The sequence below is a fragment of the Urocampus carinirostris genome, chromosome 12, assembly GCF_059441175.1.
Source record: "Urocampus carinirostris isolate Australia breed hairy pipefish chromosome 12, RoL_Ucar_1.0, whole genome shotgun sequence".
NCBI classification, from domain to species: domain Eukaryota; kingdom Metazoa; phylum Chordata; class Actinopteri; order Syngnathiformes; family Syngnathidae; genus Urocampus; species Urocampus carinirostris.
The window spans coordinates 30,572,848-30,675,273 of NC_142360.1; the positions used below are offsets into that span (position 1 = coordinate 30,572,848).

Sequence of the window (102,426 nt, forward strand, 5' to 3'; positions counted from 1 at the left end):
ATTTTTATTTTCATATTTAATGTTTGTTTAATATTTAGATTTTATTTTGAGGAGAAAGAAATACATATTTGATCTGAGCTTTTCCTGTTAAAAACTGGCCCTTCTGCTCTGGCGGCACCCTGTTATATTGAGTTTGAGTCCTCCTGTATATAGAAAGTAAAAAATAAATTCATACTTTGTTTTTTAAAAAATCATAAAAGAGGCACTTTTTTTGAAAGACGGTGGGCAACTTATGTTAGCTCCTTGTATATGAGGCTCATGTTATGTATAATGATTGGCAAGTTCTCAACTTACGAGTTTTTAAAAATTCTTGTGTGAATGATAGCGGAATCATTTTTGCATATTTTTTAAATCAACATTGTTTGTTTGTTTGCGTTTTTTATGAATGAAAATATTTTTTTACCACTTGCGGGCGCTAAATAATATACTCTGTCCCTTAAACTTTTGTCCGCAAATACACGCTCAAAAATTGTCCTGGATTGGATAAAGAAATGAATACCATTTTATGCTGTCAGAAAATTGAAAGATGTACAACTTGTAAACTGAACTTTTTATGGAAGTTGCAATATATGTCAATTTCAACAAACTGAAAAAAAATGCACTACTGTTTTATCTGAAAAGTCTAATCAATATTCGGAGTAATCTAAAATAAGAATAATGAAAGAAAGGTGTCATATTTTTCTAGGCCATGACAATTGTTGCCCAAAATCATTAAATCATGCCTGGAAAAAAATACTCTCAATTGTTTTCAAAATTAACAGTTTGACGGCAAAATAGAATTTGAATAAATATATATTTGTGGTTGATTTCACGGAATATTGTTTGAGTATTATACGAACAACTTTGATATCTGACGCAAAGTGTCAGATTCAGGACAGGTTAGGATTTTTCTGCTTGTGCATTTAAAACTCGTGGTTTCAAAAGTTGTGTTTTTTTAAATATCAATATCCAATCATTCAGTCTCATATATCTTTTTACATACAAGCAAAAATCAAGATAGGTTGTTGGGTCTGGACAAAGCTGCTAGTGAATGATATTGTGAGAGAGTGCTGACCAACCCCTCATAAAATCTTTATTAACTTGCAGACAGTTTTTGACCACCCCCTGCTAGTTTAATAACAAGCTCCCCTGCCAGGGAGAAAATAAACTTGTCAGGCCCCTATGACCTTACGACATGGAGCTACTCCGGTTGATCCGTCTTTAAAAGAATCTTACCCTTTTTCTTTCATTTGAAACCACATCAGATGACAGCGTAATCCGGCCGTCATTATCAACATCAAAAGAGGGAAAAATTCAACATGCTAGCTAGCCAGCTAGCAGGCGGACGCCTGTATGAACCCAATGATGTGGATTACGCCGGGACAACCAGCCTTGCCCTCCCGCTTGTGTTTATGTATTTATTCATGCCTGCCAGTGGCTCTACAGAACTCAACCAATAAAAAAGCCAAATTTCCTGCCTGATGATTAAGGTCATTTGTGTAAGCCTCAAACGGCGCACACGGGGGGTAGTGATGTGTAGCTAGCGTCCCCTTCAGAAAATCTTTCTGAGCTTGTTGTGAAGATAAGATGGTGTTTTGTATCAATGCCACCAACTGGGAAACACAGTCCGATTGCAGTTCTGGTCAATGGGTTTTGTGTAAAACAAACAGGCTGTAGTGGTGAATGAAGTGGGAAACCACACATTTTCCTGACCCATCTTCGACTGTGAAGCATGTGCCCCACCCATGGGAATAAATTTTAATCCGGCACGTTTATCCCGGGATGACCAAGGATCTGACATCAAAATTTTCCCGCCAGCCTCCCCCGAGGGCTCAGCTCTGTTAGGCCCCCTCAGCGAGATGGAAATGTGTTGGACTAATTTGCCTTAAAGCGGGATTGGCCTCATATTAGTCCACTCATCCAGCAGATTATCCCTCGCCGGACGGTAGCCGTCTCTCTGATGTCGGCGTCTTCTCTTTGGATGGGATTATCCACGCAGGCGGCGCCATCAATTCAACACCAGGTGTTGATCATATTACGATTAGTAATGGTAAATTGATGCCAACTAACGACAAAGCTAAAGGGATGAACGCTTAGTTTGTTCAGTAGTTTAGTTGGTTGGTTGTCCCTTTGTCAGTTTGTGCTTGTAAACCAACTACTATCATATAAATTATTTGTTAACTCAAGAATAAATTTATATTTTTTTCTACTGTGGTTGGTCGGGTTGTTGGTGGTCCATCCCTCTTAGTCCAATTATATCTGTTTTGTTAGTCAGTCATCTATGTGTCAGTTTGTAATCATTAACTAATGTTGTAATGTTGAAATATGTTACTGTCCATATTTAGTAATGATTACATAACTACTTAATTTCTAACTTCTTCCTTCTAAGACTAATGTTTAACTTTGTAATAGATTTACAATCATTTTATGAACTGCCCTTTTTGTAAAGGAATGATAGTAAATGACCTCACATTTATGATACCCGACAGCCATTGTGTATACCTCAGAATATTTTGTCAATAAAACTCTTGAAGGAACTGCTCATATCCAGCTCTTTTTTTCACTGACCGTTTGTCTCATAACCCAGATACAAACACAGACATGAGGAGGAACTAACTAACTAACTAACTAACTAACTAACTAACTAACTAACTAACCAAACTGTTTTTAGACCGTTTTGGGCTTGTCGGTTGGTTGGTTGGTTTGTTGGTTGGTTTGTTGGTGGGTGGGTTGGTAGGTTGGGGTTGGTTGGTTTGTTGGTTTGTCGGTTGGTTGGTTGGTTGGTTGTAGTGAAATAAATAGGGAATCACTCAATTCTGAGGAAATAAATATGGAATCAGTGCATTTTGAGTAGAAAATAAGGACACACCCAGTCAATATACTTTCTTTATTTGGGCACCTGGCTTAGGTTAAGTCTGCTTGTTAGTCCGCAGTTAAAAACAGTGCAACCGTCACACCTTGGAGGGCTCCTGGACTAAGTGGAATGGCAAGAATCATGGATCAAACAAGATAGATTTCTCTTGAGACCAAAGACAGGATCCTTAAGCTTCTTTAAGAAGGTAACTCTACTTGTATGGTTGCCATAGATATGGGCTGTTCAAAGTCAGCTGTAGCAAAGATTTGGACCAAGAACAGACAGCATGGAAAGATTGTTAAAGTCAAGCGTACTGGTAGGCTAAGGAAAACATGGAGGCGTCAAGACAAACAACTAAAGACCATATATCTTGAAAACAGAAAATCTATGACAAGACAAATGAAGAGGAAATTGGATGAAGTCGGGTTTAATGTATGAGACAGAACTTTGCAAAAGCGCCTGAAGGAAATGGGATTTTCATATAGGAAAGCTAAAAGGAAACCATCGTTGCTGCTTAAACATGAAAGAACAAGACTGCAATGGGCTAAGGAGAGGCAATCATGGACTGTGATTGACTGGATGAAGGTTATCTTCAGTGATGAGTCACGAATGTGCATGGGACTTGGTGATGATGCTGGAACATTTGTTAGGTGCCATTCCGGTAAGATTTACAAAGAGAACTGCCTAATGAAAAATCAAAATGCCTCAGTGTCAAGCAGGACGGAAGGAAAACTGAGATCACTTGCACTCGTTTCTGGTTTTTTTTGAAGGAAGGAATGACAAGACGTGATTCTTCGATCCGTTGTTTGACGGATTGACGGAGCTTGACAGGCAGGCGAAGGCTTGGCGGGAATGGTCGCGGACAGGCGGAATCGTCGTGTTGTTGGTCGGGGCTGGAGAAGAAGGGCGTCGTCGTGTTCTGAAATGTGATCAGGAATCAGACGGGCAGGGCAGGTCGTAGGCAAATTCGGAAACGGGTCGGTAATGGAGATCAAGTAGAAGAAAACAGGAGGCAGGCAAAGAGTCGGAGGTACGGGCTTTCTGAGCAGATGGCAACAGGTAGCATGGTACTATCAGACAGCTTGTTTCCGGAAGCTGAGGATTTAAATGGACAGGGTGCGCCAATCAGCTGTCCTGGCTGTTGGCGCCAAATCCTGAGCACAGATGTTCCAGATCTGGGTGATTGTGACACACAGTCCTTAATGATATTGGGCTGGATGCCTGGCAAAGGCACTGGGGAGGTGTCTATGGTCAAATCTGCAATGATGCACAAGTTTGCATTGATATTTTGGACAGCTTTCTTATTCCTTGAATTGATAAAAATGTTTGGGGATGATGGACTCATTTTCCAAGATGACAATGCATCATGCCACAGAGCAAAAACTGTGAAAGCATTCCTTGGGAAAAGACTCATCCAAGTCAATGTCATGGCCTGCAAATAGCCCAGATCTAAACCCAATAGAAAACCTGTGGTGGAAATTTAAAAAAATTGTCCACAGCAAGGCTCTGACATGCAAAGATGATCTGGCAACTGCAATCAAAGAGATTTGGCACCGGATTAATGAAAAATACTGTTTTCACTCATCAAGTAATTGCCTCAGAGACTGCAAGCAGTCATAAAAGCCACAGGTCGCCCCACTAAATACTATTGATATGTTGTAATTGTTATTTCTTCGTCTGTTTTTCATGATTCAATATTTTTTTCCTCAGAATGGAGTAATTCCACATTTCTTCCCTGTGCTTGGTCTATAAAAGTAGCATTTACTGACCACCACAAAGTTTTTTTTATTGTTTCTGAATGCCAAGGAGTTGCACTTTTGAAAAACGTATTATTATTATTATTATTATAATTTTTCATGCTTTTTATCAGAGTTTGTTCAGAATAAAATGTCTGAGTGAGAACGTCCAAGACTGATGATTCCAGGGGTTGTATGTTGGCAAAAATTACATTTATTGGACAGTTCTATGCTTTTTAGTTACCAAACCGGCTAAAAATCTCACTGATAGACTGGCCAACAAAGCAATCAATGAGTTCTTCAATAACAATTTTCTTTTTGACAATGACGATATATTTCAACTTTAAGCGTTATTTGAAATTCCTTTTTGGGGGGAATGACCTCCTGAGGATAAAGAAGAGACATCTGGCGTGACGTAATAACGCGGCACGGTTCCTTTTCCTCTACCCGTGGACAAGTTTTAAAGAGCAATATCTGCTTCCGCAGATTGCGTTGAGTTTAGCTAGATTAATGCACTCAAATGTTTGTTGTATGAAAGCTTTGTTTATCAAACAATGTGTCTCAAAGGCAGATGGCTCATAATCTGTGGATGGTCGCTCACTCGCTCGCCATACTAAAGGCACAGCTAGTCTGTGAGCGTCCTAATGGGATTGGAGACTTCTTCTTTCCAATGAATTATATGTAGAACAAGTGGGATTATTTTAATCTGTTTTTTGCTCCTCCCACGAAAAAAATCAGAGCTTGTAACATTCACCAGAGCAAGTGAGCGCTACAATCTGAAGCGTATAATTTTGCAAGAGATTTTCTCATCTCGCTGAATCATTGGAGGACTTGCCGACTCTACGTTTGAGAAAAGTGAAGTCAAGGTTATCATCGTCCCTCGGTGGATTCAATCAATTCTCGAAACTGTATTTCCCAGCATGCCTCACTCCGGCCAGAGGAAAAAAGGTGAGACACCGTCTTCTAGACCTACAGGAAAAAGGGTGGTCGACAAAAAGATCAACTAATTGAATGTTTTTGCTTTAAGTGGTAATTTGGCCAAACACTTTTTTTGCAATTTAATTGGTTTGCTGGATGGTTAAGTAGTTTTTAATTAATATTTTGAACAATTAAATCATCTTCAATTAATATACTGAATTACTATATAAGGCGGTCATCTCATAAGAGTCATTCACCCATGCAGTTAATTTATTTTTACCTGACCATTTAACAGGTGGGTTAGACGAGCAATTGAATAACTGATCATCAATTTTAATTGTTTTTTTTAATTACTATTTTTTTTTATAGTAAATCAGTCAGTCAGTCAGCTAGTATTGTCGTTAAAGTCGTTAGGTGATGTGTTGGAAACGATTCAATGGCTCGTCACTTTGTGGTAATTTACCAAATGAATAAGCTGCTCGTTGCTTGTTTGTTTTTTGGTTTCCTTGTTACTTAGTTGGTCAGTTGCTTTTTTGGTTTAATACCAGCCTATGAGCAATAGACTGGCTAAATGACTGATTAACTCAATTTTGCCATTCGGTCCAATTGTTGGTTGGTTAGTCAAACAAACAATGTATACATTTAACCAAACCAGCTAATTTAGTCCATTCGGTGGGTCATTTGTGCATCAATAAGTTTGGTCTGATGGCCAAGCCATTTGTTATTTTGAGGTGACCAAAAATCAAGCATAGTTAAACCAACAAATGATAGATGAATTGGGCCACTAACTATCCTGCTTACCAATTCATCTAGCAGTCAATTAGGGCCAGCTTTGCGAAATTGTTTATCTGGAAAACAAATGGATTGATCATTTTTCTAAGTAACTAGCCATCTGACTGACAAACCAAATGACTGACTAAATCATTTGGTTACCTCATTTATCAGTTATTTGATTTGTTTTTTTGGCATGTTTTTTAGGTCAAACATGTATAATTTTTATCTTACAGTTTTTTTTAAATACTAACTAATTTGTTCTGAAAGCCCATATACCCAAACAGATTTCCGCGAGGCTAATGCTAATAATGACCCTAACACTAAAACAAACCACCCCTTTGAATATTATATGAAAGGGAGGAGTTTGCAGTAAGGATCATGCAAAACATCCTCACAAATTGACACCAGACAATCAGGTGTAACTGAATAATTCCAAGCTGTAACTTGTCTCAAATAACATGTTGTAATTCATACCAATAGAAAACTCGAATAGCTAAAAAGTGAATTGATATCATTGCAAGCAATCCATTGCGAAATTAACAATGCAATTATTGACATTTTTTAAACTGTGTATGAAAAACGTGAAAAAATACAGAAAAGTTTTTTTGTTTTTGTTATTACATTTCATATTTTTAATTATAATATTCTGTAATATTCAAGTGCAAAAATGGTAATGTACAATAAAAACAAAACAATAAAGTCACTGTTATAATACTGTAATGGACAAAAACAAAATGTTAATTCACAGTATTTCTCCATCAATGCTTCATTAATTAAAAACATTTTTAAAGAGTTTACTTAAATAATAACCACTAGTAGGCAGACTAGTTGTATACGCACCAGTCTTACAAATCCCGACATTAGATAATTCAGTCATTCAACTTGACATATGCACGCATCATTTCCATGTCAGTGGAGAGAGGTTTAGGGATTGAGTTGATCCTGGTCAATCCCTCAGGTTTGCCCGTGTGGGATTGAAATCTAGTAATGTACTGTACAATAATACCTTGGGCAGGGACAATACGCTGTTATGCTAATGAAGGCATGTGTGCAAAGGCACAATTGAAATGTTATCGGAATTACAACGTTTTTAGCGACCATGAAGTCCAACTGGGAGCTTGGTCAGGGAACCAATTTCAATGATGGAAAGGGGCCTAGTTTTCAATTTATCACTGTATTACTTTATTTATTGCAAAGTTGTTGTGTGTGTGGGGGGAGGGGGGTTCAAAGAGGTCTAGATTGTTTTTAATCAGGTTCATGAAAAAAAATGACAGGAATGGATAAACTACTTGCATATTTTCATTACTAAGCCTCTGTCATATTCAGTCTTACATGTACTTACATATGATTACTATTAACACTTTTCCAAATTGACGTCCACTTTGCAGAATTATTATAGAAAAAAATGGGCTGTTAAAGTTCTTAAGTACCGGTAATTGTTTATCGTAGTTAGTTTCTAAGTCATTTCCTTAATTTATGAATTAGTTCAATAGTTTGTCACACTTGTAAATATGTTTGTCTACTTATTCTGACATTTGTTGGATCTTTTTAATTCTTTATTATGTGTTTATCCTTGAGTGCCATGTATAATCTTGTTGTAAACAATGCAGACCTCGTTATTATCCATGACAATAAAGACAATCCTAATTCCAATCTTAGACATTTATAGGGCTAGTCAAACAAAAGTGACAAGCTAAACAACAATCTAAATCATTAGTTACTTGATTTACTTAATCTTTTGAGTTAGTCTGTCAATGAGTCGTTTACGTAGTTAGTTAGTAAGTTAGTTCGTTAGTTTTTTAGTTATTTACTTGTGTGCTTACTTTTTTGCTTGCTTACTTATTGTAGCTGGTTCTATTTCTGAATTTATCACTGACACAGGGTGCACCGCTCGATTGTGTCCTCTGCTGCAGCCGCTGTTGTGTCAAATAATGCATCCCCCATGTGAAATGTCCCCCCTCGTGCAATCGTTACTAAAACGTCTTTGTATCTAACTCTGTTCAGCCTCCGGTAGTGCAATAACTTTCAAATTGCTACATACGCTACAGCGTTAGCATTCATGAGTACTTCCGCAAACAATGAACTCGCGAGACACATAGAAGTCATGTGTTTTCTTCTGCACAATCGGTAGGTTCATGGTGGCGTTTACACAGGAGAAGCATAGAAGTCAACGGTGATCGCATACAAGTCGCATTTAGTTGGATTTCACACAAAAATCGCAATTGAGCATTAAGCTCTGCAGTGTGAACCTAGCCTTATATACAACCACACCTCACCCTTTAGCGGTCGGCTACATCCGCCGCTTTACATCACACTCAGGGCACACTGCACGATAAGTTCCGTCACACAATTTGAAGACTTTTATGTGCGACTTATAGTCTTGGTCGTGTAAATATGGTACTTACTAACGTACGTATACTTACTTACTTACTTACTTACTTACTTACTTACTTACTTACTTACTTACCTACTTACTTACTTACTTACTTACTTACTTACTTACTTACTTACTTACTTACTTACTTACTTACTTACTTACTTACTTACTTACTTACTTACAAGTCACATTTATTTGTAAAGCCTTTAATCAAAAGATGTCTCAAAGGACTGTGCAGGTTAGGTCCTGTCACACAATTTGAAGATTTTTATGTGCGACTTATAGTCGTGGTCGTGTAAATATGGTACTTACTCACTTACTTACTTACTTACTTACTTACTTATTTACTTACTTACTTACTTACTTACTTACTTACTTACTTACTTACTTACTTACTTACTTACAAGTCACATTTATTTGTAAAGCCTTTAATCAAAAGATGTCTCAAAGGACTGCACAGGTTAGGTCCTGTCACACAATTTGAAGATTTTTATGTGCGACTTATAGTCGTGGTCGTGTAAATATGGTACTTACTCACTTACTTACTTACTTACTTACTTATTTACTTACTTACTTACTTACTTACTTACTTACAAGTCACATTTATTTGTAAAGCCTTTAATCAAAAGATGTCTCAAAGGACTGCACAGGTTAGGTCCTGTCACACAATTTGAAGATTTTTATGTGCGACTTATAGTCGTGGTCGTGTAAATATGGTACTTACTCACTTACTTACTTACTTACTTACTTATTTACTTACTTACTTACTTACTTACTTACTTACAAGTCACATTTATTTGTAAAGCCTTTAATCAAAAGATGTCTCAAAGGACTGCACAGGTTAGGTCTCGTTACACAATTTGAAGATTTTTATGTGCGACTTATAGTCGTGGTCGTGTAAATATGGTACTTACTTACTTACTTACTTACTTACTTACTTACTCACTTACTTACTTACTTACTTACTTACTTACGAGTCACATTTATTTGTAAAGCCTTTAGTCAAAAGATGTCTCAAAGGACTGCACAGGATAGGACCCGTCACACAATTTGAAGATTTTTATGTGCGACTTATAGTCGTGGTCGTGTAAATATGGTACTTACTTAGGTACGTATACGTACTTACTTACTTACTTACCTAGTTACTTACTTACTTACTTACTTACTTGCAAACTTACTTACTTACTTGCAAACTTACTTACTTACAAGTCACATTTATTTGTAAAGCCTTTAATCACAAGATGTCTCAAAGGACTGCACAGGTTACAATTACACCATCCCCTGAGCTTAAACCAACATGCGGGCAAAGAAAAACTCAAAACCTCAGCTGGAGGAGATAAAGAAACCTTGAGAAGGGGCTTATCCCCCATCCAGGATGACCGGAGTGCAATAGATTTAGAATTAGTACACAAAACACAGTGAAAATGAATAAAAAACTATAGGTAATACAATAAAATTTGTCCAGAAAGTGCATGACAGCAACAACTCAGCTTCCCATCTCTGCAGCCTGGTCGATACAGGCGTTGACATGTTTCGGGTCCAGACGCTGGTCCGCTGACTCACTTCGATCCTTACTTGCTTGCTTGCTTACTTACCTACTTACTTAGGGTGTCAATGTATTATTATATCAATAATATAAATAATAAAAGTAAGAATGACAATAAGATCATGCACAATTGCATACTTTAACCATGATATTAGGGAGGCAAAAAATAAGAAGCGCTTTTTGGGTTTTTGAAGGTTTATCCTCCAGCTGGCATTCCGATCAAACATAGAGGCTCACCTTGTGGAAAATTCCTTGCCCCTAAAGTCTTGATTGCACATATATGGTTTTCTCAAAATGGAATAAGGGCCACCAGTTATATAAGAGTTATGTAACCTAGGGTTTGAAATAAATAATAGAAAGCAATTAAATTGATTTAGGTGAATGTGAGAACGAAGGGGATTCATAGTCATACCTGCCTAGGAAAAGAACAAAAACACTAACGTGGGCCGCCAGCGGGCACACGAAAAAGCTTTCATGTGGCATCGGGGAATTTTTGTGTGGGTAAACTGACAACAAATAAACATAGATTATTTTTGCTTGTAATTTATCCACATTTAGTTGTCATCACTGATAAATGAAAAAAAGTGTAGTCAGAATACATTAAGAATGTCATAGCCAGAACAGATGGTAGACCCAAACATGTAACGTTTCACGCAAAAGTTTATTGGGATAGCGAGGAAGTCAGGTGCGGGGAAACAAACACCAGCGATTCAGTGCTCGCTGGACAGGAGGAGCAAGCAGCTCACGGGATCGGAGCGTGATCGGAATGCAGAAACGAATGGAGTTGCCGTGACGGGGGATCGGAGCGTGGTCGGTGTGCCAAAACGGGTCAAGTAGCCGGAGCGGGAGATCGGAGCGTGGTCGGTGGGGAAAAACGGGTCACTACCCGGAGCGGGAGATCAGAGCATTTTCAGAGGAAGGGCAAAGTCAGGGAGCCGGAGACGATTAAGAAAACCGGGAAAGACGAGCAGGATACGGTCGAGGACGGGACAGACGGGAGCCAGAGTCAAAGTGCTTGCCTTGCATATGCGGAAGTTTGCTGACGGACTGACAAGGAGTGAATGGGGTACTGTGTTTAAATAGGAGAGAAATCAATCAGGCAACGAGCAGGCACAGGTGAGGGCAATGAGTAATCATGGCAAAGAAACATTTTATTTTATTTTATCTTTGTTTTCTTTTAATGTATCCAAGTATTTTTTTCAATTTTCCCAAAGCTCTGCAATTTCCTATGGTGGGCATTTTTATATACACATATCAAAACTATTATTTAATGAATAAATAAGTAATAAAAAATACAGTTTTAATGGAAAAGACCAAATTGGTTAGGTTATTGTATTATTTTTGGTTTTCTTGTAATTTAGTTAAATAAAGTGACACAAAAAAGGTACAAAAAAAACTAAAAAGGAAAAAAGCAAGTTTGACCGTTTTATACAGGTAAAATAAAAATTATATGAAAATACATGAATGTTTTTTTTTTATTAAAAAACTCACTCAAACTCAAGTGCAGCTACATGTTTTTCCATTTCAATAAGGAGAAATAAAAAAAACAGAACACCCAAAAAACTATCTATTTCAATGTCTGAATCATTACCAGAACTGTGTACAAGAACTTTTTGAATATTAAGTGTAAAGTAAAAGTTCGAGTGCAACGTAATGCAGACCAACGATTTCGAGGGTGGACGTCTGCACTGACCTATCGGCCCTTTCCCCCAAAAAAGTGAAAGCCGACAATAAGAAAAGAAAACAGTTTGAAAGGAGAAAAAAAAAAGAAGAAAAGAGGAGGAGGAGGAGTAGCAGTGCCGCTAACAGTGCTATCATCTCCGTGTGTTTGGGTGTTACAGCCGTGTTGCATCATGCCGCTCAGAACAAAAAAAACTCTTTGCTGACAATGAACGCTCAAGTCGGCACAATTTTGCCGCAAAAACCTCAGACAAAAGTGAAGCGCTTTGCAAGTGAGGCAACCTCCGGGCCTCAGGCTTTTGTCGCCTGACGTCCGTGCCCGTGAAAAGTCGTGCCGGACTTTTTACCTTACGTTTGTTCCTGCCGTGATGCTGAAATGGCGGACTTGGTCGGCGCAGCCGTCGGAATGTAGCGTCGGTACGCTAACAGAGATGGCGTCAGAATTGTGTGAAATCGAATTGAGAGGACACAGGTATCTGACCTCAATTGGAAACCAAATCCAGACTCTATATTCACATAGACAATAACCACCTAATCATATGAAGGGACACTGCTTTGTACCTGTTTTAAAACCATCAACATTGCTATTGGCCTTATCCCTGCTTGCCCTGATCTAGTTTGACTCTTGGAGGTGGACAGACTTTTCTTCCCTTCACACGTTCAAAACAACACCTGGGTCTTGAGTTGAGACGCGTAAAAACAGATGACGGGGGAGCAGCTCTGTTGAGGTTTTTATCACAAAAAACAGATTGTAAAAAAAGAAGAAGAAAATTCTGGCCTTGTGAGTACAGATGAAGGATGTGTGGTCTCTTAAGTATTTTTTTCAAAATGGCTGACAATCATTTGTATACTAGAGGGCCAGAACAAGGTAGGCTTTAATAAAAACAAATCTTAAATCAGAATAATCCCAGTTTCCTGTCCTTTGTCCAGACTGTGTCTGGTAGGACGGCAATGGAGCTACTATTGGAAATACATCCAGCAATAAAATGTGCTCGAGTTCCATATCAAGTACCTCTAGTTGAGCCTCATCTTATGTGAAATAAATACACATTTCTTGAACCAACAGTATTTGGGGGGAAAATGTACTTTTAAATGATAGTTCATGTCTTTTTTCTTATTATTCAAATTAATACTTTTGAAAATATACATTTTTTACCACTATGATGAATTAAAAAATAAGCAATGGCAAAGTCATTTTTGTCTACTTAGTACATTACCTGGCCTGTTCTCTGTCGGAGGTGACAAAAGATCCCTCATCTGTGCATCCTTCAGCCCTTCTACCCACTGAACGTCCATCACGGGCTGATAGAACGTGAGAAATGTAAACACATTAAACTTTAGGACTTCTAACCAAAAAACCCACCTGAAACACTGTAAAGACTGAATAAATGAATTGAAATATTAAGGTGTCTGGTGAATACACGGGGTTTCAAAAGCCTTTGACACATTTTAGCTATGAAGGATATAAAAAAACATCCGGTAAATTCAGAAAGCTTGTAATCTGAATGTTTACCATAAAATGTTCAAAGCTGTTCAATGTGAGCACCATTGGTCACATGACACACATCAAGCCGATGGTCAAATTCTCACCTAACATGTCCTAGCATTGCATTGTAAATGCTTGAAACAGCTTCTGGTATTTGTGCCTTCAGCTCATCCACATCTCATGGAATAGGGGGCAAAAAGACCAATCTTTTCACAGATCACCACAAGAATAAACGGCATGGTATGATATCTGGGTAGCCAGGACATAAGAGCCTTCAATCCGTCTTGTCTGCCAGAGTTGTGCCCCAGAAACTGTCAAATCCTGAGGCTCCAGGTGGTGGTGCCCCATCCTCTTTGAATACAAAGTCACCAGACTCTTTCTCACTCAATTTAGCCATTGACCAGTTTTCCAGCATGTCGGGGTACGTCTCGTTATTCACTGTTACTCTTTAAAAGAGGAATAGTCTATAGACCGCTTCCTTCGACAACGCACAAAACACGTAATATAATAAGTAAATCCAAATTTTATTTTGATCAAAAATCCACAATAATATTGACGACCATCAAATCAAAGGAAATGGGTTTTTCTTCGTACCCATTTAAAAAAAAACACACACATTTGTACCTGCCGCGTTCTTGCTAGCGACAATGTAGTTTGCCTCTCTGGCATAGCGTAGCAGTTTGAAAACTAGCTTTCAATTTTATAAAAGAAATCTGTAAGAAGGCTAACCAATGAAGAGGTTTTTTGTTTTTTTTTCATCCATCCATCCATTATCTGCACTGCTCAGTAGGGTCGCGGGGTGCCGTCTTCGGGCAGTGGGCAGGGGACACCCTGAATTGGTTGCCAGCCAATCACAGGGCACACAGGGACAGACAATTCGCTCGCTCATTCACACCTAGGGACAATTTGGTTAGGCCAATTAACCAGACATGCATGTTTTTGGAATGTGGGAGGAAACCCACGCAGGCACGGGGAGAACATGCAAACTCCACACGGGAAGGTTCGATCTGATGACCTCAGAACTCTGCCGCACACGCGCTAACCACAGCGCCGCCGTGCTCCTTGTTTTTTTTTCCATTTCAGAAATATAATAGTAGTATAGTTCCAGTGTTCTTATCTTATTCCGGCAAACCAATGTCCCTTGAAAGTGTGGGAGAAAAGCGGCGAGAAAGCGCAAAGTCAAAGAAGCGAAAGAATATCTCGCACGTGCCGCCACACTCGCGGTGCATAATGCATCAACATGCCGGGAGAGCAGCGTCTCCGACATCCCCCGAGTGGATGGAAATAAAGTTGACGCTGCTCTTTGTTTGCACTCTTAATTATTTTATTTTGTTTTTTAGCCCCCTCCCTCTTGGTTTGTTTACACCTGCAGTGATTTTGGGGGGGATAACGGCGGATGCAGATGGGCGGATGTTCAGGCGTTCCTCAAGGGGGAAAAGCAACGTCAGATCCATTACAGCGGCGGGCGTCACAGTACCAAAGGGTTAATGAACACAAAGGGAAACTGCAGGCGCTGTTCATTTAGGTCACGGCACAAGGAGGCTTAATAAAGGCGGAGGGCCTATCACATCTGTGTAACATCACTATCGATCCACAACTTTGTATACTTCTATACAGATCTTCAAATATTTAGCCCCAAATACCAGATGCAATTTTAAAAATGCTGTAACAAACACTTTTCTGTGCCATTTTCCATAATGAAATTAAAACTTTTGAATATAAAAGCAGTAGATGTTATCGAGTACTCTATTTCTATGCGCCAAACACAATCGGTCCGCAGAATATTTTAAAAGAAAAACATACTTGTTGAAAACTTTTACCAAAGCAGAAATTTAATGCAAACGTTGGAGCAGTTCATTTATGCACAAAGACTTAATCTCCCTCTAATTTAAAGCAGTTGTAGACTAAAATACCGGTCTCGAGTCAAATTTTTGTTGTTGTTTAAACTTGAAAAGTGGTACTTTTTTTGTAAATAATGGGTAGGCGTTTTTAAGGGAAGGAAAAACGGTAGTCTAATGCTGTGGGTCCTAAACTAGTGTGAATTGAGGACCCATCATTCCACCCTAATGATAAACTGTAACCCAAATCAAGAAAATAAAATCCACATCTCAAATTTATCAAATGAAAGGACTGTCCACCTATAGTATTATCACTCAGAATTGGACTCTTACCTCGGGCTCTATGCCTCACTTGATACAAAATTTGGACCCTGTTTTACAGAAAGGATAGCAAAGCATTCAGCTCAGGCATAACTGAAAAAAATCAAAGTGAACCAGAATCAAACCAGAGTCAAACCAAAAAAGCAGCAATTTAGCGGATATACAAATACTGTATCATAATGTCAACTAGACCACTAAAACACCTTCCATTGCACAATAATTTGAAAAGAAAATCAGCAATGCAAATAAAGTATCAATAGTCTCTCATTGCCTCTATTGCCAACACAGGTAGTTTTTTGTTCAGGAACCATAAAATGCTTACATTTTTGGTTGCTGCGCGTTGCTGTCTGCAGGGTTGGATAGGGTTACTTTAACTGGATTACTTTCAATTACTTTTGGATTACTCCAGTACCAAATATGCTAATAAAATACAAAAGAAACTAAATATGAATAAAATTACAAAATTTTGTGCAGGCTTGGGGAGTAACGGAATACATGGAACGGCAAAAATGATGTTGGCAAGCTGTTTGGATTGATTTTCATTTTGTTCCTGTCACATTTTATGTTAGTTTTGCCGGAGATCAAAGAGATCAAAGCCAGGAGAGAAAGCTTACCACGCGTTGTGAGTCATCATTTTATTCATATTTAGTTTCTTTTGTCTTTTATTAGCATATTTGGTATTGGACTAAACCAAAAGTAATTGAAAGTAATCCAGTTAAAGTAACCCTATCCAACTCTTTTTTATGTATTTAGGTAAATTTGAGGTGATGCCACAGTAGCAGACAACTTTGTCGAACAAATTAAACCGGGCATTGTCCTTTTTTGTAGTTGAAAAGAAGACATACCGCGCGGTACTTTCTGTTTCACTCTTTCATTTTTAGCTTCTGGAAGGGGGTGGTCGCATAGATTTGGGCATCTCTTCTGCCTAGCAGGCAGAATGCAGCAGCAGGCCAGGTAAGGAAAGGTGCTGAAAGTGTGCCTGTAAGTCACTCACTCAGGCATAAACTTTGAGAGTGGCCAAGGGCGGTAGGCGAGAGTGAAGGGCTGCTCTATCTATATAGAGAATCGGCGCTTTGAGAAAATTGGTTGAGGAGCAAAGTAATAACACAAAACACAGAATTGAAAATGATAACAATCAAAATAATCATTTTCTATAGGAGATAGATTTCATAAAGAAAACTTATTGTGTTTAAATTGAAAATCTGAAAAAATAAGCTAAGATAAATAAGCATTCAAATATTTTAACACAATAAAAGGTCACGTAAAAAGTTTTCAAATTAAAATACTAAAAAAGAAAATTACACGAGATTGAAAATGATCACAATTAAAATAATCTTCTATGGGAATTAGACTTTATAAAGCAACTCTTTAGTGTTTTAAATGAAAATCAGAAAAATACCGTTGTAAGCTAAGAATAATAATCAACATTTAAACATAAACAATGCAAACAATAATCAGAATACTTGAAAAATTAAAATGTAATACAAAAAATACACAAAATACAAAAATGACAATTTAAATAATATTTTTATAGAACACAATAAAAGTCAGTAAAAGACAAACAACAATATACATTAATTCAATACGTGATATTGAAATATTCGAATACATTTAAAACAAATCAACATAACCTCAATTATTTTTTTCTACAGATATTGCGAAAAATATAATTTAAATTCAAAAATAAACTAAGAATATAACAGAAAGAAAAATAAGGAAAATAAATAGAACTCAAACTAATACATATAGTACAAATAAGAATTCAGCACACACCAAATCATATTAACAACCAAAACAAGAATATGAAACCCAACACAATTTTAGAAAGAAACGGAAAAAAACATTTAAAAAAAATCATAAATACAATTTATTCTGAAAACAACATTTAAGAACACATCTGTGAAATATGAAGACAATGAAAAGGCAATTAATCACATAATACTTAATAAAAAAAAAAATACTGTGACAAACACAATCTCAAATAAGCAATAAATTACTTTAATCTGACAGTGAAAAGGCATGAGTTGCCACTATGTATTTTTAAGTAAAAAAACAAAGAAATATAAGCAAAAACATATTAAACATCCATCCATTATCTGCACCGCTTATCCTCAGTAGGGTCGCGGGGGTGCTTGGGCCCATCCCGGCCATCCTCGGGCAGTGGGCAGGGGACACCCTGAACTGGTTGCCAGCCAGTCGCAGGGCACACAGAGACAACTCACTCGCTCATCCACACCGAGGGACAATTTTGGACCGGCCAATTAACCAGTTTTTGGAATATGGCACGGGGAGAACATGCAAACTCCACACACTGTGCCACACACGCGCTAACCACTGCGCCGCCGTGCTGCATATTAAACAGCCTTTTTTTAATGTGAAAGATTTTTCAAATATAACATACTGTAAACTTTTAATTCATTGCCACCAGCTACGTTGTTCCCATGTATGGTTGCATTTCATAAACAAAAAATCGGCAAATAATTAATAGTGATTAAAAAAATCACAATAAAATTGAAAGAATCCCCCTCCGAAAAAGTGTCCCTAAACGCATCGCACCTAAAGTTCCGTCACTGCTGCGCTGCCTCACTTTTCACATCGATGACGCGTTCACGGACATGCAACAAGTACGCCACTTCGTTCTCTCATCAACCGAAGCCAAAAGCATGCACCGTTCAAATTTCTAACACTAAACACTTTTGGCAAATTCAGATTGAAAAACATGTCTATAGCGCCGTCCACGAACCCCCCGACGGTGATGCTGACGTTGAAGCTCCTTAAGTGCACTCTCTCTCGCTTCTACGTGACGGATCCCAGCCACTTCTCAGAAGCTCCATGAAGGGGCGGGGCTTAGCACCCTGTGACGTCGACACACTTCGGAGCGCACCAACCTTACAGGGGGAGTCCAGGCTAGCGTGCCGGTCTCTTGTTAGTTATTCTACTACAAAATCGTCAATTTAAAGAGATTTAAATGATATTTTTACGTTTTTTTGGGACTAAATAAATCATATAGGGAGATTTTATTGAAAAAAAGTATGAAGTATCCGGGAGTTCAAGCGCTAAGGGGACTAGTGGCACATCCCCCCTGGCCGGAGATGTTAGTACGGTCCGAGGCTCAAATTCCGAGAATTGAGCTGGTTTGATTCTTAGAACTGGGCTTCTTAGAAGTGGTGATGCAAGAAGTTTCTAGGAAAGCGCTACCAGGTGATTTTTTTTCCCAATATTTCTTTTTAATCCATTATCCCTCCCGTCCTATCCTCATCTTCCCTCTCATGTCGTGTAAATGATTTGGCCAATTTAGAATGTGGTGAATGTTACTGTTACAGTTTCTCCGCGTGTGTACTTGATCAGCTGCTGTTCTCCGCCTGTCAAACAGCGAACACGCTGGAATCTTCTCCCCGCTTTCACAACCTCATCTTCGCATTCCTTCTCTCCCATTGGCTCCCTTAAACCCTACCACATCCTCCGCTATTACCACCCCGGGCCTCGCTGCTTCTGTTGCGGCGATGAGGCGCGCTTCAGGCGGCTGCAGCGAGGCCCGCAGTCGTCCCGCGGTGCTCCCGGTTGTCAACTCGCATCCTTGCCAACTTTGGCTCGGGATGTTTTGAGTTATGGTTTATTTTCAGGGTGCTTCTTACTCAATGATGTTTTTCCTCTGGTTTAACGTTTAAGAAGCAAACGTGCCACTGTTGCGTAAACGTGCATAATGGTATTGTGGTGTTGCGCGTGCGTCTTGATGAGTTGTCAACTTGTCTGGTTGCGTTTGTGCACTGCTTGCGAAGTGAGGTCTCGTGTGCACGTTGCATGCTTTTCTTTATTTCGTTTCTATGGCGTTATTGGAACGCGCTTCCACGCGCAGAGCAGTTCAACTTGCAACCAAATGTGCATGGCGAGGTAAAAAGAGAAAGTATTGCGCTGTGAAAAACAAGAAATGTATTTGTGGGAAGGTGCGCGGTGCAAAATGTAGTTTAACTTGAACTGTGAGAAAAACACTTGAGCGTTGTATTTTGCTTTAAAAGCTGCAAAGTGTGAAAATATTCACTTGCAAAATGATAAAGAACGGACTTTTGTGCTTGTTAAGAAAGTAATTATAAATTAAAAAGTCAAATTACAACAATCAAACGTCTTTTGCCTTTAGGTGTGCAGATCATTTATAACAAAGTTGCAAAGTTATTTTCATATTTTGTTGAATAAACTTTCCTGCGCATCTCTACCAAAACCTTTTCTGCACTACCACCCCCCCCCCCCCTCCCTCATCGCCCTTCTATTGTAATTCATTTAAATAATTTGTTGTCCTCTTCTTGTCAACCCGCGTTCCCTTCAAAGCCGTGCGGTTCAAGAGGGGGGGGGGGGGGGGGAGTCAAAATTTAAATGTCCCGAGTCGACTGCGTGGAAGGCTAAATGACTCCCTCTTGTGGCACTTATTTGGACTGCAAAGGTTGCCTTCATGGGGCATCTAGAATCAAATATCTCATCTCATGTCATTAGCTGCAGAGCTTATCCTCAGTAGGGTCGCGGGGGTGCTGGAGCCCATCCCAGCAATCATCTGGCAGGGGACACCCTGAACTGGTTGCCAGCCAATCGCAGAGTATCAAATATATCTAATGTAAATGATCTGTACTGTGTCCCCCCACCCCCAGAAGTCGGCAGGATGTCTTGCTTGACTGACAGCTGCATCCAGTTCACTCGGCACGCCAGCGACGTCCTGCTCAACCTGAATCGCCTCCGCAGCCGGGACATTCTCACAGATGTTACCGTCCTGGTCAGCAGGCAGCAATTCAGGGCTCACAAGACCGTCCTCATGGCTTGCAGGTGAGAATGCAAATTCCCCCCAAAAATGAGGAAAAAGTAGTACAATGTGGTCCAGAGTGGCAGTGTCACAAACAATCATGTTATACATGTGAATACTTGAAGCCCCATCCAAAAAAATAACTACTCTGATCCCTTTTTCTATCAGTGGGCTCTTCTACACCATCTTCACTGACTCGCACAAGTGCAACCTCAACGCCATAAGCCTGGACCCCAAAGTGGACCCGGAGGGCTTTGCCATCCTTTTGGAGTTTATGTACACTTCCAGACTAGCGCTCAGGGAGAGTCTGATCATGGCTATCATGAACACTGCCATCTACCTGCAGATGGATCACGTGGTGGACACATGCCACCGCTTCATCAAGTCAAGGTTGGTGAAAAAGTAGTTACAGAAGTGTCTGAGGCGGTTTATACAATAGACAGTATGTACCTGTCTGGATTTCAGGGCATTAAGTGTACCCTGTTTCAAAGGCGTGGTGTTTGCATGGACCTAGGGGACTTCCCCCAACCAATATTGAGCAATCATTATTTTGTCTGCACCAGTATTATGGGATCACTTCAAAAAAATGGCCTTTGTTCCCACTATTTCCAAGACCTTAACTATGTTCTGCTTCTGGTGTTTTCCAGTCTTGGATCAGAGTCATGAGAAGTTTTTTTTTGGGTCTTCACTGCTCTTTAGAAATTGAAACTCATTTGGTTCTAAAAAGAGGTGCATGAGTTAGGGTCAGATATTAGAGCAGTAAATATTTCTGGTCTTCTTGTGGAGGCATGTTTGGGATGTTTTTTGCTCATTGCTCCAGGCTCCTGTAGCGGAGTACTTTGCATTTTGAGACGTTGACATGGTGCCCTCTTGTGGCATTGTGAGGTATTTTAGAAAGCGTGCAAACGTTTCTAAATGGAGAATTTTAAGAATTTGTGGAAAGTAAAGCATGAATATGTCAAGTCAAGTATGTAGGGGGTGACTGCAATGTTAACAGTTTTCCATGTTCACGTTCTCTTTTATCCCTCAGTGATCCGACTGGTAAGCTACCCAGGGATGAATTCCTGGTGAGTCCATTGGTCCTGCCCCAGGATGTCCACGCGTATCGACCCCAAGATGTTGTGGACGCTCTACACGGCCGCGTACCCCCCTTCAGGGACGCACGGTCGGCATACAGCTCTGGAATGCTCAACGGCGTCGGCACTCCTGGCAACTACCACCTCTATGGGCAGTTCCCTATGCCGGGGTTCCCGTTCCCCCTCTGCAAGCTGACAGATGCCAAGAACCCATTCAGTGATCTGTCACGGAGCGGGATCCACCACAAGCACCCTCATGACGTCGCTGGCCTTAGCAGGGCCGAGTACACCCGGGTGGTGGGCTCCTCTGGGATTCTTCACACCGCAAACTTTGCCGCCAGGGAGTTGGGACGGGAGGATGAGGTGAAAAAGGAAGGTCACGAGGGGCTCGGGCTACCGCTGGGTCTCGGCGGGAGGAAGCGTGTCTATCCAGTGTTGACCCTGGACCGCCACAAAGAAAAAGAACCCACCCCAACGGCTGAGGAGGAGCTAACCCACCACCACTACCCCCTTGGGATCTCGTCTGCTGGGCGCAAGAGTCTAATGAGCAGTCCGCAGAGCCCTCTTAAGTCAGACTGCCAGCCTAACTCCCCCACAGAATCCAGCAGTAGCAAGAATGCCGGCCTCTCGCAGACTGCCGCCGGTACGCAACTGGGGGGGCCCAATACGCAGGACCCCAAAGCTCGCAACTGGAAGAAGTACAAATTCATCGTGCTCAACCAGAGTGTCAGGGAAGACGAGGGCGGCCTGAGGAACCCCGGGCTTTGCTCGCCTCAGCGTGTAGGCCTACAGCCGTACCTCCACCCAGGGGACTCTGAGAACTCTGAGACGCAAAGCACAAGGAAGAGTGTCGAAGATCACACCATGCCGCAGACCAGTCGACTGAACAACATCATCAGCAGGTGAGGCAAAACTTCTGTTTTTTGGAAAAAAATGCATTTGTTCGGTACAAATAGAACAAAGTTCTTTCTGTTTTTCTGATGTGGTTTTTGTCCAGTCTGTAATTTCCTTTCATTCCTAACAATCGTTTGTTATTTACTTCAAAGTTCAACAGTCTAATTTCAAAAATAGTCCTTGGACTTTTGCTGTCTTTTGACTTTTGTCTGTGCAGAATCTTGGTCATGGTGGTCATAGTAAGTTCAATTGAGGAAACTGTAGTATAATTGGTAGTCGCACACCCATCTGTATTTCAGTGGATCTGACTCTAATTAAACAGATTTCCGGTTTGTCCTTTATACTTAATAAACATGAAACTACTTGTAGTATTCTTTATGATGTATAGGGGTGAACTTTGTCAGACATAGGCATTTATTTCAGTTTGTTTTTCTTTGTAACCAAAGCAACCACTCTTTTTGGTTTACGGGAAAGCTGGGTGCCTCTCAGTCTTTTGAGTCGTGGTAAAACCAAAGCAGGTCTTTGTTTCCAAATTACGGATTATATATATATTTTTTGGAGCTTGTCTTTGCTGGCCCGTGGCTTTGTAGTGAATTATGAATTGACCGATAATGGATAATTGATAACGAATATAGAACAATAACCCTTACAAACACCCCCCCTTACACCTGACCATCCAGAGTCAGAATCTTATATTTGAGCATAATAGCTTAACTTCAAGTCTTATTCATTGACTGTCTTAGATAGAGCATGTTTGCCTCTTCATTTGAGTTTTGATCAGGAGGTGTCGGTTCAGGTAATCTTACGTTTTCTCTAAAACACCAAAACCTTGTATGTCATTTGACCAAGATCGGTCGGACAATCAAGAAATCGTGGAATCGTCTTAAACGAAACCTTTTCCACTATTTGCTCCCACCGAAGTTATAAAAGCTTCGGTGTGAAAATGTTTTTTTAAAATATGGCGGCACCATTTGAATAATTAAGTCGTCTGGTAACTGGAGGTTTTATTTATTGCTGTTTCCCCTCTAGTGCACTGGATGGCTCTCTGAGAAATGCAGACGGCCAACTCCCGTCCCGATATTTGAATCGCCTGAACTGCACGTCGTGCGGCACCCAATCACCGCAACACTCCGAGGTCTGCCCGTCCCGGTTGCGACTCGGCGAGGACATGGTTGAAATGCACTCAGAGTACTCCGACTCAAGCTGTGGTAGGTTTGTCCGATTCATTGAATTTATTGATAAGACTCTTAATCTATTGTTTGGGATGTTTTTCTTTGCATTTCTAGAGTCATTAATGCCTTATAAAAGCACAAAAAAACGGTACAAATAAATATAATTTTACTATGTCTAAAAAAATTATATTCATATTTTATTTCTTCTCCCTTTTGCACAATGTTGCTGCCAATGTCCCTGCACTATTCTATGATGTCAATCCATCCTAGCCTGAATTTTTCTAATTATAAAGATTGTTTTCTTATTATTCAAGAAAATAGAAAATCACCCAACCTAAACAAGCATACAAGACAGGGAAAAATACCTTACAGAAATATATATGCATATTTTCTTTTCGTTACTCTTATTTTTAGCAAAATGTTGCTGGTAATATATTTGCATTATTTTCATTACACTATTTTATGACTTAGAATTTAAGCCAGTGTACAAGCGCTAATTTGTTAATAAGTACGATCCTGACATTATTTTTTATTTTATTTTTATTGCATAATTGTTATGGGAGTCCCGTGTTTTATAATGTTGTAAACAATGTTCACTATGTTATCAATCGTAGTCGAGACGGTTCCAATTCTAAAAACATATTTTGAATACAGTGAAATGAGAGAGCAAAATATTAAAGATAAAAAAAATCCGCCGAAGGGGCCAAATTTTGTCTGAACCCACAACTTTTTTTGTAGTGCCCAAAACACACACATTTGCTCTTTTGTGGTTAATTTCACCAATAATAATACAAAGTACACTATATTCTGATGCACAAGAATAAAACACTGGTTACCGTACTTATGCCGTACAATAATGACAAGGGATGATTTCCTTTTTTATTAATGTATTCTTTTTATACAATTACCCTTAACCTATTATTTTAAACTGAGGTATCGTTTTAATGTTTTTGCACCATCAGAATGGCATTTTTAAATTTGGCATTTCGCATGTTATAATGATTATACATTATATTCTATCTATACTCACAAATTAGGCCAGTCTAGTAGCAATACCTTGTAAAATGTTCCTGTCCTGACATCCTTTTTTTTTTAATCTTTTACGTATTTTATTACAAGTTTATCCTGGGGCCATGTCTAATTTCATTTTACACGATGTACACGACGTTGTGATTAATGACAATGGTCAAAATCTATTCTATTCTGTTCTATTTACACCAAATCATCTGGAAATTGTCTTGTAAGCAGTCTGTGTGATGTCATCGTGGTTTGCTATTTTGTATGTAAAAGAAATTGAAGATGTTTTTTAATGCCAAATTGCCCAGCTTCCCATTTTTATCATTTAAATAGTCTTCATTGGATAAATTCTCTTTATTGACATGACACAATCGTATAACAAAATTGGAGGGTTTCTCATTTTAGTGCAAGTAAAACAAATTCAAATGAAAAAAAATATGCAAAAGGATAAAAATGTCATGGATGCTATAGAAGCTGTTCTTGACTCTATTTTTTTTTTAAGTATGCAAAATACATTGAAGATGTTATTTTAAGGTTGAGTTGACCAGCTATTGTGAGTTCCCCATCTTTTTCCCCGTGGAATCCAGTCTTGCTGTTTTTTTAACTTGTTTGTTTTTTTCTCTTTTATTTTCGAACAGAAACCGGCGCCTTTTTCTGCAACGAGTGCGACTCAAAGTTTGCAGAAGAGGAAGCGCTGAAGCAGCACGCTCTGCAAGTCCACAGCGACAAGCCCTACAAGTGTGACCGATGCCAGGCTGCCTTCCGTTACAAGGGTAACCTGGCCAGTCACAAAACCGTCCACACAGGTCTGCCGCAAGTTTTTTTAATCATTTTTTGGGCTATTAAATCTCAGCTCACGGTTCGTTTGTTGTTTGCAGGAGAGAAACCGTACCGCTGCAACATCTGTGGTGCTCAGTTCAACCGACCAGCCAACCTCAAGACTCACACTCGCATCCACTCAGGAGAGAAGCCATACAAGTGTGAGACGTGTGGCGCTCGCTTTGTACAGGTCAGATTTTGATGTTTTTTCGCCCTTGATCGCATTTTTATTGTTTCGATGCACTTTTTGTCATTGCGCTTGCAATTGCGACTTATGCCAGGCTCCAAGCAATGTTTTTGAAATATTTTTTTCTACTTATCTTGACATACTTTTATGTCATTTTTGTTTTTAAAGTTTGTAATATGTGTTTACCCTGGAGTATCATGTCTAATCTAGCTGCAACAATGTAAAAACAGGCTTAGGGGTTAAAGTCAAGGTTTAGGGTTTGGAGGGTTGATAACGCACATTCAATTTTCAACAATAAACGAAAAATGTAATGTTGGTACAGTGGTAACATGATGCAACTTCACACGTGGTTTGGAAAAGGTTTAGTTTTTAGGGCTTCCTACTCTGAGAAATTGCTTAAAATTAGATTTATAAGCTTAATGTTATTCTGTAATATTAAAAAAACTAATATGGATTGTTTCCATCCTTGTTATCGTTTGGCATAGTTCCTAAAGTTGTCAAAAATCAAATCATGTTTTTTGTTTTATTATTCATTATTAAGCGGCACGGCGGTGTAGCGGTTTGCGTGTTCGCGGCACAGTTCTGAGGTCATGGGTTCAAATCCATCTACCAGCCTTCCTATGCGGAGTTTACATGTTCTCCCAGTGCTTGCGTGGGTTTCCTCCGGGCACTCCGGTTTACTCCCACATCCCAAAAACATGCATGTCAGGTTAATTGGCCGGTCCAAATTGTCCTTAGGTGTGAATGAGCGAGTGAATTGTCTGTCTCTGTGTACCCTGCAACTGGTTGGCAACCAGTTCAGCGTGTCCCCTGCCCATTCCCCGAAGAGAGCTGGGATGCACTCCAGTACCCCCACGACCTTACCGAGGATTAGCGGTCTACATAACGCATAGATATTTATTATGAGATTTTTTAAATTAATTACATTTATTATTTATTATGTAGTTATATTATTTGTATTATTTATTGTATGTATTTCTGATACACTTACAACCTAGGCCAGTCTACAAACACTGCCTTGTATTTCTTATTATAGTTTTCTCCTTAAAATCGTTATTACATGTTTATCCTGAGGTACGAAGTCTAATCTTTTTGCAAACAATGTTCACCATGTTGAAACCAATGACAATTCTAATTCAAGAATTAAACTAAATACACCAAAATTTGCATGTGATAAAAAAACAAACAGAAAAAGTAACAATTTTACTTTTAACTGAAACTGGGACTTGACACCTTTTAATGTCATAAAAAATTGAATTTTTAAAGCGTACCTTGATATTCAGTCTACGATTTAAGTCATGGCTTTAAACCAGGGGTCTCAAACTCAATTTACTTGAGGGCCGCCGGAGTTATGGTCTGGGTGAGGTTGGATCAAATTGGGTTTTCCACAAGAGAACTTATGATTTAAAAAGTCCTTTGTTCTCAAATAGCTTTTTTTAATGCCACACAAAATAACCCCAAAAAAATCAAGAATTGATTTGAAAATAAATCAATCAGTACTAAGTGAATCCATAATTTAAATTGGCCTTTACTTACATTTGACCTCTCAATCTTAACGAGTGCTAAAAAGAAAGAAGACAAACTACACAAACCTAGACTTAAAGTGACCAAACTACATCAAACCTTGGCAAAAGAAAAAAAAATGGCCACTTAGAGTCTCCGTGGTTAGTATTCTTCCTTGTGCTTTGTAGCACTTGTTTTCGGTTACACTGCAAAATACGGCACCCTCTCAAATATTACACAATGTCCCAACAAATGCTAATTCAAATTTTTTTTTCAATTTTTACAGGTTGCCCACCTCAGAGCCCACGTACTAATCCACACGGGCGAGAAACCGTACCCTTGTGAGATCTGCGGGACGCGTTTCCGACATCTGCAGACTCTCAAGAGCCATCTGCGCATACATACGGGCGAGAAGCCTTACCACGTAAGTCACAATTTCTCCGTGTGGAAAACACAAAAGTCTTTCTTTTCAGGAGGATGGAAAAAATGTAATTCCTCTCCAAAAACTATTACTAAGGTAGTAAGTCGTCATGTTTTTTAGTATAGCCCTTAAGCACAGGAAGTCTCTGTACAGACTAGACTGCTAATACACTATCCCCTGATCTAAAACCTACATGAGGCCAAGGGAAAACTCAATAACTTCAGCATAAGGAAACTAAGAACCCTTGAGAAGGGGCCACACACGATGACCAGGCTGCAATGGAGGTTACCAGTGCATCAATAAACAATAGAGATATCGTCAACATGAAAAATAGGTCATTCATAAGCTATATAATATAAGTGTGTTTTAAGCCTAGATGTAAACAGTTTCCGGAGGTTGCAGATTGAATCTCAGAGGGCAGAGCATTCCACAGCACCGGGGCCCGAATGGAGAATGCTCTCAAACCTGTGGTTTTCTTCTTGGCTCTTGCGATTACTAGTAGACCAACATTTTCCGAGTAAAGGCTCAGACCAGGAGCATAGTAAAGGGAAATATATATTTAATGACTGATTAAGCTGTTTAAGATTGCACAGCAACAAATATTTCAAGCAGATTATTAAAATTTATTTATTTCTATAAAAAACAGAAGTTAAAGTGTAGTTTTAAAAAAGTATTTGTCTCACACGCAGATAATTTGAGCTAATTTTAAGTAATATATTTCTAGAAAGGCAGCACGGCAGCGCAGTAGTTAGCGCGTGTGTGACACAGTTCTGAGGTCATGGGATCAAACGTTCCTGTGTGGAGTTTCCATGTTCTCCCTGTGCTTGCGTGGGTTTCCTCCGGGCACTCTGGTTTCCTCCCACATTCCAAAAACATGCAAGTTAGGTTAATTGGCCGGTCCAAATTGTCCCTAGGTGTGAACAAGCGAGCGACATTTCTGTCCTTGTGTGCTCTGCGACTGGCTGGCAACCAGTTCAGGGTGTCCACTGCCCGAAGATAGCTGGGATGGGCTCCAGCACCCCCACGACCCTACTGTGGATAAGCGGTGCAGATAATGAATGAAAATCTCTAGAAAACCTAGATAAAATGGGGGGAAGGTAAGACACAAGGTAAGAAACATAGTAAAATCATAAAATTATAGCAGAATTATTAGCCAAAATGAAGTAAAAGTAAAAATCTTGCACATAATTTAGCAGAATTTAATTATTTTTAGAAAAATTTCATTTTCTTTTGGAAGGCCGGAAGCAAAAGCCTGACAGGCTGCATTTGGCCTGCAGCCTGCAGTTTTCCGGCCCCTGCTTTAAACAAACCTGAAAATTAAAACTCGCGATATAAAATCATTCGGTGACAAAGAAGATTTTTCGAAAAAAAATACGACCCTACATTAAATTAAAATGTACCTAATTCCATTGGCCAGTGCATCCATTCCGGTTGACGGCACAGGCTATCCAAACTCTGACCTAAAACTACTGGAAGGAGTGGACCCAAGTGGAAAAGGCCGGCATTAAATATTTAAATAATAAAAAAAAAGCATTTCATATGACTATTTAAAGCCCCAGTGTTTATTATTAAACGACCACTAGTGGTGTAAAAAATACTTCATTTATTTTAATAAAACACAATTGGTTCAAATAGTGAGCAAACACAGATGTATAATCTAATAAACAAGGATTTTTTTTTTAGAGTCGTTTCATTTGTAATCAATTACATAATACTCTGTGCAGCCCTTGGAGACTTCTTGTGATTAAAGACTATACAATTAAACATGACTTGACTTGAAAATGGCAAAATGTGGAGGACAATAATGTTCACCAATACCTTGACCACTTAGGTTGTGAACCTATGGCTCGCGAGCCATATATGGCTCTTTCTATGAACCTGTGGCTCAGAGAAAATTTAATTGCATGCAAATTTTCTCCATCTCGTTCAAAACTTAATCTATTAATCCTGTTTAGATACACGCAAAGCCATACCAAAGCTGAATTACATTGCAGTACTTCGCAGAATACACGTTTTTCACTGCAATTTACAGTCAAGGTGTCACACCAAAAAAACTTGTTTTGGCTGTACAACGCTAAAGCATCCTTTATACAAAAGCTCACTATATAATCTGTGTTCAGTGTTCAGATACCTTATGATGAAATCCACAGAACAAACTGTAAATACGCCAAAACACCAGAAGAGAATTTAAAGTTATTTGATTGGGTGAGTGGGAGGGATGGGTGGAGCTATGCAAAAAGTGCAAGCACTCCCATCTCTCGCCCTATGCGGTCTGCGCCAAAGGTAAGCACATCAGGCTCCCTGTTCTCAGAACCTTGTGACGTTTTTACAAAATAACTGCTTGCATCTGGTTTTGAAACCAATATGTATGAAAAAAAAAGGGTCAAAATGAGTTTAACCGATCTTGAGTAATTGCAAGAAAGAGACAAGTTTAAAGTGGTCTGTTTGTTGAATTTGGGACACGGCTCTGGCATTATTCTCTTTTCATAATTTTTATCAAATCATCAAAAATAAATGTGCTGAAGACTAAGCTGTTGTCTGAGGCGCGGGTTTAGCAATTTAGTAAATTTGTCTCGTAAAATATGGTGTGGCTCTTTCCCAAAACAAAATTAATATATTTTGCTTTTATGGCTCTTTGAGTCAAAAAAGTTCCCGACCCCTGTTGTAAAGGAACCACTTCCTGCGATGTGTAACAATTATGATACAGTAATAATGTCTGGTTATGTTAGGCCAGCAGAGAAGGCCTTGCTGGCCCTGGAGACTTTCAGCTGCTCCAGTCAGAACGATAGAAGCCGAGCATACCGCAGTCCAGTGTTCCCTCTAAGCTGCGCGCGTACGCAATTGCGCACTGCTCGCACATTCTCAGCGCACAAGAAAATCTAGCCAGCGCACAAAAATGAGGGCTCAAAATTACTACTTAAGAAGCGAATTAAGTCAAAGTTACAGTGAATGAAGGTAAAAATACACGGGTTCCCCTGACGTTGTGCCCTAAATGCGGTATTTTTAAGTCGAGTCGAAGGAGAACGAAGTTGAGTAAAGTTAGTAGAGTTTGTCGGGGAACCGGCTTCTTCGGCTCGGCTCACTAAAAGGAACCGGCTCTTTCGGGTCCTAAACGGCTCTTCGGGTTGTTTTTGCTTCTTTAATCCCAACATAACCAAATATTATGTAAAATTATGCACAAAATGACTTAAAGGAAGGGGGGAATAGAACAAAAAAGAAAAAAATACCAAAATGAAAAAGTAGTGTAAAGCTGAGAAAAAAAGAAACAAAAGGAAGAGAAAAAAGAAGGAAAAATGTAGAAAAAAGCCAGAAAAAAATGTCAGAAAAAATAAACACACAGAGATATTTTTTAAAGGAACAAAAAGAAGAAAAAGTTTGTGTTGCATTTAAATAATTTCCAATTATATCAAGTAAATCTTGTTGCCAACATTGTGCTTCCACTAAAAATGTGATTAAGTACAGTTCTGTATCTTACAACCGACTAAATAAGCCCCCCAAAATGTTAATATTATGCCACAAAATATGTCAGGAAATAAAAAGAAATGGATATCTTGTGAAAGAATTGTAAGAACAAACGACGTTTGTAGGCTGTACAACCTTTGCAATAGTACATGAGTCAATTCATTCAAAAGAGAAAAATCATTTTGCATTGCCGGAAACTCAGCAAAATGTAACTTGATGTGAAGTTTTGGACATGTTTGATCATTAATTATCTTGCCACACTTGGGATTATGGTTCCTCACTGTTGTTTCAAGCGCTGCTCACCGACTTTGTGTGAACACTCAGACCCGTAAGGAAAATTACAGGGAACATTGCCGCAGTCTTTTGTGTTAACCGTGTTTCTCTTCTCTTTTTCTCCTTTTAGTGTGAGAAATGCAATTTGCACTTCCGCCACAAAAGTCAGCTGCGTCTTCACTTGCGGCAGAAGCACGGCGCCATCACCAACACCAAAATCCAGTATCGCATTTCCACCGACGGCATGCCGACGGACCTTAACAAGGCTTGTTAAAAACAAGGCCACGGTGTCATTGCGATTTCCCACTTCTCTGCCGTGTACAATCGTTTCAAGAGATTGCTGTCACACTGTGATCGTCGGACAAATCAAATGAGCCGTTTGCCGTCTTGCTTTTGTATCCTTGAACACAAGTGAGAATTTTATCTTATTTATATCGCGTTTTGATTATTTTTGGGGACGCTGTGGCTGAGATCTCCTTTTGGGCAAAAAAACACTGTTGCGTTATAGTGTCATTTTGAAGTCATGGTAAATTTTGTGTTTAAATCACATAAGTAGACAACTATGTTGGCGGAAAAAGATGAGTGGAATTAAAATTTTTGCACGCTTGCACTTATGAGCTCTTAAGAGGAAGAAAAAATTGTGCTTTAATCTAGAACTGCAACTAATGATGTTTTAATAATTGATGAATCGGTCAATTCTTTTTTTCAAATCATTGAATCAAATCTCTTTTTTTTAAAAACAGTTTTCATTTCCTCCCTTTTTTCCAAAAATAAAATGTTGCAATGATAGAAAAAAATGCACAAAACGACACAATATTATACAATATAAAACAATAAACAAATCCAAGTGTTTGTCTAATAAGCTTAAAGGGACAGTGTGTAATATTTTAGTGCCTCCTAGTGGCACAAAAAACTTCCATTTAGTAAGAAAAAAAATACTGATCTGAGTACTAGGCAAAAATGCATAAAACTATCATACCAATTTTACTTTTTAGAAAAATGTATTGGTCAAGAAATGTGTATTTCCTTTGCATAGTGGAATCCATACCTTGAGGTTGCTGCCATGTTTTTTCTGGCATCTTGCGTACAAAAACTAGTGCCAAAGAGCACAGCGCAGCAGCATTAGACAACAGTACCTTATAGTGGTCAAATTGACACAGTAGGGCTTTAACGGTGAAAATACATACAAATGTTTGCAATTATGTGAGATACTTTTATTTTTTCAAAAAATGTCTTGAGGTGCTCTTTGGCGGACCGAAGTTCTATACAAACATGTCCCCTGAACTCCACTCTCATAACATTTGGGTGGCGCATACATCGAACGACACGCTGAATTGATGATGAAATTTGTGGCCAACGCCTTTAATAATCAACGTTATCGATTCATTGTTGCAGCCCTACTTTAATCACTATTGATTCACTTATGGGAAATGTCACTTTCCCCAAAAATCTGCAGGAAAAAAATACATTTAAAAGCAAGGTCCTGTGAAAAAAATAAATTGGTAATTTCATGACTGCATTGATACTGTTTAACGATTTATAAACGATATTTATTAGAAATAAATCTCTTAATTTTATGACCGTATCGTTACTTTCGAACCATTTGCAAATAATGGTAAAAGTAAATTCCCCATTTTTTGGGTGTGCACTTTCAATTTAGGAACTACTTAAAGGGACAATGTGTATTATTTAGCACGTTCTAGTTAAAAAAGGAACGAAGATTGGGTTGATAATCAAAAATTCAACTATAATATATATTTTTAGAAATATTTGTAGGTTGATACAGTTCCATTCATTTTTCATACCACGAGTCCCACCCTAGAAATAGGTTGGCAACCCAAAATGTTGAAAGAGCCATATCGGACCCCAAAAAAACTTAATCCCAAAATGTGTTTGGAGCCAAATAACATAATTTCCCATTTAAAAAAAACGCCATGGAGCCATGAGCGGGCTGCTGACCCCCGCCCTAGAGGTGGCTGACGTCATAGTCGGTCATCTTGCTGCTATGGGTACCCAAAAACCTCAAAAAGGCGGGGAGAAAAAATGTGACAATTTTTTGATCACTTAGAATCTCCTAGTTGGTATTCTTTGTGCTTTTTAGCACTTGTTTTCAGTTTCACTACACAATACAGCGACATGGTCAAATAATACACACTTACCCTTTAATTTTATGACTGTTGTAATGGTACTGTCTAACAATTTGTAAATGATGGTATCGGTAAATTCCCCGTTTTGGGAGGTGCACTTTCACTTAAAAGAACTCCTGAGCAATAGTAGATTTTTGTTTTTCAAAAAATGTAAAAAAAAGTTTGATTCTTTAATCCGTTTTTTAAAAGTTTTATACATTAGCACTTTGCAATCGCTGATCGCAACACAAGCCACAAATGTTTATTTTTTTCTTATTTTATTTGATTTGGAATCTGCTTCGAGGTATATCTACATCGGCCTGAAATCCACACAAAGTAGCCGTTGGACCCCCTCCCCTTTTGATGCGTACAATCATTTAAAACTCTTGTTACGACAAATCAAAACAGGAAAGTTGGAAAAAAAAAACGGGTTTCCATAACATGTGAACATGGAGTCACTTTATTGTTTCTATACACACCAACTATATAAGTAGTATGTGTGTATACTTACATGTTTCTACTCTTCAAAAGTCTAAAGCTTTATTTTATCGAAGAACGGAATGTATAGAAGGCAGTTTTTAACAAGAAAAAAAAAATACAGTATTTTATAACAAAGAACTTAGTTTTCTGGAAACCGACTGACGGGTGGCGACGTATATTTTAAAAAGAATGGGAGCGTCGTTAAATAAAAATTGAAAAAAATCAAACGCTCTTCAATTTTGTCCAACTGCTTATGCATGAGCCGCTCTATGGAGGGGTATGATTATAAATATTGTGATATATTATTGTGTATTTATACATACTGTGGGATTGTCCTCTGCGGGCGGAGGCAATGGTCTTTGTCGTTTTCATGAAATTTCCATGCATTTGTATAGTTGTGGTTTTTGGGGCGGGTGGGGGTTGTTACCGGATTCTGTTTTTCATAAGTGAAGGTTTTGAGTTCATTGGTCGTTGTTAATGCTCCCGGCGTACAGTTGTGTAAGTTGTCACTTTGTACATATATACACAGTGGATTCAATGTGCCTTTTCTCGACGTCATGGCAATTCAGCCCTGTTAAGGTACACCCCCGTTTACCACCTTGACCCTGACTCCAACCTCCGTGTGTGTATGTATGAATGTGTGTATTTCTTTTCATGGTTTATCACCAACCTTATTAACATGCAAAATGCATCGCTGTAAATCTTTTTGGATTGGGATTTTTGTAACGGAAATGAAAAAATTGTTGTACAATGTCCTTTGATGTATGAATGTAAAATAAAGGTATTTGTATGTATCAACCGGAGAGCTTTTGCTTCTCGTGTGTTCCTTCAAGACATTGTGAAACGGATGGCTGAGACATAAGAAGTTTATAGTGAAGTAGTGAAGGATTTTATACATTTGACTACAAAGGGTTTTGTACGATCAAATACAAATTACATTTAAATGCAAAAGCTATTCACAGGCTGAGCTGTTGGGCGAAGTCAATGCAACCTAGTTGAGAATGATGCTTACAGGAACAGCGGGGAACCGGGACAAAGGGCTGATAAGATAATCAGCACTTCTCGACGCAGAGGGGCCCTGGTGACGTAGAAACGCTCGGGAAAGTTTTGACCATTTCAGACATCGAGGTGAGGGGGCTTTCCAGGCATGCCCATGGGAGGAGCTGGCACACCAGCTTGCGGAGAGACGTGGGTCGAGAGAAAGAAAGGCAGAAGAGCGAGAGAGCTGGCTTGACAGAGACTCGAGCGACACCATTTCGGCTATATATTCGATGGAGTTCACTTAGCTACCGGTAAATCGTTTAAGAAATTAAATCTGCCCCCGTGTGAAAACGTCGGCTATTCTTGTCCGTCTTTTCCCATCAAGAAACGAGCGCGCATTGTTAGGAGAATGCAGGTTGTGTTTGGTTAATGGAGTCATATAACTAATTCGAACAATTTGGTAAACAATACATATATTAATATTTATTTCCTAACAGTAGACATATTGCAAGTTATGCTGAAGATCCTACCATTCAGACTTTGGGCTGAATTAGCTCAGGAGGTAGAGCTCGTCTTGAGATCAAGTGGTCACAGGTTCGATTCCCGGCTCCTCTGTGTTATATGTCGAAGTGTCTTTGGGCAAGACACTGAATCCCTAATGCCCCCAATAAGCAGGTGGGGTGTGTGAGTGTGTGTGTGAATGGATAAATGTAAAGCGCTTTGGGAGGTCTTCATTGACTTGAAAAGCGCTAAATAAATGCAGAGCATTTACCATTTATGCTTCCACTCTGCTTATGAACAAATAAGCATCACTTCTAACCTAACAAGGCCCACAAAACACTACTGTATCAGCAGAAATTTGGAGTTAATTGATAGGAAATGTATTCTTCATTACCTACGTGTAAGTTTCTAAAGCCAAGTGCAGGTAGTTTCAATCATGTTAAACTTGAAGATGGCATGGATTGCAGTCAGCAGTTGATTCTTGTAAAAAATATCAACAACTCAATGATGCAAAACTGTATACCAGAGAGCATTACATTACAGCAATTGAGATGAGAAATAAGAAAACGCAGAAGTTATCTAATTGTATCTTACATTTAGTAAAGGTCTTCGGGGCGAAACAGTGGGTTGGATCAAGGGAGGTGCAGAGAGATTTCATGCAGTATTTTGTTTGTCTAGTATTAAAATGGTCAAAGTAAGAAAAGGTCTGTTTCAAGTACAGTCCAAACGCCAATTCAAACCACAACATTTAAAATTAAAAAAGTTTATTCAAGGGCGTCTAAAAAAAGCACACAAAAAGTAAGGAGCTTGACAAGTTGCAATGATGCCACAAGGCAGGAGATGGCGGCGGCAAGTAAGAATGTTTCAAATTCTGCACAGTACCTTTAACAATGCCCAACTGAGATCAAAGAGCCTTTATGCTTTATTTCTACCGTACCTATTCGTTTTTATCAGTTATCTGTTTGGGGGCAGAACACATTAGGAAGGTGGAAACGGGGGCGATCGAGTGCTGAAAAGTGACGTAATTCTTTTCCAGGCAGGTTTTTATTGTGTCTAGTTGCAGTATGGGATTAGAATCATAGGGAAAAAAAAACGTTATGACCATCAACCCCATTGGTAAAATATCACCATCAAACACCCTGAGGTTGAACCTGCCACCAAATATAAATATCTTGGAGCTGTCATATCAGAAGAGGGGTCAGAACCAGAAATCATGAACCAGGATCGTTCAAACTACGGCTGGACTCGCCAGGCTTAAAGCCATCTGGATGGACAAGAACATAGCAGTGAAATCAAAAATGAGACTCATGCAAGCACTGGTTAATTCCATCTTCCTCTACACTTGCCAGACATGGACTCTCACAGCAAAAGTGGAAAAGAAAATCCAGGCCATTTTAAGTGTTGGGCACGTTTTTTAAAACCGTAATTAGTTATAGTTACAACTTTTTAAAAAAAAAAAAGTAACAGAGTTAGTAACTGTATTACTCTATAATAAAAGTAACTTAACTACCAGGGAAAGTAACTTCTCCCGTTACTTTAAAAATAAGTTGTATGTCAATTGTCAATTTGATGAGTTGACTCTGGTGGGCGGGATAAAACCTGTGGGCGGGGCTGCACCTGGTCTTTTTTCCATGCTACAGTTTATATATCGCTTTCTTGCGCTGCCAATCAAATTCTACGAATTAGGTTCAATTATTTCTAAATCTGTGCCTCACCAGACATGAACCTCAAAACACATCAGTGAATTTACGCTAACATTTTCCACGTAATGTTTTATTCTGATGTGGGAAAATCCACTTGCTATTGGCATTCTTCTGCAATATTGTAAGTTGTCAAACAAACATGGCAAATATACGTTGCCGGATAAACTTATTAGGTCACGGAACGGAAAATGACCTGTTACATTATGATTTTTATGTGTGATGCAACACTTACCTTGTATAAATAACTAAGAACAATATTCCTTTATATCAACTTTGCTTCTTAAATGTATTTTTAGGAACAATTCAAATGTATTGTCATTACTGTAATGACTCGCTAGCTTGCGGCCTCAGTACATCGTGGATTGAAAATATTCCGCCGTCTTCTATCTCCCATCACATATTACTGCGAGTGGGTTTTAGCATCGCGCATTTCTGTCAGGCCTTTTCCTGTGCTGTCCCCAACAAATTGATCTACACTTGTGCGGCCGCGATCAATTATCCTCAATCACATATTGCTGTGAGATGGGACCAGCAGAAGGCATTTATGTCAAGCGGGGTGCCATTTCTAGCTCGCCTAAAATGAAATGTACTGTTGTGAACAGGAGAGAAAATGGGTCATACTTGTATTTTTTAATAATCTGTGGTCTGAGCAGCCCTTTGAGACTCTTTGTGATTAAGGGCTATATAAATAAACATGACTTGACTTTAATACATTATTTGGCCCTAAAATGAACAAGATCTGTGTATCCATTATCCTAGGTTGACCATTGCTGCTAGCCTGGGAACATATTAAAAATGGGGTATCCTCCTACATGGGTTTTGCATATTTTGAAGGGTTCTGGTAACCCATTAACTGCAATAAACGAGAGATCACAGTATATATAACTACCAAACTAGAATAGACCTGATACTGTTCTGCAGTCCAAAATTGTATTTAATACAACATTGAATTTTACACATTATACATTACTTGTAAGAAATGATGATTAAAAAGCATTGGCCAATTTTGTGCATTTTTTTTATTTCCCAAAAACGAAAATTTGCAAAGTAACACTCAGGATCCTATTAAGGCCCAGTGTTATAATGAAAAAAAAAAACAACAAAAAAAGAGACATCAAAACATGCTTTTAAAAATATACTTGTTTTCATACAAAACATTTCTATTCTCGTTTCATGTGTAAACAAACTAAGGATGGTATGAAATCCATAGAGCCCCTTTGCCTCAGTTCTTTTAACTTGAAATTCAAAAAAACAAACACTTAAAATATTTTGTTTTCCAATATGAATCAGGCTAAGTTGTGCTCTTTATCAAATATGGAGTTGGCTAACTGAAACAAACATGTTTTGTTTTAATTAACAAAAAAAAAAACGTCAATTCTTCTTTGTGACAAGTTTAGCCCAAATAATACATAATATACCCAGCCCACCCAGTTTGCGATCACTGCTTCTGCTGCATGGCCTCTTTACGGGCGGCGTCTTGAAGCAGCTGTGTGTCCACTTCGTCCGCGGGCAGCTGAACATAGCGCACCACCGAGCCGCGGATGAAGCAGTTTTTTACGGACAGCTGAAGGCGGGAACATCAATGGTGATCATTCTTGTCCATGAGTTTTTGTATCCATTTGCACATTGACTTCTTCTACATTAGGTGTGAGATTTAACCTCCGGTGCAGAGCTGCCATATGTTGAAATATTTTGGAGAAACAAAATCCTAGTAGCATTTAAGAGTGCCATTTTTGGTTTAAAGTGGTTCATAAACAATGTTCTAACTATAAAAAACAAACGGAAAAAGTAACAATCATTTACAACTTTATTGTACACGTTTAGTATAAAGAACAGTTTATCGTTAGTAACAATCAACGGATTTAGTGATGAAAAAGTACGGTATATTCTGGACTACAAATCCAACCGAATTCTAAAGCACACCTTGAAAAATAGTCTTCTGTGAAATATTTATATTCATATACAAGGTGCAAAAAAGGTAAATTATTAAAAAAAAGACGCTTGATAAATGTTACTTAATCTTTATAGTTAAAACAAATATAAATCTTAAGTCGTCACATTTTTAAGACTTTCGAAAATTGGATTTAAGACATTTTAATGCCAATGAAAGTCTTAATTTTAGAATAATGAATGAAACGCCTTTTAAGACTTTTCAGGGATCCCTGATTGAAGTAATATTTACATGTGTTCCCAAAGTATCTAACAGAAATTTACAAGTAAATATGAATAAATGAAATGAATGTGAACCTCAAGCAAAAGGTTGGCCATACAGACTTAATAAAGTAACAAAGCTTAATTTCTAAAGTGTTTCCCATGAACAACAGATACAAAGAGGGTCACACTACAGGGTTGGGTAGGGTTACTTTAACTTGATTACTTTCAATTACTTTTGGATTACTCCAATACCAAATTTGCTAATAAAAGACAAAAGAAACTAAATATGAATAAAATTACTAAAATTTGTGCAGGCTTGGGGAGTAACGGAATACATGGAACGGCAAAAATGATGTTGGCAAGCTGTTTGCATTTATTTTCATTTTGTTTCTGTCGCATTTTATGTTAGTTTTGCCAGAGATCAAAGAGATCAAAGCCAGGAGAGAAAGCTTACCACGTGTTGTGAGTCATCATTTTATTCATATTTAGTTTCTTTTGTCTTTTATTAGCATATTTGGTATTGGAGTCATCCAAAAGTAATTGAAAGTAATCAAGTTAAAGTAACCCTACCCAACCCTTCACTAGGAACACCGTTTTGTATATTCTTGAATGTCTGGCAAATTGGCCTCAAGTCGCCATATAGATGAGAAACAATATCACAATACTGACCATGTGGGGATATTTTTCCGGATCTGTGACACTGATGTCTGTCAGCTTGATGTTGAGGTACTGGAACAAAATCACAAAAAAAAGTCAAGGGACTGTCAAATCATCAAATGATTCGGCAAACCGGTGTTGTGCGAAAAACTGTCACTCCCCGCATAAAATGTCCCCCCTTGTGCAAACATTATTGAAACAACTCCGTATCTCATAGTTTAGGAAATGAAATAGAACAGTAGAGCAGAGATATTGCACCTTGTATATAATTTACTTTTGAGTGAGTTGAAAACATTGACTTTGGCGAAATGACACCTTATACTGTGAACATCTTTATTCCGTTTTATACATTGATAATTTGAGCGTTCATTTCGCCGTAATACACTTTCTGGTATAGAACATATACAGTGGCTTGCGAAACTATTTGGCCCCCTTGAACTTTGTGACGTTTTGCCACATTTCGGACTTCAAACACCAAGATTTAAAACTGTAATTTCTAGTGAAGAATCAACAATAAGTGGGACACAATCATGAAGTGGAACACAATTTACTGGTAATTTTAAACTTTTTTAACAAATAATAAATGCATAAGTGGGTGTGCAAATTATTCAGCCCCTTTACTTTCAGTGTAGCAAACTCAAGTTCAGTGAGGATCTCTGAATGATTCAATGTTGATCTAAATGACGAACGATAATAAATGGAATCCACCTTTGTGTAATCAAGTCTCTGTATAAATGCACCTGCACTGTGATAGTCTCAGAGGTCTGTTTAAAGCACCGAGAGCATCATGAAGAACGAGGAACAGACCTGGCAGGTCCTCATATGGTTATGGAGAAGTATAAAGCTGGATTTGGATACAAAAAGATTTCCCAAGCCTTAAACATCCCAAGCAGCACTGTGCAAGCAATAATATTGTAATGGAAGGAAATTAGAAAATAGAACTTTTTGGCAAAAATGCAAGACGTTATGTTTGCCGTAAAAGCAGCACAGCTCATCGCCCTCAACACACCATCCCCAGAGTCAAACATGGTGGTGGCAGCATCATGGTTTGGACCTGCTCTTCTTCAGCAGGGACAGGGAAGATGGTTAGAATTGATTGGAAGTTGGATGGAGCCAAATACAGGATCATTCTGGAAGAAAAGGTGATGGAGTCCGCAAAAGACCCGAGACTGGGACGGAGATTTGTCTTCGAACAAGACAATGATCCAAAACACAAAGCAAAAGCTACAATGGAATGGTTAACCCAAAACAAATCAAGGTGGTAGAATGGCCAAGTCAAAGTCCAGACCTTAATCCAATTGAGAATCTGTGGAAAGAACTGAAAACTGCTGTTCACAAACGCTTTCCATCCAACCTCACTGAGCTCGAGCTGTTTTGCAAGGAGGTATGGGAGAAAATATCGTTTTTTCAATGTGCAAAACTGGTAGAGACATACCCCAAGCGTCATGCAGCTGTAATCTCAGCAAAGGGTGGCCCTACAAAGTATTAACTCAATGGGGCTGAATAATTTTTCATGTCACTGAAGACGTCCGAAAAAGCTTTACAATGTGCTTCACACTTACCCATTCACAAACATACTCACACACCGATAGCAGCAACAGCAACATGCATATCGGGGGCATTAGGGATTCATAGATTCATTAAGAGCCTTCATCTGGTACAAAATGCTGCAGCGAGGCTTTTAACTAAGACAAGAAAGTTTGATCACATTACCCCGATTTTAGCTACCCTGTATTGGCTTAAGATGTGATTTTAAGGTTCGGTTGGTGGTATACAAAATCATGCATGAACTTGCTCCCTCATATCTTTCAGATTTAATTTCCCCTATCTCCCAGTCTGGAGCCTTCGCTCTGAAAATGCTGGCTTTTTAGTGATCCCAAGAGCCAAGAAGAGATCCTCAGGTTTGAGAGCGTTCTCAATTGGGGCCCCAGTCCTGTGGAATGCTCTTCCCTCTGACATTCGATCTGTAACCTCAGTGGAACTGTTTAAATCTACGCTTAAAACACTTCTGTTCCATAGCATATGAATAACCTATATTTTATGTTGACAATATCTGTGTATTATTTGTTATGGCAACATCCATTGCAGCATGGTCATCCTGGAAGGGGAATTACCTCATGTGCAGTCCCTTCTTAAAGGTTTCTTCTTTTTCCTCATGATGAGGTTTTTGAGTTTTTCCTTGCCCTCATGTAGGTTTTAGATCAGGGGGTGGTGTAATAATAGCAATAATCTGTAGTCTGTGCAGCCTTTTGGGACTCCTTGTTGGGCAATAGCTTTATTTCTAATTGCTCCTTTGACACACTTAAGACAGTAAATTTAATTAAATCCTCAAATAGACAGTTATTTTTTGTATGCGAATATTTATGTTACTTAATTTAGTAGCCTAAAGATATACTTTTCAGACTCAAAATATAGAGTTAAAATGTCTTCATACCTGATCAACAGAATGAAGCGTTCCACATATGCTAGAAAAAAATACATGAATCAACATCAGAACAAAAACGCACGCTTGCCAGAATCAGTTTTCAATGGCTAAAATGAGCTATTCATTTTGATCAAGAAATCAAATCATTCCGTTTACCTGAGGTCGTTTTTTAATTCCACCACCACGTCCTTGCCGACAAGCGACTTGAAAAACGAGTAGAAAAGCTGAAGATGGGGAAAAACATGGGCACACAACGACACAGCAACGTTAGCCTAGTAGTTAACACAGGATAGTTAGCGCATACACGAATCAAAGATTATCTTCAACGTAACAATATTTTTGATTAAACCTCAAAGAAAATGGCTGAAACTTCACAAATTCATTCATTCGTGCTGATTTTCTCACCATTGCGGCGCCTTTTTGATTTTTGCGGCGTTAAGGCTGACGTCGATGACGTATATATGACGACACTTTTCCGCGACAAAAGGTTCAATAGAGTTCCACTGGGTGTCGCCAATTTGGTCATCATGTAAGCTTATGCCTATTTAACGTGTAATTTATATTTTGTTATGTTTTATTTTACTCGTTTAAAGAATATTGTGTACATTTAGGATTGACATTTTGAACGTGTTACATTTTATATTTTAATGAAACCTAAACGGTTTGACTAAAAAGTGACTCAATTCGTTTGAGGGAAAAAAGTAAGTAATTTACTGTTTGTAGTTACATGCTATGCAAATGTGGGCAGGGGTTATAGAGTTACCGAGCTATTGTTAGGAATTAAACTATTAAAATGTACTGTTTACCAAATTGTTCAAATTAGTTAGGGGGCGGCAGTAGTTGAGGAGGTAGAGCCCTCGTCCTGGGATCAAGGGATCCCAGTTCAAATCCCAGCTCGTCCGTGTTACATGTCGAAGTGTCCTTGGGTAAGAAACTGAACCCCTAATACCCCCAATAAGCAGGTTAGCGCCTTACATGGCTGCAAGGTTGCTATTGGGAAATGTGGAGCACATTGTAAAGCGCTTTGGGAAGTCATTGACTTGAAAAGTGCTATATAAATGCAGATCATTTCATTTTCATTTCATATCTGACTCCATTAACCAAACACAACTTACATTCGCCTAACAATGCATGCTCGTTTCTTAATGGAGAAATGAACAAGAGACTGGCATTTCCACACGGGGGCAGATTTAATTTCTTAAATAATTAACTAAGAGAATTCCGTCAAATTAGCCTTATTAGTGTTGCTCATCGTTGAGCCTCTCTCTCAAATGTCCCTCTCGATCGATCTTCTGAAGTTCTTCTGCCCACGTCTTTTCACAAGCTGGCTTGCCGGCTTCTACCATGGGCCTGCTGACTCCTCCCATGGGCGTGCTGACTCCTCCCATGAGCGGGCCAGAGACTCCCCACGCGGACTCCACCTCGTCTCCGCGCTGTCTGGACCCCGAGCAATTATCAAATCAGTCCCTGGCCTTCTGCGTCCGGCCTTCTCCGTCAGAGTCCTGTTATCAACATAACTAAACAAAACTCTCGCCTTCGGAACGGCACGACCTGTCATTGAACTTAAGCCTTCTCTGTGAAAAATCTTCATTGCATTCAATAAATGTAACTTGTATAAAATCCTTTATAGTAAAATGTATAAAATTCTTCACTATCACAATGAATACTGAAAATAGCTCTATTCAAAGTACATATCAGTAGCTCCAAATGTACAATATTATGTGAAAATCCTAACAGGGTTTTCCATAGAAGGGCTAAACAGTCTGAGGGAAGAAAATTGTGTAGATTTCTAAGTCTTATAGTTTGTGATGACAGGTCAGGGAAGCTCTTTATTTCCTGCACAAGCTGTTTACCATCCAGATCTGAGAGCCCTTCAAATGGCAGTGGTGTTTCTAGTGCCGCACATTGTACTTCGAGCTCTTTGTCGTTAAGACTTGGGAAACTACTCAAAAATGCAAGTTTGTTTTACCACATTTTCTAATGTGTATGGCTGATGTGGCTGCATGAACAACCTTATTGAAGAATTCTATTTGTAACTTTTTAAGAGCATCTCTGAATCGCTCACCATGGGCTTCATACGCAAAGTTGTTCTTTGTGGAACTCAACCTTTTTTTCTTTAGAGCAGCCTCCACATTCATATTTTCACAAATGTCTTTGATTGCCATCAGTGCTGCCACAAAGTAACTTACTCTGTAACTTTTGAACCTTGCTCTGTCTTCTTTAAAACACTCAATACTAGATGGATAAATAGATTGATAGATAGATACTTTATTCATCTCCGCAGGGAAATTCACATTTCCAGCAGCATCCCTTCGCTGAGAACAATACAATAATAAAGCAAAAGGAATACAATATACAAATACCCAATGTGACGTGCTAATACCCACTGTAGCATGTTGTATAGAGTATTTAAATAGTGCTACATATAATACACACTGCAATAAAAGTACGGTAATATGCAATGTAGGGGGTGTGGTTTAGTGTGGGCCTTTACTCCGCCGGGTGGAGTTAAAGAGCCTCATGCCATGAGGAAGAAAAGATCTCTTCAGTCTGTCCGTGGTACAAGACAATGACAGCAGTCTGTCGCTGAAGCTGCTCTTCTGTCTGGATATAATGCTGTGTAGTGGATGTGATGAATAATTTATAAATAAAAATAACTATGTCAATGTGCATGTTTTGAGACTGCATGAGTTGGCTGTCAGGCTGTATTGCAGATAGATTGTCATACCAAACAACCGTGCAGATGTTAAAGCAGTATGACCCGACTTCCTCAGACAAAGTTTGGGCCTCAGTCCTTGTAATAGGGTCTTTGGTGTTGTCTCTCACATCGATTGAAGCATCTCTCACAGAAGCTCCCTGGTATCTAATGGTCTCACTCTTGATCTTGCTCTCCCACATTGTTTCTGCCCACATCTTTAAGGTGATGCTCACATGATTCTTCGGTATCGTCCATTGTTGGGTCGAGGCTGAAAACAAAGTGTAAAGCTTTTTTTTCAGGACACCAAAGTAGTGTATGGCATCAACGGTGCCCTTAGCAGCATGACAAAACTAAATTCAATGTATGTGATCCACATGGTACAAAGAGTGCTCTGGGATTCTTTTCCAATAGTCTGGCTTGAACTCCCTTTTGTTACAGTTCATCTTTGCCCCATATGACTGTCCACTGCAGTCTTCAAAAGGAATTCCCAACTCATCAAGTCTTGTTGTCAGTATCATGGATGTCAAGTGCTGGCTTCTGGACTCCTCTTCCTCCAGAAATCCCATAAATGTTGCCTCAAATTCAAAGCTTGGCACACTTTTGGTCATGCCTGGTTAGGCTAGCTTTGTCATAAAACCAAATTGTAGCAAATAGCAAATTTTCGTCGTTTAAACTACCTGATTAGATGGACATTCTATTGAATGTGGAAACAACGTTAACTCAAATGATGAAAACAAATAATAACTGAATTTTGTAGCAAAGCACAGTCTAAAGGTGAAACGAAATTCCTTGTTTGCTGGGTAAAAACTGAATTAGAATTGTTTGTCTAAGCATAACAAGCACAATATCTAGAAGCCCATCAAACATACAGTATATGACAAAATTACCATTAGCCCGTCATTTATGATATGGATACTGACTGTCCCTAATCATATGAAGAAAACTAGTTGCATACCTTTATTCGATGCTGGTTTATCCTATTTTTCTTTTTTTTCTTAATTGGGAGACGGATGGCTTGGTACGTTTTTCTTTCCATCTCTGTTTATTTTCCACTCGTCTTGAACATAAGGTGCCCATCCCCCGACTGTCACTCACGACAAGCGGTCAAAGCGAAACCATGTCACATGAGTTACCTAATAATCGATTTTGTATCACGTTTGATCACAATTCAGTTAAATGTGCAGCAATTGGCCTGTATTTTTAAAGTTATGGATAATGTGCTTTATTGGGAATACAGTGGCATCCAACTAATGTTATGTATATTATTATTATTATTATTATTATTATTACTACTATTTTTTTTTTGTGTGTGGGGGGATCCTGTGCATGTTTGAATGCCGCCCTGGGCGGCTGCCCGCCTTGTCCGTGCCTAAAACCGCCACTGATTGTAAGTGGCAAATGTATTGTCTTTGTAACATGTGAACCGCACAACTGAATTAACATTTGTCTCTGGTACTGTGACTAATAATAGTGTGATCATGAACTAAACTTGACTGCTTTTTCGTATGTTATCTATACCACTGGTGATGTAGTGGTTAGAATTTGGTGCTCTCACCGTTGCAAACCAGGTTCGATTCCCTGTTGCACCTACCAGCAAAGTTTGAGCTGACAACAAGATTTTATACCAATTTCTAATAAATAAATAAAAATAGAGGTGTGCGTTATAAACCATTAAACAGGGTATAATATATCCAAATACATTATCATATGTTTTAATATTACAAGTATATGACAGTCTGATGGGACCAATTAAACCCTGGGTGGCCCTCCAGAATTTTTCTATGGTAAAACATTGCCTGTAAGATATAACTGCAAACATTTAGTGTATGCAATAGATCTTGATATTCGTGTGTGTGTGTGTTCACTATCTTCTAATATATTATTTCTGCTCAAAAAAATACAGGAGCCCCTTAATTCAAACACATTTATTCGGATGTGTGGTAGGGGGGAAGTCATCCAACATTACAACTATGCATGTGTGCCTCAATTACTAGTACCACCTTTGCCTATGTACAACATTTCATGAAGACATTTTTTTTTATAATCTATGAAAAAAATATCAGCCACCTGTATTCTATTCATTGTATGCAGGTGTCAGTTCACTAATAATTTTCAATAGGGTTGAAGTCTGAGAAATGATATGCGAGTTTGATCATGTTTGTGGTTAGCTATCCATCCATCTATTATTTGCACTGCTTATCATCAGTAGGGTCGCTGGGTGTGGTTAACTTCCTATGCACTTTTTTAAGACCTTAAAGTCCTCTTAACAACAGAACAGTCATTCAGCTCATCAGAAATAAGGCAATTAAAGGATCATGATGAAGGACTAGTCAATTAATGGGATGGCCCATCTTGGGAACGTGGGGATAAGCTGAAAATAAAAGATGTGGTACCATAAGATATTCAGGTTCTGACATTTTCAACATATTTGTCAGGGCACCCTTTTATCAATTTCCCCCTTGTGTGCAAGAAAATTACTCGGCTGCATACAACAAACCGGTATTGAAAATCAAACCAAAGTTTAGAAACACTGCTTAGAGTCCTTTTGGACTGGGTTCTGGCCGGGCCTGGGTGGTTTTTGCAGGCCTGGGAGTTCAGAGGTATCCCTGTAGTCTCTGGGTTTAGGGGCCGGCGCATCCTGCAGCCCTGGACGAGCCTTGGTAGGGAGAGGCGGTCGACTGTTGACCACACAGCCCTGCGAACGAGATGGAACTACTGGTTTTTTGTGTTGGGGAACAGCAGCTGCGAGAGGCTTAGACTCAGAGCAGGTGAAGGAACGATTTCGAGGGGTGGGCACTGGGGGACGTTCGCAGTCCCCTTCTAGTGGTTTAGATATGAAAATGGGATCTGGCTGCAACAGTTGGTTCTGTGTGGAATCTTGGTCCTTGCCTTGACCTTGTGTTGTTCTTGTAGCGCCATACAGCGGATTGTCAAACATCTCTGACGCCTTGACATTCCTTAAAGACAAAATCCACCTTTTAACTAAACAGACAAAATCATACATACATTTTGCCCAGTTAAACGGAATATTTTTAAAAATGTAAGTCTCTTGTCAGTTGTGAACTAGGCACCTACCCTGGTTTCATATGTTTTCCAGTGGGACTCTTCTTGGAGTCTATTACCACCTGGCTTCCGCGGATGGGCAGGCTCCTGGGTGGCATGCTGTAACTCCAGCCTTTGTCAAGCGCGCATCTGTAGGGCACTTCCATGTAGCTCGGGTTGGATATGTCATGTGCTGATTGGCTGATTGAACTCCTTTCGCCACTTTTGTTTTTCGAGTCTTCTCTCTCCATTTTGACAAAGTCTGAGTGTCCATGAAAATAATGAATAAAAGTTTGACGTTTCTGACTTGTTGGTGTGTTAAAACTCACCGTATAACTTCTCTGTGGGTTTTCCTTCAGATGTGTTTAGCTGAATACCTCCGGTCAACATGCCACATTTTTCGCCATGATGCGTGAGTGCTACTTGAAACTCTGTATAACAGAACTGAGCTGCTCGTAGGGCCACACAACCCTCACCTAGGAAGGAACATAAACTTTTCTATTCCATGTATTTTCTGCCATATTGTTCAGCCATATTTACCGTATGACTCGTCTGAGTCAGTGGACTTCACACAGATGAGGATGTGCTGGTCAAGAAGGTACTCAGCATCTGAGATGATTGGCTTCAACTGCAAATAGACTAGATTTATGTTATTCTGTGACAGGCTCGTTTTCTATTTAGCATTGGAATCCTTACCTCAACTTGGTTGCCAAACCACACTTTGATGGACCCATCTGAATGCTCCGTGTTCTCCCCTTCACTTGTCCTGACACTTTCTGGAATAATTTGATGACATGTTTGGTTTTGGGTAAGGTACGGCCTCCGAAATTAAGCTTCAGAAAACAACAAAGGTGTGATAGGAGATTGCTTGGGCTCTAATAGAAACAGGTGGATTTTGCAGCTCCACTAAAAAAACAAACTTAGTTGAAATACCAATTTAATACTTATGTGGCTGCAATTGAAAACTCTATTGATGTAACTGCATTTGTGAACAATATTATATGTTCTTCACCGTACAATAATTGTTACAATATTGCATTGCAGATGTCCAATATCAGATACATGACATTTTTATAGGGCTGGCCATTCATTGTCATGTGGTTTATTGGCCCAGCAGCATAAAGCATTGTGGTCTATGTGGTTCAAACGGGCATTATGTCATTCTTATGTTTGATGTCTTGTAAATATTTGAGGTTATGACTGATTAGTGCATGTCTGAACTGCCACATTGGCAAAAACATTCCTTTTTAAAATCCAACTGCATGAATGAAATAACCACTAGAAGGTGCTAAAACATCCATATGTAACGCATCCCCTACTTTTTGCTACAATTTAAGTATTACGATTATCAATACGTTTAAATCATGTCAATGAACACAAACATGTTTGTGATATTCAAAGTAGATAACAGCGCATTTCTTAGTGATGTTAGGCACAATTGTTTTTCTATTTATCAGATTTTTTAATTGCTTTCCTTGTTGGAGGTGCATCTGAGACTACAATCTGAATTTGTTGTAACATGCCATAATCAGTAGTTTCAGAGTTTTTTGTTGTTGTTTGATTTTGTTTTTTACCTTCACATAGTATCAGTGGTTAAGTACCACAGTATGAAAAAATGTTTTCCACCTGAGGTTTGTTATCTTACTCTCCAAGCAGCTGGAGTGATATTCAATAAAGAACTTGGTCTTTGACTTTGTCAGCAGGGTGGCCTTGCAGTTCATGATCTGGATACCGCCTTGGGGAGCACTGTTGGGATCTGGAGAAAGGAAAAGGAAAACACACATCTCAGCGGTTTTGTAGAGGATGAATGCTAAAATCATCCATAGCATGAACAAACCTTGTTTGGAGACGAACTGAGATGCTACGCCCACTTCGAAAGAGGCAAATACCGGTGAGTGATCGCTAGTCATAATGTCATTTGTACAGCCTAGCCAATCGAGAAGGAACACTTTCAGTTGTTTTTTTTACTGATGATTCTGGGAAATATTTGTCGCCTGGAAAAAACACTGCAAATAACTCACCGTAGGCTTGGCAGACCACATGGACAAGAGGGTACGACTTCCACAGGACACGATCGCACCAAGATGGCAAGTTATATTTAGTCTGTAAGATTTTGGTGCAAACATTAAAAACACATGTACTCATTCAGCGCTCCACTAGTGGTAAAAAAACCACACACTGTGTAATAATTTTATCCTTAAAGTACCGCAATGAAATTGAAAATTACTGAAGATTCCTATCCTTTTTGGTGAATGAAGCAATTTATTTTACATTTAAAGAATAATGGTATATACACAGCCTGGGTGGGGATAAAACATCTGGCAAAACACAAACCTACCCCTGTGGTTTTGGCCTTTGTGTAGGCATATTTGTCACGCGTGTAGCGCTCAAAGCGATACGTAGGTGCAAATGTAATCTCCTCTTCAGCTATGATCCAGAAGAAAGAAAGTAGTTGTGAATATTTGTGATATTACAGTTTGAGTTTTATTCATGAAAACATACTAAAGTGCAAGAAGACTTTCTTGTCATTGATCTCCTTGTTGAGCTGGTCTCTGCATAGGAGTTCTTGATACTGCTGCTGTTTGATTTTTGATACCATATTCTCAGCTTCCTATCACAAAACACAAATACGTTTCACAGGATGGTTTATTGAGCCACACACCTGTACATAATTAACAAGACCAAAACACGCATATGTATGATTTTTTTTTGTTCCAGTTTTTTCGAACTTACCACATTTGGAAAGTCCACCCGATAATTCAGATCACCCAGCCAGAAGAGATGGGTAAACTGATGGGTAATGTCAAATGGATTAAACTTCTTGTCTCCTAAATTGAGGAATCTCAAGATGTTCAGGTAGTTCTGGTTACGTCTACAAAAAAAAACAAAAACGTACAAGTTTAAATTTCAAGCTTGTTCTTAAGACTAAACCAGAAACAAGGAGAACACATTTTGTCCACCTGAGCTTTTTCTCACTTCCTGATGTCAGATGGCTGTTGACAAAACCGAAAGACGTGCCGTTGAACATGAAAGACACTCCCACTGCTCCTTTGTTGCCTAAAGGAATAAGTGTTTACATTTGTACTGGATCATTTTCTCACATAATACTTAGACTTTTTTTACCCAATGTATTGGCAATCCCTGTTTTGACACTGTGTGAGAAAACATGCGAGATTCTGTGTTCATGCTCTGGCTTGGCCAGAACTATGATCCGAATGTTCCACAGAGTTTGGATCACTACCTATTAGGTCAGGAAGTTATTTAGAATGGACACAGCACAGTTACATTTTCTGACAAATTGACCTGTTTAAAGCTGATATTGGTGATGTTCCTCAAGGCACCTTTCACTGTGTCCACCCACTCCCTTTCCCCCAGAGGATCCTCTTGCGTCCCAATGACGTAAATATCGTGCGGAATGTGGTCGGCTGTGTCGTCCTTGGTCTTCCCCTGGCCTTTACACTGAAACCAGGACTCGATGCTGTGTGGTGGACTTGCATTCCCTGCAGTTTCACAGACAAAAAAAGTATGTTCATAGAGCCTGATGTTTTCCAGACTTTCCTACTTGTTGGTGCCAGAAATAAAGATGCTTGCCCATATTCCAAGTGCCGACAAAGACCGTAATCATGTCCGGTTCTGTTTTTTCCGAGTGTTTGTTCTTCATTTGTTGAAGCAGCTGACAAAAACCTTCTCTTTTCTGATGTAGACACATAATCGTCACCCATATGAGGTTTGAATGAGTATTGGGGTATAGATCCCAAATGATTGGTTGAATTTGAGTATTTTGCCCTAAAACGTGACTGACCTTAGTGTTTTCAAACAAATACTCTTTGCGTAAAATCTTCTCTTTCTCTGTTTCCACCACAATGACCAGTTTGGCATGCATTTTCTGAGACTTCACCAGCTGTCTGACTGGATAACATTTGAAGCACATGGATAAAAACGTACGCGTACTGTATAAATCAAGGGATTGTCTATTGTCAAAGTGGCTAAATAAAAGGTCCTACTTTTGTTGTGCGTGAAATACTTGTCATCAGGCGCATCCTTTGTCCTCTTTATGTGTAGCTTTCCACCTTCTACATCAACCGTTACGAAGATCTTGGTGGGTATTCCCAAAGACTCTTGCTTGACCTTTAAAGGAAAAGATCAATATCAAAGAAACAAAAACTTTTTAATTCCAAGAAGATTCCAGGTGTACCTCAAAGACAACAGGTGGTATAAGGGACTTTCTATGCCCTCCTTCATAACCGGCAGCGTTGAACACAGCATTTATAGCCTAAATAAAGATATCAGTGTTTTTAAAGCCAATGTTCTAGCTCATTGTTGACATTGGGAGGGAGAGACCTTATCCTCTATGGAGTATAGCAGTTTTGTCAGTTGCTCCAGCCTCAGGGACACAGATTGGCCCGAATCCTCAGGAATCTAGGGTAAAATGGCCAGAGACAAGTTGTTTTTTTTAAGCCAGAAACAAATGGATCAAGCATGCCACCCACTTTTTTTGAAGAAAGTTCAGTGCCTGGCGAAAGCTGCTGATCCAATGCTCTATGGCAGACCTCCAAAGCTGGCAGTATACGGGATATTTCACTGCCTCGAAAAAAAAACCTTGTGATTTGAAAATCAGTTGTCTATACAGTATTTATATTTTGAGACTTTTGAATATATCGCCAACTTGTAACTCTAATAAAGTGTAAAAAAAAAAAAAAGGATGGATACTTGACGGTCATACCTGTTTAGATTCTTACAGATTGAGACTGTGAGATTCTTGAGACCAGGAAGGCTAGTGTTGCCAATTTTAACCTGTTCAGCATCTAGAGAAATGGATGTCTGGAAGTAATCAAAGATTAAGGCTCGCTGCTCTTCTGATATCCTGAAAAAACACACAAATGTATCTAATCTCCAGACAAAATACTGGATATTTTGTCAAGTTTGAAAAACGAAGCATACGTGGCCATGTCCATTTGTTGAAGCCTCATCAGAAAAGTGTCTGGCAGTCGTTTGCCAACCTGCTCGCAGGGCTCCTCAATGTTCTTGACTTCGTTGGCTAAGAAGTTCCTGGGTGGAAGCTGTGGCGGGGAATTATTTGAATCTAGAGGACCAGCAAATGGCGTTACTAGCTTTCTTTGGATTTCAACAATTTGTTGAAAGTGTGCTAACCCAGTTCGTCGTCAACATCCTCTTCCCTTTGGACGGCATACTGTAAATGGGTGATGAGCCCCATGTTAGGGTTGTGGTATGCCTCTACCAGCTCTGGAAGCATGGAAAAGAACCTGACAGGAACTCCTTCTGAAGCCTGGAACAACAAGAGAAGTACCAAAACACAATTGTTGTAAGAGCTTTTTACGGGGGCATTAGCTGTTAAAAACTGAATCCCACTAAATGAATAACTTGCGCTTTTAAATACCTACGCCTCAAAGCTATTTTTGTCAACCATTAAATTGGAATGATAATTCTGTGATCGTCTTTGAATTCTCTGGATTTTTGGCCCTTATTTGACCTTTCCCATTTAGCTCATTGCCGGTACTGTTCCACCTCTTTTAACTGATATAACTTTGCATGTCCTGTTCTTCCTGTCTTATACTAAATCAACAAGCTGATTTGCAATCACCTCCCTCGACAACATAGACCAATCCTATTCTTAGCTATAATTTTCATTTTTTTGTCTCGTCTTGCCTTTGTCTGTTAATGCTCTTGTGTTCCTGGTCTTTACTGATTGGATTAAACCACTCTGCTATTTTTGGCTGTACAACCACTATTCAACTCTTGAAAGAACTGCTTATTTTGTCTAAGCAATTCAGCTTTCTGTACATCTTAAACTTCTTCTACCTTGCTGTGTCACTCTGTAGACAACTTTCTGTTCACTCACAGGTAACTTAACTTATTAAACCAAAGATCACATACAGTACATCTTTTTAGCCTTGTTCTACCATTGGGAAGTATGTTCAAAAACAATTTAATGAATTGTGACACACCTGCACTGACAATTTCTTGTCCTCATTGGGTAGGATTCTGTATGTGTATACCTGGTTCTGGAATCTGTAGTTAAGTGCAAAAATGTCACTTTTATGAGCAATATTAACATGAAGAGCAAGGTTATAATTTAGCATACTTACAAAACACACAGAGCAAATGCCCCTTGTATGGACTCACTGTCTCGAATGAGGAAGCTTCCATCTTTGGCTGACTTTGAGAGCAGATCCTCAGTTTTGGACCGGGTAATATTGCCATGACACCAGGCGTGATAACTCTGCATCCTGTCTGGTCCTTTTCCCTTTTGCATCCAAACTAGTCTAGCATTAATTACAATAGTTTTTTAAAAATGTTTTTTGACGTTTCATCATAAGTGTGCTCTTTCAATCTCACTTCCTCATCTGAAACTGAGACATCCCCCTTGAGTCACTCAAACACACACACATATGCCGGATGTGTGAAACGTTCAAAATTAAGTTTTTGTTGTCATGCGTTTGTTTTTTGTCTGCTACAGATCATTTTTTGGACACTTTTCAATTGTTGTAAAGAAAACAATACTCACAAAAAAGAGATTGGTTAGAGTAAATTACTTTATAAACATACCATAGTACATTGATTTTAATATACCTTGGAGGCTGGAATATTAATGAAAGTAACCGGATGATGTTATTGAAAGCAGAAGTTGGGTGTTAACCATATTCAGGAAACATGGGTTAAGAACGTCTTGCCATTTCTATGTAATGGACAGGAAGCATTGCTGTAATAGGAGGAGGAAAATAGACGTCTGAAAAAAGCCACAACACAGGTCAAATGACAAAAGAAAAATCTCCAAAAGCAAATGGTGAAACCTGCTTTATGTATACATTCCTGGAGCCAGTTTCACATTTAACTTAATGTGTGCCAAAAAGACGAATTTGTTGTAAATACACAACTAATATATAACATATCGCACATTGACAACACATTTAAAATATGTTTATTGTTATATGTACATAAAAAGGTTTACAATGCTCCAAATTCAATTTTTTATCCAGTGTATGGTTTCAATTCTTCTTAAGTAAATTAGTTAAGGGGAAGTCAACCCAAAGATATTTTGACACAAATATGCATTTTTAATGAGCAATCAATCATAGCTCAGTTTCAGAAATTGCCCAGGGTAAAACTTCTTGTAATGAATTTGTAGGAGAATTTAATTGCTATTAAAAATGAATATGAGCAAACTTATAATTTCTGCTCTATATTCTGATACGCTGGTTTGCATTTCCTTTATCGTAGTTCAGCAACAGGCCAGTTCTTTTAAACAAATGAATGTTGAATTCAGCTTTTGCCACAAGAATCATCCAGAAAACATGAAAACCACATGTAATATACAATTCATAAAAACTGATCTTACCAAAATTTGTTTAAGATAGTTTTACAATGATGTTTACATTTACAAGAAGCGAGCCCAAATAGGCATGATACTGTTATCCATTAGTCAGAAAAATTACACCAAAAATACTCAGGGATGTAGTGCCTCATTTGGGTTTTGCAAGAAATCTAGTCAGGTCACATTTATTTGTATAGCCCTTTATCACAAAATCCGCTAGATCTTTTGACTTACAGATTTTCATGTCATATTTTGACCTTAATCCCTTAAGTATCCAATTTTTTTATTTTTAGGGTGCCTTACATTTAAAGTGGGAGGACAGAATAAGCCATTGTTGGGTAGTATTCATGGAGGGGGAGGAGAGTGTTGTTCATATATTTAAAGGTTAGTTAATTTATATGAAACTAGTTTTCTCAGAATTTATCAGATATTTTTTTCCCAGTAACAGCGCAACATTTTGTTGAGAATATTATAAAGTAGGATAAAAGTCTGTATAAAGGGGGGGGGGAAATTAAAGATACTGCACTTATAGTGCATTGATTAGATACATCGAAAGGAATAAATACAGCACACTTAAAACGGTTTTACATAAACAGAATTAGCGTAAGGGTATATGCAATGGATGTTTATTAGGTTCTTATGGACTTAAAAGCACCTTTAATCACCTAAAAATGTATCTAGTCATTGTCAGGGGCGGAAAAAGGAATACCGAATTTAAGAGTGCTTACTTGATTTTTATCAACAAAATATTTGAGTCTGTATGAAAGTGGATATTCACCCTATAACTCTTTTAGTTTAGTTCACATAACAAAGTTTAGAAATATTTCAAAACCAACCACTAGATATTTTTGTGGTTATTTCAATTAAGCAACTCAGCTAAAACTGCTGAACAGTACATTAACAGTATATTCACTTGTGATAATTGATCCGTAGCCTTTACACTGCATTCTGACGCGATACATGTTCCTTTCAGCAGTATTCACTAAGGATGTTGCCCAAAGTGAACTTGAGCGTTTACCAGATCAGTTTAGTGTCTTATTGTTCGGACATTTACATTTTTGCATTGTACCAGTGTGATCTTGGCTAGAAGGTATTTGAGACCCTTATACTGCCACGGCCAATTGCTGTTTCTTACTTTAAGAGAATAATACAATTAATTTTTTTAAACCAAGATGGTAGATACAATGGTCGAATATGTGACCCCTGTTTTGTCTTTGTGTAGCCCAAGTGCTTGAGAAAAGGGAAATGTCATGGTGTACAGTGTGAAAGGAGCCCCATTTTTAACAGCTTTGTGCTGTTCCCTCTTGGTTCCTTTGCCAAAGTCTTTGATCAAGTGTTTGCTGCCTGGAAGTGGTAAAATCCTAACATCCAAAAGATCAAAGTAATGATTAAAACACATTTTGTAGATTTAACGACTACTTCAAAACTCTGATTTAGCAGTCAGAGAACTCTCATGTGTTCCTTTCAACTCGCCACTGGTAGCCCCCGACACACCCGAAGCCTTGTCTCTGCACAGAAGCCGCATCAAGGTACTCCTGAATTTTTCTGCGCCGAAAAGGTAGATGAGCGGATCCATGGCGCCATTGAGGCATGTGAGGAGCGACGTGAGTCTGTTGGCCAGACTGAGGCCTCGGCGAGTCTGGCAGGACACTTCTGGGTGGTTGTAGCCCAGGATAAAGGTTGCCCGGCTTGCATGGTAGGGAAGGAAGCAGACCACATAAATCAGCAGGACCAGACCAATGGTGCGCAGCGCCCTGAGTTTCAGAGTGGGCTCCAGCCGGGATCCTCGGTGTAGACTGTTGATGATGAGTATGTAACAGGACAGGGTAACAAGGAATGGTGGCGTAAAAGCCACTGCAAGGGAAATCAGTGCCTTGCGAGATGCCTTTTCCCGATAGAGCTGCAAGCAAACGGTTGTGCCATCCACCTCCTGTGTCTGATGGGTCACCAACAGTGGTGCCATGGAGACGGTCACCAGCACCCACAAACTGAAACTGATGATGTGGGCATAGCGGGCACGGCGCACCTTCAGGGACCTGACTGCATGGACCACTGCTAAATAGCGGTCAGCCGCAACACATGCCAGAAAGTACAAACTGGCATACATGTTAACGTAAAAAAGAAAACCCGCCAAGCGGCAGGGCACCTCGCCGAAGGGCCAGTGCCCCCCTGTTAGGTGGTAGGTGGCCCTCAGGGGGAGTACTACCACGTAAGACAGGTCAGCCACAGCCAGATGGGTCAGGAAGATATTGGCGGGGGAGGACGTTCCTCGCTGGTGGGAGAAGATCCAGAGCGCCAGGCTGTTGCCGTTGAGTGCCAGGAAGAAAATGAAGATATAGAAGCTCCCAAGGAGAATATTCTCTGTCGCCGACTCCACTGCACAGATTTGAGACGTCTGATTGGACACCAGGGATGGCAGATCTGTCATGGCAAACTCCATCTTGGTATCTAAAACACATTTTTAAAATACAATAGCATCAATGTTAGATGTATCCATTGATAAACTGTACATGGCGCTTATCTTCACATACAAACAAAGTAACATTCAAACCACTGCAGTCTCAAAATTGTGGCCTTGGCTGACACCCCATTCATTGCTATGTTTGATAGCAATCTAAAAGATTGTAGCCTTAGCTAGCTCACCATTCTTTGCTTTGTTTATATACAATCCCCAAAATGTTTTAGCTCTAACTAGCATACCTTTCATTGTGGTATTTACAGGCAATCCAAAAACTTTTATCCTTGGCTAAGACCATTCATAACCATGTTTATTAGCAATACAAATTATTTTATTTATCATTAATCGATATTTATTTATTGAAAAATCAACAACATTTAATCATACTGATCATCAATGTTTTTCTCACTTATTTTTTTTAAAAAAAGGAAACTGCTGAATCTTTTTTTTTTTTGATGAAGGGAAGTCTTGATCTTCGAGTGAGTTAAAATGAAGTCACTATCGTATTTCTTTTTTTAGTAGCGACACTAGCGTCTATTGTCAGGCAGGTTTTGAGCAGCCTGTGAGAAACACCCCCCTGCTGTGACGAGTTTCCTGCCATGGGTCACTTTTGTGCTCATTGCTGAGTGATGGTGATAGGAGAGATTAGGGTTTCTGATTATTTTCTTTCACCTAGCATGTTCTTATGTTACATATACATATTGGCTTCTTTGAAGATTGCAGGTACTGTCAGTCTGAAAATAAATGTCTTTCTCTGGACTTTGATTAAACACTAAGTAACCCTTAAATAACCTGGGTGGATATTTCTTGGATGTATCTTTTTAAAATATAGTGACGTTTAACTAAAACATTCCCACATTCCACTTTGGATCTTGTGTTATCTTTGAGACACACCTCGTGTTAAATCACCATCAACTCCTTTCTCCTGGGAGCCCCCCCTGACAAACTTGATTGCCCCCCTCCTTATTATTATCACATTGTAATGGTTCCTTTTCATCCTGACAGCGGGGCGGACATATAAAATATAATGACTTGTCCCTGCTGTCTTAATTTTCTGGTGAGTCACTAGCTCGCAAAGGTACTAAGGAATGGCAGTTTGTGAAACAAAAACCCCAAAAGACTTAGGCTCAATTTCAGCTGCCCGACTTTCAGTGCATTCAGTCAATAGGACATGTAGCGTGAGCATCGTGTGTGACGGGTTTCAATGTGCAGCACAGCGGCGCAGTGGTTAGCGTGTGTGCGGCACAGTTCTGAGGTCATGAGATCGAACCGTGTGGAGTTTGTATGTTCTTCCCGTGCTTGCGTGTGTTTCCTCCGGGCACTCCGGTTTCCTCCCACATTCCAAAGACATGCATGTCAGGTTAACTGGCCAGTTCAAATTGTCCCGAGGTGTGAATGAGCGAGTGAGTTTTCTGTCCCTGTGTGCCATGTGACTGGCTGGCAACCGGTTCAGGGTGTCCCCTGCCCACTGCCCGAAGATAGCTGGGAACCTACTGAGGATAAGCGGTGCAGATAATGGATGGATGGATGGGTTTCAATGTGGGCTATCGGGACGCCAGCATTCACATAGTGAAAACTAATTAGAGCCAGCTGAAAGAAGATGACCGATTAAAAATCCCAGGTCGCTGGTCCCAAAACCATTGGTAACGCAGTGGTTGACTTAGCTCGGTTCAACACAATTTATCTTTCAAAACTGTGAAAGAAAGTTTTGAGAGGGACGCGTCCCTGAATTTGAACCATTGAGCAATGTTACTGGGTAATTAATTTTACACCTAATAAAGATCCCTAAAAAGCAAGCTTTGTTCCTGATAAAAAAGTTGAACTTGTGTTTCTTTAAAAGTTCTTTTTTAACTTCAAACAGATCGCCATCGGAAAATCAGCTTTACAAAGACACTTATTCTGTTAAATTATCCTCTTTTATGAAAAAGACTTTCAATACAAAAAGAAGATACAGAAACAAATTTGGCAGAGTGTGTTCCAAGACAACCTCAGTCATTGAAAGAGTGGAAAAATCCAAAAAACGAATAGCCATGAAATGTTTCTTTGATGAGAACACAGTAACACACAATAAACACAACATAAAAAAGGTAAAAAAAAAGGAAAATTGGAAATCTTACCTTTAGATAATAACTATGACATAGATTTTGGAATATGGAAGACTACCAATTGTTTACCAAAACAATGTGTTGCTGTAATCCGTCTACCTTTACCAAAGACAATAGCATATAATTACGATCTGGCCTGTGCATAGGTTGCTCTTGCAACAGAACTAGATAACATAATTTTAATAGGGGAAGTAAAACTCATCAAGAAAGGTAAACTGAATAAAGTATTATGTATTACAAAATCTTTAATTGTGAAGTTTTATGGGATTGCGATTATTTTATTTATGCCCTGGTGATTGATGTTATGTAAGAGCCAAGTCATGTTTTCAGCAAATACATATGAATATCAGTAAAATAAAGTATTCAGATTTGAAATGCGAGCCTTGTTTTATTTTAGACAAAAAATGAAAATGTTAAGCTCTGTAGTACACTTTACACTCAAAACTAAATGTGGATGAACCCAAATTCCAAAAATGTATTCAAATGTTGAGACGTAACCAATAAAGAAATTTGTGATATAATTCTAAAATTAAATAAATAGTAAACTAACCTTGTGCTGTCAAAGTTCAATTATTTCAGATTTAACCACAGATTTAACCAGGGTTAAATGTCTAAGGCTGTTTAACTCTTGACCTTAAGTGGGTTTCAGGATCTAACTCTGAGTTGTAGCTGGAGCATCTTTATCTTTTAAGTTAATGATCATGGAGGTTCATCGGCTTCTGGCAGACAAAAATCACCCAAAACCATATTGAAGCATTCTTTACATTTGTTTAATATTAAATAACTCACAAGTCTCAAATAAAAGTTGAAAAGACTCACCTGATATTCTCAAACAAGCGAGCGTCAGTGCGGCCCTCGTGAGATAAACAGCTCGTGAATCTTCTTAACCTTCTCTCGCGTCTCCTCCCTCAAGATGTTCCAGGCGGCAAGAAGACGGCTCTTTTTGTGGCTGTACAAATTTGAAAACAGAGAGAGGGCGTCCCGACGGAAGGTTGGGGTTTGAACCTTGAACCCTCCCCTTTCTTCCTCCTCAGAGAGCCACTTGTTGCGCTCCACAATAGCCCCGAGTCAGACTAAGTGAAGAAGAATGGCATGCCTCGCCCGGCCGGGGACCCACTCATCAGGCCCGCCGCTGCATGGAAACCATGAAGGCCCCCGGCCCCGTCCACCCCCCCCCCCTGCTGATGAAGAGTGATGTCAATTGACACGTTTATGAGATGATGAGATGGTCTGTTACGGTTCCTCATCCATGGGAGCAATGCAAGAGTGCGGCTGCAGAGAAGAAAAGGGGTTGGGGGGGTTTTGGTTTTTTTTTGGACACTCAAGAAACAGAGGCCCTTGTTTCTCTCCCGCCTCCTGGGGGCATGCTGACTCGCGACGCCCCAAAAATAATCAGTCACATAGCTGGCGGCGCAGATGTGGAGAGCGGAGAAATATTTCTTTCATAGCCCAGCTGCCTTCGCATGCACACATCAGGCCTTTCTGCTCTTTGTTTTGCTCCACATGCAAATATACGCACGTCAATAAGGCCACTATCCGGGCTCTGATATCCGTACCCTAGTAATCGACTGCTAATTGGGACAAAGGACTCCCCCCGGCCCCCACCTCCCCATCGCCTCCTCAACTAAAGGCTTTGTAGGGCTGAGACGCTATGTCTTCCATGTGTACAACCCCTCCCAATCCCCCTCTGCACTCCTTCTCATGCCCCAAATAGGAACATTGCCTTCTGAAATATATGATATATGATGTATAAATTGATAAAGAGATTGGGGATGGTCATTATTGCCTCAGTCTTTTAATGTGTGGAAGGTTGCATGGCAGGCTGCAACCAACAATTATTTTACTAACCGACTGATGAAACGATTAATCACATAATCAAATGATGATAATTTCTTATTGAATTTAGCATAAAGTGGATTTAATTATCTGGAAATAATAATAAACACAAGAAAATTGAATGAGGCGAAAATCACATCTTTTATGAAACATACTCTATTAAATAAAAATCTAAAACCAGTTAGTTGCAGTACTCGGTGGAGTTTTGAGGGACAGTTAAATAAATCTCATTAGCTACACCGCTTATCCTCAGTAGGGTCGCGGGGGTGCTGGAGCCCATCCCAGCAATCATCGGGCAGTGGGCAGGGGACACTCTGAACTGGTTGCCAGCCAATCGCAGGGCACACGGGGACAGACAACTCATTCGCTCATCATTCAAACCTAGGGAAAATTTGGACCGACCAATTCACCTGACATGCATGTTTTTGGAATGTGGGAGGAAACCCACGCAAGCACGGGGAGAACATACAAACTCCGCACAGGAAGTCTGGAGCTGGATTTGAACCCACGCAGGAGGTTCCCAAGACATGAACTGTGCCGCACAAGCGCTAACCACTGCGCCGCCGTGCTGCCCCCAGTTAAATAAATAATAAATTAAATTTAACTAAACATATTTTTATCCCTGTAAACCAAGGACAGGCTCATTTAACAATCGTGGAAAGGTAAATAAAACAAATTTTTGTTAAGTATATTCAGTTGTCAACAGCAAAGTGGTTACAAAGGAACAATTCTCAACAGTTTGAAATCAAACGGTGTTAACGTTTTAACAACTGATGTTTATTCTTCAGCCTGCATACATTTAATGTCAAAGTTTGTCAGGCTCAGTCTAGCATAATGCTCATGCTCTCTTTGATAGTGTAAATATAAGAATATAAAACGTATAATCATGTCATCAAAACAGTATTGGCTGGAATGTTACTTGGATTTTACCAAGCCGAGTCAGACTTTGTTTGGTTTAACTCTTTGACGTACATTTTAAATGTTAGTTCGTCACCGAGCGACTGCCATCATATATAAGGTCTGCTTTACAGACTTTGCAAGTAGCTTTTTTATTAAATGCATCTAAAAGCCTTCTACACTTAAGAAATTTTGGTACGCGTAATTAATGTTGACTGCACCATTTCTGTATGTTTATGTTACTGTTCCAGACAGAAATGCTATTTGCTTGTGCAACTACAAATTCTATTGTCGACTTTTAGTTTCATTGATACGTGTCAGAAGTAGTAAGTAGTAAAGTAAATGGAAGGAGACCAAGAGGAAGGCCGCGATTGACGTGGATGAATGGAGTTATGAGTGCAATGCAGGAAAGTGGTCTAAATCTAGTGAAAGCTAGAGCTATTGTTGGTGATAGGAATGAGTGGAGAGTTGTTGTAAAAGGATAGTGGGATGTTTGGGCGCGTTCGAAGGGATGAGCAGGGCACCTGTATGATGCGGCAGGGGTAAACCAGTGAAAGCTGTCGGGCCCTGCTGTTGAACAAAATAGTGTGTTGTGTCACCCTGACCCGAGTGACATGGCTGCTTTCTGGTGTCCCGTTTCAACTGGAGGGACGAAAGCATGACCAACTTAGGTGCCGAGGTGCCTAACTTGTTTGGGTGTTTGGGCATTTGGGTTGGCCATGGTCCCAAAAATTTTATGTGTGTTTTTTGCTATTTTTTCCCATTTTTTTCTTTGTTATTGTATGTGTTTGTCTTGCTTTCGGTCACCCCTCTTGAGGGATATGACCAAGGTAGATAGCTAGATAGCTAGATAGCTAGATAGCTAGATAGCTAGATAGATAGATAGATAGATATGTGTCGAAAATATCAACTGATCTTTGCAGCCCTAGTTACATGTTGCCCGTTGATTATTGTATACTTTTTTTTTTGTGCATTACAGTTTTGGTTCATGTTTGCTTAAAACCATTAGCCTTTATTGATTTATTTGTTCTTCTTTATTTATTAAATTTTATTTTTAGGATTTATTAATTTTTTCTTCAGATATTATTGAATTCTATTTTTCTTGGGTTCAGATACCTCTCAGTGATTATCTCGATGTCAATGTTTGTTTTCTTTCTGCATGCGCTCAGTGACCCAGCTTTCATTGTTCAAACAGGTTGAGAGAGAACATTTGTAGATTTTGGGTTAAGATTTGTTAGTTTTTTTTTAGTTTTGGTCTACCAAGAAGATAATTTTATAACAGTGAAACCTAAAGCAGTTGATATGTATGAATAGCAACAGCGATGATGTAAAAAATGTTGTTTGATTGTCGATTAATTTTGCTTTTATTCAGTCTTATTGGTTTTTTACAATTGTATTAAAGATTATGTAAGGTCAAGCAGAAAAATGGCACGGTACTTAAAATGAGCAAAACTTATTATGGGAAATATTTACTTGAAACAAATGTTACTTTGTTTTTTTGTCATGTTTTACAATCTTTTTTTGAAGTTACAATTTCCTCAGTGGCAGGCAATCTCATGCTACCTGATTATGACAAAGTCCTCATTCTAGAGAGCTTCCAAGACAGAATGAAGATAAATATGAAATAAAACAGTTTATTTGTGTGTCTGAATTCGACATTTATTGGTGAATAATCAAATAAACCAAGGTGAAGCATATCAATTTGATTACATGGAACTTGAATAAATACATAAAATGCATTCTGGCATTACCAACCGTCAACACTTTTTCACATTATCACAAAACGTTGAGTAATATATAATAATTGTGATGCTTGTGTACATGCAATAGCCAGTCAGCAAAGTAAAATGACATTTTGAGAATGTCTTCCCTATACTGTGAAGTTGTGGGTTGAACTTTTTCCCCGGGTCATACCAGACTTATTGCCTCCTTGTTTGACTCTTAGCATTACGGGGATCTAATCGCTGCTGCTCGCAGTTTCCACAAAGTTAAGGTCAAATCCACAAAAAAAAATCCTCCCATGTAGTTGTGTGAAAATCAATTGTACTTTAATTTGAAACATTTGCAATGATGAGTTGAGCTGGACAAGCCGGCATCAGTTGAAGCGGTGGTTCCTGCTTTGCACTGGCCTCCTCTCTTCCATGTACATGTTGACATAGGAGGAGATGAGGTCGTCCATCTTGTAACCCTTTTTTGTCACAAAGACAACATACAGTACTTTTACATGCAGGCAGTAGACTTATTAAAATGTGATTAATCAGATTGAATCGGTTGGGTTAGTCCTTTTATTTTCCTATTAGTTGTGCATGTATACATCTTTAATTGCTTAGGTACATCACTACACATGGGCATTTTTCTCATCCGGGATATTGTTTTATTAGTTGATGCCAAAAATAACGGTGGACTTCATACACAGAAACTTTGGCTCACTCCCTACACAAGCCTCATGTGTATTGGTTGATTCCTCATGGACTTCTCCGTTTTCTTTTCTGTTTCAATGGTGAGAATGCTACACTTGTATGAATCCATCTACAGGTATAGTGTAAACTTTTGAGTGAGCCACGTACGAGCACAGCTTGTTAACACACAGGATGCACCAACGGAGCACACATTTGGTGCAAGGAGGAAAAAGCCCAGTATACGGGTGATTGTGGTGATTGACCTGAATGAAGTCATCTTTTATGGATTATAGAATGTGAAAATGTCAAAACAAGCTATATTTTTTGTAATGACATTGCTCGCGGCTTGACCCAGCGATGGATTGCTCACAAATCTCATGTTTAATGGGGTTGTTCGTTGCTTGTCATGTAATCGAATTATTTGGATTGGTCCAGAGATCTGGCTACTGATTCCAGTCGGACTATTCTCTGCATGTAGACCTACCCATAGTGCATCATTCAGATATGATGGAAACATACACAATCAATGGGACTTCCCAAAGCCTGATATCTGCCCTTTCTCATGATGATTGAGTCTCGCACTGCCCCACAGGTGTCCCACAGGGTTATGTTTTGCGGACTCACTGGTTATTTGCTTATTTTTTCATGTTCAATAGACGTAAACCAGTCTCTCTCATAAAAAAAAAACTCACCAATGAGGTTTCACACAGGAATTTGCTGCCCTTCACCAAGCTGCCAATGGTCATGTGAAAATAGGTGCTCCCGCTGCACCAGCTGGCAATGCGGTTAAAAGGGTGGTTTGCCAGAATTTCCTGCGTAAGAGAACAGACGTCTTTTACAACATGGATGTAATTTACCATCGTCTGACGGAAACATTTGTCTGACTTTAGTTTTTGGTTGTATGATCGTAAGTCCTTGCTTGCTGATGGCGATCCGCACAATGTCCGGAAAGTTCGGCTCAGAGGTTTGCTTAAATGATAAAAGAATTCTTCACAATTGTCATAATGTCGGAATTAATATTGCTAATGGACGAGCAGGAAAGGGGATCACCTTCACTTCAAAGAAGGCGCAGCCAAATGTTGGCCAGCGAGAAACCACCTTCAGGAACCCCACCTTTGCTTCCTCCACTGTCATTTCTGGTTGCTTGTTGATAGATGCCACAATGGTCTGACGTCAATAGAGGAAAAACAATTAATAGCATATTCATATAAAAGATAAAAGGATACACAATGTGCAAGGAACTAATTTCAAAAAGTACACTATAAATGCTAATTTGGTTGACAAAAGCAGTCAGATACTGTTGTACCTTCTTCCACTCGTTCTCGGACAAAGTCTTCAGCTGGTCACCGGGTACTAATTCTTTCAGAATCTTAGGGATGACCACAAACTGACTTTTGTCGCTACCAACTTTAATACGAAAGAGCAAGGATGCGATGTTGATTATATCCTCCTTGTTGCATACATGGTAGCCCCTCAGGTACTTAGGAACTTCCTGGAAATAAATAAAAAACGTAGACATACAGTCTGCTTCTAAAAAATGTGGAAGACTTGCTGTCTACTATTAGGAAAACATGAATTAAAGTGTTTAGAATTAAAATCATGTTTGCCAATTTGTATTAACACGAAATGTGCAGTCTCGGGAACATGAAATTGAGTGACTCTACTGCTTTGCAGTCTGCACCTGAGGGAAGTGAAAGATGAGGTCTGCCTCCAGGTCTCTGCCAGGGATCACGTTGAACCACAGCTTCCTCATGAAGAAGACCAGGTAAGGCATGCTGACCTGACTAGCTGCAAAACCCCAAAATGTGCTCCAAAAAATGTCTTCATACAATGCCAACATAAATGTCACTAGTTACCATCTTTAATGCGTTTGTTCTTTCTGGACCAGTCTGTGATCTGCCTCAGACTGTCAAAGAAGTAGTCACTGTCAGTCAGACTAAGAACCTACAATGAAAAGCAACTTATTTGAATAAACACAAATTCTCCAGTCTAGTCTTCTAAAATAAAAAAATCACTGACCTTGTCATGAGTCTTAATGAAAATGCTGAAGCCATCGGCAGTAGTCAGTTGCAGCTTGTTGGTAATGTTCCGAATGAGATCCCTTATCTTGGTGCTGGTTCCCACCTCAAAGATCTATACACAGGACCTATGATAAGGTTCTTCTCTAGTATTAAACATCTCACCTACTATTCCATGCCTGGTCTGTGTCATTTGGGAAGTGAACTTTGTGGAATATCTGTGTGCTGTTCTGCTGGATAGCATCAACTTCTACTTGGTGAGGTGGAAGTTTTCTGGGCTCCATCCTGAGCAAGGACAAATCATGTTTGATGATTCTAGTCAATCAAAATCACAGTTTTTGCCTCCCAACCTCAAAGAGCTCTGGAGTCTTTGCAGGCAGTCAGAGGCCAGGGGTTCCATGCGACGTGACTCCAGGAATCTCTGAGTGTGCTTCAATAGTAACTGGCTTGGTGGAAAGAGGCCACAGCATAACCACAGCAGTTGCCATCCCTGCTCTACACTAAACCTAAAAATGAATTTAAAACAATAGTGGATCATAATATCATAAATGGGAAAAATTTATCTGGTCTTCACCATTCTAAGAATGTTACTGAACTTTACCGGTTGTTGTTGCTGCTCATTTGCTTTATAATCTGGCAGTATATCTCATCCCTGAGGATCTCGTTTTCTGTGGCGGGCTCAAAGATCTGGTCGGTGAGCTCCAGGGGGCTCTGCATCTGCTTGGTAGGGTAATCACCCATGTACTTCAGGATGGGTGATCACGGAGTCAAGAAAGACATTGGAAATCTGGTGTAGCAATTTTGGAAACGTGTGGAGGGTCAAAATGGTGTAATTGAGAGGATATCAGTGAAGGCCAGGCAGGCTTTGTGGCTCAACTCAGAGTTGCCCACCAGCTTCTTGAGAAGCGGCTGTCTTATTGGTTCACGTGAATTCAACCACAACCTCTCTGGGGCAGCGTTCCTTGACATCACTTGGCGGTTTACATCTTTTGCAGGCTGCCTGTAGAATCATTGTGAAAGGTTTTTCTAAAATTATTCAAGGTTGTTGCGTGAACAAGATGAGAATACCTAAAGTGCTGGAGAGAAAACTCTCTTAAGGTATATGGAGCTAGACGCTCCATTGTTCCAGTCTCTTTTTGATTGGCCAGAATCATCTGGCGCTGGTTGGGAGACAGGTTCAGCAGGCTCTGAAACCAAGATCAAAAACCCATATTAATCACACGAAAAATAGCTCAGAGAAGAAGCACTGTCCCTGTACCATAACTTCCTTGGTAGGTTTCTCTAGTGTCGGCATAATTAAGATGGCCTCTAAGGGAACAGCCCCTGTTTTCCCTGTTCTGTCATTTTGCCCATTAATCCATCCACGCTTCTGTGAAAATTCATTGTCTTTAAGAATGAGTATGAGCTCGCCCTTCTTGAAGCTTAGGAATGTTGGATCATCTGTCACAAGGATAGAAATAGTTAGCTGTGGTCAATGAACACAGCCAGTGATTCTGCAAAGAACCTTGCTTCTCCATCTCCTTCAGAGTCACAGCATACTGTGAACGTTCAGTCAGTCCACTGAGGAACATAGTAACTAGCTCAGCCATGTCCTCAACTGTGGATCCACTCAGAGTAAAGTCTCCTTTCAGTGTCACCAAAGACACTGCTGGGCCTTTAGCACTTCTGTTAGGAAAATATGGTCTTAACTTTGAAATTTAGTGTTCTATCAAATAACACATGCTTTTCCAGTCCCTACCTGGTTGAGTTGACGCCAGTAACTTCTGGGAAAGAGAGTTCCAGCAGTCGCTTTTCTCGTTCATCGAGGAACGTGATGCCAGTCCAGTTGATGGCCACAATGAACTTGTTTTTTGGCAGTGCAGGACCTGGAAACAGGCCAGGGGACATCTTCACCCAGGTTTACTTTATGTCTGGAATTTTGATTAGAAGTCAAGCATCTTTAACAATTTTGAACACTCTAGTTGCCTTGATCCCACTTTTGAAGATCACAAGTGGACTGTGGTATCTCATACCCTCAAGGTCAAACATGCCGTAAAAGGGGTAAAAATTCTGAACATTCAAATGTTTGTCCCGCTACAATCCTTTTTGGCGTATGATTAGAGGAAGTATTATTATTCCAGTGCTACATGAGACCATAGATTCAAGTCCTAGCTGGATTCTCTTCAAGACAATTCCAAGGGAGGTTGTAAAAGGTCTATGATTGCTGTATCCTGAGACATACTTCTTTCTTCTAAGTAAAAGGTTCCATGGTCCAAAAATGCCTGTTAGACAGAGGTCCTACCTGATAGCTTGACCACTTCAAAGAACCTGGAGAAGAAAATGGGCCACTTCTCGCGGGCATAATCTACAATTTCCGCCTTCACCGAATCTGGTTTTTGCATCGAATTCAGAAAGGAACTCTTGTGGAAAAGAAGCCTGACATCAGACACGAGGCACTCATTAGAGACTCTAGCGAAATGTAACTTACCTGAGCGTAGGCTGTGCTAACCATTTGTACCCATTTGACTTCAGAACTGGCCTCCAGCAATGCGTTGCTGATGCAGGCCTGCACTGTCTCTTTCAGTGCCTCGCTGCTGTTGTCCAAGCCATGCTGGATGTAAAGATGCTTGGCAGCCAAGTTTACAAGCTCATCTTCCTATATCAATTTTGTAAGGGAACACAAAAGTAAGCAGTTTCTCAAATGAAGACTGGCCATAACAAGTCCAAGTTTACCTGATCCATTTGGTACTCTCCTAACTTCAACCCGTGGACAACCTGCCGGTAAATCAGCTCCATGCTGACATTGTCCTCTGAGCAGTCATGCCACGGTGTGAATATCTCTTTGCGGAAGAAGAGGCGCCAGGGGGCGTGCTGTTCTTGACCTCCGCGGCGCTTCACTTCCTGCTCGCACTGGGAGATGGCGTCCATGACATGCTCACGGCCGCTTCCTAGAGCCCAAACCTTGGCAACAAAATGAAATGAACGTATTGGGCCATTTTTAAAGTTTTGGTTAGGGACTAATACATGTGTATACGTTTACCTTTTCATACAGAGCCACATAAATAGAAAACCCAAATGTGTCCTTTAGTTTGATTTTGTTGGCCACAAGATGGCAGAGCTCCTTGGATGTGGACGCAGAGTCAACTGGAAGGTTGATGGAGCGTCCGTCCATCAGTGTGACTGACACCATCATGGGCTTCTTTGTCTTTGTTGCCTAAAAGGTAAAAACAAATGTAAAACTGCTCCATGAAATGTTGGACTAAATGAGTCACAGTACCTGTAGCTCAAGCCAGGCTGGGGGCTCCATCCGCGTGCCGTTGCTGAGGGTGCGACGCAGCCTCTCAGCACAATAGGACGCATAACCACTGGGAGCTGAGCGGATGAAACTCTGGAGGTACTGACCCAATAAAAAGCAAAGTGAAAATGGAAGGCAATGGTTCCCAAATACAGATTTGGGTGTACTTTTGTTTAATGTCGAAATACTTGTCTGGAAAATAACCTACAGTTTTTATTGTGTATAATAATAATAATGTAAATACTATACTAATTTTCAAATTTAGATTATTCCTCTGTGGCGTGAAATCAGAGTAACTTTTAGGATTAGTGGCTAGTTTAAAAATCTATAGATTCCTTTTTTACCAAACAAAAGATGAGACTGTTTTACATATTTACATTTTTAGAGTATATAACATTGAATGTGTAGACTGGTATGTCATCCCCTGAATGTCAAAATGAGGTTTTCACCTTTACTATCCGTTCACTTGGTGGGAAGACACCCAGGCAGAGTGAGAGTAAGATCCATCCTCTGAAATAGCTATTGCGGTTGTTGTTTTCCTGTAGCTGCTTGCATATTTGGCAATATATCTCATCCCTAAGGTCGTGACGTATGATGGCATATCCAACGATGATGTGCAGCTTCTCCAGAGACGTCAGGGGTCGGTCCAGGGTTGGACCCTCATCCATCAAGAAGTCGTCACCATCTTCCTTCACCATATGCAGGGTTGGAGCCTTGGAAACCTCCATCTGATCAACTGACTAATGAGAATAATCAAAGAATGAAAAAAGGTACTTTGAAACCATTTTTAAAATTTATTATTTTCTTAAATACAGATTAATTTGGCAAAACATGTGAGTATGACTGCCCTGTAGAAAACAGGTAACTTCTAAAGCGGTAGACTTGGATTCTAGAAAATAATTTTGACACAGGTCTATGTTTAAAAATACACTTTAATAGTCGTGTACCAACCTCTTCCGTTATGATGGAGTGTTTCCGTAAACTGGATGAAGATTTAGCCATTCCATTTTCCTGAACGTTGGATGGTTTTCGATTCCGGGACAGTAAATCTGTAAAGGTGGAGCCCTTTCTCGTGCGAGGGCTCCCTTCAGGGACAGTGTAGACTTTTGTGTTCGAGGCTGTTTCACCTGGAGCTCCCTTCTTGCTTCTCGAACGGAGGTCGGTCATAATGGAGGCTTTTCTCATGGGAGCAAACTCCTCTTGAACAGGAGAGGGCTGGGGGACCTTTTTGTTCCGTAGCACACGCTAATAAGAAAGAAAAGGATTTATATGAGGAGGCTTCTTTGAATTCAGTTTGTGGATTGTAGTTCCAATCTGAATGGCTAGCTCAGGTTTAAGAACTTATTATGCAACCTTGAATTGGTTTGACGGATAAGGTTGGCAAAACTTGTTAGGGCGCACTGTACACTCAACAACTATCTTGCAATAGGATTGGTTTACAGTGAAACCTGGGTGGGGACGCATTAAAGGGGGGTTTTAATAGAATTTTAATAAAGAAGTTCCAATACCATAATTAATGCCAGGAGAAAGTCACTCTTTGGCCAAAAGTTTTTGCAGTTTCTTTAGCGCAAGTAGATAACTGGGACCAGTACCACTAGAGGCATAATTTACAGTGTTTGTACCTGATCCAACCCAACCATGTGACTGAGACGTCTGTCTTTTCTGTTGATGACATCTTGCGTAAGAAAGCGTTTCTGTGAGGAGCTCTCCTGTACCCGGAACGTCTTTTTCGGCTCGGGAAGATCCCCCATGAACCTCAGAATGATCCACCAAACTGTCAGTGAGGCCTGGTGACCACACACACAAAAACAAAGCCAACAACATAAGACATTAAGATGCATTGAGTTGAATTTGTGAAATAAGTGACGTTTTGTTTCAGAAAATTGAGAAGTCGCTAACTTGCCCACTTCTAGTTTTTTGCTTTGTTGCAGAGATTCGTCTTTTATCAAAATTAACATGTCATCTAGAGTTTGTAAAAATATTTTTGTTAACTTCACATTAAATGTAGTGTTTACATTATTTAGACTAACAGAAACCGCTACATTAGCTTTTGCACTTTTTTTGAAACCAACTGGTATGCTTGTGTCCCACATTGGTAATTAGTTCCCATATATTTACATGATTAATTAAACAGGGTTTTATGTGTGTTGTGTAGGTACGAGTATGTTTGTACATCAATGTTAGCCTCTTGTGCCTGCTGCCAGCAAGCTAGCTGCCAACCATTAAATGTCAATTTCCTGGCCAATCTGAACTGAGCAGTTAATATTTAAGTAAGCACCAAAATATCTCCCTCGTCTTCGTGGTGGAGCAATGGCCGTCTTAGTCTATGCCGGATGTGTGAAGGGGACGCCCCGCCCTGGAAATACATTGATGCCAATTTGGAGAATGGGTAATCATCTAGGTCGTCCTGGTCCTCTATGGGCAGGTCTTCATCCTCAATGGAGATGGTGTCAATGTCGAACTCCTCTAGGATAACACGTTTGCTCTCCAAGGTCTTAAAAAGAAAACAAAAAGTATCCGTTGTCATCAAAGCTGGACTTGAAGGGGATTCATGGGTCCTCACCTCGAACCCTTCGGGTGCCTGCCCTTCTTGCCCGCCTACCATGACGGGCAGAAAGCCAAAAATATCGTCTACTTGCTTATCTGTGATGGGCTCAGACTGGGCTCGGGCCTCCATCTCTTTCTTTTGCCTGAGCACGTCCTCAAGATGCTTCTGACGTCTCAGCATGGCCAGATGCTCGGCTTCCTTCTCTTTAGCTGACAGATTCTTGAATATATTGATAGAATGTACACCTTGTTAAACATCTTGAAAGTACTTCAGATAAAAAAACTTTCAATATGATGAGACTTATGAGACAGTTGTACAATGACTTTCGCATACTTTTTAAACATGACAGTTCTTACGTTTTTCTTCATTTTTTTAAAGGCCCTCCTGGCAACCAGGCCTCTGGTGTGGGCCTGCAAGAAAACCACGGCGTCCCTCTTGCGTTTCCAGTCTTTGCGGGCCACAAAGCCTCGCAGTTGCGCCTGCAGCAAGATGGTTGCCTGACGCTGTCTCTTGTACTGGAGGTGCAGCTGACGGGAGCGAATCTGTGCTTGGAGCCTTGCAAAGCCTTTCTGGACCTGCAATCAGCACAAAGAGAGTGGGGATGTATTAGGCTAAAATTTCAGAATAAACTAAAAAATAGGTAACATTTAATTTAGAAAATATAAAGTTGACGGGACACACCACACGGTAGACCTGTCTCCCTTTGTGTCCCCGCCAGTGCTTCTGGATGACCAGAGCAGCTCTTTTTTTCTCCAAGAAGTGTTTCCTACAACAAAATGGCTGATTAATAACAATTATCAGGACATAGAAGATTCATATGTTCTCATCTACCTGTATTTGTAACCTCTTAAAACCTTTTGGATCAAAAGTGCCTTTTTGTTGAGTTCTTTCATTCGTTCCACTTCCAGCATCGTGTCATGGAAGTCCTAGGGCCATTTAGTAAGGTATTTGTTTTGTTATTATATAACAATCCATTCATGATTTAAAGTCAGATTACCTTCAGGAAGATCTTTGTCTTTCCAGTTTTCCAGTCACCTTCTCCGGCTAGCACCGATTCACAGATACTTTCACAGCATTTCTCTTTGCTTTCCTGTTCACGCAGAGTGATAGAATGTATAGTCGTGATGTTGTAGATAAGTATGTGGTTTGGAACAAGGCCAAACTATGTATGAGGAACCAAATGATATTTCTTAAGGATTATGACTGTCAAAAATCAAAAACCTAAAACTGTCTAAAAGGCAGACATTAAGGCGTCAATGTATAGAACTTATAGTGCTAAACTAAGATGTTACAGGTCAAGAAAAAGACTTGGGTAGCTTGCTGACTATGTTTTGAGCGGTCTAGTACATATGAAAGTTTAAAGTCCTAAAACCAAGATTTTGAGAAACAAAGACAGACACTAAGGGAGTCAAGATATAGAACTTAAAGTGCTAAATGACGATGTTGAGTGGGTGGATGGATCCTTTAACCACTAGGGTCGTAGAGGGACCATTTCCTGTGGTGTGTCTTGGGCAAGTACACACTGATGGTGCCCATTCCTTTCCTAGCTAACAGTTCAATAAAAAGACTTGGGTATCTTGCTCACCAGGCTTTGAGGGGTTTAGTACAATGAAAGTTTAGTGTCAAGCCCAAGATAACCTTGTTGGGACAAGTCCAAAATTTGAGGGCGAGCCAAGTCCAAAGTTTGGTGATCCGATATAAATACTTTGAGAATCCAAACTAAGGAATTAAAACAAAATGTAGGCTAAAACTTTGAAGAGGTTCATATTAATTCAAAATCGTCTCAAAGATTTAAAGTGTCCGAAACTATTCACCTTTTGTGGGTCACAGATGTATGTCCTGAGAAGAACCCTGTAGCGGTCCAGGAACTCGTCAAACGTGTAGCGTACCGGATACCCTGCTTTCCGGATCCTGATTGTCTCCATCATGCCTGAGTACCGCAGTTGACGTAGGCACAATTCTCTATCAAAAAGCTGAATACAGAAAAAGATATACACTGGAGATCAAAATTAGAGGAAAATTTACAATTTTTTTTATAATTTTGAGAAAATACCATAATTCAAAGCTCAACAGTTCAAGGACCTTTTTCTTGTCTACACTAGGGGTCTCAAACTCAACTGAGTTGAGGGCAGCTGAAGTTAGGATCTGACAAAAATGGAAAAAAAATGTGATTTCCTCTAACTATCATCCTGGGGGCGCAACAGGCCCCTGGGCCGCGAGTTTGAGATCCCTGGTCTTTACCATGCTACTACAACACTTTTTTTTACAAAATAGACAAGGCATTTCAACAAAAAAAACTGCATTTTTCCATAAATGCACTGATCAAAATAAAAAAATACTTCCAGGTGCCTCCCACTTAATGGTGCTAATCTAGCACATCGTGCTAATGCGCATGTTGTGTTGACAGAGGAGAACTGGTCCAGAGTTTACTTCAGTGATAAAAGCAAATTAAATTTATTTGGGTCTGATGGCAAGGACTATGTTCGGCGGCACGTTGAAGAAAGACTAAACCCAAAGTGTGCAAAAAAGTCAGTGTTTTTTTGCAGAAGGAGCTGGACCTCTCGTACAGCTTCATGGCCAAGTGAATGTAAACCTGCTTTAACAGCACATGGTTCTTTGCTTGCGTCCATTTCCCAGTCAGCCTGCAGTCTTCATGCAGGCCAATGCTCCATGTCACACAGCAAAACAAAAAAAATCCCTGAAGGTTAAAAACTTCAGTTAATGGCATGGCCTGCCCAGAGTCCTGATCTGAACCCAATAAAGAACCTCTGGAAAATCCTTAGTGACAAAGTTATGATCAAGAAATCCACTACAAACACCGAACTGTTAAGGAGGCTGAAAGAAGAATGGACCAAAATCACACCAGAGCAGTGTGAGAGACTTGTGCTACCCTGTGGCCGCAGATGTGCTAAAGTGATTCACAGTGGAGGCCTGTACCCTTAATAGTTGCTTACTGTTGTAACCTTCAGTATATTTTTTCCATGCCTAAGTCATTGTTGTTCTCTAATTTTGATCAGTGTGTTCGCTAACTTTGACCAGTGTGTTTTACTCATTCTGATCAGTGCGTTTTCTGAATTTTTTTTGGGGGGTAAAATGCGTTTAGTAATTTTGTGAAAAAAAGTTATGTAGTACCATGATATAACGGAGGAACAGTGAAGATGGTATTGTTCATCCATCCATTTTCCGCACCGCTTATCCTCAGTAGGGTCGCAGGGGTGCTGGATCCCATCCAAGCTATCTTCAGGGAGTGGGCAGGGGACACCCTGAACTGGTTGCCAGCGAGTTGAAGGGCACACAGAGACAGACAACTCACTTGCTCATTCACTCCTAGGGACAATTTAGACCGGCCAATTACCCTGACATGCATGTTTTTGGAAACTGGGAGGAAACAGAAGTGCCCAGAGGAAACCCACGCAAGCACAGGGAGAACATGCAAACTCTGCACAGGAAGGCTGGTTGCTGGTTTTTAACCCATGACCTCAGAACCGTGCCATAGACGCACTAACCACTCAGCTGCTGTGCTGCAAGATGGTATTATTTTAAAATAATTAAAGTTTTTATAAGTTGTTCTCTAATTTTGATCTCAAGTGTATAAATGGGTGATTGTCTTCTGTTCCTGTGCTGCGCTTACCATTGGCTTCTTATAGTCATTGGGTTTGATGCATCGGATGAAATATGGCTGACACACTGTCAGGGTTTTCATCAGAGAGTCAAGGGATTGCCTGAACTGACCAGTCAGCGTAGGAACTCGTTTCTTGCCTTCGTTGGTTTGCTATCAGGTATAAACATAGGACACATTAACTATTCCATAAAATCAAGTCATTTTTTCTGGAGAATGTTAGAGATGGTGTGATTATTTTTAACCATTAATAGCTTTTTGAGTAATCCCAACTGACCCTTAGTGTGTTCTTGGGGGTGTTTATGACCATTTTGGGATTGGCTATGTTCTTAATGCTGTTGTTACTAGCGGACATCTCATCCTGAAACACCATCTTGAGCAATTTGTTACTAGATGTCTCAACCAGCTGGATGAGGTCTGAGCTCAGGGCGTCACGGTTCTTCTCAAGGAAACCTTGCAAATAAATAAGTATGAATGATAATTGTTTTATTTGAGGTTTTTTTGCTTTCTTCTAAGAAATATCATCAAACAAAAACTTTGCATGTGGTGGAATTATTGATTGAGCCAGATTTTGGTTACTTCTGGTTGTGGATTAGTTTTTAGTGTTACCTTTGGAGTCATAGTAGACAACACCTGCAAAATGATTGACTCCAAACTGAGTTTCATAGTTATTCTTTGGGGGAATATAGATGCTCCCTTTCCCATGGACCTGATTCATTTTTTGGAGCATGGTGGTATCTGTACCCTGAAGGGGGACACCAAAAACAATTCAAAAAAATACTTTGAACGTGATCATGTAAAATGAACATGAAAATGAAATATTTCGTACCTTAGGGAAGTTACTTTCCTCATCGATGAGAGACAATATGTTAAGGGCCTTGTTGGCAAGTACGTCCAAGGTTTCCTGGTTGTCCTTGTAGTCGATGTGCTCCCACACAATGGTTTCCCGGGAATATTCCTCCTGCTCCAGCTTGAACACATGCCTGACGAAAAACTGTTGGAGCTGCTCGTTGGCGTAGTTAATGCAGAGTTGCTCAAAACTGCAGTTGTGAGAAGGTACCTTCAATGTACTTTTTTCTGATTATTCATTGATTTATTTTACACAAATACAATATCTGTTGATTTAAAAAAATTACAGAGTATGGGTCATTTACTATCCCTTTAAAGTTACAAAAATAACAAAAAGATAATATAAAATGCAAGATCATAGATCATACCAGCAAACATGTGGCTCTCAGATTAAGAGAACACTGACCTGTTTGTGTTGAAATTCTCAAAGCCGAAGATATCAAGTAAGCCGATGGCCTGCCTGACCTCGTCCGACTCCCCGGGCGGCTTGTGAATGACCGCATTGATTTTGTCCACCACCCAAATAAAAAGACGGCCATAAATAGCCTGGCCCACCATAAAGAAAATAATTTCTGTCATAAAGTGTGTCCAAACAAAAAAATCATGTTCACACACACATACCGCAGATTGTAAACTCAACAATATGAACCGCTGTTAGATACATTTTTATCAACTATTTAAGTAAAAGTGTTTGTTTGGATGAATAACAATCCCATTGACTTTAACTCTTATCTTTTTAAAACCTAGAGAGAGTCCTGAAGATCTTTAAAAGCTAAGATCAAATAAAAACTTTAAGGAGTTTTGGATGAATTGTGACCTCGACTCTTCGGAGCTATTATCAAGCTGAGGCTAAGACTTTGAAAGTTAGGGACTATAACAAGATCAAGATTTGAATCGCTAAGAAGTGAAGCCTGAGAATTAAAGAACAGACTAAAGATTGGACCATAAGGAACAAGTATTTGTTGTATTTTAAGGTACAAAGTCAAAACAAGACTCAGAGAAGATAAAAACTAGTTAGGACTTGAAACCAAATCCAGACCAAAACTGAAACACAAATGTTTTTGTTTCCATTTCTGGCGGTATCAGTTAAACTTAAGTAAACTACACTATCGACCAAAATCAGACGCTTAAAAGTTTAATACAAGGAAAAGCTCAACATTTTACCTTGACGAAGGCATCTCTGCCGTCTAAGGCCTGTGCTGAAGTCAGAACTTTGCTCACACTCTCCCTAATGGTCATGAAGGAACGCTGAGTAAGACTCTTTTCTAGAACTTTAGGATCTACCTATTGGACAAATGCAATTGCAAGAAATGTTGTAAATATTTATTCTAATACTATGACCAACACACATTTATTAACTTATATTTGTACTCGCCTCCAAAAGTTGACAGGCCATGTCGAAATGCAATGAAGCCAGGATTTCGCAGCCTTCCAGGTTGTTTACGATGGTTCCTTAAATCGAGGGGATTGAGAATAGATTTTGATTCAAGTCAAGGCTTGAGAGTGAAAATTACGACCAAGACTTTGAAATGTTGAAACCCAGTCAAGAACAAAACTGAGGTTTTGGGATAGGACAACACCAAAACCCAAAGATTTAGAATTGAGGTTCAAGTGTAGATGGGTTGAACTGAAATCAAGAGAACAGCTTACACTGCTCTCACCTACGGCTCTCACCTTCAAACTTGACATTGCCCATATGCAGGATGGCTGCGAGCAGCTTGCAGATTTCCCAGGTGTCATTGTCACTGAACATTAGGATTTTGAGCGCCGAACGGAAGTGAGCGTATTCCTTAATGTCGTCACGGCCCTCACAGCTGGTGCACTTCCCCTGTTCAACCAATACAGTTGAGTGCAACCAAGTGCTTCTGAAGACTTTTAAGTAACAGTAGTCTTTATAAAGGTCGGTCGGTACCATGGTCAAGTAGTTGTACTGAGCAGCACTCCCCAGCGAAAGGATCTTCTTCTGCTCTGCCGGCATTCCCATCAGCATGTAGTAGAAAATATGGTAGTTCCTCTCCTCGGGTGCCTGGAACCAAACATTTTCCGTAGACTTTCGTACAGCCAAGCAGATTAAATTTCCGGTAGTTCTGCTGACTTACTTGGCGACACACCCGAGACTTTTCCAGCAAGTATTGTTCAATGCGGGCGCCTTCAATGGCGCCTCCCTTGGTGAAGTTTATATCGATGTACTTGCCGAAGCGGCTGGAGTTGTCATTTCGGATGGTTTTCGCGTTACCGAAGGCTGAGGGGAGTCATCGAGAAGCTGAGGGTTTTCAAACCGGGATACTACCTCCTGGAGTGAATGGATGATTCTATAATACAATTTATCATTGTTGGCTATTACCTTCCAAGATGGGATTGGCCTCCAGTATCTGCTGCTCGATCCAGGAGTGCTGGCCGCTGACTGCTGCTAGGAACTGCAGCATCAATTTGGTGCTCTCTGTCTTTCCAGCCCCCGATTCCCCACTGCATTGTCACAATACAGAACCATAGGACTTTTTTTAAAGAAGATTCACAGTTTTATAATTGGGCACATGGGTGGAACCTGAGCAACGCCCTTACCTGATGACACAGCATTGGTTCTTGCGGTTGCGGCGCATCTTGAAGAAGCAGCTATCTGCAATTGCGAAGACGTGGGGCGGTAGCTCGCCCAATCTCCGGTCCGTGTACTGGTGCACGTGATCAGCTGTGTAGAGCGGCAAGAGCTGGTAGGGGTTCACCGCCACTAGGATGGAGCCAGTGTATGTCTGGGAAACACACAGGTACATGGGAATTTGTATTTTGGAACCTCTTAGGATAAGACACGCTCTTTTTTAGCATTACGTTCCTATACTCATTGAGTTGATGTTGGTAACAGGCTACTTTGGTTTTCATGTTTCATTACTAACATGATGCACTTGTCTTATGAAGGAATTTTGTTATAATTTGCAGTACTTAAACCAGAAACTCAAAGAAGAAGTATGTAAAGCTCCTGTGATTTACCAGGTCTCTTAAAAGGGAGAGGGAAAGAAACAATTAGGGACAGTTAAAATAACACACGAAACAAAGAAAAATCACACGGAAGAATGACTATTATTACGATAACAACACCTAACTGAAAACTTGTGTTAATGGTCCCTCATGTGGTAAGGATTCCACACGTGACAAAAACGACCCTCCACCTTTCTTTGCTTCCAATGGCAGACACAGATTTGTCGCCAAGGAGACAAGTGATAAAAACTCATATGGGGAGCAGAGTCCAGGGCGGCAATTACGGGACCATAAAAGTGGGGCGGGATGGACTTACGTAGATGTGCCCTTCTTTGTGTCGCACCAGGAGGTTCCGCAATAGCCCGGCCTCGTTCAGGTCCCCCAGCCGAATCATGTCGTCCACGCCCTGCACCGAGGTCGGGTGCATGGGCCGGAGGCCACCCTCAATGCGTTGGGTGAGCTTGTGCTCCTTGAGGTCAAGTTTGTTATTACGCTTCACCAAGACGTTGCTGCATTTATCATGTTATACACTACAGTTACGCAAGAGGTACATACTTTTCCTTCATCGTCGATTAGCTGAAGCTGGCCCGTGTCTGTCACCTTCACCTGGGCCCCGATGGGCACACCAGCCCCTGTGTCCACCCACACGAAATCTCCCTAGTTTATTGGGGAAAAAAACCCCAATGTGATTACAATACAAAGTTTAACCGAAATGAAAAAGTCTTTGTTATATCAACAAGCCTTATACCACAATTCGTATAATCGTTTTTTTAGATATTGGAATTCTGCACACATTAAAAATAAAATAGATTCAAAATAGATTTTTTTAAATAGACGTTTGAAAACACAAAATATGTCATTCCTCACACAGCAAAGCGACATGTTTAGATTAATACTACAAGTGTTGCGGTCAAATGAAGTGTCAATTTAACACTTTTTCCCAACATGTTTCAGAGTATAAAAATATATTTCATATATCAAAACTAACATTCATGCTTGTGTACACTTATAAACACTTAAGTGTTAATTTATTACTGAACTAGATCAAATTTACGACAATACAACCTCGCAAAAAGCCCCCCCATAAATTTACCTTGGACAGATGCATCACTGTGGACCTCTACAAAAAGAGAACAATAGTCACACTTCATGGATCAATAAAAAAAACATCATTTTAAGAAGTCATCTTATTGATATTTTTTTGTTGTTCTATCTTAATTTATAACTCTTACAGTATAGTTTTTTTAAGAATTGTGTATGCTATTCAAGGGCCATATGGTGGTTTAATGAGTTCATCTGGTTTCTGTTAAGTTTAAACTTTAGTAGACACTCAAAATAAGGAGAGAAGACATTAATAGATTTTAAACTTGCAAGAGAGGTTCCTTCCAACAAGAAAATTCCATTCCGTCCTAAAGTCTTCTTCTCAGCCCCCTCTTTTTATTAAATCCTCAAGGTTACAAAAAACAGATCAGCCCTAAAGGGTGTGGAAATCAACGAACAGCATCATCATTGACCGACAGCGACAATGAACTAATAGACAAAACAACGCAATAATTTCCTTTGCAGGCGGTTGATATTAAAAACACAATAAACGTATCAGTTTCACAGCATCTTTACACGCTGAAAACAAAGCATAATGAATTCCAGACATGCATATTTGGTACCCATTTTAATTTAAGCCCTCTATAGATGCCATTTTTTGAAATTATACAATAATCAAGTATGTCACATCTTACCTGAGGGTTTGGTTTATATCGTTCTTCCCTCAATGACTGGGAAGAAGGAAGTCTTTTTTTTATGGCTTTTTGACTTTGCTCCTATTAGAACCGCCCTGTGACGACATGGTACGGCACGGTAAAGCCAGCAAACAGATGTAGAATTGGCAAATAAACAGGGTTGGGTAGGGTTACTTTAACTTGATTACTTTTAATTACTTTTGGATTACTCCAAAACCAAATATGCTAATAAAAGACAAAAGAAACTAAATATGAATAAAATGACTCAATTTTGTGCAGGCTCGGGGAGTAACGGAATACATGGAACGGCAAAAATGATGTTGGCAAGCTGTTTGCATTTATTTTCATTTTGTTTCTGTCGCATTTTATGTTAGTTTTGCCGGAGATCAAAGAGATCAAAGGCAGGAGAGAAAGCTTACCACGTGTTGTCAAGTCAAGTCATTTTTATTTGTATAGCCCTAAATCATGAAGAGTCTCAAAGGGCTTCACAGATTATTACGCTATATTACACAGACTATTTTTCAGCCGACGAGAAGAGTAGGTTATTCATATGCTATGGAGTAGAAGTGAGTTTTAAGCTTAGATTTAAACATTTCCACTGAGGTTGCAGATCGGATCTCTGAGGGAAGAGCATTCCACAGCACCGGTGCCCGGATGGAGAACGCTCTCGAACCAGCAGAACACTTCTTTGCTCTTGGGATCACCAGACGACCGGCACTCTCAGATCGTAGGCTTCGGACCGGGACATAGGGGGAAATCAGATCTGAAAGATAAGAGGGAGCAAGTCCATGTATGATTTTGTATAATACTAAGAAACCTTGAAATCACATCTAAGGCTAACTGGGAGCCAATGCAGGTTAGCCAAAATCGGTGTTATGTGATCGTACTTTTTTGTCCTAGTTAAAAGCCTCGCTGCGGCATTTTGTACCAGCTGAAGAGACTTGATTCTAGACTTTGGGAGACCAGAGAGTAGTGCATTACACTAATCGAGACGGGAGGTAACAAACGCATGAATTATAATTTCCGCATCCGACTGAGACAATAATGATCATCGAGGGATTATGATTTAAGCTCCCGGCAACCAGGACCGGCCCAAGCCTTCATAGGGCCCTAAGAAAATTTAAATTTGGGGGCCCCCCATTACTTGATAATTTGCATCCATACTAGAACTCATTTTATGTTCTCCCGCAGGGGTGGGCAACTATTTGGAGTCGGGGGCCGCATGTGACATCTTATAGGCTACTTCTTTTTAAATAGATTAGTTCCATGATATTGGTTTTGAAACGACCACAATTAGAGCAAAATAATATATTAGGTCCCTGTTTTAAGCACTTCATTTGTTATTTCATTTTGAATCATGACTAGGATTTTGTTTAGTTTTTGGTTTAGTATTTCTGAATTCAGATTTTTATTGAAGTTCTATAGTTTTTTTGTAGTGTTTTGTAGTTTTAATTTTGTACTATTTTAGTAATATTTCGGAAGTCATTTTTTTTGGTAGCATTTCCTTAGTAGTATTTTTTTAGTTTATCCATAATATAATTTTGTTGTATTTCAAAAGTAGAGATTTTTGTTCTATATCTGTAGTATTTTCGTACTACTTTTGTATTATTACAATAGGTTTATGATTATAGTATTTTTGTAGTATTACTGTAGTATTTTATTTCTAGTATTTTTGTATTTATCTCTGATGTATTTTGTAGTATTTCCATATTACATTATTTGTTGTATATCCGTATTATTTCTGTAGAATTTTTTTCTAGTATAGTGTTACTATAGTTTTATTTTTGTGATTTTTCAATAGGATAATTTTTGTAGTATTACTGTAGTGTTTTATTTCTAGTATTTTTGTACTATCTCTGATGTATTTTGTAGTATTTCCATATTACATTATTTGTTGTATATCCGTAGTATTGCTGTAGTATTTTTTCTAGTACAGTGTTACTGTAGTTTTATTTTTGTGATTTTTTTAACAAGATAATTTTTGTAGTATCGCTATAGATGTAATTTGCATTTTCTGTTGTTATCCTCTTGTAGTTGTATTTTTGGACTAATATTTGTCTACTAGTTTTTTTTATTTTATAGTATAATGTATTAAGTTTTTTCTTTTTGTATTTTTGAAATATAATTGATGTATTTCCAAAGCAGTATTTTAGATAGATAGATAGATAGATAGATACTTTATTCATCCCCGAAGGGAAATTCACTTTTCCAGCAGCATCCCTAAGCTGAGAACAATCGAAAATAACTGAGAACAATCGAAAATAACACGGGAGCTGCTGGAGTGGCTTTTAGTAGTATTTTGTAGAATTTTGTAGTATTTCAAAAGTAGTATTTTAAAATATTTCGTTAGTATTTTTGTAATCTAACTGTAGTTGTCTTTTTGAAGTATTTTGGGAGTAAATAATTCTGTAGTAGTATTTTGTAGTAATGTAGTAATTGTTATTTTCAGAAGAAAGGCAAAATAAAATATGAGGTCCCTGTTTCAAGCACACTATATTCGATATTTAGTTTTGTAGTTATTGTGTAGTATTTTTGTTGTATTTCTGTAGACGTATTTTTGAGTGGACACACAGTTACAATGTTGGCAACAAAAAAGTTAACCACTCTTGGAGGCCCCCTAGTGGTAATGTATGTAATAAAGCGACAAAAACAATCTGAAGAGCCGTTTGGGAGCCGAAAGCTCCAGGGCTCCATGCCCTTACAAACTGTCGTACTTTCCCTTACAAAATATAAAAAAAATCTTAGACCATATTTTTTTTATCAAACGTGTTTATATAGTTGAACATGTTATATTGTACATGTGTTTCGTTATCATATCTGTTAATTAACATTTTGTTGTGAGATACTGAGTTGCTCCACATGAATTGAGTTTATTATAAAAAAAGTTCAAAAATGAAGTAGCTTGGACGTTCACTGTAGAAGGAAGAAATACATGCAAATATAATTAAGTACAATTTTCTTATTCAACTTATGAATTCATTTTCTGCATTAAATTATTGTTAGTAATATACCGATTAAAGGGATAACCACAAACCTGTCTTTTTTCATTTTCTCCTTTTATACTTTCTTTTTTTCTTAACTTCTTTATACAACATAATAATTCGTAATATAATGCATCAAAGAAAGTGAGCCGTTTGAAAGCCGGCTCTCTTTAACGAGTTGAGCCGAAAAAACCGGTTCTCCAAAATGAGACTGACTTCCTTTCACTACACAACTACCACGGAATTATGCATGATGGGAAATCCCCAGGCGGCAGACGCATGCGCACAGTAGCATCAAACCGCTCGCTCCGTTTGCAACGAAAAAAACAATACCGAGATAGAGGCTTCCGCGGCGAACTCGTTTGACTTGATTGATTTGCCGTTTCGTGATAGTCGGTGTATACTGGATGGTACCCATAATTGACACATTTGCGTTTTTCCGTACAAATTTTCTTGTACGTCGTACACGTCTTAAAATGCATAACAAACGTACTTCCTACTGCAAAAACGTACAAGGTTGACGGGTATGGAGTCGGCTTCTTTTAATGAGCAGTCGAAAGACTGACTTTACTCAACTTCGTGCAACTTCTACTTGGATTTCAAAACACCGCATTTAAGTCACGCCGCCAAGAGAACCTTTGTTGTTATTACCGGCATGCACGGTAATTTGGTCATGGTTTGATAGGTCTTTTTTTTTTTTAATTATTATTATTTGGGGTTATAAGAAAACTCGAACCTGCTAATCAATTTGAATCGTTTTAATGCAGAAAAACACAAGCACAAGTGTGTGTTGTTGAAGCATCTTTACTATACTTATAGACAAAAAAAACAATGTACAAGGTCAGGGGCTGAACGATCCCAACTCACTACAATTTTCCTCCTCTGTGAAATTTTGTTTTGTTTTTACACATCACACCACACAAAATGTCTCAGCTTTGAGGGAGGTGCACCAAAAAAGAACATTTGAACAGCGTTGTGAACATAAGGACACTCCAATACATTTCTTCTGTAACAAATAACAAAATAAAAAAAGGATAATTCCGGAATATGAATATTCTTTTGACCAAAAAAATGCCATTTTAGCTGTTAATCCTCAAAATACAAGGCTCAGCAGGGTAATTTGCGTAGAGGCCATGAGATGGCGGCACGGCAATAGTGCCAATCAAACATTGTAAAGAAATGTTTGTGACAGTAATTTGTGGTACCTGGAGGCAGTTACTATTTTGCATTACTGATCTATATTCTAGAATTTCAGTATTTGGGGTATTGTAAACTATAGATACATTGCTGTTCGAAATAATAGCCGTGCAATGTGACTAACCAGAATATCTCAGGTTTCGTATATTTATTGTTACATGCCAAACAAGTTACCAGTAGGTGCAGTAGATTCTCAGAAAACAAACAAGACCCAGCTTTCATAAGGCACACTCCAAAGACAATTGGGAAAATAGTTCAAAGGGGTGTATTAAAAAAAAACACCAGTGTCTGCTGTTGACTGTACAATCTCAAAACTCTCAGGTTTCATTTCCCCCTATGTTCCGGTCCGGAACCTTTGCTCTGAAGATGCTGGTCTACTCGTGATCCCAAGAACCGAGAGGAGATCCACAGGTTTAAGAGTGTTCACCATTTGGCCCCCGGTGCTGTGGAATGCTCTTTCACCTGAGATTCGATCTGCAACCTGAGTGGAAATGTTTAAATCTAAGCTTAAAACACACTTCTATTCTATAGCATATGAATAACCTATATTTTATGTTGACAATATCTGTGTATGATTTGTTATTTTAACATTCATTTCAGCCTGGTCATCCTAGAAGGGGGATGACTTCATGTGCAGTCCCTTCTGAAGGTTTCTTCATTTTCCTCATGTTGAGGTTTTTGAGTTTTTCCTTGCCCTCATGTAGGTTGTAGATCAGGGGATGGTGTAATAATAGTCTGTGGTTTGCAATAAACTGTGGTCTGTGCAGCCCTTTGAGACTCTTTGTGATTAAGGACTATACAAACAAACATGACTTTTGTATATCCGCCAAAAAGGTATATTTAGTTGCATGATCAGTTTTTTTCTAACTTTTTGATAACTGCTTCACATCTGTGTGGCATGAAGTCAACCAACTAGTGGCACCTTTCAGTTGTTGTTTTACTCCATGATTAATTTATATTTCTTGGTTTTGCTTCAAAAACAGCATTTTTGATATCACCCCACAAGTTCTCGATTAGATTGAGATCTGGGGATAGGGCTGGCCACTACATAACTTTAATTTTATTGGTTTGAAACCAAGATTTTGGTCGTCTACTGGTGTGTTTTGGGGTCATTGTCTGGTTGAAACACTCGTTTCACGGAAATGTGCTCTTCAGCGTAAGGCAACATAGCCTCTTTAAGCATCTTGACATACACCAACTGATCCATGATCCCTGTTATGTGATAAATGGGCCCAACATCAGAGTAAAAGAAACATGCCCAGACCATGATACTTGCACCACCATGCTTCACTGTCTTCATTGTATACTAAGGTTTGAATTCAGAGTTTGGGCGTCGTCTCACACACGGTCTGTGACCCCTGTACCCAAAGAACAATTTTACTTTCATCAGTTCACAAAATGCTCTTAGGCTAATTGTAACCCCTTCTGCACATGCTTCTTTTTTAACAGAGGGACTTTGCGTGGGATTCTTGAAAATTAATTTGCTTCACAGAGACGCTTTCTAACTGTCACAGCACTTGCAGGTAACTGCAGACGGCGATTGATTGTCTTGGAGCTGATCATTGGCTGAACCTTTGCCATTCTTCTTATTCTCCGTTCCAATTTAATATTGAGCTTCTGTTTTCTTCCACGTGTCTTATTTTCTACACATTTGAAGGCATTTGAGATTGTTTTAGCTGAACAGCCAACAATGTTTTGCACCTCTTTATAGGTTCTTCCCTCTCCAATCCACCTTTCAAGCAACGCAGTTCTTCGGAGCAGTGTCTTGAACTACCCATTTTCCTCAAATGGATGTTCAACCTGTGCTGGCTTCATCATCTTTAAATAGGTGCCACCTGATTCACACCTGTTTTTGTTTTCTTCCCAAAAATTGATAAACTCAGAGATTGGTGGCCTCACTGCTTTTTTTTTAACCGACTCCTTTGAACTATTTGCCACATAGCACAGTCTTTGGAGCGTGCCTATTATGAATGCTGGGTCTTGTTTGTTTTCTGAGAATCTATTCCACCTACTGGTAACTGGTTTGAAATGTAACAATAAAAATTATACAAAACCTGAGATATTCTTCTCACATTACACTGCTATTATTTTAAACAGCACTGTATTTGCTTAGGAAGTCGAGCCCGAAAAACACTTGTGTTGTCTGGTTTCCTTTAGCAAAGTACTTATGTAATTCCATACAAATGATTTTCACCTCCTTTTTTTCTCCAAACTTCAAGCAACAAAGGTACATTTTGGAGCCAAATTAAGCGCCAACTAGGCAGAGGAAAACACGTGACAAGTGAACGCACGTTTTTTTGCAAAAACGGTGATGGTTAAATCATCCTCAAACACAACAAAGGCACAGATCAAAACAACTTAACAATAACAACAAAAACTCATTAAGTTTGAGGTTGGTCTTCAAGTTACCATTTTCTACTCCTTCTTACCTCTTCAGTGCCGCGTTCAAGCCAAATAGGCAAAACATTGTCTCTAGAGGCCTTCACAAATGATGAAGAAAAAAAAAAAGTTCGTTGGTCAGCCACATGTTGCCCACGGCGGGTGCTTGTGATTGTATGAAGCAGATCATAGCACCAGATTTTGAGCACGGGTGTAAAGGGTCAGGTCCATTTTGAGGATTTTGTTCACGCTCGTTCTTTGCGCTTGAGCTTGGAGGACTTTTTGACAGCACTGTTCTTGTTTAGCAGTTTGAGAACTTTGTCTTTGTGCTCCAGAACTTTCATCATTGTGTCCCGAGCCTCTGTCAACTGGTCCATTACAAGCTTGCACCGCTGCATGTTACCCTGTTTGCAAAGAAAAGCATTTTAGAACGCTTAAAAAACTTTGGACACAAGATGACGCAACTATGCAGAGAACATCGTAATACTCAAACATATCTACTTTTTTTTTTTTTTACATCATCTAAAACAGAGGCTAATATGAGCGCATTTGTTAAAAACTTTGAGCCTATTTAAAGTAGTCAATGTGTTTGGATGACACTGTCACCAGTGATGATACCAGAAGGAGCAGCACAATGTGCATAGATTTGAAGCAAAAAACTATCAATGCGCTCATAATATTTGGTAGTGCTGTTATGGAAAGAGAGTATCAATACCTGACATTAATATGCATTTAAAAATCTGTTTATTGAAGTCATACCAACCTTTACACGATCAGACCATTAAAAATTAAATTCAGCAAAATTATTAATCTGATACAACATATTTGAATCTAAATGATTCTTTTTTTTCTAATAAAACAAGATTACTATCACTTTTTTGTTATCTCAGTGTATTTTTTCCTTTATTTTGCTGTTAAAAAATTAACTCTAATATAGTAGATGGAGAATTCTTATTATATTGGTTTATTTGCAGGAAATAGTATAATAAAAGGAAAAAACTTCAAATACTTGATGGGGTAATCTTATTGCATTATAAAAAAAGTGTGCATTTAAGCGCCTTCTAATGGTAAAATGAAACAGAAATACATGAATTATCAGATTAAAGTGCATTTGTTATAAACTCTTAGGTTGAGAAATTTGTATTTCACATAACATGAGCCCCACCTAGAGGAAGCTGACATCATTGTACCCAGAAAAAAAACAACCTTTTGAAAAGTTGAGCAAAACAGAGAAATGTTGCCGTTTGTTCACTTTCATCCCCCACAGTTTGTATTCTTCCTTGTACTTTTAGCACTCATTTTTGGTTTAACAGCAATACAGCGCCAACGAGTGGCCAAATAATACACACGGTCTTCTCTTGACACGAATAGATATTTGCACCTGTATGAGTTCGTTGATGCGGTGCATGTCGTCGTCGGCGCCTGCTCTCTTCTTGGGGATGAGGCCCTCCTGAAGGGAGGACAAGCGGCTATACACGTCGTGCTCCAAACCAGACTGAAATTTTAAAAAAGAATAGAAAAGCCTTAAAATACATGGATGAAAATGTGGACGTCTTCTAACATGCTTCACTCACCAGCTGTCTGAGTTGCGCAGCACACAGGTGAATCTTCCAGCCCTGCGCCCGGCACGCCACCCCTCTCTGATTTGCCATGTCCTGCAAGGTGCCCTTCTTCTCCTCTGAGACACACATGCATAATGGAGGAATTACACTGAATTGCGATCCCAAAAACATTTTGCCTCCGTTTAGATGAACTTACCTTTGACGCGGATGTCGCTGTATCTCTGGAAGTGGTGGTAGGCGGCTTTCCAAGGATTGCGGTAATGCCGCAAGAGGGTGATGGGCGGTCGGGGCCTGACGGGCACGTAGCGCACCCCTTCCTCATCTGAGAGGGAAATGTATGCAAAATGTGAATTTGAATTGCTGCAGTAAAACATTGTATGCAACAAGATTAGAAATGGCACTCCAGGGTAGACACGTTAGTTTAAGTCAAAAATAAAAACAAGATAGAAAGAATGTCAGGATAAAAAGGCAAAAATATTTACAAAATAGAGCTTTGGGACTGGCCTTATACTCGTGCAATGTAGAAGTAGTCCAATAAGATAAACAGCAATACATATTCCCAAATAATCCGCGAGATATATATTTTCCATAGTTTTGTGTGCTTGTTTAGGGTGGTGATGGCCCTGGGAAAGAAACAGTCTCTAAGTCTTTGTTGTCATGATTTTGCATAGCATGACACAATCTTCCATGATTCTTTAGTTTTTTTATATGTTGTTTTTTTGACAAATTTGCACGTCTGACCATTTTCCTTTATTTTGTACTAACAGTTGAACACATGTTACATTCTTGTACATTCCGTCTGCAATCGCAATCCAAGACGTATCCAAAGTGAATTCAATGCTGATCTTGTACCGTTTGGAGAATATAAACGGTCTTGGCCTCTTTTGAAAGGTAACACTCTTGAGGTTTGGTCCCAAACTGAAATAAGTGCTACTAAAATTGAGTAATCAGAGTTGGAACACACAAAAATATATTTCTATTCTCGCCTGAATTTCTTTTGCAATGCCTGCAAATGACTGTAGCATCTCCGCTGGAAACAGATTAGACAATAGCTTGAAGCCTTACCTGGTACCTTGTCAAATTTTTCAGATTCTGAAAAACTATACATTGTATTCTACACATTTTTTATTATTCGTCGAGAAAGGTGTCAATGGAAGGGAGAGAAGGTAACTACCATATTGTCAAGAATTTTACGAGTCAAGAAGCAACGTCTAACGAAGCAGACACGCTTTTACGAGGATTTCTCTTTGTCTGCATTAGCATGTGTTTTGGATTTAATATTTTACACAGTTTGATTCACTAGACTTTAGCAGATGTAAGGAGGCCATGGTTGCGTACTTTCATTGAATTTGATGGCTGCAAAACAATGTCATAGATGAGTTGGGCTTTATAGAATTTTGGGGATCTTGTTTCAAGACTAATTGTGATGTTTCTGTGAAGAGTGTATTTTGAAATGGTCATGTCTTGAATCCCATGAGTTTAAGCTTTCAATGATATGTGGCATCATGTATTCCAGGGACTGGTAACATTGTACAGACACGGATTTGTTTATCAAAAGTCAGAACGTAAAAGGGTTAACACAACTATGCTTTCTGAACAGCTTTAAATGTAAACAACCTTTTTTTTTTTAGCAAAGTGTGCATGGGTATTATCAGGCATAAATCATAGAAGACCAGACAACAAAAGAAAGCTTTTTCAGATGGTGCTCCCATACAGTAAGAGAGGCAGCTGAGATCTTTTCCTATTTTGTGGAATAGGGCTGCAGCCATCTGATATTTTGATTTTCTGAATTATAAGCAATAAAATCAAATACATTTTATTAGACAAATATCATCTAACTTGGGTGTCATTTTGAGGTGTCAATGAAATCTATTTACTGACATCAGTACATCTAAGTGAGCCCTCCTTTGAATGCATTACCACCTAGTGTTCGACACTAGCTCCTAATACTAGCAACGTTAACACAAACAGGCGCCTTAAATGTTGCTAACAATGCTAGTCTCTTACGTGGCTAATGGCTGCATCTGCAACGCTAGCTGCTACAGTGATACTGGCTGCTAAAGCAATACTAGCTATAAAGCAGTGCTAGCTGCCAAAGCTATGCTAGTTGCAGATCCTTTTGATGATCAAACAATTGCCCAGTAAGTATTTAGTTAGTCAAAATCTGATAAGCTCCTTTAAGAAAGATGATGCTAACGGAATTTGAAACTTTGTTACTCTTTGTCGCCATCTCCTGGCTAAGTCATGATTGCAGCCTTAGTCTTTTTATGACACGTGTGCAAGTACGTCCATTTCTTAGACACACACAAATAAATGTTCTTTTTACATCTTTCTTGGGTTTTAGGTTGCCGTTTGGACTATACTTTAATTAGGATTCTTCTTACTTTCACCATTTTCATACTGCACTAACAAATAGAAAGAAAAAAAAACTTACGAGGACAAGTATAAAGTTACTCTTTAAACCCCCCCTAACCCTGATCCTCCTACTGCGGTGCATTGAAAAAAATATGAGAAGGGCTCTTTAGCTCAGTTGGGCATTGTAGAACACTTGATTGAGAAAATCTTCTACGTTCAACTTTTTAAAGACCTTAAACAACACACCCCACTTTTAAGAATGCAGTCACCACTGTCTGAACTTGACCCAGAAAAACAATGCTAGAGTGGCCACGTACCGACATATTCCCTGGGGGGAGATTCTCTGCGCTCGGCCCTGCCGGTGATGGGCCTCCCGGGCACCTTCTCCTCATCTGTGCTGTTGGTCTCCATCATCTCGTTCTCCTCAGTGGAAATGACGTGCTGCTGCTTACGGGGTTTCTTCCTTGGAGACGCACCCGGGATGAGGTCACCCGTGGGAGCCATGCTGAGGGCTGAAGGCTGGGTGTTCATGGAGGGGTTGGCATTGAGGTCTGCAGGAAAAAAAATCATGCTGTGAACAAGGGCTGCAAGTAGGGAATATTTTGATAGTCGACTAGTCATCGACTCTGGAAACAATTAGTCGAATAATCAAATAATTATTATTTTCGTAAATGTAACATTAAGTCTTTCTCACCTGGCTGCGAGGTGGTTACAGCGTCCACCTCGAGCTTCAGCTTGCTGTCGGGACAGCTAGCAACACAAGCGGCAGTGCTGCTGGGTGCCGGCTGTGTGGGCGACGCCACCGTGTTGGCCATGGAAGCGGGGGTAGGCGGAGTCACGGCCATGGCTGCGGGTAGCGCAGAAAGGATGGCGGAGGGTTGTGAGGGCGGTACAGGCCCTGGCGTGGCCATCATGGCAGGCAGGGCCTGGGCAAGATGAGGGGAGCCCGAGGGAGCCATGGCTTGCTGCTCTCCGCCTTGCGGTGGTGGCAACGCGTCTACAGCGGCCATAACAGGAGGGGCCACAGCCATATGCATCTCTGTTTTGGGTTTGACTCTGAGAAAATAAAGTTCAAAGTGCTGTTAGAAGATATTTTCCATTTTTAATCGTCCGTCGCTGTATCGCGGTTTCGATATTTTGCAGAATTTCAGTGTGCATTGTGTTCTGCATTCTGATTGGCTAAACAGTCGCCCGCCCATTTTCTGCCTCAGAAACGTTGCAGTTTAAGTGATACGTGTACGTAAAACAATTTGACCGACCTACGTGTAAATGTTTGTCAATGTCGAGTTTCTCTAAAAGCCATCAAGTCAACAAAACGCTCTGTGTAAAAAGCTGAAATTGTTTTGTATTTTACTCTTTTTTTGTAGATCGCACATTCTGGTTGTTTTTATTTATTCAAAGATGAAAATTGTGAAAGAAAAGGACTGTTTTAAATACAGTCCAATGCCAACCCAACCTCCTCCCCAAAAGATGAAAAAAAATTTGAGCAATTCTAAGAGAGAATTCATTATTTCAATCAAAGATGGCCTCAGCAACAAGAATATCTTCAAAGCTACAGACACAACCTTTAGGTACAGTACTTTTGTTTGTTAAAAATAATTGCTTTAGCCTGTAAATATGTTTTTTTAGTTTAAATAGATGAAAGAGTGTGTAACAAATAAAGGTTTTAATCTGCTAGTTTTGACTATTGTGGGACCTTTTTGGCACACAACTCCCACGCAAAACGACAAATTACTGTAAACAGATTGAATCTCATTTAAACAATATCTTGCAGTATTGTGTGGTTGGAAGTGTTCGTTCGAGGGGCGCTTACCCCGCGGGTCGGGGGGAACTGGCGCCTCTCACACCACCCTGCATTGGAACACTACTTGGTTCGCTGGGCTGAGCGGGAATAAGGGTCTTGCGAACACAACTAGAAGTAAAACATTGACAAAACGAATTACAGTAAATATTCTCACAATAAAGCAGAAAGGTTTGTATTTGCCTGACCTTTCAGTGGTGGGCTTCTTGCGTAGGATGCTGGGTCTCGGTGAGGACACCAGAGTGGGTGCCCCTCCCTGGCTGTGAGCCTGCACCATGGTGCCGACTGGCTGAGTGGTGCTGCTGATTGGGTTAGCCACAAAGCCATCAGCCAAGACCACACCTAAAGAGGGGTTAAATCAGTTTAACAGGCAAACTTCTAAAATACAAATCGCTGTGCTACTTTCCAAAGGAGTGTTTTTTTTTTAAAAGAAAATTGTTTACCAGATTTTGCATCGGTGGGTGGTTGCTGCTGTGGCTGGGTGGGGCCAGTGCCCTGCTGGAGGCCCTGCGCGCCAAGGGATGCCGTCCCCGGGTGAAGGCCCTGCACACCGATAGATGCAGGTTGGATGCCTTGCGCAATGGGCGCCGGCTGGATGCCTTGGGTGCTGATCTGCGCCGATGGCAGACCAATGCGGTCAACTGCCATCAGTTGCATGTGGTTGAGGTGCACGGTGGTGGCCACACCCACGCCGGCCTGAGCGGGCAGCGCTGAACTGGGAGCTTGGGGAGTCACTTGGGAAGAGGAAAGGCAGTTTTGTTAAAACTTGTGCATTTTGCTCAGAAAACCCACAGCAATGTGGGATGTGGTTATCTAATACACAATATTCGTCCTACCAGGATACTGACGGATGGTAGACACGGAGCTGCTGATTGGGGTGTACGTGTGAGTCAGTGGGTAAGACGATGACGAGAACGTTGGCACAAAATACTGGAATTGGACTGGGACGGGAGGCCTGGAAAATATAAAACACAAAAAAGGTTAGCCCAAACAAAACGTAACCATGCATGTGTCTGTGGTGCGCCGTGTTGTTTAAAGGTTTTACGGTCACGCCCCTCCTCCTCTGCTCCATTTGTGAGAGTGTGTCAGTGCGGCGCCGAGGAGAGGAGGAGAGATCCGTGTTTTAACCCAGCCAACAAAATACAGGCTCGGATAAACGAATGAATCAGGACGGCCCCTCCAGCGAAAAAATGTCGTTCTTATCAGCCAGCGTGGGCAAATGACTGGGGCTTTGTGCAAAAAAAAAAAAAAAAAGACCGTGCTGTTTGTGTATTCTTCCTCGAGAGCGTTGTACCTCACACATCAAGAGTTAAACATAAAGCACTGAAAATCTTTTACTTCATGCAAATATATTGAAGAAGCGTTCTTTTCGAGCTCAGAGGTTTTGCTTGGTGGCTTGCCTAAAAAATAGACAATCAAAAACAAAAATAAAACACATCCCCATGTCAGCCAGAAGTGTTGAACGTCAAGAGGAGGGGCTGGCAGAGAGCGTGTGTGTGCATGTGCGTTTCAATTTGAGATTTTCTGCTATAAGATTTCATTGTTGAATAGTATGGTAGCTGTCCATATCACTTTTTTGTTTATAGTTCATTGTTGATGAAGAATGGTTGATTTTTGGGGTCAAAAGTTGAAGTCATGGATGTGTACAGGAATTTTCACGCGTTGCTCACATTCATTTTTTTAGTTTATTGATGAATAAGAATAGTGCTACATAAATCGGTCAGTTATACGATTTCAATGTCTATCCATGTTGTATATTTGGACTATTGTAAAATGACAGCTCAGTTGGATATAAAAAAAATGTGCGAGTCATTCATCTTGGTGAGGCACACTGATTTACAAGGAAATTTGAAAGTGACAATCCTCACCGAAATGGTTGCGGACCCCTGCTCTTGAGGCATCTGTATTGACAATTGGATAGAGTGCAATTGGGATATTTTTAGCAATCAAAGTGCTTTTGTCTTGATAAGTTATTTTCCTATTATTATTATTATTATTTCCTATTTACCAAAAATTATGAGAGTAAAAACATAAAATTAAAAACATAGCATTTTATAAGTTACAGTTGAGCATAAATAATTCCTAACATTTTATTTAGGTGTTTATATCAGTTTGGAACATAAACTCAGCATGTATCACACACTTCATGAATCATTAGTTTGGTTTGGCTGTGGACAAATTTGACCTGCTTAGAAAACTCAAAAACATTTTTAGCAACCCGTTATTTCATACACAAAAGAAAACTTAACGTCCTCAAACAATGTTGCATTCATGTACAACACGTAAATCTGACAACTATATACCTCCAGCACTGTCATAACTAACAAACATGCACCTTGGATCCGAAAGAGGAAACAGTTTGATTTTGTGTGAAAAACATAATTTAAAAAATTAAAAAGCATAATTTTGTTACCCATCATAAACTGTGCTAGATATTGGGTAATAGTTTTATTTCAACTTAATTAAAAGAAACAAGTGTTGTGTAGCATTGTTGGTGATTTTCCCAAACGTATATTAGAGGAATTGTTTAGTAAAAAGTCTTAGTGGAGCCCACCTGTTGTCGCTTCTCGGCTCCATGGTGACGGGGTTGGGTGACGAGCGATGGCCCTGGATAGGGATGAGGTTGGCCCTCTCCCCGGGGTAGTCAGGCTGTACGCGAGAAGAAGAGTGGGCGATGGGCTGAGGCACCACTTTGGCTGTGAGACAGGATGAAGTGAAGTTAACATGGAAGGAAAGAGCAAAGTTCATAATGACCAGCTAAACCACACTCACCGACAGGAATGGCGGAGGTGGTAACGGCAGTGGCGTGTGAGGAGTGGGAGGCCACTGCCATTGTGACGATGGTGTTACTGCTCATTTGGGTATGGGGAACATTACCTAAAAACAATACATGGTGCGATTTCAGCGCATTAAAGGTTTTACTTTAAAGTCTTTGGCAATTGCACTTCTTTTGACTCCGAGTGCGTACCTATAGAGGTGGTTGATGGCACTGTGTTGGTGGCCACGATAGGCGCCACGGTGGCTGCTGCAACTGGGGTGACTGTACTGAAGATTGGCTTCTGTGAGAAAAGAAATTTATTTATTTTTTTGTCCAAAAGGAAAAAGTAATCCGCCATCGAGCCCGCTAACCTGCGTCATTGTATGTGGCGGCTGGGGTTTCTGAGCGCCGATGGCCGGGTGCGACGGCAGCGTGATTCGTGTGGCCGTGTCACGTGACGTCTGGGGTCTCTGGATGCTGATGCTGGCCGGTGGAGGATGTATGGTCAGGCCAGGGCGCCTGAAAGAACACAAACCACCCACTGCTCGAAAAATAGCGGCACGCTTGAAGGTCACACCATAGATTTTCAGTTTACCCATGGGCCACCTCAGCACCGTGCGTGCCAGTGGGATTGATGACAGGCGCCTGGGTCCTCGTAGCCGCAATGGGAGCCACCACGGTCGGAAGCACAGACGTGGACGACGTCACGGCAGGACGAGACTGCTGAGCATCGTTAAAAGACGAGTCAGACACACATATAAATGATGTCATGTATGTGTGTACTGTACCTGAATAGTCTGGTGGATGATGTGCTGCACAGTGGGCTGGCCTGAGCCCACACCTGCTCCGGTAGCTGGTCGGAGGACTGTTTTGGAGCTGGACATGACTGCTGCAGCAGCTGCGCCTGTGTGATTAAAAAATAAATAATTATACATATAAATGAGAAATGTGATTAACCCGTCATGTTTCAACTTTAAGTGTATACGACGTAGAAATACATGTTACCTCGTGGCAAATGTGACGTAAAGGTTTGCGGGGGCACGGCAGGCGTCCCTATTTGCAACGTGGGGCCGCTCCCTCGAATAATCTGGATGTTGGCCGACATCAAGTGGTGCAAATTGCTCGAGTGACCCTGATGCACAAAAAAAGGTTGAGCTACATCAGTTTAATCTAAACCTGATCAATTGCCAATTAAGATGTCGCTCCCTCACCTGCTGTCCGCTAATTGTTGCTACGGGGATAGAAAGTGTGTTGGCATTGCTGCTCTCTGTTGTGGACGCCATGTGGCCTGGTACCTTAGGAGGGACAGGAATGTGGCTCTGGTTGGAAGCTGGCGCTGGGGCGATCAGACGACTTGGCATGGGGGACTTTAGGACCGCCTGGAAACACACATATTGCATAATTAGAAAAGGGCCGGGTCCGTACAACCATTTTCTATACTGCCTATTCTGCTATGAGTCACTTAATTTTTGTTTTGTTTATTCAATTGTGAAGAAACAAAAGACTTCCACACTTTTCATTAAAGGTATTCTTAAACATTTTCTTTTCAACGTGTATTTTTCCTCCTCATCATTATGCAAATATGTTGCAAAAATATTTACGTGCCAGAGAACTTGAAAAACTTAGCCTCAGAATTGACCCATCTTGCTGGTCTGCTGTACAGCTGTGATTTCATTGAAGTGACATAACACTTTAAAAATGATGACTACCATTAACACAACGTGTGAGGCCATCTCTGGAACAGACAGTGATTGTAGTGAAGAGCAATTGCATACCGGTCATTTTTTTCTTGGAGGTACGCGAAAATGGCTTAATATTTGGGTTTTTCCGCCACGCGTGTCAGTTATTTTTGCCAGTTAGCCCTTTTTTACTTCTTGTCCTTTGTTGAACCATGACTGCATCCACCTCTGACGCAATGCCTAGACACACTCCACAAAAAGTATGAAAACTTTGCTGAAAACACTCTTAACCTCTTTGACTAATTGACATGTAAAACATTATGGCAACTGGCTTGCTAAGGTGCTGGTGTTCCTCTGATGACATCACAGCTCAGGATGACAAAGACCTGCCGTCTTCAAAATGCATTATTTCGAAAAAATTATTAGAAGATACCGATAAAACCATTTACTAATTCCTCACATTTTGCATGTATAAGAATTCAGGATTACCTTTAAAATACATTTGAAGACATACATTAGAGACTGACCTTCATCTGCCCGTCAGTAAGGACTGCAGGCCCACCCTGTGATAGATGCAACGGCGGAGCGGCCATGGCCACAGGCTGCCCGCCAGGCTGGATGGGCAAGACCTGCGGGGTTGGCTGCGGTTGGCCATGTGTTTGCACCTGCGGGTACGGTCGAACCACCATGGTCTCCTGCTTGTCATCTCGGAACAACACTGTTCCTGCGCCTCCCCCCGCCGGTGGGTGCTCCTGCTGGTCACCGTCTGCCGTCTCAGCACCGGCTAAAAAAACAATAAGTCGTTGGTATTTACATTGACTAACAGGGAGGAATACAAATTGATGAACTTTGACCTAGGATCTCAATTGCAATGGCTCTTAAAATATTTGAAAATCCTTGAATTTTTATGTCGTGTTTTTAAGGTTTGAAAAGTGCCAGAATTTTGGGTGAAGTGCTTATAAATGCTTGAAATTGTTTCTCCCGAGTCTGACTTGATAGACCACGCATTAAGTGGCTAAAACATGAAAAAAAAAAAACTCGTTAACAGCATACTGCAAAATACGCAAATAACGAGATCCAACTTATCATAATGAGAGTCAGCTTTCTCTAGTTATATGAAAAAGAAGTTATATCAAAGATCACAAGCTTGACCATTATATTTTTGGTAACCCGTTTGCTACATGCTTCAAACTGGGGGCGATGGATTTTTTTAGAGTAAGGATTACATATCAATTAGTCAAGTCATGTTTATTTGTATAGCCCTTAATCAGTCTTAAAGGGCTGCACAGACCACAGATTATTGCAAACCACAGACTATTATGACACCATCCCCTGATCTTAAACCTACACGAGGGCAAGGAAAAACTCAAAAACCTCAACATGAGTAAAATGAAGAAACCTTGAGAAGGGACCGCACATGAGGTAATTCCCCTTCCAGGATGACCAGGCTGCAGTGGATGTTGCAATAACAAAATAATACACAGATACTGTCAACATAAAATATAGGTTGTTAATAAACCATACAATAGAAGTGTGTTTTAAGCCTAGATTTTAACAGTTCCACTGAGGTTGCAAAGCGAATCTCAGGGGGAAGACCATTCCACAGCACTCGGGCCCGAATGGAGAACGCTCTTGAACCTGCGGATCTCTTCTTGGCTCTTGGGATCATGTTTTATGGGTCACCTCAAACGATGGGCCTAGCATCAAGATTCTGCAGCTGGTACAAAATGCTGAAGCAAGGCTTTTAACTAAGCCAAGAAAGTTTTATCACATTACCCCGATTTTGGCTGACCTGCTATCACTTTCTTGGGTTTTGTTCTGTTGGTGTTATACAAAATTATGCATGGACTTGCCCACTCATAATTTTCAGGTTTAATTTTCTCTTATGAGCCTTTAGTCGGAAAATGCTGGTCTACTAGTATTCGAAAGAGCCAAGAAGAAAACCGCAGGTTCAAGAGCGTTCACCATTTGGGCCCCGGTGCTGTGGAATGCTATTCCCTCTCAGATTCAATCTGCAACCTCCGGAACCTGTTTGAATCTAGGCTTAAAACACACTTACATTCTATATCTAATGAAAGGTCAATGTTTCATGTTGATGATATCTGTGTATTGTTTGTTGATGCACTGGGAACATCCATTGCAGCCTGGTCATCCTGAAAGAGGAATTACCAAACACATTTGATAGCTTATTAATGACTTGTATTTCATGTTAATGATGGTAGTTTGTTGCATGTTGATTATGTCTGTGTATTGTTTAATGCCCTAGCATTATCCATTGCGGCTTGGTCATCCTGGAAAGGGGATTACCTCATGTGCAACGCCTTCTCACGGTTTCTTAATTTCCTCATGCTCAGGTTTTGAGTTTTACCATGCCCTCGTATAGGTTTTGAATCAGGGGATGTGTGATTGTAGTCTGTACAGCCTTTGATACTTTTTGTGATTAAGGGCTGTACAAATAATCATGACTTTAGTATGGATCGATTCACACCAGATTTCCTCTTTTAATAGTAGTGGAGAAAAAAATGGCTTTGAAAGTATTTAAAAAGTACTTTAATTTGGCCACGGAATACAAACCCTAAACTGGCTGGATGGCCACTCACCTTGTGGGTTTGACGGTTGACTGACTGTCATCAGATTGCCACCGGTGGGCATTAGGGGAGCCCCTCCTGGACTCGAAAGCCCGTGTCGTGGAAATTGCTGGGAGCTCATTCGGATTTTCTTTAAATTTGATTGACGATCTGATACAAACAAACCATGTAAATATATGCCCGTCAAAAACGCTCGAAAAGTTGCGCATGCGCAGCCATGAAAACTGAAGTACAAGCACCTCAACAATGAAAGCTTCAACATTAACCCTTAGCAAACCAAGTAAAGGACACAAGGCTGAGTTTAGTTGTTGTTTTTGTATACAACCGACATTTTAAGACACACAGCTACATTAATGAAGCGATACGCGCATCGAGGTCTGTTTTATTCCACGTTTATTGGCCGAAAACACGAGCTTAACACCAAATGTGCCAAGGGAAGCGACATATTTTCCCGACGCGTTGGAAAAAGAACACAAGTGTAAGGTTGAACCAGCTGGACTTCAACTCGAAAAATTCGACGTTTTCGCTTCGGTAACCATACTAAATAGGAACGATACATTGCTAGCTTAGCGGGCTAGTTAGCAACAAGCTAACATGAGAATATAGTGTCGCTTGTTTGTTACACCTATCCACATGCAGAACTTAACAGGCGAAACACGGCATAAACCGGCCTCCCCACACAGGCGAATGCATAGCAGAATGCACACGAGGGTTCACCTTATCGCTGAGTTCATAAGAAACGCTCCTTTTCTGGATTACAATTTTTCCATTCGTCTTTCTTTTCCTTTTTTTTCTTCCTTCTCGACATGTAAGCCGGAAGAACGCTTGCTAGTAAGCCGGCCCACTTAACTTATTGTAACCAATCAACGAAGAGAATTTTATGGCAGTGCCCAATGGGAGCCTGTGGAATATACAGACCAACCTACGGGAACAGCCTCAGCCTTTTCTACCAATAAAGGAAGAGAAAACTTGCATATCAACCAATAGGAGTGCGGAATTCTTTTCTCACCCAAGCGAAAAGTAAACGGGGAAAAAGGAAGAGGGCGTCGTCGAGTAAAGACACACAACAGTTGTTTACAACCATTTAATCAGTTTATTTTCAAAGTAATTAATGATTAATGGAAGCAAACGCTTTTACTATTGGCTTGTGGAATAAGGTAACCATCTATTTTCGTCTTTGGTCGCAACAGCCAGTTGC

The 102,426-nt window shown here is 39.8% G+C and overlaps 6 protein-coding genes and 1 long non-coding RNA gene across 10 annotated transcripts; 2 read left to right on the forward strand and 5 right to left on the reverse strand.

The window, feature by feature from the left end:
* Positions 1-5,334: 5,334 nt before the first annotated feature.
* On the forward strand, positions 5,335-34,528 carry bcl6aa (BCL6 transcription repressor aa). Of its 2 annotated transcripts, none has more exons than XM_088349770.1 (9): positions 5,335-5,517; positions 20,147-20,318; positions 20,464-20,685; positions 21,326-22,273; positions 23,295-23,473; positions 25,093-25,260; positions 25,333-25,463; positions 27,250-27,387; positions 31,250-34,528. In XM_088349770.1, exons 1-9 carry the CDS (start codon positions 5,490-5,492, stop codon positions 31,391-31,393), a joined length of 2,130 nt encoding a protein of 709 aa, XP_088205896.1. In that variant the 5' UTR covers positions 5,335-5,489; the 3' UTR covers positions 31,394-34,528. The 2 variants fall into 2 exon arrangements, with proteins under 2 accessions (XP_088205896.1, XP_088205895.1); XM_088349769.1 differs by lacking the exon at positions 5,335-5,517 and adding an exon at positions 18,662-18,710.
* A 3,386-nt stretch (positions 34,529-37,914) lies between these two features.
* Positions 37,915-42,661, reverse strand: lsm2 (LSM2 homolog, U6 small nuclear RNA and mRNA degradation associated). Its single transcript, XM_088350165.1, has 5 exons — positions 42,552-42,661; positions 42,303-42,370; positions 42,156-42,186; positions 39,734-39,793; positions 37,915-38,474 (listed from the first exon to the last, which is right to left on the reverse strand). The coding sequence occupies exons 1-5, from the start codon at positions 42,552-42,554 to the stop codon at positions 38,349-38,351; spliced, it is 288 nt and encodes a 95-aa protein (XP_088206291.1). The 5' UTR covers positions 42,555-42,661; the 3' UTR covers positions 37,915-38,348.
* Positions 42,662-46,785: 4,124 nt separating this feature from the next.
* On the reverse strand, positions 46,786-54,237 carry inpp5d (inositol polyphosphate-5-phosphatase D). Its single transcript, XM_088350166.1, has 25 exons — positions 53,994-54,237; positions 53,853-53,916; positions 53,038-53,173; positions 52,828-52,969; positions 52,610-52,750; positions 52,377-52,467; positions 52,228-52,305; positions 52,082-52,159; positions 51,891-52,014; positions 51,689-51,795; positions 51,478-51,580; positions 51,190-51,386; positions 51,010-51,127; positions 50,847-50,943; positions 50,620-50,758; positions 50,389-50,497; positions 50,225-50,313; positions 49,908-49,989; positions 49,724-49,813; positions 49,532-49,642; positions 48,583-48,662; positions 48,427-48,514; positions 48,216-48,362; positions 47,920-48,148; positions 46,786-47,801 (listed from the first exon to the last, which is right to left on the reverse strand). Exons 1-25 carry the CDS (start codon positions 54,158-54,160, stop codon positions 47,366-47,368), a joined length of 3,243 nt encoding a protein of 1,080 aa, XP_088206292.1. The 5' UTR covers positions 54,161-54,237; the 3' UTR covers positions 46,786-47,365.
* Positions 49,591-70,970, forward strand: LOC148355496 (uncharacterized). The gene is made up of 3 exons (XR_015852267.1): positions 49,591-49,777; positions 66,589-66,679; positions 70,788-70,970. It is a non-coding gene; the product is annotated as an uncharacterized LOC148355496 (long non-coding RNA).
* Positions 54,810-60,729, reverse strand: gpr17 (G protein-coupled receptor 17). The gene is made up of 2 exons (XM_088349461.1): positions 60,602-60,729; positions 54,810-57,667 (listed from the first exon to the last, which is right to left on the reverse strand). The coding sequence occupies exon 2, from the start codon at positions 57,657-57,659 to the stop codon at positions 56,640-56,642; it is 1,020 nt and encodes a 339-aa protein (XP_088205587.1). The 5' UTR covers positions 57,660-57,667; positions 60,602-60,729; the 3' UTR covers positions 54,810-56,639.
* myo7ba (myosin VIIBa) lies at positions 64,598-81,300 on the reverse strand. 2 transcript variants are annotated; one of them, XM_088350163.1, is made up of 46 exons: positions 81,286-81,300; positions 80,748-80,849; positions 80,509-80,661; positions 79,785-79,969; positions 79,567-79,688; positions 79,322-79,464; positions 79,135-79,248; positions 78,897-79,050; positions 78,598-78,674; positions 78,387-78,506; positions 77,629-77,768; positions 77,203-77,413; positions 76,983-77,118; positions 76,651-76,826; positions 76,386-76,526; positions 74,569-74,727; positions 73,752-73,844; positions 73,586-73,680; positions 73,436-73,520; positions 73,111-73,329; positions 72,770-72,973; positions 72,485-72,700; positions 71,829-71,993; positions 71,158-71,451; positions 70,656-70,946; positions 70,189-70,308; positions 69,952-70,125; positions 69,645-69,872; positions 69,400-69,567; positions 69,214-69,331; positions 68,671-68,797; positions 68,437-68,597; positions 68,191-68,372; positions 68,001-68,119; positions 67,778-67,932; positions 67,534-67,687; positions 67,283-67,438; positions 67,112-67,217; positions 66,934-67,047; positions 66,771-66,858; positions 66,596-66,702; positions 66,221-66,406; positions 65,965-66,081; positions 65,800-65,883; positions 65,607-65,726; positions 64,598-64,703 (listed from the first exon to the last, which is right to left on the reverse strand). In XM_088350163.1, exons 1-46 carry the CDS (start codon positions 81,298-81,300, stop codon positions 64,611-64,613), a joined length of 6,687 nt encoding a protein of 2,228 aa, XP_088206289.1. In that variant the 3' UTR covers positions 64,598-64,610. The 2 variants fall into 2 exon arrangements, with proteins under 2 accessions (XP_088206289.1, XP_088206288.1); XM_088350162.1 differs by having other exon boundaries at positions 73,102-73,329.
* Positions 81,301-85,697: 4,397 nt separating this feature from the next.
* Positions 85,698-102,032, reverse strand: sap130a (Sin3A associated protein 130 a). Of its 2 annotated transcripts, none has more exons than XM_088350032.1 (21): positions 101,946-102,032; positions 101,241-101,378; positions 99,168-99,424; positions 98,173-98,340; positions 97,967-98,093; positions 97,750-97,865; positions 97,557-97,681; positions 97,333-97,480; positions 97,172-97,262; positions 96,976-97,080; positions 96,758-96,899; positions 95,040-95,158; positions 94,647-94,937; positions 94,392-94,545; positions 94,216-94,314; positions 93,097-93,458; positions 92,720-92,953; positions 90,244-90,369; positions 90,060-90,163; positions 89,867-89,980; positions 85,698-88,889 (listed from the first exon to the last, which is right to left on the reverse strand). In XM_088350032.1, the coding sequence occupies exons 2-21, from the start codon at positions 101,347-101,349 to the stop codon at positions 88,731-88,733; spliced, it is 3,150 nt and encodes a 1,049-aa protein (XP_088206158.1). In that variant the 5' UTR covers positions 101,350-101,378; positions 101,946-102,032; the 3' UTR covers positions 85,698-88,730. The 2 variants fall into 2 exon arrangements, with proteins under 2 accessions (XP_088206158.1, XP_088206157.1); XM_088350031.1 differs by having other exon boundaries at positions 97,557-97,684.
* Between the last annotated feature and the right edge of the window lie 394 nt (positions 102,033-102,426).

What these genes read in the sequence shown, in the direction of transcription:
- sap130a (XM_088350031.1), bottom strand. Translation starts at nt 101,349, where the DNA reads ATGAGCTCCCAGCAATTTCCACGACACGGGCTTTCGAGTCCAGGAGGG. An exon ending in CGCCACATACAATGACGCAG is followed by an intron (nt 97,263 to 97,332) that starts GTTAGCGGGCTC and finishes CTTTTCTCACAG; the next exon opens with AAGCCAATCTTCAGTACAGT. An exon ending in GCATCAACGAACTCATACAG is followed by an intron (nt 88,890 to 89,866) that starts GTGCAAATATCT and finishes CTTTGCAAACAG; the next exon opens with GGTAACATGCAGCGGTGCAA.
- bcl6aa (XM_088349769.1), top strand. Translation starts at nt 18,680, where the DNA reads ATGCAAGAAGTTTCTAGGAAAGCGCTACCAG. An exon ending in TTCTAGGAAAGCGCTACCAG is followed by an intron (nt 18,711 to 20,146) that starts GTGATTTTTTTT and finishes CCCCACCCCCAG; the next exon opens with AAGTCGGCAGGATGTCTTGC. An exon ending in CTGAACAACATCATCAGCAG is followed by an intron (nt 22,274 to 23,294) that starts GTGAGGCAAAAC and finishes TTTCCCCTCTAG; the next exon opens with TGCACTGGATGGCTCTCTGA.
- myo7ba (XM_088350162.1), bottom strand. An exon ending in AGACAAAGATCTTCCTGAAG is followed by an intron (nt 73,681 to 73,751) that starts GTAATCTGACTT and finishes AAATGGCCCTAG; the next exon opens with GACTTCCATGACACGATGCT. An exon ending in GGAGACAGGTCTACCGTGTG is followed by an intron (nt 73,330 to 73,435) that starts GTGTGTCCCGTC and finishes TGCTGATTGCAG; the next exon opens with GTCCAGAAAGGCTTTGCAAG.
- lsm2 (XM_088350165.1), bottom strand. An exon ending in GAATTAAAAAACGACCTCAG is followed by an intron (nt 42,187 to 42,302) that starts GTAAACGGAATG and finishes ATTTTTTTCTAG; the next exon opens with CATATGTGGAACGCTTCATT. An exon ending in CGCTTCATTCTGTTGATCAG is followed by an intron (nt 39,794 to 42,155) that starts GTATGAAGACAT and finishes ATTTTGTTCCAG; the next exon opens with TACCTCAACATCAAGCTGAC.
- inpp5d (XM_088350166.1), bottom strand. Translation starts at nt 54,160, where the DNA reads ATGCAAAAGGGAAAAGGACCAGACAGGATGCAGAGTTATCACGCCTGG. An exon ending in CTGAACTTTCTTCAAAAAAA is followed by an intron (nt 52,306 to 52,376) that starts GTGGGTGGCATG and finishes ATTTTACCCTAG; the next exon opens with ATTCCTGAGGATTCGGGCCA. An exon ending in GGAAGTGAGAAAAAGCTCAG is followed by an intron (nt 50,759 to 50,846) that starts GTGGACAAAATG and finishes TTTTTTTTGTAG; the next exon opens with ACGTAACCAGAACTACCTGA.
- gpr17 (XM_088349461.1), bottom strand. Translation starts at nt 57,659, where the DNA reads ATGGAGTTTGCCATGACAGATCTGCCATCCCTGGTGTCCAATCAGACG.